Source organism: Panthera leo, chromosome F3 (assembly GCF_018350215.1).
Source record: "Panthera leo isolate Ple1 chromosome F3, P.leo_Ple1_pat1.1, whole genome shotgun sequence".
NCBI classification, from domain to species: domain Eukaryota; kingdom Metazoa; phylum Chordata; class Mammalia; order Carnivora; family Felidae; genus Panthera; species Panthera leo.
In genome coordinates this window covers 43492323-43632591 of record NC_056696.1, presented here as the reverse complement: position 1 = coordinate 43632591, position 140269 = coordinate 43492323, and the positions used below count along the sequence as shown (strand labels likewise).

The 140269-nt window shown below is 47.7% G+C and overlaps 4 protein-coding genes and 2 long non-coding RNA genes across 8 annotated transcripts; 3 read left to right on the top strand and 3 right to left on the bottom strand.

The window, feature by feature from the left end:
* Positions 1-2890: 2890 nt before the first annotated feature.
* Positions 2891-51785, top strand: DSTYK (dual serine/threonine and tyrosine protein kinase). 2 transcript variants are annotated; one of them, XM_042924495.1, is made up of 13 exons: positions 2891-3318; positions 20931-21316; positions 32095-32764; positions 36581-36813; positions 37217-37300; positions 37932-38108; positions 38723-38852; positions 39769-39925; positions 40378-40510; positions 42522-42635; positions 44053-44167; positions 46839-46973; positions 47389-51785. In XM_042924495.1, the coding sequence occupies exons 1-13, from the start codon at positions 3051-3053 to the stop codon at positions 47574-47576; spliced, it is 2790 nt and encodes a 929-aa protein (XP_042780429.1). In that variant the 5' UTR covers positions 2891-3050; the 3' UTR covers positions 47577-51785. The 2 variants fall into 2 exon arrangements, with proteins under 2 accessions (XP_042780429.1, XP_042780430.1); XM_042924496.1 differs by lacking the exon at positions 44053-44167 and having other exon boundaries at positions 47389-47540.
* On the bottom strand, positions 16042-28259 carry LOC122211404. Its single transcript, XR_006198667.1, has 3 exons — positions 27765-28259; positions 26924-26981; positions 16042-16337 (listed from the first exon to the last, which is right to left on the bottom strand). It is a non-coding gene; the product is annotated as an uncharacterized LOC122211404 (long non-coding RNA).
* A 3275-nt stretch (positions 51786-55060) lies between the features above and the next one.
* On the bottom strand, positions 55061-67191 carry LOC122211405. Its single transcript, XR_006198668.1, has 2 exons — positions 66937-67191; positions 55061-55323 (listed from the first exon to the last, which is right to left on the bottom strand). It is a non-coding gene; the product is annotated as an uncharacterized LOC122211405 (long non-coding RNA).
* A 286-nt stretch (positions 67192-67477) lies between these two features.
* Positions 67478-104166, top strand: RBBP5 (RB binding protein 5, histone lysine methyltransferase complex subunit). Of its 2 annotated transcripts, none has more exons than XM_042924635.1 (14): positions 67478-67647; positions 77832-77857; positions 79007-79179; positions 87481-87621; positions 88422-88584; positions 90320-90429; positions 91462-91581; positions 91670-91823; positions 91920-91991; positions 92609-92726; positions 93360-93429; positions 93803-94032; positions 95156-95233; positions 101750-104166. In XM_042924635.1, the coding sequence occupies exons 1-14, from the start codon at positions 67629-67631 to the stop codon at positions 101776-101778; spliced, it is 1503 nt and encodes a 500-aa protein (XP_042780569.1). In that variant the 5' UTR covers positions 67478-67628; the 3' UTR covers positions 101779-104166. The 2 variants fall into 2 exon arrangements, with proteins under 2 accessions (XP_042780569.1, XP_042780568.1); XM_042924634.1 differs by having other exon boundaries at positions 95156-95347.
* A 660-nt stretch (positions 104167-104826) lies between these two features.
* TMEM81 (transmembrane protein 81) lies at positions 104827-107194 on the top strand. The gene has a single exon (XM_042924636.1). The coding sequence runs from the start codon at positions 105606-105608 to the stop codon at positions 106449-106451; it is 846 nt and encodes a 281-aa protein (XP_042780570.1). The 5' UTR covers positions 104827-105605; the 3' UTR covers positions 106452-107194.
* A 7552-nt stretch (positions 107195-114746) lies between these two features.
* CNTN2 (contactin 2) lies at positions 114747-134526 on the bottom strand. The gene is made up of 22 exons (XM_042925198.1): positions 134436-134526; positions 130142-130286; positions 129830-130005; positions 129576-129671; positions 128974-129183; positions 128591-128690; positions 126949-127124; positions 126399-126535; positions 125788-125917; positions 123587-123737; positions 123335-123462; positions 122813-122988; positions 122151-122271; positions 121494-121652; positions 120932-121081; positions 118532-118602; positions 118007-118241; positions 117569-117681; positions 116353-116539; positions 115909-116021; positions 115297-115465; positions 114747-114876 (listed from the first exon to the last, which is right to left on the bottom strand). The coding sequence occupies exons 1-22, from the start codon at positions 134518-134520 to the stop codon at positions 114767-114769; spliced, it is 3138 nt and encodes a 1045-aa protein (XP_042781132.1). The 5' UTR covers positions 134521-134526; the 3' UTR covers positions 114747-114766.
* Between the last annotated feature and the right edge of the window lie 5743 nt (positions 134527-140269).

The following is a 140269-nucleotide window of genomic DNA, read 5'->3' as shown; positions in this document are numbered from 1 at the left end:
AGATTTTAAGTAGCAGGAAACAAACAAAATGATCACTTTCCTCAGCAGATCAAAAATAGAGATGAGACATACACATATGCAAATTGTGAAATTATGTATGTTAAATTATGTAGAAGCTTTGTGATGGCAGTATTGTTTGTAATACCAAAAGACTGCCAAAAACCTAAAGGCCTATCAATAGAGGACTTGTTAAAGAAAACATACCAATCCATATGGTGGCATATTTATACAGTTAAAAAGAATGGGGCAGATCTTTATATTTTGGTACAGGAGGGCCTGGAAGGGCAGAATAGAGTAAGTATACTGTGCTATCATCTGGGTTTTTTTTTTTTTTTTTAATTTTTTTTAACGTTTATTTATTATTGAGAGACAGAGAGACACAGAATGTGAGCAGGGGAGGGGCAGAGAGACAGGGAGACACAGAATCCGAAGCAGGCTCCAGGCTCCGAGCTGTCAGCGCAGAGCCCGACGCGGGGCTCGAACTCACAAACTGCGAGATCATGACCTGAGATGAAGTTGGTCACCCAACCAACTGAGCCACCCAGGCGCCCCCATCTGAGTTTAAAGACACATACCTACACCTCCAAGAGGGCTACCTCCTGGGAGGGGAACTAAGTGACTAGGAGACAGGCTAGAGGAAAGACTTAGTTTTCCCTTGTATAACCTTTGTAGCATTTGAATTTATACTACAGGCTTATATTACTTATTTTTTAAAATTTTAATGTTTATTTTTGAGAGAGAGAGAGAGAGAGAGAGTCGGGGAGGGGCAGAGAGAGAGGGAGACACAAAATCTGAAGCAGGCTCCAGGCTCTGAGCTGTCAGCACAGGGCCTGATGCAAGGCTCGAACTCACACACTGTGTGAGATCATGACCTGAGCAGAAGTCGTAAGTTTAACCGACTGAGCCACTGAGGCGCCCCATTCTTTTAAAAATAAAGTACTGACAGGGGCGCCTGGGTGGCTCAGTTGGTTGAGTGTCTGACTCCTGGTTTGGGCTTAGATCATGATCTCACAGTTTCGTGGGTTCAAGCCCCGAGTCAGGCTCTGTACTGGCAGCATGGAGCCTGCTTGAGATTCTCTCTCTCTTCCCCTCTCTGCCCCTCCCCAATTTGCCCTGTCTCTGTCTCTCTCAAAATAATAAATAAACTTAAAAATAAAATAAACTACTAATGAATAGTTTTTTAAAGAATGAACTCCATGGCCTTTACCTAACATAATGCTCTCCCTCACGACTTCCACCTTTCCAAATGTTACTTCTTTAAGATAGTTATTAATTCCCAAATCCCTTTCTGGACAACTCTAGCCTGAGTACTCTCTTATCTGATCCTCTTTGTTAGAAACTATTGTGCGTGGAGGAATGCCTGGGTGGCCCAGCCCGTTGAATGTCTGACTTCAGCTCAGGTCATGATCTCAGAGTATGTGAGTTTCAACCCCGCATAGGGCTCACTGCTCTCAGTGCAGAACCTGCTTTTAATTCTCTGTGCCCCCCTCTCTCTGCCCCTCCCCTGCTCGTATTCTCTGTCTCTCAAAAGTGAAGAAACATTAAAAAAAAAAATGAAATGATTGTATGTGGCAAAATTTCACACACTGATTTGCTACCTCGCTGCTGCTGCTTCTTTGAAGTAGTATCAGCCATCTTGTGTTAAACGTTCCGTTTTGTATTTTCATTTGTGTTTTACTGAGTCTTTTAGAGGTTGCATGGGGGTCTTGCAAAAAATGAGGAGTGGCTGGTGGAGAATATGTAAGTAAAAGGGAAGGAGCGCAAAAGAGTCTGAGGCTCTCTCCAGACCTGTAGTCCTTCACACCCACCTACCAAGCAGAGATTCATGTGAACCAGTGACCCCTTTTCATAAAATACTAAAAGCCCCCTCACATTTTAACATTGAATTAACCCAATTATCATGACATCACTCTGCTAAGAGCCCTTGCACTCAAGGGATGAGAGGTTGGGAGACAGAAGCAAACATTTTGAAGCAAGATCAACAAGCCTAGACCCTTATTTCATAGATCCCAAGACAAGACGCTGGAGGCATTCAAACTCAAACTCAAGTCTCCTCTTAAATGCAGTTGAACTACACGATCCAGCAGAGGTCTGGCCTGGGTGAAAGAGGGGGATCTTTGCACAGCAAGAAAGACAGGAAAACTCTGTGCCTGGAGAAGAGGGGAAGAGAAAGCAGGAGGTGAAAAGGAGGTGATTGTGAAGTTTTGTCTCCTCTGTAATTGTGTCCAGGGCTCTGTGGCAGTCTGTGGCAATAAAAGTCTCTATTAGCAGAAGCCAAGTTGAGATAATCAGAACTGGTTTGGAACTGCAAACCTCAACTTCCCCTAACCCAGCCCAGTCCCTTTACTTCCAGAAACCAATGGACTTCGGTTTAAAGCTCTTTAACGACCCTTTCACATCCCCCTTTTCCACACCTGGAGAGAAAGAGGGCGCAATATAAACAAGAACCGTTTCCCTATTTTTAGGGTATTTTCAGTCGATTCCCCAGTATCTACTGTATCCGGAAAGTGAGAACCGTTTAGGGTAGCCATGGAGACATCGTTGGCCTCAGTCTTGTTTCCTTCCTTCTCTCTGCTATTGAAATGTTTTGCTCTGATTTCACGAAGACACCCCACTTCTGCTGACGCGGGATTCTGCAGCCTCCTCTCTCTCCTATCTATGCAGGGCGCGGGAACCCGTTTTGAAACGAGGAGAGCGTGTGCACACAAAAACGGGCGAGGTTCCACCGGGAGTCAGCCCCGTCCACGGTCTCCAGGTTTCGGAGCCCGCCCCCGCCCAGACTACAAATCCCAGGAGATCCCGCGCAGGGCCTGCGCGCTCCAGTGATCCTTCCCTCACTCTGCCGGAGAGTGGAGATAAAGGTTCCGTTAGCGGCGCACTGCGGGTTGGTTTGTTTTCAACGGCGGTGACGGAGGTCGGAAGCCCGGCCGACTGCAGGCGGGGGCGTCAGGGGGTGGATTCCTCCTCCCCGAAGCACTGGGGGGCGGGGAGGAGGGAAGCGGGGCCGGCGGGCCGGGGACCGAGCCGCCAGGACAGAACGGGCCGGGGCGATGGAGGGCGACGGGGTGCCGTGGGCGAGCGAGCCCGTCTCGGGTCCCGGCCCGGGCGGCGGCGGAATGATCCGCGAGCTGTGCCGGGGCTTCGGCCGCTACCGCCGCTACCTGGGCCGGCTGCGGCAGAACCTGCGCGAAACCCAGAAGTTCTTCCGCGACATCAAGTGCTCCCACAACCACAGTTGTCCCTCCTCCCCCACGGGCGACGACGGCGGGGCCGAGCGCGGCCCTGCCGGCGACGTCGCCGAGACCGGGCTGCAGGCGGGTAAGGAGGGCAGCCGCGGCGGAGGCAGGGCTGGAGGAGCAAGTCGGAGGGCGGACCGCACCCCTGTCCCTGCAAAACAAGCCGGGAAGGGGCGCGAAGTGGGAGAGGGGCGGCGTGGCCGGGTCCCCGGGCCTGGGCCGGCCGGATCCGCGAGGCCGTGGGCGGGCATCCCCCGGGGCGGGGGTGGGCGAGGGGCGCTCGGAGGCCGGCGGGAGTGCCAGGAGCGCGCTCCCGCACAACCGGCCGTGCGCAGGGGCGGGGAGTGGGGGTGGGAGGGGGTGGGCGGCTGAGGTCGGAGACCCGCCTAGGGATGGAGGAGTGTGGACGCCCGGAGGAAGGGCAGCAGGCAGGGTGCCCCAGGAGCCCGAGGAGTCCAGGGAACTGTAGTGGATTGTGTATGTGTGTGTGGTGTATGTGTGTGTGCTTACGTGAAATGCTTTTGCACGAAAACTGTGAAGAAGTAAGGAGTGTACTGTAAATGGGGCTGGGGTCGCTAAAGGAAATCCCTATCTGACGTGCCAGGGTGCCTGAGGGGTTGCTCGTGCTTATGGCGAAGAAGTTGGGGAAGAGATCGGGTTGTTGTTTGGTCCTGAGACTTCGTGACTTGATTCTCCCTGGGATGTGCTAGAGTCCCTAAAGCACTTAAAATCGTGCAGGGCCTTTGATCTTTCCCAATTTCTTGCTTCCTCTTCAACTGTTTTTTGGTGGCGATCCGGAGGGTTTGTTAAGTAGCGCGTCTAATTAGGAAATAGGTGGGAAGGGAGAAGGGACTGGCATCCCATGTGGACAGGTACCCTGGGGACAGCACAGCAAGTAAGACAGTGGGTTTAATTTAGTGATTCTCAAACTTAAGTGTGTACTCAAACCAAATTAGCCTTAAAAATGTCTCATGCTCTACCCCACAGATGGGGACGGTCTCTTGGGTGGGTCCTGAGAATCTAAACATAAAACGCTGCCGGGATTCTGTTGCAAGTGGTCTACAGACACACCTGTGGAAGCACAAATGTAGATGCTAATAGCGAATTTGAACATGAGGCTCAGACCAGAATGAATTGTTGAGCTCTTCAGAGTTTGTGCGTTGGGTTCTGTGTTTCCGAAGTTGCCATGTTTCATATCCTCCAGTTGTCTGAGACTCCAGAAATGGCGATGAAAGAAAGTAAGATAATAAGAATCTGATCTGGTCCTAAATAATATTCTTCCCCTTAGTGAGCTTGGAAGTAATACAACGGGGAGGAAAGCACGGTAGCTTTTCTGGAGTGGTGGTTTGACATCGTCAGCCCAGAGATTTGCCGTTCTGAAAATGGACCTATAGAGGCTGTCAGAAAATTGGCAAGAAGGGCTAATGTTTTCAGAGATGATCCTCAGAATGTGTACTTTAACCCTCTCCCATAGCAGTGCTTTCCAGCAGCTTTCCTGCTCCCAGGTTTTTCTTAGAGCTTACCTAAAAGAGTCCTCTGTCGCTGTTATTTGATAACAATTGTTTATTTTAGAATCACTACCGAAGGAGAGAAAAAAACCATCAGGGAGTAGATTCATCGCAGAGAGATGGAGGTTTTCAAGGCACCTTGACAGGCTCTTGTTTTTATTCTTTAAAAAGCCAAGTTAAGAAAGACAAACGTACCCTTTGAATTTTGCCTCACTGGCTTTTCTAGTTGACTGCACCACGAACTAATCTTTGCGTACTGTATTTTTTTCAAAAAATTTTTAATGTTTATTTCTGAGACAGAGAGAGACAGAACACGAACAGGGGAGGGGCAGAGAAAGAGGGAGACGCAGAATCCGAAGCAGGCTCCAGGCTCCGAGCTGTCAGCACAGAGCCCGACGCGGGGCTTGAACTCACAAACTGTGAGATTGTGACCTGAGCCAAAGTCAGTCGCTCAACCGACTGAACCACCCAGGCGCCTCTTTGCATATTGTATTTAACTCTCTTCACCCTCTGGAGTCTATTCATCTGAAACAAAAACCAGGGTATGGTGCAGATGACTGGACTGGGAACAGTTTGGTTTTGTTCCAGAAAGTGCTCCCATTCCCATCCCTATGGAGAGTTTTATCGTTGGAGGTGAAAATGAGCATCAGGGAAGATCAGTGAGGTGGCACCTAACTCTGTATGTTTTGGGAATGGCCATTTTCCCAGTTGTTTAGGTAATTGTGTTAGAAAGTAGACTTAAAACCTTACTCCTTAAAAAGACAGCTAGCTCTTGTGTCCTCCTTTTATGGGCTATCGTTACAAGGTCAAGTCCACTCAGAGACTGTCTCAACTTTCTTTTGTGAATGTTGGTTTCTGAATAGGAACTTGGAATATCAAGAGAAGGAACACTGAACATTTTTTTCTTTTTTTAATTTACTTTATTTCACCCATCCCTCCACCCACCTCCCCTCTGGCAACCACCGGTTCTGTTTTTCTCTCTCTCTCTTTTTTTTTTTTTTTTTGCTTATTTTTTGTTTGTTTGTTTGTTTCTTAAATTCCACACATGAGTGAAAGGAACACTCAATTTGTAACTTAACAAACCTCTGGAAGGTTTTAATCATCATTTCAGAGTGGAAGTGTGCTTTTAGTTAGGATGTAGTGTTGTATTTGAGCAACTGAAGATCATCTAGTAACTCTAAATTTTTATTATTTCACTTTTAAATCACAGGGGAGATGGGAAGAATGCCAAAATACTGCTTTCTTATTAATTTTAACAGTTTTGTATTTATTGGGGGGTAGCAGGTTAGAGGGTTATGTAATGGACATGATATTTCAGAAGCTAAAACGTAGGTGGGATTGAACTCTTAAAATAGGAATAGCTTGGCCCATACAGAGCAAACAGAATTGCAAGTGAAATTTCTTTGATTCCATTCCTCCCCTGCTGCCCAAATCATTGGCCTTCTTTTCACTTAAGTCTAGGGGATGAGAGTCCTTTTATCTGTTGACTTTCCTCTGTCAGAGGCTTTAGAAGTAACGACATGAAGGCTTTGAGAACTTCTTTGAAAAAAGGCAGAATGGAGTGTCACAAAGTAGCAGGGGGAAATTTTTCGTGTTTTGTGATCCAAAGAGTGCTTCGCTGTTGCAACATATCATAGAGGTATGAATTTTAAGAAATTGGAATGACTCAAATGTGTCTGGTTGGAATGCCCTCTTCTGTGCCGCATTCCTCCAGTCCTGCTTCCGCATCACCGCTGTGCTGTGTCAGTTTCCTCGTTGTTGGAGCCGCTGGTTACAACAGCGGTGCTCGCCTCTAGGGTTGTTGGGAGTTAATGCACGTGTTCAGAACGGTGCCTTATAAGGTGTTGTGTAAGTATTAGCTGTTATTATTCAATAAACATTTAGTACTTACCTCTAGGCTTGTTGGGAGTTAATATATGTTAATAGTTGTGTTTAGAACAGTGCCTGGCACCTTGCTGTGTATGTGTTCCACAGTAATATTATTCAATTATTATTCAATAAACATTTAAGTACCTGGGGAACAAAGAATCAGATAAAGATATTGGCATTGGCCTTAGGTTAGTGGGAATCAGTCTTTCCCTTCTATACTTTTCTCCTGAGAAAGAAAAAAAAGAATTGTAATTATTATCATTACGGTGCACCTGTTATTTGTTTATGCTGGATGAGGGATGAAAAGGGCTAGGAGTCCTGAAGTCAGTCCTCTAGAAAGGTACAGCCTATCTTCAGCCATATACATATGCAACGCCCAAAGCAGAAAAATGGCACAAAGGTAAGGTATGGCTGGATTATAGGCATTTTATGTGAGTTACAATTCTTAGATTTAAAAAAAAAATTTTTTTTTAACGTTTATTCATTCGAGAGAGAGAGAGAGAGAGAGAGAGCGCAAGCGGGAGAGGAGCAGAGAGAGAGGGAGTCGCAGGATCTGAAGCAGGCTCCAGGCTCTGGGCTGTCAGCACGGAGCCTGATATGGGCCTCGAACCCATGAACCACAAGATCGTGACCTGAGCTGAAGTCGGACGCTTAACTGGCTGAGCCACCCAGGCGCCCCCCAGTTCTTAGATTTTTATAGCTCTTTGCCTTTGGTTAGCGAACAGCTTAGTTTCTTCAACATTCTTCTCCCTCTTTTTTTCACACCTCGTATAAACTGGCTGCCAGTATTTAAAAGAAGAGGAAAAGCACTACGTATTTATTTGAAATAGACATTTTTCTTGGACTCCTTAGACAGAAGTTGGTATAGGTAGTAAAGTTCAAGTGGCAGAGTGACATCTGGGAAAGAGACAGAAAATTGGGCGAGAGGAGATTCCTTATAGCCTAGTTTCATGTGGCTGCCTCCTTCGTGGGGCTGAGCGGCGGGGAGAAGTCGGGTTGTGGGGTGAAACAGTGAGAGACGGGGACAGGGGTGTGCTTTCCAGTAGTTTTCCCTGGTCTGTTTTAGAAGAGCTGCCTCAGCTTTTCAGTACATCCTCAGCAGACATGGTGTTGTAATTGTGGTTCTTACTTATTACTTTTATTAGCCCAAGTGTAATGAAAACTTTCACTTTCTCTCACAAGTTTCTTCCTAGATGGAGGCATCACATAGTGGTCGAGAAGCAGGTACCAGCATTTCCATCAGACCTGGTTTCCTATTGTAGTTCAGCCTCCGATTCACTGTGTGACTTGGGCTTTGAGTCTTGGTTTCTTCATATGTAAAATGGTAGTGATATAAAATGCTGTCTATTGTATGAGTCCATCTATGGGAAATGCCCAGAATAGGCCAGTCTGTAAAGATGGGAAGTATAGTGTGATTGCCAGTGGGTGAGGAGAGAGGAGGATTGAGTGACTGCTAACGGGTATGGGATTTGTTTTTGAAGAATGAAAATGTTCTGGAACTAGATAGTGGTGATGGGTGCACAGCTTTGTGAATATGCTAAAAATACTGAATTATACCCTCTAAAGGGGTGAATTCGTACAAATACATACACACATAAAATGGGAGTGGTCATGTCTACCTCCCAAAGTTGTTGTGACAACTAGAGATAAATACTCTAAAGCACTTAGCACAGTCATATGGTTCGTGTTAAATCTACACGGCTGTTTGTGTGTACGTATGTAGTTTGAGCTGGAGCCGGATTCAACCCCGCGTCTCTACCTACACTCCCAGTCAGTTCTGCTTCTGTGACTCGTCCCTTACTCTTCCGACCTGCCCGTGAGAATATAAAATGCACCCTGGCAGTGGAGAGATTTTGTTCTACATGAGTCATAACCCAGGCTCCGTAGCTTGCCATGGAGCTATAATTGACTTCAGTGGGAGACCTTATCTGATTGAATTGAGTGTAATGTGACCCTACCTCCTCTAGCCTCGTATTCCAGTTTCCAGCCCCTGACATTTAGGGTCCCAGGCTCCAGTTTGCTGATTTTGCTACCTCCGGTTCCCTGGGGGGAGCCTGGGAAGAAGTGGCTTCTCCCAAACACAGTAATAACTCTTTGCACCTTTTCCCTCTACAGCCTTTCCCTTCCTAAGCTTCCTTTCCTAGGGTAATCTGTTTCCCATGGCACAGGGCAGCTCACTATTAGAAAGGGTCGGATAATTCTGCCTGCCTTTAAAAGAAAAGACATGATTACCTTCACGATTCGCAATATGTGTAGTTTAGTCTTAACTGTCATTACTGATTTCAGTATACTTAGCTCTTCAGCCTTGCAAGTGGTTTTTTAATGTTTATGTATTTTTGAGAGAGAGAGAGAGCGTGCATGAGCAAGGCGGGTGGGGGGGGAGGCAGGTTGGTGGTGCAGAGAGAGAGGGAGACACAGAATCCGAATAGGCTCCAGGCTCTGAGCTGTCAGCACAGAGCCCGATGCGGGGCTCCAACTCGTGAACCTCGAGATCATGACCTGTCGGACCAGTCGGACGCCCAACTGACTGAGCCACCCAAGCGCCCTGCAAGTGGTTTTTAAAGAAAGCATGGATTTAAACAAAAATCCATTCTGGTCTTTAAATTTTGTTTTGCTCTGTCTGCTTTCCCAGCACCTCCTCTTTCTTAATGCTTTTATTCTCTGTCTCACTTCCTGCATTAAACGTACTTCTCAAAAACAATCTTTTGAAAATAAAACCTCAAAACATATGTTGTCGAAGTAAAGGGGAATATGAATTTCCCCTTGTACCTGTTGCTCAATTCCTGTAGACTCTGGACATACAGAACATGTTCTGTTTGCTTCTGGGATTGCTACAGGTATCTTTGTTTTATCCCGTTTACTAGATTGGGGGGTAAAGACTGTGTTTTATTCATGTTTGTACCCCCTGCAAAGCCCGCCATAATGCTTTATATATAACAGGCAGATAAATACCTGTTAAATATTTCCCCGGATGGTAGATATTGGAATGCTGCTTTTTCCACTTCAGAAGGGCATTTCCCACACCCTCCCCACCCCCCATGAAAGACAGGGATTTTTGTCGATTTGCCCACATTTTACTAGCCGGGCCCCTAGAAAAGAACAGTGATGCGTTTGAGACATGACTGATGAGGCTAGGTTGCATTCTGTGCTGATACTCAAATGATTTTCATGCCCCAAAGATGGAGTTGCATACAGTCCCAGTAGGCCAGAGCTTCACCATGATAAGGGAAGTAAATCCTCAATATTCATTCACTCAACAAATCTTTATTAACGCCTGACTCAGTACTGGGCACAGGACATACAATGGTGAACCACAGACCCACTAATTGATGCTGTTTCAAGTTGACGTTATGCAAGGAGGGATTAGTGTTTCCTCGCGTTCCCTCCAGAGGATTTTCTACAAATTGGTTACCTACTTAACTATTAGCTGTCTGTGAGGGCTTGGGCTAAGGCGTATGGGAAGTTGTAAGATTAAACGACATTGACAGAAAAAGGAGTTGAGATGCTTTGCTAATTCTGACAGAGTTCAGGATAATTAGCCCCGACCTGCCTTTGATGGAGTAATTATAATTGTGTTGTTTGTGTGGCTCAAAAGCAGAATGCATTGGGGCGCCTGGGTGGCTCAGTCGGTTGAGCGTCTGACTTTTGATCCCAGCTCAGGTCTTGATCTCAGGGTCGTGAGTTCAAGCTCCACATTAGGCTCTGCGCTGGGCATGAAGCCTACTTAAAACAACAACAACAACAACAAAAAAAAAAACCAGTGCATTGGCGAAAGTTATCGTTAGAGCGTCTTTTGCCTTCATATCTTTTCTCAGACTTCCTCAGAGGGAAGCCAGCGTGAAGAATACGAGGTACGTGGGTACATGAGGTTCTCTCCACATGTGTCAAGACCTAATGGGAATTTGCTCCTTAACGTCTCATAGGAAAATAGTTCATCTCTAAGGATGAAGGCTTCTGCTTCTTCTGTGGTCCAGGGAGTCTGATGGTGTTGTTCCTAGCAAGGGTACAGAGGGTGAGTCCATGTGGAAGATGCAGTTTTTCTTTCTGGATTCTCTCAGAGGTCTGACCGGAGTCCCCTGAAGGATTTCTAGTCTAAGTATAGGCCACCCGATGCTTGAAAATTGATTTAATTCTTTGCCAAAAGGAGAATCGATGTAGCAGCGGTGGAGATGTGTGCCCCTTGCTTAGAGCCATCAGTCAGCCTCTCTGGGAAAGTCCCCTTCTAGATGGTACTCCCAAGTCCAAACCCAAACTCTCTGAAGGAAAGTTGGTCAGAGCATGGGGACTCATTAGTATGGCCTGTGGGCCCCTGGCTGAAGTGCCCATCACGTGTGGTGCCTTTTTGTGTCCTCTTTAGCAGGTGGCGTGAATGGTTTGGACCGACTCCCCGGCCTTGTGCCATGCGCTGTGGGAAGCTTTAGACCACAACTCTCTTTGGAGTTGGGCTTTGTAACGTGCTTCCGTTCCCTGGGGTGGTGTTCGCTGGGCAGGAAGATGGGAAATAGGACTTGAGGATTGTTTTGCTTTTCACTTGTCTAACTAGTCATGCCTCAAAGCTGTCCTGAGGAATGATGATAGGTTATGTACCCGTAACAGCTTTTGATTAAACACACACACACTCACAAAACACACTTGCTTTATTTATTATTTTTTATTTATTTATTTTTTGATTTATTTGTTTATTTATTTATTTTAATTTATGAAATTTATTGTCAGATTGGTTTCCATACGATACCCGGTGCTCATCCCAATTTTTAAATTTATTTTTGAGGAGACAGAGACAGAACGTGAGCAGGGGAGGGGCAGAGAGAGGGGGAGACAGAATCTGAAGCAGGCTCCAGGCTCTGAGCTGTCAGCACACAACCCGATGCAGGGCTCGAACTCACGAACCGTGAGATCATGACCTGAGCTGAAGTCGGATGCTTAACCGAATGAGCCACCCAGGTGCCCCACCTCTTTTTATTTTTCAATGTTTTATTTACTTTTTGAGAGAGAGAGCGCAAGCTGGGGAGGGGCACAGAGCGAGGAGCGGGATAGAGGATCCAAAGCTGGCTCTGACAGCACAGAGCCGGATGCAGGGCTGGAACTCACGAACCATGAGATCATGACCCGAGCCAAAGTTGGACGCTCAACTGACTGAGCCACCCAGGTGCCCCTCACTTCTTTTTTAAAGGTGCTTTTATCCCTTTTCTTTATTCAAATGTAAAGAAAAAGAACAAAACAGTCCAACTTCAGCTTCATCAGATTAAGAACTTTAGTGCCTTATTTATGCTGGACATATTTTATAGCTTAGTGTTTTTTACCCTTTCCATTCTATATATGGGGAGAGAATTACATTTCCCAGGGGTTTTTTTTTTTTTGTTTTTTTTTAAATCAAGCCAAACTTTCCAGAGCAAAGACTAAGGCCCTGTCATAAATGCAGCTAGATTCAAGACTAATTTGAATAAAAGCTCACTCTTCATTTAAATTAGAGGGACAGTATCTGAACCAATATGGAGTTGATTTTTTAAAGAATATTCTGTACAGCATACCCTAGCCTTAACTTTTAATATTTTGGAGATATGCAGGGGTGAGGAGGAATGTGTGGGGAGGGAGACCGGCCAGGAGGAGAGAAGACATTCTTATTCTTTCAGCATACAACACCCCACTGGGGGATCCCCATCTCTCCTGATTGAGAAACTGGCCTGCTCGGCTGCCTCTCGTTCCGTGGGCAGAAATGGAGTGGTTCTGTGGCTCAAACTTGGAAGAGAGTTTGTAACTGTGGGACACAAGTGGTTACAGAAGAAGGACACCTGTACTCCAGAAGAGGTGGAGAGGTGGTCCCTACTGCCGAGCAATCAGAAGGGACCCCTGCAGGCAGTGCAAGGTCATGCCTCTTTGTGCGGCTCTTGTTCAGTGAACTGGATGGTTACCCGTAACTTTCAGAGGTGTGTCCTATCCTGGAGCGTCTTTGTCGGTACTGCTTAGTCTTGAGGATTTCGGTTCTAAATCTGATCCTGCACAGCTTACTTAGATTAATGCCTTGAACTCCCCTGACTCAGGGCAAAAGTAAGGGATAGTGAAAAAACTGTTACTGCTTCAATTCTGTTATTTCTGTATTTGATGTGTGTGTGTGTGTGTGTGTGTGTGTGTGTGTGTGTGTGTGTTTTGCCTATTGGGTGGTTGTTGCTGTTGTTGTTGTTTTTCTGGTAAAATTCTGTCTCTCCATCTCCTTCCTGTGAGATCCAGAGCTGGATACAGTTCGCTAGGTATCCTTCTGGCCCATTTAAACAAAATTACTTTGAAATAATTTTAAATTTACATAAATGTTGCCGGAACAGTACAAAGAGCTTCTTGTACCCACTTTGTACAGATTCCCCAGTTGTTAAAGTATTGCTTTTGTGTTTGCTCATGTTCTCTTTCTCCCTCACTCTCTTTCTCTATTGTATCTACTCTTTGTCTGAACCTTTTGAAAGCAAACTGTAGACAGGTTGTTTTCTCTCCTCTAACACTCCAGTGTGCCGTTCTCCCAGCCAAGGACGTGCTTAGCGTGTAACTCCTCAAGTCAGGAAGTTAACTGACTCAGCGCTACCATCCAGCGCTCAGACCTCGCCCGCGGTTTGCCAACTGTCCCAAGAACCACGCTTTTTGTTTCTGATTCAGGATCCTATCCAGGAACACGTATTGCATTAGTTGTCGTGTCCCTTGAGACTCCCTCAACGTGGAACAGTTCCTCGACCTTTCCTTGGCATTTATGTCGACAGGTTTAAAGAGTAGGTTTTATATTCTATAGGATGACCCTCAACCAGGATCTGTTTTGTCCTCATGACTAGACTCTGGTCCTGAGCTTTTAGAAGGACGGGGCGTGGAAACGATGGAATGTGCATCGCGTCAGGGGTACCTGATGTCAGCCCCCCATATCTGGAGATGTTAAGCTTGGTTACTGGTCATGTTGGTGTCCTCTGGGTCTTTCCACCTTAAAGTCACCATTTTTTTTTTTTCCCCTTTGCAGTTGGTTAGTCTTTTGCGGGAGGTGTTCTAAGATTTCGCTGAGAATCTTGTTTCTGAAAACATCTCCCTCCACCGGACCTTAGCATGCACTGACAGCTCCCTCCTGCCACGGTGCTGGTGTGTGTGTGTGTGTGTGTGTGTGTGTGTGTGTGTGTGTGTGGTTTTCACAGCCGTCATCCCTTCTGGCCATCATCCCTTCTGTATTTTGTAGTTGGTATTCTTGTAGTAAGGGAGAGTTTTCCTTTTCTTTTTTTGCTTAGCTGTTTACATCAGTGTGGACTTGGACTTGGGAATTTTTTTTTTCAATAGATTATGATCTCTTATCATTTAAGAGATTTTTTTATGCCTAATTGACCTTGATTTGGTCAGTGAACCCCGCCCCCTCCCCCCTCTCCCCCCCCCCTCCCCCTTCCCTTTGAGCTGGTTCCTGTGTCCTTTTGACTCATTCCCACCATGGACTCATTCTTGATGATTACTAGGTGTGGGAGGCTGGCTCCCAAATGACAGAAGCTAAGCCCTCTGTGAAGCTTGGGGTTGGCCTCCTTGGAGGAACTGCTTCCATCTCTGCATCCCATAAATTGCAGCTTTAGCTGCCTGCTGCCTGTCCCTTCCCTCTGCAGGGTGACAGCCTCAGGAGCAGTTTTGCCCAGAGGGAAACTTGTCAACAGGCTGCTAAGTGTGGGCTCTTCATTTCACAGCTCCCAGGGAATACAAGCTTCTGGGGGGATGCCATCTCCCTCTTCCCAGGTGCCAGGACAATCTACTTCTTAAAAGTGGTTAGAGTGACACCTGGGTGGCTCAGTCAGTTAACTGTCCGACTTTGGCTCAGGTCATGATCTCATGGCTCATGAGCTCAAGACCCACATCTGGCTCTCTGCTGACAGGTTGGAGCCTGGAGCCTGCTTTGGATGCTGTCTCCACCTCTCTCTGCCCCTCCCCTGGTCATGTACTCAAAAATAAACAAACATGAAAAAAAAAAAAAGAAAGAAAAAATCTTGTCAGAGAGACCTCAACGTGGTCTCTAGGTAGACCTTAGACCTTAAGTAAGGTAGAAACTTACTGACGTTTCTGCCAGCCTGACTTTTCAGCTTTCAACAAGAGCTTTGGCTGCTCGAGAACATTTCAATCTCTAATCTCCAAAAACCATTTTCTCCAGCCTCAATGTATTTGTGCCGTTTGGTCTTGAAGATTCTGAGACCAGACTACCTAGGCGTACGTTTTCCTTAAATTCTCCTGTGTTCCTAATGTCTCCTCTGTAATTCAGAATCCTTTAAATTGAGCTGAAGGTCAGAGCTTGTTTGGGAATGATAAATGAATGTGTCATGACAGAATTCTTTCTCTCCGCTCCTGGGACTTTTGTAGCCCAATACCTTGGCGCTTGTACTAGAATTTATGGTAGTGGAAAACTGTATAATATTCATTTCTTAACTTAGCATTTGTCCTTTGCTCTTGGCACTCGCAGTTCCTAAGAAATAAAAACGCCTCACTGCTTGTTTGTGGAAATGCAGATTTGGATCCACTGATTGCCTCAGCAGGTTATTAAATCCTCCCATAAAATCCCGTGTATGTCATTCACTTTTGGAGACGACTGTAAGTTCGATGCTGAAAGTGAGGTAAAAACACTTTACCCAGCGGAGGGAGATCCTTGGGTACCAGGAGCAAGGATTGCAGTAGTAACTATTGAGACCTGAATTCACTCTAAAGCCCCGCCAACCCCGCCAGTTGCAACCTTGGTGGCGATTATAGTATTGCAATTGTGAGTTGCAATAATATAAGGTGAAGGTAGAGCCCATTTCGCCTCCTCCATGTAGTGCCTTCCCTACCTTGGCCATGGACTGCCCCTTTCCCTGGCCTTCGCTAACCTCTTGAGTGTATATTAATGATGGGAATGGAAGACAGGCAAGGAGCGAGTATTGACCTAGATTCCTTGCCATTACTCCAAAAACAATTCAAATAAAGTGTCTATCCTAATGGGTCACTAGAGACGTAAAAAGGTCATTAGCATTTCTTCCCTCCAGTTCTCCCTTTTTATCATCGTCCAAAACTGAAACATAAAGGATAATAATCCAAACGGATAAGAGGAGCATGACAAATTTTTCTGAAAAGCACCTACCTTTTCTTTTAGAAAAGGGGCTCTAGAGACCTCCGGCATAATAACAACTCTCTTTAAAAGCGTGTACCAACCAGCTAGTGGTAACACTGCGTTGTTACTGTTGTTTTTCCCCCACGGGCTTTATTTATTCCTCCTGATTTGGGGCAGTTTTCAGAGAGACGCTGTCAGTCCTCTTTAAATCGGGGTCCTGCAATCACCAAATTGTGTTTGGCCCCAAATTGGGAAAAATGTAGTGGGTGTGGGGGAGGAAAAATTTCTCCTCTGTCTTTCTGGAGTCTTCAGCCAGGCCTAGGAATTAAACCGATGTTTGATGGGTACACAAGAGAAAAACGCACACATTTTATTACATTTGCCATGTACATGAGAGTCCCCACAAAGAGCTGAAGGGCCAAAGAAACAGAGCTGAGCATATATAGACTGAATTGGACAAAAAGAAGTAAATTATGAAAACGTGACAAGGCAGAGGAGCTCGGGCTAGAGCAGTTAGTGGTAGATAAGGGTTAGGCTAACAAGGCTTATTTGTACCGATTTTTCTTGGCCTTGACTCCAGGTCTCTGGTGATAAGAACGTTGCTTTCCTTCTGGTATAGCGAGTTCATCCTCCAGATGGGGGTTTTATCTCCTGCTTTCAGGAAGAAAAAGGGGAGGTCACAGCGCCCTTCTTATAGTGCCGTGTGTCAAATGCCTTGAGCTCAAAACACCCTTATGTCAAAGTGGCACATTTGGGGATGGCATATTCCACCATCCGTCAAGGTCACTGTCTATTACCAGGTGTTGAGCTGACCCCCTGAGACGTAGGTCCAGCTCCTGGACCGTCCTGTGTACCATCTCTCGTCTGCTTAGATAAATGGAGAAACGTGGGCTCTGTTTTGTTTTGTTTTTTACGCTACTGGTTCCTCATCTATAAATGGGGATAATAATGGTCCTTGTCTGGTAGAATTGTGGGCATTAAACATGATGAAGTAAATAAAGAGATGTACTTAGAAAGGGCTTAGTAAGTGTTACTGTGGGGGAGGAAAGTAATTTTTCCTCTGCTCTAGTGGGTTCTTGGCCGAGACACCCCTGAGATAAAAAGACACATAAACAGGAGAAGAGCAAACACCTTAAATGTGTATACCTCCCGTGTATACCGTGTATAACGTGTATACCTCCCATGTACGTGGGAGGGAGCAAGGAAAAAGTCTCCAAAAAGGCCCACGCCACCACCCTAAACATCATCTCCAGCTACAGACAAAAGACGTTGGGGGCGGGGAGTCCGTCCTGGGAGGTCACTGAGAGAAGCACTGTGAACGGGGTAAACGTTTGTTCTGCATTAAGATAAGAGTTTCTAGAGATGTAGACTCATCTCTGTCTTCCTGGTACAGAGAGGGAGCCGCCCTTGCGAATGGAGATTTCCCTCCTACGGCTGTAAATGTAAATGTTTCTTACAAAAGGGTAACTTGTACTCAGTTTTCAGAGAGCTTCACCTGTGTCTGCTGTTTATTTTTAAATAGCCGGCTTAAAATAAATGCCAGAGAGGCATATTTTGGGGTGGTCTGTTTTGCTCCCCATTCACTGTCGCAAACAAATAAACCAAATGGGTTGCTACTGTAGGTCCTCTCCTCGTCCTCCTTCCAGGTGGAAACCTTTGTTTAGAAGGAACCCTAACCAAGACGATCTGTATTTAAGAGGCATCGAGAGAAGAAGTAAGAGCCTTGGCTTGCACTTAAGACAATTTCATTCGAATTTGCCTGCAGCTAGCGTTGGCAGGGTTAATGTGCTCCCGCTGAGAAGTCCTGCTGGTCCCTTCTGGCAGCCCCATATGCAGATGCTGTTATATTAATTACAAAAGAGAACCCGATTAACTCAGAAGTCCTTTAAGTGTCAGTGAGACAGCTGCTCCCGCTCTGAAGCCGGTTTTCTTCCTCCTTCCTTCGCTGCTAAAAATGCACTCTCCATAGATCCTCGGAACCCCTGGCTAGTTTAGTCAACTTTTTGATCTGCAGTTCTCTTAGTCCAGGGAGAGCTTGCCTGATTCAATTCACAGATAAAACAACCAGACCAACCACCCATCCCCCTCAGTGGGTCTTCTTTGACCCGTTAAAACCTGATGGCGCCCTGGAATTTTTGGAGCTGGAAAGGATGTTGGAGATGATGTCATGCGGCTCTTTGAGTTCACAGATGAGATATCCAAGGCCGAGGAAACTCAAGTGAATTGCCAAAGTCACCGAGCTAGTGAGCGGCGGAGCCTGGGATACACTCCTCCCTCCGGAGCCCTTTGCCGAGAGAGGCGGGTTGTGAAATGATCTAGGGTTGACTTTGTTTCTGTCCGTGCCCTTGTTCAAATGTGGTACACCTGTGTCAGCGATCAATGAAAAAGCTAAAGAGTAGTGGCAGAAGCAAAGGGCTTGAATAGTGACGCGTTGAAAAACAGATGGCGAGACCCACATGGAAGATTTTTCTTCAGTCCACTAGTTGCACGGAGAGCCCAGCAGAGTGCCTGGAAACACATATTAGAACTGGGCTCAGCACCAGCCCCCTCTCCCACTGCAATGGTCTATGGTGGTTTGACCCTAGCTGGTTTATTTGTGGTGGCTGTTTGTGTCACTACAGAGATTGGGGAGGAGGGTGATAATTTGGGTCAGATGATTAACGGGGTGTGTCTCCTGTGGTTTTGGCTGATGGAGCATGTTTTACTGGCTCTCCTATAGTTGGCCCTTTGTCTCAGAGGTTTTGTGATCTCTCCCTCTGGTCCTGAAAAGTGATGAGTTGGTTTTAGTTCAGCCATTTGGTTGGTTTTATCCACTCTCCACGCTCATTTAGGTTTATTTTTTTTTTTTATTATGTGTCAACTTTTGTTGTAGGAGTTACGAAGGTTGTCGGTGTGGACTTTCACCTGGACACCTATCTATGAATCCGAGCAGCACTGGGGAAAGAGGAAGGGATAGAAAGTGTGGGTGAGAGGGACTCTAGCTGGCGAATCTATCCTTCTCACGGCTCAGACGGACACCACTGGAGCTAAATTCTGTGAGGTGAACGGGTCGGCCTTATTCTGTTGTCCAGGTCCAGTCTCCATGTTGACATGAAGGTTTTTAGGAATAACAGTTGCCCCTAAACTATTCACCATGGTACTAGACTTTTCGGAGTACTTGCTGGAGCTGCTTATAGCTCTCTGAAGATAATTCTCCCACAATAAATAGATTCTTACACCGAGCAAGCAAGTGCATAAGCCAGAGTACTTAAGGACGAGTCAGTCACTGTGCTGGGTGTTGAGGATACAGAGAAGAATATGGCCCTTCCTGCTTATGATCACTATAAACAGATAACTAGAATTGACCATGATAAGTGTTGTTTAGATAAAACAAGATAGGAAGGGACTCAGGACTAGCCCATTGCTACTTGCTAGGTGGTCACACAAACAATTGACCAAGGCCCCCTCCTCTCCTCTCCCTTTCTCTCTCCACCTCTCCCTTCCTTTCCCCTCCTCTCCCCCTCTTCTCCCCTCTTCTCCCCTCTTCTCCCCTCTTCTCCCCTCCCCTCCTTTTCCCTCCTCTCTCTTCCTCTCTCCTCCCCTCCCTCCTCTCCTCTCTCCTCCTTTCCCCTTCTGTCCTCTCTTCTCCCCTTTCCCCTCTTTCCTCTCCCCTTTCTCCTTTCCTTTCCTTTCCTTTCCTTTCCTTTCCTTTCCTTTCCTTTCCTTTCCTTTTTATTTTTAGGTAATCTCTACACCAGCATGGGGTTCAGACTCACAACCCCAAGATCAAGAGTCACATGCTCTACCGACTGAGCCAGCCAGGCACCCCTTCCCCTTGCTTTTAGATTGTGGATCAAAAAGACTAGACCCCTTGCTGGTATGTTACTGTTGTGCTTGGTAAATACCTTGCACACAATTAGGCACTCTGTCACCACTCCTTTCTTTCTCAAAGCAACCCAGCTCTTTCCCAGGAGAGTAGATTTCCCTGTCTCGGAGTCCCGTGTTGCTGATGTACACGTGCAGGCTGGACTTACAGTCAGTCCAGCAGGTGCTGGTCTTAGAGACACGCATGAAAGGAGGGGCCTAATGAGACGCACAGAGGGGTCTGGGTAAAAGCAGACTTCTTGAAACCTTTTGGTGGTGCCATTTGTGGAAGAGAAGGAGGTTTGAGGATTTGTAATGGGACAGGTACATTCCGAAGTAGAAGTGCTTCTTAAACAAATTAGACCTCCCTTACATGAACAAAGTAAACAGCTCATGGATGGTTCAACAGCTCATGGTGAGATGACTGAAGTGAATCCCTTTCAACATTTCAGTGAAGGTGTGTGTGGCTGCCCAGAGACCAGCCTTCTTACAGCCTAAGAACCCAGGGTCCGGGCCTTTCTGAACAAACGCAGGGGCTGCCTGAATCCTAGGCAGGAGCGGGCACCGGCACCCGAGTCGGGAATGATTGCATTCAGAGTCTGAGTGTTTCAGGTCGATGAATTTCTGGTTCCTTTTCCCAGGCAGAGGTCTCTCATACTTTAGGAACATAAACCGAAGTCTCGCCATCCATAAACCGAAGGAATGTGATTTGGTCAGGCGATATTGATCTTAACTGAGCACCCGAAATTTTAAGAGAACAGATGACTTGGCAGCTGGGATGCCGTCACCCGCCATCAGAGAGACGAACTGGAAAAGATTCTGGAGCTTCGGCAAACTTGAATAACATTGCATTTTGATATATGTATATGTAAAGATTAGCTCACACATTTAGTTATAAAATATGTCATAAATGAGGAAGATAAGCTAACACTGCAGATGGTGGAGACATTTAAAAGGGCCTTACGTTCAAGTGTTCGGTCTTCTGTCACAAAGGTTTTCATTTTCACATGTTCAGGTACAGTTTCTCCTTGGGTTCCCATCCTGATTAGTGTAATCCTTTCTGGCTCTGTCATGTCAGTGATCTTGTGATTGTGGTTGAGTCCTTGTATACTCCTTGACCCTCCACTGGATGTAAAAGGAAGGGGAAGGGATCGGGTCACTGCCACCTTTCTAGGTAGAGATGCCTGCTCTGGGGACAAACCACGGAGGGGACTTCTGTTTGATATTTGAGGAGCCTGTTCTGATTGAGATGTTTTCCTGATGTCTTGTCCAACCAAGGGCTTCTGAGATACTTCTTCCCTAGGGCCCGGCCGTCCTGACTGGGTCTCTGTGGGAGTCTCTGTCTACCCCTCCTCACTGTGTCTCTGTACTCTCCTTCTCACCCTCTCCCTCCCCAACCAGGCCAGCTGAGCTGCATTGCCTTTCCAGCTAAGGAAGAGAAGTACCTCCAGCAGATTGTGGACTGCCTGCCCTGCATCTTGATCCTCGGCCAGGACTGTAATGTCAAGTGTCAGCTGTTGAACCTGCTGCTGGGGGTGCGGGTGCTTCCCGCCAGGCTGGGCAGCGAGGAGAACTGTAAGCTTCGGCGCCTCCGCTTCACCTACGGGACTCAGACTCGGGTCAGCCTGGCACTCCCGGGCCAGTACGAACTAGTGCACACGCTGGTTGCTCACCAGGGCAACTGGGAGACCATCCCCGAGGAGGACCTGGAGGTCCAAGAGGACGGTGAGGACGCTGCCCATGTTTTAGCCGAACTGGAGGTGACGATGCACCATGCCCTCTTACAGGTACCCGTCTCGTATTCCTTCAGTTGTGCGCGCGCGCACACACACACACACACACACACACACACACACACACACACACTGGCTTTTCCTGTAGTTGAGCTCTCTCAGAAAGTAGTTTGGCCCTCTATAGTCTGGGCTCTGAGCATCAGCCAGTAGAGCACATAACCTGGGAAGTTGAAAGCCAAGGCCACAGCAGTGCCCATCCCTGCCTCAGCTACCCTGCTGCAAGCCCCTGCACAATGTACTTTTCTCCTTGCCCCCCTGTCTCCTTTTCTGCCACAGAAGGAGTGGGCTACTTGCACCTCAGGCTTTCACAGAATAACCATGGTCAGGGCTAGAAATCCTTTTTCATTTCTCAGCTGGAAGGTGTTGCCAGAATCCCTTTCTAAAAGGAACGATAAGGTAATAGATTATTCACGCTCTTATTAGAGCCGAGGCCAAGTGAAGAATCTTGTGAGTTTTTCCGTAGACCTGGCCATTATGTACTAAGTGGGACAGGCCACGTCTCCTACTTTCTAAGGAACTCGGGAACCTGAGAGCAGGTCTGGCTCCGTGTAAGGAGATACGGAGATCCCGTCATCTGAAGAACGTCTTTGCTTCTCTTTTGAAGTGAACTCCCGAGAGAGGGCTACACCTCTTGGAGCATCTTCCAACAGATCATATTGACTATCTGGTATTCCTGTCTCCACTTAGGAAGGACTCAGCTCTTGTGCTGGCTTCCTCTGCTACCCTCTAGCTAGGACTGGGCTGACTGATTAGACCGAGTGAGGCTCGGCAAAGAAGGTGACTCTGTCAGGGGTCAGGAGTGGGTAAGATTAAAAGAATGCAGACATGCTCAGAACAGAGAGTCTCTTCACGTTGGTCAGCTGTGCCGGAAAGGAAGGGCTAGTCTAGCAGGACTAGGAAATTTGCTGCTGCTTTCTCGTAGCCTCCTTACCTACCCCTGTTCTAAAACGCCTGATCTTCTAGTCAATGAATGAGTCCTTTGGTTGTGACCATGGCCTCTGAGACTTCAGAAGTAGAAAGTGTCATCTCATTTCCTTCCAGAGACCAGATTTCTTTTATCTTGATAAATGCTAGAGGGGCTGTGTGCACAAGCCAGCGTTTTCTCTGAGCTGAGTTTCGGCAGCGGCTTTCCTCTGTTTTCACACGGAGAGCTCGCGATCCTTAGCTCCAGGGTTGCCGAGAGGGTTCTTGGAGGACCCTGATGGTAGCTCTGACGGTAATCCTTGTTTATTGACCGAGGCTGCTCAGTTGACCCGCGAACCTTCTTCACAGTTCACAAATACTTGAGCCATACACAGTCTTTCTGTGATATACTGGCCTGGTCTGGTTCTTTCAGGTTCCAGTGGCTCAGTGGTTTTCAGACTTTCTCAGAATTTCTTAGAATCTCATTCACTGGGGTCACCTGGCTGGCTCAGTCAATAGAGGATGCTACTCTTGATCTTAGGGTTGTGAGTTTGAGCCTCACATTGAGTGTAGACATTACTTAAAATATACATGAAGGATTTCATTCACCGTAAGAAATAACATTTTAGGGGCGCCTGGGTGGCTTAGTCAGTTGGGTGTCCGACTTCGGCTCAGGTCATGATCTCGTGGTTCGTGGGTTCCAGCCCTGCATCTGGCTCTGTGCTGACAGATCAGAGCCTGCAGCCTGCTTCGGATTCTGTCTCCAGCTCTCTCCCCAGCTTGTGCTCTGTCTCTCTGTCTCTAAAATAAATAAACATTAAAAAAAATAATAAAAAAAAGAAATAACATTTTATATCAAGACCTAGTACATATATGTGTGTGTGTGTGTGTGTGTGTGTGTGTATATGTATACACGTATACATATTGACATAAAATTTCATGAAAGAATACTTTTACTTTTTGCAAAACACACTGTTATCTTCTCCTCTATTTGATTTCATCTAGCAAAAATGATGACAGAAACCTACTAAACTTGATGTTGTGAGGTGCTACATTATGACCTGCAGCTTAAAAAATACCGTTAGATGGCTGGTATAACTGCTGTCGGCCGGGCCGTGATTCTCTTCCTGTTCTTGTCTTCTTTTTTATTTATTTTCTTAATGTTTATTTTTGAGAGAGAGAGAGAGAGAGAGCGAGCGAGCAGGGGAGGGGCAGAGGGAGAGGGAGACATAGAATCCGAAGCAGGTTCCAGGCTCTGAGCTGTCAGCGCAAAGCCAGTTGTGGGGCTCAACTCACAAACCCTTGAGATCATGACCTGAGCTGAAGTCGGACGCTTAACCGACTGAGCCACCCAGGCGCCCCCCCTGTTCTTGCCTTTTAAAAAACAATCTGGGAATGTGAGCAAAGCCATGTGCGGGAGAGGCACGTTCTTTGATTGATTTCTCTGGATCCCTTCATCTTATTGGCTTTAATTTTTAATGCTCATTTACTTTTGTGCCATGAATTGAAGTACTTCAAGTGAGCACTGGACAGGAAAGTGAGAGCCGTTCCCCAGGTGCACGTCTGAGCACTCATCTTCCTGAGAAGAGCCCCCCTTGCCCGCCCCCGCGGTGTGCTGAGAACTCAACTGAGGTACCGGCAGAGGAGGTCACTTGGTTGGGAAGTCGAGCCACCAGATCAGCTTCTCTCTCTGCACAACAGAAATACGGATTTTCTTTCTTGAGGAATATTCTTCACCAGTCTTGAGGAATTCTCTAGGCTCTTGTGCTCTGTTTCATGTGGTTTGTGAGGCTTCCTTAGCCAGTGTTTCTCCGGATCTGCTTTCGTCTCCAGTGGTTTTGATGTAGAAATAGCAACGGACCCCAACGGTTCTAAGTTTGGAACCCCTTGATGCTGTGCCTCAGAGAAGCCTTAGTTGCCTTTGTGGAGCTCCGGCCTGCTCCGCCGCTGTGGTCGGATTCCTGTCTTCATTAAATTCACGGGCCTCAGTGCCGGGAGCTTGCTGCTGGGAGCAGTTCACAGCCACCTTGAAGATTTTTGTGCCAGTGAAAAAGATTTTTCTTTTGTTTAGCTCCGGTTATTTTTGGGACCAGTGAGTTAGCTCTAAACAGCCCTTCCATTTGGTTTTGCAGAGGGTGATAAAGAAAGGAAGCACTTAGCTCAAGGAAACCAAGATTGAATTAGGGGAAATGAGATGTTCATTTTCAACTGTCAATTTATCAAAGCAGAATTTCCCCCTGCCCTTGTATACAATGGTCATTCTTCTAGTATGGTACTTTAAAGCTCTCATAAATTAGCCGTTTTTAGTTTGTTCCAGAATATGCTGACCCACACGGCCCCTTAGTGTTTGGTATTCCCAGCTTTGTAACTCTGGGTCCCCTGAGATTCCCAGTTCATAATTCAGCAGCAGAGGAACAGAGTCAAGCCGTTAGTTTCTGTAACCTCGTTTAGTGTTAAAACATAGTCCTTTCCAGTTGGCGACGTATTTCACCATTCGCCACGCTCACTGGATCTGTCTCCACGTACAGACTTCCCCTTCCCCACCCTTACCCCCTCTCTGGCACGTACACTACCACCTTCTCTTACAAGTCCAGTGGAACATGGGTGTTTGCTTCAGAGTTTCCTCAGTCTGGAGTGTGTGTGTGTATTTTTCCTGTGAACACCTATGAGAAAAGGAGTAGAAAGGAGCTGAAATGATTCAACTTTCTGAGTCTGAGCCGGGACTGCTGCAGCCTGGCTGTGGCGTTTCGCTTACGGTGGCACTTACAGAACTGACAGTTATTCTGCTGGCCTGTGTGTCCCCACCCTTTGGATGAATGTACCTGTCACCTGGCAGCCAGACTGCCACACGCTGACATGGCCATTGGCTCAGGGTGATGTCTGGTAGGGTATCTTTCAGGGAACTGAGGTAGACTAATGTTTCTAGGCAAGCTCTAATGAGTTGCAAGTAGACCTTTTTTTTTTCCTCACTACTTTTAACTCTAACCAGTTGGAGTCATAAAGTTTTCTCTTTATAACCCTCAGCCAGCAGCTAGCAATGGGCATAATCTATTAAAAATTTTTTTTTTAATGTTTATTTATTTTTGAGAGAGAGAGTGTGAGCAGGGGAGGGACAGAGAGAGAGAGAGAGACACGGAATCTGAAGCAGGCTCCAGGCTCCTAGCAAAATTTTAACGTCCAAATTTACAAAACAGTGTTGCTGGAAAATCAGCTTCTCTCAAATTTTTGTCTAGTCATTAGCGTTTATGATGGTGCCTTATAAAACTCAACTTGTTGTGTGTTGCTTCCCTTTGGTTAGACACCATATCTTCTCCTGAATGTCTTTAGGTGGAAAAATAGCGGTGAATTGGTAAAAAGTCACAAAGAAAGCCGGGTGAAGGTCCTGAGGGCAAGAAGATACCTTTTAGGACTAGGAGATAGTATGTGGAATTAGGTTAAAAAATGGCCATTCCAAGGCAAAAGACCCAAAGTTTGGGTTAATACGTATGAGGGGGAGAATGATACTCTTGAGAGAGAATTACAGTAAGGAAACCATGATTTTATGGGGCAAAGAGAAAGGAGAACTAAAGTGTCGTTAATAAAGGGTATCGGAGGTTCAGGCAGATGCGAAGTATAAACTCCTTCCAGACTATGAGCCTGTACTCGTCCTATTTAGCTTGTCTCGTGCCTTTCCCCTACACACGTTGACATATGTAGTGGGCCGTAGCCATCCAACACGTGTGGCTCTCAGCCAAGAGACCCGCAGACACCTACTGCAGGTTAATTTACCTGGTAAGGGTACGGGTGGTTTAGAGGCAGGTTGGCTTTTTGTGGTTTTTTTGGTTTTTTTCCATGCTCTTGAAAAAGGAAAAAGAACGGCTTGAGTCTGAGGCTGTGTTTTCTCAGATCACCACCAGCGCTTCAATTTGCGGCCTTCCAGGGTTAGCTCTTAGGGAGAAAATCTGCCAGAGATTATAGTCTTCATCTTCCTCTTTCACCTGTTTTCCAGGATCACGTCTACCTCTTTATTCGGCCCGGAGGCTTCCCTCTGTGTTTTCACCAAGAGCTCTGCGTGTTTCACTTTGAGTCGAGGATGGTTGGGGTGGGGATTTCAGAGACTCAGAGGCCGAAAGTACTGTCAGCAGACAGTTGGGGTTATTAAAAATACTCTTTTTGACTTCTTTCCTTGGCATCTCAGTTGAGTCCCTGAGGATTGTCTCACGGCAGAGCCTTTGCTTGGTAGGATATACTTTTTAACCCGGGAACTAGGATTGTTAGGATCCCTAAAGTCACCTTGTCCATCCCTTATCCTTCTTTCAGAACTTCCCCAACGTCAGCCCGGACGGTTCCTGACACACAGTGGACCTTCGGTAACTGCTTAAACATGCTCTCTGTAGTCTGTCGGACCTGGATTTACGTGCTGGCTTTGTCAGTTAACTGTGTGGCTGTGCTGGTTCCCTCGTTGGCAAGGTGGGGGGGGGGGGGTGACAGTCCGTGTCTTTGAGGACTGGTGTGAGGCCTAAATGAGAGGGTGTGTGTCAAGCACTTAGCACAGTGTCTGGCACACCGTCCGTCCGTCCCCTCCTCCCTGGGTGTTCTAATCAGTGTCCTCGAGAAGAGAATTTCCCTCCCCGTCAGTTACCAGTCCTTTCCCTGACAGCCATGTTGGCACTCCTTCCTCTTGTCCAACCTAAGTCACTCTGGTTCCAGCTTACTTACAGTTATTATCCTGCTCTAGTTAGAGACAAAGTTCTTCATAAGTCATTATGAAATACTTCTGTAATGAAAGAAGAGAAAGATATTGTTAAAAGGTAAATAATACAAAAGGTAAAGTTACAAAGTTAGAAGTTAAAGGTTTCCCTTCCTTCTTCTCTCTTCCTCTTGCTACTACTTTGTCTCTCTGCTTTGATGAATGTAGTGACAAGACAATAAAGCTTCCGATTCCTGTTGTTTGTTTATTATTTTAGAGAGAGAGAGAGAGAGAGAGAGAGCAAGCCTGAGCAGGGGAGAGGGGCAGAGAGAGAGAGAGAGTCTTAAGCAGGCTTCAAGCTCAGGACAGAGCCTGATGTGGGGCTCAGTCCCACAACCCTGGGATCATGACCTGAGCCAAAAACAAGAGTCAGGCGCTCGACTGACTGAGCCACCCAGGTGCCCCCAGATTCCTGCTTTTATCTATATCTATGGTACTGGATGTTTGGATCACTGTTGAATACAGCTGCAAGGCAGATTGCACAGAGGCTACTCAGTATATCTTCAGCAAGGCATTTTCTATAATGTAGCAAGGATAGAGAGGTATTTTCCTTAATATGTAATTGACATGTAAGAGTGATCGTTCTTGGAACCATATAAAGATGAAGAGGAATCATCCTGTGTGAAAACAAACAGGAAAAATCTCTCAACAGTCCTGTGAGAATGGCGGGGGAGGAGAACGGATGGTAAAGGTAGATAGAACACAGGGACAGGGATTGAGGTCGAGGCCACGTCGGTTGTGTACTTCTTTTCTGTGTGATGTGAACCTGAGGTCAGAACTGTAGAGAAAGCAAAGACATCTGCGACCTACCTGAGTATATGGCTGTCTTCTGTTTGAACCATCAGTTAGTTAATATACTCCTCCTCGGCCAGAACTGAGTTTCCGTGATGTGCCATGAACCATAGATTAAGGAGTCTTCCCCAGTAAGAGCCAGTGTTCTTAGGAAGTGGTCAGGCTTCTTCAGTGATTGAGCGATTTCTTCTTGGCATTTAAGATAATGTCATTTTACATCAAAGATAAAACCTAAGAGGTCACTTCTGGTGTTTGCAGGGTAGCACCCTCCTTTCTGTTCATTCTCTTAATGTTGTCAAGAAAAGTGATGGTGAATATACCAACTTCTGCAGATTCTGTAGATTTGTGCAGAATGCATTCTACAAGAGAAATCTCTTTAGGAATTCACTGTGACTCACAGTGGGAATTATGGGATACTCTTATGATTCCCTGAGATTCTTTTCCCCTGATCGAGTTAGGAGCAAAATGCTCACTTACTCACTGCTTTATTCTTAGAGTAGAGGCAAACAGCAACTGCAGATAAATGTGTGGGATACGGGTTGAAAGACAGCAGATTTCACACATGATTACTGAAGAGTAGTGAAGGCATCATTTGTTCATCCATCCATTCCACGTTTGTTTATTGGATGCTCACGAAGCGCCAGGCACTGATTGAGGTGCTAGGAAGGAAGACAGCTTCCAGGGAACAGCCCGAGATCAGACCTCCCTCTCACGTGGCCATAATAGGGCCCGGAACAGGTCTGGTTCCTCCTCTCTGTATTAATTATTACTTTTTTCACTCCCTGTCTCCGGGAGACAGTGCTGGCTTCCCTTTTTGTTTATAACTGTCAGGGATGAGTCATCCCTTCACCGTAAGTGTCACAGAATCACATAGCACGTTCTAGACTAGTATGTGCTTCTGCCAGGACGTCAGGCCGCAGCTCTTCTTTGCCTGTCTTCTAGCAGCCACGATGGCGCAGCGAGACCAACGGGGCGAGGTTGCTCACTGGGGAATCGAGGAGCAGGAGCACAGTACTTGGCTTCTATCCATTTTCATTTCATACAACATCTGTTTAGGAGCGGACACCTTCTTTCTAGGTGCCAGCGTACCGGGCAGCTCCTACCATTAGAAAGCCCAGAATCCATTAAAAAAAAAAAAAAAAAAGAATTTGCACCTCTGAGCACACAAAGTCAGCGCTCTCCTAAGAAGGATTTTGGTTGTGCAGATGGACTCCGCGGCTTTCGGTTTTCTTGCATATACAAAATGGACATTGAAAAAAAATTTTCTTTACGTTTCTTATTTTTGAGAGACAGAGAAAGACAGAGAGACAGAGCATGAGCAGGAGAGGGTCAGAGAGAGAGGGAGACACAGAATCCAAAGCAGGCTCCGGGCTCCGAGCTGTCAACCCAGGGCCCGACACAGGGCTTGAACTCACGAACTGTGAGATCATGACCCGAGCTGAAGTCAGACACTTAACCGACTGAGCCACCCAGGCACCCCCAAAATGGACATTTCAAATAGACACTGATTTTAGAATTTTAAGAAAACCCTTGAAATAAGCAAGCAAAGAAAATGATTCCTGAAAGCTTAGAAGACTTTCTAAAGAACTCCTACTTTACGCTTTTTTCTCATAATATTCCTATAATAAGTGTGATTGGATTATAGCTTTAAAAATGTATATGTTTAAGAAAGGTTTGCAAGTTTAAAATATTTATTTGAAAAAACATATTCACCTATAATTCTCTACCTTATTATAACTTTTCATTCCTTGGGATTCTCTTCTCGTCATTATTAAATTATTATGTATTATAATGCTGGCATTCAGGCAATTATGTCTTCTGCTCTCAGCCTTACAAGTTCTTACCCACTCTTTGAATATGCCCTCACGAAGTGATTCATGCTGTAGCAGTGTGACTCAGGGTAGTGAAAGGGGGTTTGTTTGGAACAGTGGGATGAGTGTCAGACTAGTCTACCAACCAGAAGACATTTCCTGCATTTCGAGGCATAGATGAAACAGCAGATTTCTTTTTGGCCTAGGCTTAGATGGAAAGTAGGTGGATTTTTAGTGTTTGCTCAAATCATAATTGGTGAGATGCTAAAAGCACTTTTAGCTTTAGGGAGTTCACAGCGGCCAGCCAGATAACAGTTATGTGACCCATCTGTGAATTAAACTTACTAGTTATTTACTGGGGAAGATGAGACCTTGTGCTTTTCTGGAGATGGGAGATCTCTCTCTCTCTCTCTCTCTCTCTCTCTCTCTCTCACACACACACACACACACACACACACACACACACACAGATACACACACAGACACACACACACACACAGAGTACAAGAGACAATAGGCTGGCATTTTCTAGTCCTTTCCTACTTAAAAGGTCCCAGGTTTTTATTTAAAAATGTTTTTCATCAAAAATGCCTGCTGCTCAGTCAGGTAAGGAATAAAAACAGAATATCAATCTGAAAGAAAATAAACAACTGCATATCTTTTACATTTCAAATGAAGTAAATTTGCAACATCTGACAAATGTTAAGGGCACAAATGAGCAGATTCGCGCTGACTTCTTTTATAACTCTGTCAAATGTGCTAGAATTCTGTGGAGGATTGATTTGGAATTGCAGATCCCTGAAGACATCGGGAGTTAGTGTGCCTGCAGCGGTGATATGGGCATGAGTCTCCGGGTTGACCCTTAGGTCTGGGATGCCGGGCAGAGTAGACAGTTTCAAAGATAGAGAAAAGCAGCATGTGCAGTGGATGGAAATATATGCTCTTAACTGCCTCAGGATCCTCAGGAAAGAAGCAGAGCACAGGGGCACCTGGGTGGCTCAGTCGGTTAAGTGTCTGACTCTTGATTTCGACTCAGGTCATGATCTCAGGGGTCATGAGTTCGAACCCCGAATTGGACTCTGCTGACACTGGAGCCCGCTTGAGATAGTCTCTCTCCCCTCGCCCCTCCCCCACTCGCACGCACGCACATATGTGCGCATGCTGTCTCTTTCTCTCAATATAAATAAATTTAAAAAAAAAAAGTAGAACACAAAACAAAAACTGTTGGCTAGGAAAGGACCTGTAGACGTTTGTTTCTAAACCAAAGCTCGTGCTTGAAACTCACTTTAAGATCTTGGGTATATCCATTATGACTGGGTTCAATCACATGTAACAGACAATCTGAAAAACGGGCTTGCTTAAACAAGATAGAGGTTAATTTTTTTTCCCTCGTGAAAGAAGTCTGAAGCTAGGCTGGTGTGGCGGCTCTGCGGTCGCCAGGGACCCAAGCCCCCTGTTTCTTTTTGCTCCATCATCCTCAGTGCTGGCTTCTACCCTCAGGTTTGCCTTAGGGCTGCGGGGCTGACGTCATCTTGCCACTGGCAAGAAGGCTGAGGCCAGAGAGCGTGCTTCCTGGGAGGGTCAAACCCCCTCTAAAGAGTTCTCCCAAAAGCCCCGCCCCGTTATTGGCCACCTTGTCTGTAAAGACCATTGCCTTCCCAATAATGCAGAGGCTAAATACTGGATAGGCAAACCTCAGTCTTGTCGTACCAAGTGATCATGAGAATGAAGGTATTACCAAGACTTAGGTGGCTAAGACTTTGAGATACCTGCAGACTTTTAGAATAGGACAGTAACAATGTTGGCCAAACCTGGTTTTTAGTTTGCTGCTTGATTGACTCAACAATATTGAGGCCCATGTGTTAGGCACTGGAGTTACAATAGCGAACAAGGTGGACATGGTCCCTGCCCTCAAAGGGTTGACAGGCTAATAGGGAAAATGGGTTTTCAAAAAATAAAGTATAAATGTGTTGAACATTAAGGAAAGGAGAAGTAGAGAGTGCTTGGGATTATGTTCGAGGAAGGACTCTCTAGGGCATGACATGAGTACACAGGCAGGTTGGAAGCCCGCTTGGGAGTTGGTCTGGGAGTTAGCTGGCTCTGAAAGGTTGGGCAAGTGCAATGAGCGAGGACTGGAGTGGGAGGAAAGTTCCAGACAGCCTCACTCCTGAGCTGATAATTTCCACAGCACTTCTTTCTCCTTCCATTACTTGTGTTACTCCTTCATCGGAGGGTATCTATAGGTGTTTCCAAACAACGAGGGAAGCCAGGAACTAAATTCTTTTTTCTGAAGTGGCTGAAGAGACGGCCATCCTTTCTACTGACTGCTTTCTCTCTCTAGACAAGTGCCTGTCTGCACAGGCTGCACCAGGGAGTGTTGGTAACCCAGGAAGGAGTTGGACAAATGATGGGGGCATACTGAAGTCCCATTGGCCCATCACAGACCTGGACTTTGGTCTCAGTGTGGGACTCAGGGGAGGCAAGGATTGGTTCTGACCCTGAAGTGCTGATATGACCCCCCCCCCTTCCCCTTCTAGGAAGTGGACATTGTGGTAGCACCGTGCCAAGGCCTCCGGCCTGCAGTGGATGTTCTGGGTGACTTGGTGAACGATTTCTTGCCTGTGATAACCTATGCACTCCACAAAGATGAACTCTCTGAGAGGGATGAGCGAGAGCTTCAGGAAATCCGAAAGTATTTCTCCTTTCCCGTATTCTTTTTCAAAGTGCCGAAGCTGGGCTCGGAGATCATTGCCTCCTCTACCAGAAGACTGGAGAATGAAAGGTCACCGCTCCATCACCAGCTGATTGGCCTGGGCTATCTGAGCAGCAGTCACTGTAACTGTGGGGCTCCTGGCCAAGACACTAAAGCTCAGAGCATGTTGGTGGAACAAAGTGAGAAACTGAGACACTTGAGCACGTTTTCTCACCAGGTGCTACAGACCCACCTGGTGGACGCGGCCAAGGCCCTGAATCTGGTGCACTGCCGCTCCCTTGACATCTTTATTAACCAGGCCTTTGACATGCAGCGGGACCTGCAGATTACTCCCAAACGTCTGGAGTATACTCGAAAAAAGGAAAATGAGTTGTATGAATCGTTGATGAATATTGCCAACCGAAAGCAGGAGGAAATGAAGGACATGATTGTCGAGACGCTGAACACCATGAAGGAGGAACTTCTGGATGATGCTGCCAACATGGAATTTAAAGGTAGGTCCTAGAGAGCTGGGCATGGGCTACTGGGACCAGAGGATTCTTTAACCCTTTGCTAACCTGAAATTGAGCCAATTAATTCTGAGGGCCAAAGGAAACTCAGGAGGATCTCATCTACCCAACCGTCATTAGCAGGAGCCCACCTTAAATCATTTAGCCAGAGTGGCCTCCCTTGTTCTCAGAGGCCTTCCTGGAAGATTCCGCTGTCATTCCTTCCCAGGACTGGCAGTCCAGCTTCTGGTAAGTTCATCCTAATAGTGCTCTTTAATCTCCAGTTTGTGTCTGTATCCCCTTGACCTTGATGGAGCTGGAGAAGAGCTCCAACTGGAGAAGAATGTTAGTGGAGAAGAATTCTTCTGGAGAAGAATGTTACTAAGTCATGCTTTAACCTTGGCTTTAACCTTCGGCATGGCCCATGCTTCCTTATTGGTCCTTTCTGTGTGTGTCGTGATCTCATTTTCTTTCCAGGCTGCTCCCGAAACCCAGCTCAGGAGGATTTCCCAAAGTCCTGTTTTCAGCTTTTCTGGAAGCCCCATTCTTCATGGATGGCTGTTAAGAAAATTGGGGCACGGTGATGGGTCAGGTCTTTTGGGGCTGACGTTTAGGTGTGGCTGACCTTGCATACTGACTGGTCTGTGGACCTCCCTGCAGGAACGTGAGCCCTACCACCTGTTCATTAAAGGGAAGTCGTTTGCAAGTTACCCTTTGGGTTCTCAGTCCCGGCTGTACATCCAAATCTGCTGGGAGGCTCTTTGAAAATATAAATGTTCGATACCACCGCAGAGCACTGCAGACCGATTAATCAGAATTCCTTTTCTTTTCTTTTTCTTTCTTTCTTTATTTTTGAGAGAGCAGGCGTACGTGAAAGGGGAAGGGTCAGAGAGAGAGAGGGGGAGAGGATCCAGGGAGGCTCTGTGCTGTCAGCACAGAGACCGACTCAAGGCTCGAACCTATGAAGTGCAGGATCATGACCTGAGTCGAGACAAGAGTCGGACACTTAACTGCCTGAGCCATCCAGGCACCCCAATCAGAATTTCTTATGTGAGAGCTAGCATCAGTTTTTTTTCTTTTCTTTTCCTTTCTTTTCTTTTTCCTTTTCTTTTTTTTTTTCCAGTCTCCCTGCGGATTCTGTACATTGCCATCTTCTTGATGAGGGAACTGAGGCTCAGGCAGGTTAAGTAATTTGCTCAAGGTCACATAGCTACTGAAGAGTAAGGGCAGAATTTGAATCTAACGGTCTTATTTCTGAGTTAATTTCCTTGCTTTCCTGCTTCTTAATCTGTTTCTGGCTGCTGCCGCCACCGTCGTCCTCATAACCGGCTCCCAAGGCTCAGCCTGGTCTCCGGCTCTTTGCTTTCCCTCGTCCTGCATCCGGTCTGCCGCCGGGTCCTGACGAGTCTTCGTCCCTGTTTCATATCTACCTTTGCTTTTCTGCTGCCTCTTCTTTAGTCTGCCTGAACTACTGTTACCTGTTGCTCCCCCGGACATCTTTCTCTCCTTTCTCCAGTTCATCTTTCGCGGCTCCCTGTTCCTACAGACTAAGTTTAGACTTATGAGCCTAGTGTTAAAGATCTTCCAAAGTCTGACCGACTTTCCTCTTCCTCTTTCCCAATGTGCACCTTCCTGTAATTTCTATTTCAGTTGGTCTCAACTGCTTGCTGTCCTCCATATGCTTCCTTTACTTTTTCTTTGCTCCTGTTCTGCCCTAAACCCAAAATGTCTTTTATTTGGGAATTTCCAAATCCTACCTAGCCTTCAAGGCCTCTTCTAGATAACATTTTGACATCTCTTGCAGCAGATAACACAGAGTCTGTGGATGGTACCTCTTCAGAGCCCGAATGAGTGTGCGAATGATGGTATACGGCCGTGTCACGCTTATACAAAGGACATAGAGTTGACTCTAGCAAACACAGGTGCCTTATCTCTTACAGGTCTTTCTAAAGATGAGCAAAGATACGTCTTTGGTGAATTCCCCCCGTAGGGAGGACTTGCAGTGGAGATGCTAGGAGGGTTTCTGACTCACCGAAACAAAGCTGGCACATCAGTGCCAGTGGCACAGAGCCCTTGGTAAAGGTGGGCAGACCGTGAAATATTTGACTGTATATTAGGTGCCAAGTACACCAAGTTTGGTGCCTGGGAAGCGGTGGTTAGTTCAACAGACTCAGGGGGAACTGGGAGCGTGTAGATCAGACGTCTGGCTCTGTTAATTGCATGATGGATTTGTGAAGCCACTTCCGTACTCGGCTGTGTTAGACGAGACTTGCATGGCTACTACTTAACCTTGTTCTAAGTTCTTCCTGGAGACCCTTGATGCAATAAGTAAATTTAGAAGAGGCCAGAAGATTTACCAGCTGGCCTGGGGAACCAGATTTCTGGTACCGTTTTTTTGTTTTGTTTCATTTTGTTTTGTTTTGTTTAAATAAAGGTAATGCAGGTATGCTGGCTATATGGCATACACACTTCAGAAAAGACTTTTGGGGTGCCTGGGTGGCTCAGTCAGTTAAGCGTCTGACTCTGGCCCAGGTCATGATCTCACGGTTCGTGGGTTTGATCCCCACGTCGAGCTGTGTGCTGACAGCTCGGAGCCTGGAGCCTGCTTCAGATTCTGTCTCTGTATCTCTGCCCCTCTCCCACTCGTTCTCTCTCTCTCTCTCTCTCTCTCTGTCCCTGTCTCTCTCAAATATAAATAAACATTTGAAAAATGTATTAAAGAAAAGCCTTTTTTTTTTTTTTAAAGGTAATACCTACATACATAGAATAGTTAGGTCAAAGGGAATGTAGGTGATTTTGTTGATTTGTTGGTTAGCTTAAAATTCTGATAGATTAAAAACAATTTTTTTTGTTAGATGTTATGGGATCTCCTCCAAAAGAGGTAGCACCGATTTAAATTCCCACAGTAGACATGAGAGTGCCTTTTTAGGAGTGGAGTTTTTGCAGGTAACTTGTCTTCTCTTAAGTTCTGTCCTCTGGCTGGCAAAACAGATTTCTGATTCTGGGAGGTAGCTGGATGGTGACAGTGTTCCAGTTTTACTTTTTACTTATCTAGCAATTGATCAGTGCTGAATCTCTGACTCTCGGGTTTTTCCAGGAACTAGGCAGTGTGAAAGGTTACAAAGGTTTTGCAGTCCCTGAGCTTTGGGTTCAAATGCTAGCCGTATTACTTCCTAACCGTACCGTACCCTTCCGGGTGCCGCCTTTGTCCTTTCTTTGAGACTGTCTCCCAACCCGTAAAATGTGACCAATAATACTCACCTGACAGGGGCGCCTGGGAGGCTCAGGCAGCTGAGTGCCCGACTTCGGCTCAGGTCACGATCTCACGGTTTGTTGAGTTCTAGCCCCACATCGGGCTCGCTGCTGTCAGCGCAGGGCCCGCTTCTGATCATCTGTCTCCCTCTCTCTCTGCCCCTCCCCCTCTCATGCCCTCTCAAAAATAAAACATTAAAAAAAAAATACCCACCTGACAAGGTTATTGTGAGGATTAAATTCGATTGCATATATAAAATACTTAGTATGGTGCCTGTCAAATGGTCTGCACTCAATAAATGATCCTCCTCCTATAAATGCGACATGAAAGCTGACAAAAATCAATGGGCTCGTTCTAGACACAGTTGCTTTTTCTCAGTATTCTTAGATGCCTAAGTAGTAGAGGATCGCATGGCCCCGGATCATACTGAAGGTCAGAGCTCGTCAGCCAGCCGTGTCTTTTACAGCCATCGTGCTGGTAGCTCCTCGGCTTTGGTTGGGGGAGGCCCTTATTCTCAGTGCCTGCCCCTTCCTCTCACAGCCCACTGGCTTCTTTCTCTGCCTCCATAGATGTCATTGTCCCTGAGAACGGAGAGCCAGTGGGCACCAGAGAAATCAAATGCTGCATCCGACAGATACAGGAGCTCATCATCTCCCGGCTTAATCAGGCGGTGGCAAACAAGCTGATCAGCTCAGTGGATTACCTGCGCGAGAGCTTCGTCGGCACCCTGGAACGGTGCCTGCAGAGCCTGGAGAAGTCCCAGGATGTCTCAGTTCACATCACCAGTAATTATCTCAAACAGGTACTCGCAGAATGGCCAAGATACCGTGTCACAGGTGACGCACAAAGCAGACACCACACAGAAACCCAGCCTCAAGTTAGCCCGGAGTTGCCCTTTCACCCCTCTGCCCATCCCCTTTGAATTATATTGAACTTTTCCGTCACATGAGCACTGCCTGTCAGAGGGGCTTGTGAGCTGCACAGTCGCAGTTCGGGTGATGAGCTAGAAGGTGAAGAGGGAAGGAAAGGGGCCCAGAGAGCCGCAGAACCGATGATGCACCTGCGTCGACTCTGCACTCGTATCGATGGGTCTATTTGGGAACCTTGAAACTGGACCCTGCCTTAAGTAAATACTATTTATCACATTTTCTAATCAGCCCCTCTGCTCAGGGCGTATTGACTTTGGTTTGTGTGTTCTCTTCCAGATCTTAAATGCCGCCTATCACGTCGAAGTTACGTTTCACTCAGGGTCCTCGGTTACAAGGATGCTGTGGGAGCAAATCAAACAGGTGGGGCTTGCTTAGAGAAACATTCTCTGGCCCTGGTTGGCTCAGAACCTTAGTCACCAATAGCAGCTGATGTCTAGGATCTTCTGTTGGTGTAGGTAGGTGGCTTTTTGTCCCGATTTGCCTGTCCAAGACAGTTCTGGTTTATGCCAGCTCTGAGATAATTAGGAACGGAGCCACTTTAACGCTTGAGAATGGTGCGTTTAAATATTTTATGCAGCCGTAAGACTCTCCTTCACTAGCTTCTTCAGATTCCTTTCTCCCCAGCCGAAATGTTTTCTCAGAATCAGGCTTTCCTGCCAGAGGCCATTTGTGTGGTTTCTTTTCTGGAATTTGATGTGGCTCTTATTCCATACTGAGTTCAGAAAGGGAATTCCGGGCGCCCCCGGCGCTGACTGTATGTAGTGAGGGTTTGTGACCCCGTAGACTAGGCCTAGTGTTCTTTGATGCTTTCCTTTGGTCTGAGCCCTGATTATGAGGTAGATGGAATGGGAGAGGAATCTTGGCCTTCACGTGGCTGCTTTCTTACTAGCCTGCTCCTAACGAGTGGGTAGCCCAGAGGGGAAGGGCGTTGGCTCTTTCTGGTGGCTCCTGTCCCCACCCTTGCATGTTCTTCCTCTCTTCTTCCCTGCAGATCATCCAGCGTATCACGTGGGTGAGCCCACCCGCCATCACACTGGAATGGAAGAGGAAGGTGGCCCAGGAAGCCATCGAGAGCCTCAGTGCCTCTAAATTGGCCAAGAGCATTTGCAGCCAGTTCCGGACCCGGCTCAACAGTTCTCACGAGGCTTTTGCAGCCTCCTTGCGGCAGGTGCGTATGTCGGAAGAGAGAGAAGAGCCTTACCTGTCGAGCAATATTTTGCCCACTGCTCTGCGTGTAATTTTTCTAAAATCATCAGTGTATCTTCTTCCTATATGTTAAAGGATAATATCATGTTATAGGAAGTTTCATCAGTACATTTTTCACGTGGAGATCTTTCTAACTCTTGGGAACATGAAGGGAACTCGGTTAATTTCTCCCCATTTCACCGAGTGAGGAATGAAAATCAAGGGGTAGGAATTTTATTTATTTAGTATTTTAGAAATGAGTCACAGAGGAGGATGACTTTGTAACTTTCACACTGGTTCACAGTTATGTGACATGTGCTTGTCCCCTCAGAGTGTGCGCGCGTGTGTGTGTGCGCACGCGTGCACATGTGTGTACGTGTGTATAGAGGGGAGGGTGTGGAGATGGCGCATCCAGGAGGCAAAGTGGTTATTTATCGAGAGCTCACTGGATGCCAGTGTCGGAGCTGTGTTCTGCACAGCTTGGGTAACTCTCTCAGTTGTCCTCAGCAGGTAGATATTATTGTCCCCATATAATAGGTGAGGAAGCCAAACTAGGGACTTGGAAAGTCACGTGTCTTCTTTCTGTTTCTCTTCCAGCTAGAAGCTGGCCACTCAGGTCGGTTGGAGAAAACAGAAGATCTCTGGTTGAAGGTTCGCAAGGATCATGCCCCCCGCCTGGCTCGCCTTTCTCTGGAAAGCCGTTCTTTACAGGATGTCTTGCTACATCGTGAGTCCCTGTCTTTCCCAAGTAAATTGGGAGAAGTTTCTGGATACCTGGCGTTCGCATGTTCTACCTCTAACGCTGTTTCCTTGCAAAGCTACCTAAGCACCCACTGATGGGTTTTTGAAACCCTAAAGTCTGTTTGGTCCCACTATTTGTTACAGAATCCATTTCTTTTTTTTTTTTTCTTTTTTTTTTTTTTTTAACGTTTATTTATTTTTGAGACAGAGGGAGACAGAGCATGAACGGGGGAGGGTCAGAGAGAGAGGGAGACACAGAATCTGAAACAGGCTCCAGGCTCTGAGCGGTCAGCACAGAACCTGACGCGGGGCTCGAACTCACGGACCGCGAGATCATGACCTGAGCTGAAGTCGGACGCTTAACCGACTGAGCCACCCAGGCGCCCCTGGTCCCGCTATTTGTATAGTTCAGGTGACATGACAGGTTTATTTAAATCAAACCAGTTAGGGGGCACCTAGGTGGCTCAGTCGGTTAAGCGTCTGACTTTGGCTCAGGTCATGATCTCACAGTTGGTGGGTTCGAGCCCCACGTCAGGCTCTGTGCTGACAGCTCAGAGCCTGGAGCCTGCTTCAGATCCTGTGTCTCCCTCTCTCTGTGCCCCTTCCCCCCTTTCAAAAATAAATAAACATTAAAAAAATAAATAAATCGGACCAGTTAGGGTACTTTCTACTAGTTTCCAGTACTGTCAGAATTACAACTTCCTACTTTTAGGTCTGTGTCTAAGAATCCTTTTTTTTTTTCCTTTTTTCTTAAACAAGGTATATATTTTCTTCATAGGCAGTCTTTAAGGTTTTATTTTTAAGTAACCTCTACACTCAACGTGGGGCTCGAACCCACAACCCCAAGAGCAAGAGGCAGGCTCCCATTCCTCCTGCCTCATCCCTGTCTCTGTTTTTCATAGGTAAACCTAAACTGGGTCAGGAACTGGGCCGGGGCCAGTACGGTGTGGTGTACCTGTGTGACAACTGGGGAGGACACTTCCCGTGTGCCCTCAAGTCGGTCGTCCCTCCGGATGAGAAGCACTGGAATGACCTGGCTTTGGAGTTTCACTACATGAGGTGGGTTCTCCTGTCGTTCATCCCTGTGGGAAAAGATCCAGAGAAGAAGCCGGAAGCCGACATGACTTTTTGTACCAAGAGCTGCAGCGTCCCTGGTCTCTCCATTCCTGTGCCCCAGGGTGTCGTGGACAGTATTTCTGGGTTTGTTCCAGTCACGTGCTCTCTGCCAGGCCTTCAGTGGCTTTGCTTGCCCTCTCCCCGCCATCCTGATTTCTCACAGACTCCGTCTCCCGTTGGACTTCTTCCTTAGTCCTTGCGGCCCGTCCGTCTCTAGATTCCGTGACGCTTTGTCCTCGCTGGAGGCCGTTGTCTTTCCCTTTCCTCTGTACCGAGGGCCGGTCCCCCTGGACCTGGACTGAGGGTGGTCCCTGGGGTATCCTTTCCCCCGTGGCGGCACGCTGTGCAGGGTGAGACCGGAGCACGGCAGCCGCGGCCTCTCTCGTTCCCACCAGGTCTCTGCCGAAGCACGAGCGCTTGGTGGACCTCCACGGCTCAGTCATCGACTACGGCTACGGCGGCGGCTCCAGCATTGCCGTGCTGCTCATCATGGAGAGGCTGCACCGGGACCTCTACACCGGGCTGAAGGTGAGGCGGGGCGAGGGCGTGACCGCGCAGCCGGAGCCACGGGGTCCTCCCCGGCCTCTCATCCCTCCTTGTTTGTCCGGGCCTTCTAGCTTTCACGACACGTTGTTGGAATAGTCAAGCTTGATTACCCCAATCCGGAAAAACCTCACAGACTTCTCAGAGTCTGATTTTCGGCCCAGAACGCTGCCGGTTCGCCACCGTCACCTCTGGTGATGGTGGTACAAACCTAGACTACGCGGAGGAGCAGAAAAGCGTCCTAGAACTTTGCTGTTCTTCCTCCTTTTTTCGCTCTCGAGGGATGAGCCACTTTTTGTCGTTTAACCAGCCAGTATTTATCAGTGACTCCTTTTTGTCCAAGAGCCTGTATTAAGCACCAGAAGGGGATATCAGGAGGTGCGATTGCCAGGGGCCCCCGGCTGGCTCAGTCAGTGGCGCGTGTGACTCTTGATCTCGGGGTCAGGAGTTCAAGCCCCACTTCAGGTGGAGAGCTCACTTTAAAAAAAAAAAAAAAAAGTCTAATTGTCAAAAGCTTCTAAGAGACTTGTAGTCAGTGAGTATGTCATGAGGATTTGAGTTTGGTAAATATACCTTGATGGGTAAAATTTGGTAGAAGGAAGAGGCCACACTAGGGGGAAGGAGGAGCGTAATGCCCTCCACCTGAAGGACACTGGTCGTGTTGGAGAAGCTGTCTGGGACTAGAAGAGCGTGATGTGCAAAGACATGTTGAGAACAAATTGTAGAACACCAGAATTAAGAATTTCCATACAGGGGCGCCTGGGTGGCTCAGTCAGTTGAGCGGCCGACTTCGGCTCAGGTCACGATCTCACGGTGCGTGGGTTTGAGCCCCGCGTCGGGCTCTGTGCTGACAGCTCAGAGCCCGGAGCCTGTTTCAGATTCTGTGTCTCCGTCTGTCTATGCCCCTCCCCCACTCATGCTCTGTCTCTCTCTGTCTCAAAAATAAATGAACATTAAAAAAAATTTTTTTTTAAAAAAGAATTTCCATAGAATTCAAATCGCAGTCTAGACCCTGAAAAGCTGTTGAAAGATTTTGAGTGAAGAGGAGATACGGTCAGTCGGATGCTCAGTTTCCCTCGCCCAAAGCAGCAAGGGAAGTAGAGACGCTCGTTTCTCTGGTCCCTACACTGGGGCTCAGTGGGGCTGGGGGAAGCTAACCCCAGCGCATGTGGGTAGGTCCCTTCTCACAGATGCCTCTCATGCCAGTTTATGCGGACGCTTCTGGATATAAGACAGGAATCTCTAGAAATGATCGCAGGAGCCGTGGAAACTCAATAGGGTCGAGAAAATGACTCTCCCGGTGGCTCTCCCTCTTCATTTCAGAGGAGTTAAGCTCAGCACTGTCTGATGCTTTCCCACAAGAGGGCTAGAGAACTGAATCTCAGCTTCTGGATGAGTGATGTAATGTCCTCTGGAATTCAGGAGACCCTAAGTTGGAGGCCCGGTACAAGTAAGATGTGTGAGTTTGATATTTGAATCTGTAAAGCCAAACCTGGGCCAATGAGGCTTGCAATGCAGCAGAAGTCATTCTGCCCGAGAAACCTAGAAACACCTTTTTTGTAAAAAATATGTTTTTATTTTCTTACTTAAAAAAATGTTTAAGTCATCTCTCTGCCGAACGTGGGGCTCAAACTCATGACCCCGAGACTAGCAGTCACGTGCTCCGCTGACCTAGCAGCCACGCACCCTGAGACCCAGAAGTACTCTGGGTCTCAAGGGCAGTTCCAGAGTTTGTTGGGGGTAGGGGATGGAAATGAACTCATGCGTTCAGTTGTTGGACCGTGCCTCTTGTAGTCCTGTTTGGGGCAACCCCTCAGCCTCCTCCTCCTAACTTCTTTCCTCTTCCCTTCTTCCCATCTACTCTCTGCGCTTGTCCTGTGTGCCCTGGTGCAGGCCGACTCTCAGTGCCCCGCAGAAGGAACTCTTAGTTGGTTTAAGCAAGTTGGACTGAGGAGTTGTCTTGTTAGTGACACGTGAGCCCTTTTGTCTCCCCAAGGCTGGGCTGACGCTGGAGACACGTCTACAGATAGCCCTAGATGTGGTGGAAGGAATCCGCTTTCTGCACAGCCAGGGACTTGTCCACCGTGATATCAAGCTAAAAAATGTCCTGGTGAGTAGAGCTGTTTCCCCGAGATAACGCCCCGCCTCCGTGGGTTAAGTGACCTTGGGAGGGTCCCCACGAATGTGAGTTTGATCATAGGAAGAGGCTGCCGGAAAAACAGTGGATTGATGGGATCTCAGACATAATGCTTGGGGAGCGTGAAGCCGCATCATAGACTGAGCGTACGTTGCTTAAGGCTTTTCCTCCGAACACCGTTGAGAAACTTCAAACTTACAGAAGAGAAAAGAGTGGTACAACGACCACATATGGTTCACCCGGATTCATATTCTCTTTCTCCTGGGTTAGTCTCTCTCTGTTCCTCAGTCTCGCACACACGTATGCACACTCTTTGTTCAAGTATATGAAAGTAAGTTGCAGATAACACGTTCCTAAATACTTGAGCTTGTATCTCCTAAAAAGGACATTCTTCTGTGTAATTAAAATGCCATTATCACACCAAAGAAATTTAACATTGGTATAATGCTGTTAGTTAACATGCAGTCTATATTAACATTTCCCAGTTGTCCCAAATATGTTTAGTTACCCGAATACGGTCATTTGTTTGTGTGTTTGATCCAGGGTTCGCTCCAAGGGTCGTACAGCGTACTTTGTTTTCATGTTTTTTATCCTTCTTTAATCTGGAATAGTCTTTCTGCTCTTTTGTGCTTTTGTGACGATGCGTTCGAGGCTTCCAGGTCTTGTTATTGCTTAGGGTTTGAACACAGGTGCTGGATGAGGGCTGAGATGGGTAAATGCACCTTAAAGGTAAGGTGGTCATGTTCCGTTATCTCAATTGTAGAGACTCCTCTGACATATTCTCTTGACACTGTGTTGCATTATCATTGAGGTGTTTCTGGCAACAGGTACATATAGAGAGATGACAGCAGTTTGGGGGGAAGGGAAAGATCGTCCTAAAATCATAGGCCGAAACCTAAGAGGCTTATCTGTAGTCAAATGAGACGTAGATTTATTCTCTTGGGCCTTTGGGAGAGGAAACTGCAGGGAATTCAGGAAACTCTCCTCAGCTCACCAGAGGACCTCAGCCTTCTTACTTAGCAACTTTCTGCCCTGGGGTCTGGAGGTCAGAGAAGAATAATCTGGAACCAAAATCCTTTCCTCCGTGTCCTTCACTTATTCGTTCTTCCTAGACTTACTAAGTTCCTGCTATGTGCCAGGCAGTGTGCTAAGCGCTAGGTATACAAAGACGAAAAAGGCAGCCCCCGCCTTTAGGTTGCTTACAGTCTGGGGGGAAGATGGGAAAGGGAACGAGTCTGGAGACAGGGAGGCGGGAAGCAGGATTGAGGAAGCGCTCCTGGGAAGTAGACACCCGCTTCAGAGCTTGAGTGTGCCCCTGAGCTTGAGTGTGCACCTGAGCGTTACGTGCAGGGTCAGACGCAGGCTGACTCTTGCCCTGCTTTGTTGGCAGCTGGACAAGCAGAACCGTGCCAAGATCACTGACTTAGGGTTCTGCAAGCCAGAGGCCATGATGTCAGGCAGCATTGTGGGGACACCAATCCATATGGCCCCTGAACTTTTCACAGGTAAGCTGCAGGGCGGGAGTGGGCCTCAGCAGGGCTCCATGCTTTAATGAGTTCTACCTCTTGCTTAAGTAGTATCCACAAGTAACTACCGGCCGGTCTGGGGCGGGCAAGGGAGAGCCAGGGGAGGGGAAACCTAAAGACAGGTAGGGGGAAGGTGAGGAGGTGAAGGGGTGAGAAGGAGAAGCGTAACCAGGAGTCACCAGGTCTGCTTTTGGACGTTTCTCTGGGCTATTCGTGCCGTGGTTGCCATAATCAACCAGTTAGTTGATCATAAAGTCCTGACTGAATAACTTCTGTACATCAGGAGTTGGCCCTGATCATCAATGAACTCGCTGATGACAGAGATCTATTAAGAGAGGTAAAACAATTAGGAAGCAGCATCAGACTGTGTGACCAGGTGCTAATTCGGGTGCTACGTGATGTGATGCTGGTGTTCAGACAGGTGGTAAGTGAAGGTTGAAATGTTTGACAGTTTTATGGTAGGAGATTTGGGGTAGGACTTGAGTCAAGTCCGGGAAAATTGGTATGTGGGCAGGGCATTGCTATTAAGCATGTTCTTGGAGCTAGGCAGTGCGAGTACGGTTTTTCATATATTTTGTTCCATTTAATCCTCACAGCAAGTCTGTGCTGCCGCTGATGCATTTTTGTGCCCGTGTCATGGGTAAAGTTAAGTCCAGACCGGTGAACATCAGAAAGCCACCCCACAATGCTGAGCTAGAAATGATGGAGCTGGGATTGGAATCTAGGTCCTTCTGGCTCTAGAATCTAACCGGGTGTCTGAAAGGAGAGAACATTCTGGAGGCTGGGGAAAGGGAAGTATGAGGAAAATTGCCTGACAGGGGACAACTCCCTGTGGGGAGTAAAAGCAAACAAGGTTGGAGATGAAACACACCGAGCTTGAAATCCACACCGAGGAAGAAAGCCTCGCTGTGGAAGAAATACTGGAACTTGAGCTTTTGGGGCGCCCACGTGGCTCAGTCTGTTAGGCGTCTGACCTAGGCTCAGGTCATGACCTCACGATTTGCGAGTTCAAGCCCCACATAGGACTCTCTGCTGTCAGCACAAAGCCTGCTTTGGATCCTCTGTCCCTCTTCTCTCTTCCCCTCCCCACTTGCTCTGTCTCTCTCTCTGTCTCTCTCAAAAATAATTTTAAAAATTTGAAAAAAAGAACTGTGCAGGCGGGGGATGAGGACACGTTCACGGAAGGTCAGCTTAGCAGCGGGAGGTGGAGGGGCTTTGCGGGGCAAGAACCAAGGCAGGCAGACCAGGGGTTTGGGTCTCCAGGATCAGGCTGGTAGCAGCACTGACACAAAAAAGCCGTGCCAGATTCAGGATCAGTTCACGGGAGGAACGGGTGGGATTTTGTGGTTAACTAGGTGTTGATGGTGAACAGCAAAGGATGACCAGACGAGGACTCGAGAGTTTGAGCCTGAGGGGTTGGGGGGGGGGGGGGTCGTGTCTGTGCCAGGGAAGAGGGGACGGTCCCGGCGGGCCCCTCATCAGCGTGGGGAAGAGTTAAAATGAGCCGTGTACGTGGCCTGCTCTCGTTGGCCTCACACACAGGTCCGGCCCCGGCCCTTCCCTGAGTGATGCGCGTGAGGGCAGGGGTGAGCGGGACCCACGGTGGACTCAGCACACAGTCGTTTTCTTTCTCGAGATTCACTTCTTGGAACATTTCTCTCCCCCCAACGGTTGTTTTCTTTTGGCTGCTTGGTATTTCACTTCCCTTGATTCTCTGCAGTCCATCCTGTTGCTGTCAGAAGAATCTTTATAAGATAGGCTCTTCATGTCACCTCCTGCCCTAAAACCTAAAGGACGTTATGCTGCCCATTGAATCCAGACTTTTCTGTCTTTTAAAAATCTTTATATTCTGAGGTGCCTGGGTGGCTTAGTCGGTTACGTGTCCAATTCTTGATTTAGGCTCAGGTCATGATCTCATGAGTTCGAGCCCTACATTGGGCTCTGTGCTGACAGTGTAGAGCCTGCTTGGGATTCTCTCTCTCTCTGTCTCTCTCTCTCTCTCTCTCTTTCTTTCTCTGCCTCTCTCCCTTCTCTCTCTCTCTCTCAGAAAGAAAAAAATAAACTAAAAAAATCTTTACATTCTAAGGGCGCCTGGGCGGCTCAGTTGGTTAAGCGTCCTGACCCTCTTGATTTCAGCTCAGGTCATGATCTCACAGTTCGTGAGTTTGAGCCCCCGCATCAGGCTCCTGCACGCCTGCTTGGGATTCTCTCTCTCTGTCTCTGTCTCTCTCTCTGCCCCTCCCCACCACCCCCCCCCTCAAAAATAAATTAATTATTTTTAAAAAATTTAAAAATCTTTACATTCTGGTTCCAATCTGCTCACCCACCTGTGTTTCCCAAGCTTATTTCCCCAATCCGACCCGTCAGGATGGGTCTTCTTGGCTGTTCAATCAAAATCAGAGGCCTGTCCTCCTCCTCCTTTGTCAGGCTCTGGTCTTGGCCATCCTGGTGTCTCGCATCGCCCTTCCTGTGCTGTGGTTTTGGGTAGAAGATGGGCGTTGTCAGCGGTCCTGCCTACCGGGGTTGCTGTGGGAGATCATGGCTGTTAAAAGCTTTAGACAAAAAGGCGTGATGACCTCTGCAGACCCAGTTATAGGGGCACAGCTGATCTCTCGCCCCGGCTCACTGCCGTCGCCCTTTCTTGCTGTAGGGAAGTACGACAACTCCGTCGATGTCTACGCCTTTGGCATCCTCTTCTGGTATATCTGCTCGGGCTCTGTCAAGCTCCCCGAAGCATTTGAGAGGTGTGCCAGCAAAGACCATCTCTGGAACAATGTGCGAAGAGGTAAGAGCCACAAGCCCTACCCTGTCCCGACCCCGCCCCGGCCCCCATCGAGGGGAGACTGAGACCAGGCCCTGCAGCCGGGCCTCCTGTCACCCGCTCCGGCCGTCGCACCGCAGGGCCACGTACCGTCAGGGAATCCGGGGAAGACACCGAGGTCGCCCCTTTGCTTTCAGGTAGCATTGCGCTGAACCATGTCAAGGCTTTTTTTCTTTAAAATTTCCAATTCTTCTACTTCCTATGCCAGTGTGTTCCAGTGTTCTGTCACCGTTACTGTCAGGTTCTAACCTAGGTGTCTGCAGTCGATGCCAGAACTCCTGAGCCCCACGTGGGCCATCGGTCTGCAAGCCGGTCAGGCCTCGTGGTGGCACCGGCCCCGTCGCTGACTCTGGTCTTCTTTCCACGCGCCTGTCTCCAGGGGCCCGGCCGGAGCGTCTGCCCGTGTTCGACGAGGAGTGCTGGCAGCTGATGGAGGCCTGCTGGGACGGCGACCCTTCCCAGAGGCCCCTCCTGGGCATCGTGCAGCCCATGCTCCGGGGCATCATGGACCGGCTGTGCGCGTCCGCTTCGGAGCAGCCGAACCGGGGACTGGATGACTCTACTTGAAAGCAAAGACCTTTCTCTTTTACTCTGTTTCTTTCCTTCCCCTCACCTGTTGGCCGTGGGAAGAATTGGACGTTTATTCAGAGAGCTCCCGAGGGAACTGATGCCCGCTGGGCAACTTGAGACCTTCCCAGGCAGAGGCGCCTGCCAGGTAGCGAGGAGCTCGCTGGCCGTCGGGGCGCGTTCAGCGGCTCACCGGTGCCCCACACTATCCCGTCCGCACAAGATCGTGTGGGACACGTAAACACTGAAGAATGCAACGTTCCAGCCCCAGAACTGAAAAGGAGGCAAATGTCACCATCGTCTGCTCACTGTATGTTGCTAAGACAAGTGGGGCACTGTGGTGGTGATAGTACTAAAAATTAGAATTTTTGTAATTTCGGCTCTAGCTAGGAATAGTTTGGTTCTATCCAGTCGTCAGGACCCCTGGAAAACATGAACTTAGTTCTGGGATTGTAAGAACATCAGAACAAAAAAATAACTTCCCACTACCTGCAGCCGGAGATCTCAGGTCGCAGCAGCCAGAGGCCCCGGTGAGGGAGCTAGAAACGGAGCTGTCTGCTCCTTATGGTGCCAGCGTGTTTACATTTATGGGACCGAATATCCCTGACTTCTGGCGGAGGCTTTCATGGGTTACATCACCAAGAGGCTGCATAAAGGCGAAAAAAATGAAATGTGTGTGTATGCATATGTGTATATATACATATGCGATTGGATTTTGAGTTACTGGCAACCCCAGGACCCAATCTCTTTTTCTTCCCTTCATTCTTGACTTTTTTCCCCCCCTTTGGGTTTCAACATGGGGAAGGTCCAGTTAACATGGTACCTGGGGATGAGTGTCTGAGTAACATTGACCCATGTGGAGTATCTGGTGAGACCTGAGAAGGGGCAGTGATCTGGAGGCCGTGAACTTCCACGCAAACCTACTAGAAAGATACCACATTGTTTCTAAAACTTAAAAGAATCAAAAACTCTCATTTTTGTGTTTGAACCTAACACACTGATGTTTTTAAACTTGGGTCAGTGAGCTTTTTCACCAAGATCTCTTTCGCAATTCGTCCCTTCTTTTTACCTTGTTTTGAATACAAGGCAAGAAGACAAGCACCAGATGAAAAAGAAGATTGCTCTTTGTAGCTCTGTGTGTGCTCCTCGCCCTGTGTGTTAGCCTCTGGGGCGGTTCCCCTCCCTTGCAGTTGGGACACACACAGTGTGAGCATTTGTCAGGAGGTGTACACAGTAAGAAATTCTGAAGGGGAACAATTTAAATATCGGTGCCTCTCAGATCTTGACTTCGGGCCTCTCTCCACCAAAATGGTCCTCTAGATTTAGAAAACCAGGCGGGTGAAGGAAGAGGCAGTGGAGGTGAGGAGCCTCTGTCGCATCTGCCTAGTCCCCAAGCACTGTGGTCTGTCCCTTGTGCCTGACCTCCAGCTCTGTGAAGCAGGTCCCTGAGTAGATGTGTAAGAAAATGGGCGGACTCGCTGCTGGAATTTTGTAGGGTTGTTTCCGAGAGAATGACCATCTCTTAAACATTAACGGAGTAGAAATGGAATCTAAAGTTCAGTTTTAACTCTTTGGCTATCCCGAGCTCGGATTATGATACGTTTGAGCACAGTAACCCTCTAAGCACTTGGAGCCCTTCAGAGACTCCACATAGTGCTAAAAACTTTTCTACTTGCAAACGATAAAGTGAGACACCCAGTATCTTTGGGTTCTGTGAGCGCCAGCCAGCCTTGTGTTGGTAGAATGTTCGGTAGGTCTCTTAACACCTATTTATAGCTTTACTTCTTCAAATCATCACTCCGTTCTTGTCACGTTAACTCGTTTGTCCTTCTGGAAACAATGATGGGGCTTCCAGGAAGCCAGATTTCAAGTTTAAAAAGGAGAGGTGAGTAGTGTCTACCTGCCGGAAAAACAGTCTCAGTGTCTGTTCTGTATGAGATTTCATAAAGGACTTCTGTGCTTCCCTTTTGCAGCCGGTCTTCCTTTACTCTAGCTGGGATCAGGAATCTGTGCTTCCGTGCTGAAGTCATTTTCCTAACATTCTTCCAAAGTCTTAGTTCTCATCCCCATTCACAGGGAGGGAGGGTCGCTTGTCTTCCACCCAGTGTCCCTTGTCAGCTCTCAGACACCAGTTTCCTAGCAGATTTTTTTGCCTGAGTGAGGAGGAAGGAGGATGGGAGGGACCAGTGCTAAGTAAGACGGTAGTTGCGTTAACAATTCATTAAAAAAAAAAAAAAAAAAAAAAAAAGTATTCTGAGGAAAGGTGCAAAATATTCCTGAAAATCTCCAGGCCAGCCAAAGTCCACATATAGATATTTGGAGGTGTTATTTAAACACTCAGCAGGCTGAGTGCAGGTGTGCATATATATAACACACTGCATACTTTGCTTTTGTTTTATAACATTGTCCGCTAATTTTGGATCCTTTGTTCCTTGGCACCCGTTGTTACTACGGTGATGGGATGCCATGAAATGTACTGTACTGTATATTACTTGGGAAGACACTAGGTATTCAAAGAAGTCTGGGGGGCACTTGGGCTATAGAGGGCTCGACAAGACCAAAGTCCTAACGATTTTCCCTCCTAGATTTGGTTGTATGTGCTCCCGAGCGGCGAGGTGAGATTGTGGCTGGGGAGGAGGACGGACGGGATGGAAGAATGACCCTCACTGTGTTCTGTCCTTCTAATCACTTCATCAGGGCGGTTTACCCCAGCCCGAAAATGATCACCTGGCCATTTTTAATGTGCTTGAAGTCCGGTCCCTTACGTGACTTCAGAACCGAGTGAGGGACCTTCTTGCAGAGCAATCAGAAAAATAGATGAAGCCCGGAGCCCCGGAGTGGCTGACACTGTGCCCAGGGAGCTGGCAGCTAGGGCAGTCTGGCATGACTTGAGGAATGCTCGCCTGGGTGAGGTTTCCACAGGCACGCGGCTCGCGGGTTGAGCGAGCCTTCCACTTCTCTGGGAAAGAGGGCAGTGTTGGTTCTTTCCGGACCAAAGAGAATCACTTATGACTCCATCAGTTTCAAGGGAACAGAGCCCAGACAGCAGCTTCTCCTGATTTTTTAACACTAAAGTTCAGGGAAACGTTGAAGGAAAGGCTATTATTAACTACGACAGATGGAAACGGGAACGGTAGAACTCTCCACCAGTCCCTGTCGGCATTTGGATGCATCTTTACCTGAGCTGCCAAAGAGGGGCCAGAAGTCTTTCCCTGATGAGAGAAGAGGTTGGGGTGGCAGGGCTCCAAAGTGATAACTGCACTGCATGACACTTTATTATTATTATTATTATTATTATTATTGGCTTAGTATTTAGCACTGAGAAGCCAGGAGGGATCGGTGATGACAGTAGCCCATGGGGAGTAGAGAGTCCCTCTGGCCTTGCTCTGGAGAGAAGGCACGCCTGGTCTCCCATCTGGCTAACCAGGGAAACTCCAGCCAGAGTCCATACTGCTTCAGAGCGGGATGAATGGCCCTTGACGAGTCCTTTGCCAAAAGACTAGTTGCTTCTTTGAGTTTTCAAAGCTTGATTTTTGGATTTGCTGGATCAAGTAACCCACTTTTTGTTTAAAACAACAACAAAAAAAGTGGATTGCTCCTTCTAACTCGGGGGGGAGTGGTTAGGGCCAGTGCTGCGGCAAAGTGGATAAGGGGGGGGGGGTAACCTTCAGAAACTCGTATCGCACTCTCCTTTGGGGGTTGCAAGTAGCACTACTGTTCCTAAAAGGGTTTTATGTTTAACTACATCTGCTTTGTCAACATCCAGTCCAGTTGAGAGGAGCGTAGAGACCATGTGAGTACCTGGCGTTGGGGGAGGCCACCTGACTCGGAGGGCTGAAAAGAAAATTGGCCTGGATGGCTTGTTGTCTTTTACCTTTATGTAATATTTTTATTTGTTTCAAAAGGACTAATGTCTATTACAGTGTTAATAAAAGCATAACGTACTGAGTGTGTAGAATGAAAGTGCAATAACCAGAGGACGTTACGTTGGCCCAAACCCAGTCCTTCTCCTCTCCCTTCTTGTGCTGCCTCGATCCGGAACATGGCACACAGGACCGCGTTGTGTTTTTACAAGACGTGACTTTGGGTTAAATCTTCGTCCAGTGTAACTTTGAGCGGTCAGGTTTGGTTTTATAGAGTATCCTGTATACATGTTGGGATGTACAGATACCACATGTGCTGTATAATAAAGATCACATTCACGTTTTAGTTGACATCTCCTGGGCTTTGTTTTCCCTTCCCTCCCCAGGTTAGGAAGACGCCCCCTATTTGTTCCGTTTCCACTGGGACCTCGGCAGTCAGAGGCCTTTCGGTGTGCCTTAGAGAGCGACGGAACGTCTTACTGCCCCAGGCATGTTGCTCTGGACTTCTGGGTGCCTGGCCTTACGGCTACCAGAGGGCGGGGCAGGCGGATGGGAGGTAGGACAGCAGAGAAGATTGGGATGAAGTCGAGTGATAGCAATTCACTTTTCAGAGCCTCTTCCTGGATTCACAGCCTTTTCCCCAGCTTCTTTTCAGCACGAACTTGCAGCGCGCTGAGCCCAGGCGTGGGCCCGGCTCCTCTTTATTTCACTGTGAGAGAATGGAATCTATATGCTGGTGTATCTGCATTTGGAATATTTGAATTTCCTTTTTAAAAGGTTAAAAAAATTTTTTTTAGGTTTATTTGAGAGAGAGCAAGAGGGAGAGAGAGATTGTGGGAGGGGCAGAGAAAGAGCGAGAGCGAGAGCGAGAGCGAGAGAGAGAGAGAGAGAGAGAAAATCCCAAGTAGGCTCCACGCTGCCAGTGCATAGCCTAACGTGGGACTTGAACCCATGAACCGTGAGATCATGGCCTGAGCCGAAACCAAGAGTCAGATGCTCAACCGACTGAACACCCCCCCACCCCCGCCCAGGCGCCCCAGGCTATTTGAATTTTTTATTTAGGCTCACCCCACTGTTCAGAGCTGCTTGCCCAATACGCCCCGTCATAGACCCCTAGCAGCAGAGTGGCACCACCTGTAGTCACCACGGAATGTCAGCCAGCAGCTTGCGGGTGTGTTTGGTGGGGTTTGGGGTTACCGGATTGCACTTGTGTGGCTGCGTCACTTTTTGCTACAACTGCCTGTGATGTGACAGCAACACGAGTTTGGCCAGGAGGTGGCAGCACACCCTAAAATACAGTTGACATGTTTGTGATGGACTCCGGGTGCCAGGGTTGGAGCTGAAGTTCAACCTGGATGGTTCTCAGCCAGGCCCTACACAGTAGACGTTTCATGCAGATAAGCCTCTTAGGCTGAAGAAACTTTCCACTAGCTCAGCCACCCTCACAGTAAATGCCTCCCATCTTACATGTACATACTCTCTGTTCTAGTATAAAGTTCAGCACGACTGAGTTTGCTTCACTTTTTCTCTTGCCATGATTACTCTGCAGAAAACAGCTCGTGTTTTGCGCATTTTTAGAGTGGGCGTGGTTTCCCAACAACACATCCCTCCTCAGGCTTTTTCCCTTGAGTAGGGCTACCGGGGTGGCCTTCCTGGCCCTGTGTTTGGGTGGAGTTCAGAGGGGAGGGAGGGGCCGCCAAGTTTCTGAACATTGTTAAATTCAATTTCACAATTTCTGCCTTCAGCAGGATCCCAAGGAGTCCACAAAGTAATAACTGAACAACCTCCTTTCAAGTGCAGTTATGATTGGCTATGAACTGGTTGAGGCCTTTTAGGGCCCTCCTAGGGATGGGCTGTTCCTCACTATACCCTAAAGGTAGCATTTCAAATCAGTGGAAAACCAGACTATTTTATAAAACTGGCTATCCACTTGAGAAAAAAAAAAACACGCAAAAGAAAAAAGATCTAAATGTAAAAAAAGAAAACTATAAAGGAACAAGTATTTCTATATGCTAGGCACTATTCTAAATGCTTTACATATATAAACTCACTTAATCCCCACCACCACAACCCCATTTTACTAATGAGAAAATTAAGGCACAGAGAGATTAACCAGGGTTATGCAACTGATAAATGCCAGAGCTGGGATTTGGACCTAAGAGGTCCAGCTCCAGAATTTCTCCTTCTACAACTAACCACTACACCATGCTGCCCCTGAGGGAAAATGCATGTAAATATGTTCATGTATAGTTTGGGGGCAGGGAGAACTTCCTTGAGTGTGATCAGGAAACTAGCAGCCATAAAGAAAAAACAGAAATTATAAAGAATGTATATGCAGCCAAAGACACCAAAATCAAAATTTAAGATAAATCACTAATTTGGAGAGAATGATTGCAGTATATAACTGATAATCATTATGTTCATTTTTTTTTTTTTTTTGAGAATGCACAGGGGAGGGGCAGAGGGACAGGGCGAGAGAGAATCTTAAGCAGGCTCTACACTCAGTGCATAGCCTGATGTGGAGCTTGATCTCACAACTGTGAGATGATCTGAGCCGAAATCAATAGTTGGATGCTTAACTGAGCAAGCCACCCAGGCACCCGTAAAATGTTCATATTTCTAATACATGAAGAAATCAAGAAATAAAAAAATCTACAAGTAAATTGACTAATGCATTTGTTATTACTGTCATTTAAAAATTTATTTTGTGTGTGCGTGTTTATTTTTGAGAGAGAGGGAGAGAAGGGAGGGGAGGGGTAGAGAGAAAGGGAGACAGAGGATCCAAAGCAGGCTCTGAGCTGTCAACACAGAGCCTGACACGGGGCTTGAACTCACAAACCGTGAGATCCTGACCTGAGCCGAAGTTGGACACTTAACCGACTGAGCCACCTGAGCCTGGGCTAATACATTTTTGAAAAAGATGTGCATCCTTGAGGGGCCTGGGTGGCTCAGTCGGTTAAGTGTCTGACTTTGGCCCAGGTCATGATCTCGTGATCCATGAGTTCGAGCCCCGTGTCGGGCTCTGTGCTGACGGCTCGGAGCCTGGAGCCTGCTTCAGATTCTGTGTCTCCCTCTCTCTCTCTCTCTCTCTCTGCCCCTCCCCCACCTGTGCTCTGTCTCTCTCTCTCAAAAACAAATACACATTAAAACAAGTTAAAAAAAAAAAAAAGTAACTTCGTATGACTCCCATTTTTTGGTAAAAATGCCTTCCGTCTCCCATAATCCCAAATTAAATAGAGATCTAGTCCATCTCTGTTTCTATATGCACAGAAAAAATTTGTGAGGATACATACACATATCAAACTGATAACAGTGGTTTTCCTAGGGAGAGAACTCCAGCTTTAGTGTATTGCATTTCTGTTATTGTGTGAACATCGGTTTTTCTTGCAATTTAAGAAGTGAATGGCGAGTACCTGGGTGGCTCTGTCAGTTGAGTGAGCGTCCGACTTCAGCTCAGGTCATAATTTCGTGGCTTGTGAGTTTGAGCCTCACGTCGGGCTCGCTGCTGTCAGCCTGTCAGTGCACAGCCCACTTTGGATCCTCTGTCCCCTTCTCTCTGCCCCTCCCCCGCTTGTGCTCTCTCAAAATTAAATAAATATTAAACAGACAAAAAAGAAAAAGAAAAAGTGAATGAAATGGCTAATTCAAGGGAAAGGAAATAGGTACTGGAAGGTATCACAGGCGCACAGAGAATCGGTGGATAGGATCCGTGGTAGATCTCCAGGCGACCACCAAGGGCTTCACTCCCTCACGAGGTGACAGGAAGAATGTCCTCACTGGGCTCAGCACAGGCCTCGGGCCCATCGCTTAGCTGTCTTGGCTCGCAGCCCCGTCCTGGCCACATGTGATGAGGAACTCAAGCAAGGGCGCCACACTCTTTGTACCTGGACCAGAAGAAAGATTCAGCAAGCCTGTGGCTGGCCCTCCTCACGCTTTACCCTCCTCACCCTTCCCTTATTCACTCTTTTCCTCTTGTTCACCCCTCTTCTCTCACTCCTGCTCCAAGTGGTCTTCAAGAAGCCAAAGTAGAGGGAGAAGAAAAATCTCCAGAAGGAAAGGTGGCATAGGCTAGCAATCTACTGTATTTCAGTGACTACGCCCAAGGGGGGGCTGGCTTCCAGGAGCAGAAACCCTGTGACAGTAGACCTGTTTCATTTATTTGCGTCTAATGTTTATTTCTTTATTTTGAGAGAGAGAGAGAGAGACATGAGGAGGGAGGGACAAAAAGAAAGGGAGAGAGAATCCCAAGTAGGCCATGTGCGGTCAGCAAAGAGCCCAACACGACCATGAAGTCATGACCTGAGCCAAAACCAAGAGTCAGATGCAACCGACTGAGCCACCCCGGCACACTGGTGAGCCTGTTAAAGAAAAAAAATTTGGGGTGCCTGGGTGGCTCAGTCGGTTAAGCGTCTGATTCTTGGTTTCGGCTCGGGTCATGATCTCACTGTTTCGTGAGTTCAAGCTGTGCATTGGGCTCTGCACTGGTGGCATGGAGCCTGCTTGGAATTCTCCGTCAACCTCTCTCTCTGCCCCTTCGCACTCGTGCTGTTTCTCTAAAAATAAATAAGTAAATAAAAGATGGGGTGCCTGGGTGGCTCAGTCTGTTGAGCTGCCAACTCTTGATTTCGGCTCAGGTCACGATCTCACGGTTCGTGGGTTTGAGCCCCGTGTTGGGCTCCGTGCTGACAGTGCAGAGCCTGTTTAGGATTCTCTCTCTCTCCCCCTCTCTGCCCCTCCCCTGTTTGTGCTCGCTCTCTCTCTCTCTCCCTTCCTCTCAAAACAAATAAATAAAACTTAAAAAAAAAAAGTCAATTGCTTTCCTATATACCAGCAATAAACAAGTAGAATTTGAAATTAAAAGACATAATACAATTTAAATTAGCACCCCAAAAATTAAATACTAAGGTATAAATCTAACAGGAGTATGTATAAGATCTCTGTGAGGAAAACTACAAAACTCTGATGAAAGAAATCAAAGTAGAACTAAATAAGTGGAGATATTCATACTGATGGATAGGCAGAGTCAGAATCGTCATGATCAGTTCTTCCCAACTTGCTTTGCAGTTTCAATGCAATCCCAACAAAAATCCTAATAAGTCATTTTGTGGCTAGCCACAAATGAACTGTAACGTTTATATGGAGAGGCAAAAGACCCAGAATAGCTAACACAATATTGAAGGAAAAGAACAAAGTCAGAGGATTGACATCATGTGACTTACGATAAGGCTCTGATCACAGTTCATGAGTTCAAGCCCCACATCAGGCTCGGCACTGACAGTGCGGAGCCTGCTTGAGATTCTCTCTCTCCCCCTCTCTCTGCCCCTCCTCCACTTGCTCTCTCTCTCTCTCTCTCTCTCTCTCTCAAAAATAAATAAAATCTTATAAAAGCTACACTAATCAAGACAGTGTAGTATTGGTGAAAGAATAAACAGACCCACATAAATACGGTCAGCTGATTTTTGGCAAAGGAGCAAAGGCAATACAGTGGAGAAAGAATGTCTTTTCAACAAGTGGTATTGCAGTAACTGGACATCCACATGCAAAGAAAAGAACCTAGGGGCGCCTGGCTGGCTCAGTCAGTAGAGAATGCAACTCTTGATCTCGGGGTTGTGAGTTTCAGCCCCATACTGGGCGTAGAGCTTACTTCAATGAAAATGAATCTACACACAGACCTCATACCTTTCATAAAAGTTAACCCCAAATGGACCACAAAATCAAATGTAAAATGCAAAACTACAAAGTTCCTAGAAGTGGGGTACCTGGGTGGCTCAGTTGATTGAGTGTCTGACTCTTGATTTCGGCTCAGGTCATGTCTTGTGGTTCGAGCATCAGGTTCTACATTGACAGTGTGGCGCCTGCTTGGGATTCTCTCTCTCCTTCTCTCTCTGCCCCTCCCTACCTCTGTCTCTCTCTCTCAAAATAAATAAAATTTCAAAAACTAAAAAAAAAAAGTTCCTAGAAGTTAAAATAGGAAAAATGCAGATGACTTTGCACATGAAGGTCTTTTAGATCCAATACCAGGCATGATCTAAAAAAGAATTGATAAACTAGGCTTTGTCAAAATTAAAATGTGAAAAACTCCGTCAAGAGAATGAAAAGACAAGCCACAGACTGGGAGGAAATGTTTGCAAAAGACAAATCTGGTAAAGGACACCTATCCAAAATATATAAAGAAGTCTTAACACTCAATAGAAAACAATCTGATTTAAAAATAGGCAGAAGATCTGAACAGACACCTCACCAAAGAAGATATATAGATGGCAAATGAGCACAGGAAAAGATGCTCCACATAATACGTCATCAGGGAAATGCAAATTAAAACAAGAGATACCACTATGCACCTATTAGATTGGCCAAAATCCAGAAAACTGACAATACCACAAGCTAATGAGGAACTTTTCATTGTTGGTGAGAATGAAAACTGGAAGACAGTTTGGTGGTTTCGTAGAAAACTAAACATATTCTTACCATACAAACCAGTGATCATACTCCTTGGCATTTATCCAAAGGAAGTGAAAAGTATATCCACACAAAAACCTGCACATGAATGTCTTGGGGAGCTTTGTTTCTGATCGCCAAACTTAGAAGCAACCAAGATCTCCTTCAGTAGGTGAACAGATAAATAAACGTTGCTGGTGCATCCAGACAATGGAATATTATTTGGTGCTGAAAAGAAATGAGCTGTCACGCCATGAAAAGACAAGGAGGAAACTTAAATGCATTTTGCTAAGTAAAAGAAGCCAATCTGAAGAGGCGACATATTGGATGATTCCAACTATACGACATTCTCGAAAAGGCAAAAAACAAAACAAAAAACAAACTAACTAAAACCCCCACAAAACTACGGAAACCATAAAAGGATCACTGGATGCCAGGGGTTGGGGGGTATGCAGGATAAGTAGGCACAGCCCAGAGGATTTTTAAGGCAGTGAAATTACACTGTATGACACTATAATGGTGGTTATATGTCATTATGTATTTGTCAAAACCCACAGAATATACAACAAACAGCAAGAGTGAACCGTGATATAAACTAAGAACTTTGGGTGATAATGACATGTCATTGTATGTTCATCAAATGTAACAAACATACCCCTCTGGTGGAGGCCATTGATAATGGGGGGGGACTATGCATGTGTGGGGGCCGGTGGTAAAGCTCTGTATCTTCTGCTCAGTACTGCCATCAACCGAAAACTGCCCTAAAACATAAAGTGTATTTGGGGCACCTGGGTGGCTCAGTCGGTTAAGTTCTGACTTCGGCTCAGGTCATACCTCACCGCTTGTGAGTTGGAGCCCTGTATCGGGCTTTGTTGACAGCATGCAGCCTGCTTCAGATTCTGCGTCTCCTTTTCTCTCTCTGTCCCTCCCCTGCTTACGTCCTCTCAAAAATCAATAAACATGAAAAAAAATGTTAAAAAAATAAAGACATTCACTCTTGCCTTAAAAAAATATTTAGGGACACCTGGGTGGCTCAGTTGGTTGAACATCTGACTTCGGCTCAGGTCATGATCTCACAATTCATGGGTTCGAGCCCCTCGTCAGGCTCTGTGCTGACCGCTCGGAGCCTGGAGCCTGCTTCGGATTCTGTGTCTCCCTCTCTCTCTGCCCCTCTCCCTCTCACGCTCTGTCTCTCTCAAAAATAAATTAACATTAAAAATAAATAAATAAATAAATAAATAAATAAATATTTAAACTAGGAATAAAAAAAGAATTGCTAACATTGCTGAAATGATTAACATCATTTTATGATGTTAATGTGATATCAATGGTGAAACCTGATAAAGATCCTGTGAAAACTATATAAACCAATCCCAATTAAAGATGCAAATTCTCTAACTAAAAATTCAGCCATATTTCAAAAGAACAATTGATAACCAAGAGAGATTTATTTAAAGAGAGCAAAATTGTCCTCTATCAGGAATTAATCAACATATTACATTATATAAACATATTTGTTTGAGAAGTTAATCAACCATTCCCATAAAAAGTCTATGTAATGGGAAGCCTGGCTGGCTCCGTCAGTAGACCATGAGACTCTTGATCTCTGGGTCATGAGTTTGAGCTCCGCATTGGGCGCAGAGCTTACTTAAAAAAATAAAAATGAAAGAAGTGCTGAGCGTGTTCGTGTGACAAGAAAGTGCCAGTGTGGCTGGAGAAGGAGTTTCAGGATATGAGAAGTAGCAGGTCAAATTAGCTGTGTATCATTGCTACATTTCATTCATAGTTCATCACGGGAGTTTATCATAATGTATCCATTCCAGAGTCCAAGGTATTTGGGTTGTTTCCCATGTTTTGTTATTATGAACAACACTGCTATGAACATGCCTGTACATCTCTCTTGATGCAGTTGTGCAACAGTTTTTCCTCAATATATATATAAAAGTAGAATTTCCTGGTCATAATACATACAAAACTTCATTTTCACTACATAATGATAAATTGTTTTCCAATGTGGATGTACCCATTCACACTCTTGAGAGAATTCTCTCACAAGACTTTGGAGTGCTCTTTTTTGCCAACTTTGTGGTTGTAAAATATCTCATTGTGGCTTTAATTTGCATTTTCCTGATTATTGAGGAGATTGGGCACCTTTTTTTTTTTTTTAATGTTTACTTATTTTGAGAGAGAAAGAGAGTGTGAGCAGTGGATGGGCAGAGAGAGAGGGAAACAGATAATCCCAAGCAGGCCCCATGCTCAGAGGGAGCCTGACGTGGGACTTGATTTCACAACTGTGAGATCACGACCTGAGCCGAAATCAAGAGTCTGCCTCTCAACCGACTGAGCCACCCAGGCACTTTCCTCCAACTTAAACAAACAAACAAAAAAACTGGCTCAAGCTCACAACCCTGAGAATAAGAGTTTCATGAAGATCCTTTTCATATGTGCTTTTGGGTGGTGTCTCCTTTTTTGTTGTTGTTGTTTTGTGTCGTCACAGAGCCTGACGTGTGGCTCGATCCCACAAACTGTGAGATCATGACCTGAGCCGAAATCGAGTCAGATGCTTAATCAACTGAGTCACCTAGGATCCCCTCTCCTTTTCTTCTTATTTTTTTAATGTTTATTTATTTTTGAGAGAGAGAGAGCAAGCAGGGGAGAGGCAGAGAGAGGGGGACAGAGGATCTGAAGCAGGATCTGTGCTGACAGCAGACAGCCTGATGTGGGGCTCGGAATCATCAACCATGAGATCATGACCTGAGCCAAAGTCAGTAGCTTAATTGATTAAGCCAAACAGACGCCCACCCTCTCCTATGTAAAAAAAAAAAAAAAAAAAAAAAAAAAAATGGATTTGTAGGGCGCTTGGCTGACTGGGTCAGTAGAGCATGTGACTCTTGATCTTGAGGTCATGAGTTCAAGCCTTGCATTGGGCGTGGAGCTTAAAAAAATGGATTCGTATATCTTTATGTATTCTGGACATGAGCCCTTTCAAGTTCTCTGGATGAATAAGCTTCTAAAAGAGAACATCTCAGTTTCTGGGAGCACCACAACAGAAGTCTCCACACCCCCTAGCAGATGAGATGAACACCCTCAGTATTTGGATTCTGGCCTGGGATGAGCTAGACTTTGGATTCTGTTTATAGAATTTACAGAATAGATTCTGTTTATCCACTGAGGGTGGAGATATTGGGGAATAAACTCTTCTTCCATCCCACTGTACAGATTTATTGCCAAACAGTACAGTTGCTTTCTTTCCTTGAAGTGCCCAGAGCTTGAAGTCTGACTTGTATAACAAGTCGTCTTAAGTTTCCCTTACAAAAAAGGTAAAATTAGAGGGTATAGAAGGAAAAATGGGTAAATGGGGGGAAAAACTACAGTGAAAATGGCACTAGGGGCTTTATCTAATGTTTTTTAAAGGGCTTGAATTTGAAATTCATCAAGTATATTAGCATCCAGTCCAGTAAAGATGATGAAAATGATTCCACTGGCTTGGAGAGTCAGAGAATTGCGAGGAAACCAACTTGCTATCTTCACATAATGTTTTTTATTGTTATTGTTACCTTTCCTTTAGGCAATGTTTTCCTTTGTTTTTTCAAAGGAGCAACTGTGGGTTTTCTTTATTTAAAGCAACTTTGAATGATTATTTTGGTTTTAGAAATGGTTTTTAAATCTTTTCAGTTTGAAAGTGTTCCCTCCCAACACAAATGGGGTCTGAGCATTCTCGGGGCGTGGAATTAGTTAGGACCTCTGTAATCAAAAAATGCTTTGGGACAGCACAAGCAAAAAAGCTTATCTTCTATAAAGGCCCAGGGATATTTCACAGAAGGAGAGGACGTAATGCAGCATGTTCTCGGGAACAAATTGGATGCAGAAAGTGTTATCTTTGACTTGCTTCTGAACCTCTGCTTTATTATTCAATCTGAAGCCAACCAGCATGGTTTCCATCTTTTAGATGCCAATAGCCCTCTCATTCATATCTGCTCTCTTCAAGAGATGTGCCACACTATGGGGGCCACTTAGTCCTCATTCCAAATTCTTGGGAAAGGAGTCTAATTGGGTCCTGCTTGGGTCAGGGGCTTATCCACAGAGCAATCAACTGTGGCCTGGGGTGAATAGGGTGCATCATGTGAATGAGGCTTCTCTTTCTGCTAACTTACGGTTGACAAGTGGAGGCACACTGAACTTGCTACCTCATTTGTGGGGCCCTGTGCAAAATGAACATACAGGGCTCCCTTGTTAAAAAATTATCAAGGAGGGGCGCCTGGGTGGCTCCGTCGGCTAAGCGTCCGACTTCGGCTCAGGTCATGATCTCGCGGTCTGTGAGTTCGAGTCCCACATCGGGCTCTGTGCTGACAGCTCAGAGCCTGGACCTGTTTCAGATTCTGTGTCTCCCTCTCTCTCTCTGACCCTCCCCCGTTCATGCTCTGTCTCTCTTTCTCAAAAATAAATAAACGTTAAAAAAAAAAATAAATAAATAAATAAAAAATTATCAAGGATTTCAAGGTGCCTGGGTGGCTCGTTGGTTAATGATCCGACTCTGGGTTTCAGCTCAGGTCATGATCTCACGGTTTCGTGAGTTCGAGCCCCGCATCGGGCTCCATGCTGACAGTGTGGAACCTGCTTGGAATCCTCGGTCTCCCTCTCTCTCTGCCCCTTCCCCACTTGTGCTGTCTTTGTCTCTCTCAAAATAAATAAATAAACTTAAAAAAAATATTAAGGATTTCAAGATTGCAACAGTAGAACATTAAACCAAGGGTGGAGCCCTTCCAAGTGTAGGGCCCTGGGTGACTGTGCAGGTCTCCTGCCAAGAAACTGCTCCATGTTCTGGACCTGGAGGAAGAGCCTCCAAAAGGAATTGTCAAAACTTGGAATCAGTGATGCTTGTTTTTGGAATTCATAACTTAGACGAGTGTTATGTTTTCCACCTTTCCCCCCTACTTCTTATCCCCTCCTCAGATCCAGTAACTTTATGTGGAATTGCTTCTTGAGTGTGAATAAGTTGGTTTTTTAAGTCTTTTGTCTCTTCCTTTCTATTATTAGGCAATGATCTTCTAGAAGGTTGTACAAAGTGTGCATTTGACTTGGTGAGTCATCTTCATAAGAGCTGATGAAGGAGTTAATGTCCTTTTTAAAAAAAAAAAAACTTTTTATATTGAATTATTTTAGACTTACAGAAAAATAGCAAAACCAGTCTTGAGAGTTTTCATATATCCCCCCATCTTCCCCTAATGTTAACATCTTACATAACTATAGTACAATAATCAGAACCAAAAAGATTAATGTTGCTACAATACTCCTAACTAAAGACCTTTCTTGAATTTGACTAGGTTTTTTGCTACTGTCTTTCTCTTCTGCTAGGCTCCCGACCAGATCCCACATGGCATTTAGTTATTTCTTAGTCTCATGCAGTCTTTGAAAGCTCTTTTGGCTGTCTTTCCTGACGCTGACTTTTTTGAAGAGTATTGATCAGTTATTCTGTCAAATGTCCTGCAATTTGAGTTTTCCTGATGTTTTCTCTTGATTAGGCAGAACACTGCGGGTAATAATGTGTCCTCAATGCATCCTATCAGGTTCATGATGTTGCTTTGTCTTATTACTGGTGATGTTGACATGATTAAGGTGGTTTCTGCCAGGTTTCCCACTGTAAAACTACTATCCTTCCCTTTGTAGTTAATACGTATCCTGCAGGAAATATTCTGAGACTATTCAAATTCTGTTTCTCTTCAAACTTCTCCCTACTCGTTTTAGCACTCATCAATGGAGCTTGTGTGCAATAATTACAGTGTTTAGCTAATGAAGATATTTTCTGCAGTTCTTTTTCGTCTCTAGCCTTGTGGTACCCAACCTAGGGCTCCACTAGTTGCTTTCTTCCCATTCTTCTTTTTTTTTTTTTTCCCATCCTTCTCAGTGTAGCTATGTTTTTGACTTATAATGGGTTCATTTTTTAGTATTTCTTATTCCATTTGGGCTCTCTCCGCATCCCAGTTGGTTTTAGTTATGTCATTATTTTGGGGGTATGTGAGACACTACCACTGCTCTAAGAGGCACAGCTATATGAATATATACTCTGAGTATCACTACCTCCTCATTCCTGCTACCCCATTTCATTTACTCCCTTTGTCCATCTTTCTCCCACCTATCCTCTATAGGTAGCCACTTGCCTTGGTTTCCGATTTATCTTTCCTGTACTGCATTTCTTTTGCACAAACGAACAAATGTGCTCTGTTTTTTTATATTCCTTTCTTTCTCGGGGCAGCATTTGTGCTTTGCATTTTTCACTTAGCAATATGTCTTGGCAACTGCTTTATATCAATTCGTAGAGTTCTTCCTCATGTACTAATTTTTAAAAAAGTTTTTTCATTTATTTTGAGAGACAGAGCAAGGGCAGGGGAGGGGCAGAGAGAGAGGGAAGGAGGGAGGATCCCAAGCAGGCTCCACACTCAGCATGGAGCTCATCACAGGGCTCGATCACACGATTGTGAGATCGTGACCTGAGCCCAAATCAAGAGTCAAATGGGTAGGGCGCCTGGGTGGCTCAGTGCGTGGAGTGTCCAACTCTTGGTTTTGATTCAGGCCATGATCCCAAGGTCATGGGATCTAGCCCTGTGTCAGGCTCTGCGCAGGTGTGGAGTCTGCTTAAGATTCTCTCCCTCTCTCTCTCTCTCTCTCTCCCTCTTCCCCTCTACCTGCTCTCGTTCTCTCTCTGTTAAAAAAAAAAAGTCAGACTCCTAACCCACTAAGCCACCCCTTCCTCATTTTTTTAATAGCTGCTGAGTATGCTATTGTGTAATGTACCACAAATGTACAAATACTTAGATTGTTTCCAAATTTTTGCAATTACAAATAATACTGCAATAAATCACCTTGTGTATATGCCTTTTTTGTTTTAATTAATTAAATTTCCTTCTAATCCTTCTTGTCTCCAGGGAACTGAGAGCTGTGTTGATGTTACTATTTCATGTTTTCTTTCTTAGCTCTGCCTATCTTTGAAGTCTGTAATCTCTCACAATAAGCATGGATTGTGGTCGAGTACATTTTCTGAGAAAGTCCTCACTCCCTGACTAGGCCAATAATTTGGGGGGCACCCCCAGTCTTATACTACAGTAATGGTTCTCAATCCTGTCTGAACATGAGAATCTCTAAGAATCTTCTAAATATATCAATGCCTAAGAATGCTCTAGGCAGATTTTGCAATTAACGCAGAATCTCTGGGTGTGGGACTGAGGCACCTGTATTATTCTGAGGTGCCCCAGAAATTCCAATGTGCAGCTAAGGTTGAGAACCACTGGGTTAAATCCTTGGAATGTTACAAAAATCTCCTGGCCTTCACCATATTCCGTGATTTGATCCTTGCTGACTGGGAGGTGCTCCGCTCAGAAAATTCCTGATATTTACCTGTAGGAGACGTAAATACCAGCTGGCTTAATTTAGGGAGAATCTGTAAAAGTATTTAATGAGATGGAAGTTCACCCTAGTCAAGAATTTTTTTTTTTTCTCATATAAAGTCTGAATGACAGCTAAAAGTTGCTTCAAGCCAAGAAGGAAAATTGTTAAATTTCCTTTTCTCCCCTTCAACATACAAATCTGGGTACCTTCCTTTGTAGTTGGTCTATTAATACACTCCAACTAACACTTGTAAAACAGAGTCCACCAATTATGCTGTTTTTCATCAAATCAAAGCAACCGTGACTTGTAAAACACAGTTATCTTATGTAGCACCAAGAAAGAAAAAACCCCACTGCTAAATAATTATGAGGTATAATTAAATGTAAGAGATTTTTAAATGTGGGGAGCCACATTTAATATACGCATATTAGAATTGATGAAGTGCGGTCGATCTTTGGCCTAAACCTCTTCTGTGAACTCCAACTCAGTATGGTCACTTGAATTCCTCACAGGCCTAACATGTCCCAGTCTGGACTCCCCATCTATCTTGGCCAAAGCTGTTCCTTTTCCTGCATTGTCTGCTCTGTCAAACGGAGCACCCCCTGCCCCCCCAACTAGAAACACAGAAGTCATGTCAGACTCCTGACCTTCTTCGCTTTCCAAATACAAAAGACCTTTCCATTGTCAGTTCTGTCTCCTACCCCTCTCTTGAACGCATTGCCTTCCTCTTTCCCTCTTTCCTGGCTTTGAGTCGGGTCTTCCTCGTCTCTCCACAGGATCACTGCAGTGACCTCCTACCTGCTTTCCACTTCGCGGATCAATCCTACTCCACAATATCCTCGTTTTCCTTCTCAAACATCAATCCGATCATATTATTCTTCCCTTAAATTATCCTCCAAGACAAATACGCCATTCAAAAAACAAGCAAAGTGAATGAACAGGCCACCCTACAGAAGAAACTAACACACATTTATGCATGTGAAAAGTTCATCACGAAATAAATGTCACAATGACATCTCCCCGCTTATCCAATTGGCAGAATTTGAGAGAACTGGTAACGAATGATTGTAAGAGTGTCTGCACACTTACTTACCGTTGTTGGCAGTATAATATTTTACATGGCATTTTGGCAACGTTTTCGATACGAGAAGGAACGCAAACTGCCTAACATCTCTGAGCCTCAATCACTGTATTTGGTCCAATGGGGCTGAGATCTCCCTTAAGGGCCTCAAGGAAGGGAGGTAATTCAGCGGAAAGGGATTTGTAAATAATAATAGCTAAAATTTACTGGGCGCTTGCCGTTTGAAGCGCTTCATCTGTGTTAGCTCATTTAATCTTCACGATAACCCTGTAGGTACTAGCATTATCATCACCCCCAATTTTACATAGAAGAAAACTGAAGCACAGAGAATAAAACGTTGCCCAAGAGGCGGGGTTAGTAAGGGGTGGAGCTAGGATTATCGGCATTAAATCTACAGAGGGTGATCTAGCTCGAGTCCTGCTTTTACAGTAAGCCTACACCACTCTTTTCCTTCTGATAACCCACAGAACCCACAGTTGAAATCTGTTGATAAAAGAATTTGTTCTTCGTTAGCAACCATCAACTGGCCTTCTCTAATTGCTTTGTGTATCTCACCACAGTCCTGCCGGATAGAGCTCGTGAGAACTCAGCCCACCTCTCATTCCAATTCATTTTCAGTGTCCTGGTCAACGCTGGGTACACGGTAAAGCCTGAGACAGAGGCCTAACAAAAGCTATCGTACATTTCTGTGGGACCAATGGCGTATCTTTACAAATAGGAAGTAATTTTCCCGAGACTGAAACATACACAAACGACCACGCGCCTCGGGGACTATAGCTCCGCTCCACATCCGTGCACCACAGCCGACCTTTCCCGCTTTCCTACATCCGTCGGACTTTGCCCGGAACCTTTCTTGAGGGCATCGGAAGCAGCCGGCCGGGACAACGCGGCTGAACACACAACACAGGAAGGACTAGTAGTCTAGCTATATGCCTGAAATTTCTCGTTCGCCTACATGATTCGGGCGAAAACGGCCACAAATTACTGCACTTCTTAAAGTACTACGTGACGATAGCTTTTTCGCTCCTTAGTCAATATCATACTCAAGTGATTCCGAGTTAGTTCTTCTTTTTGATTAGGCGTATGTATGGACAGCTCATTTGAAACGAACAAGGAAGGCGGGGGAAGAAAGCGGAAGCCGCGGGGTCTTCTAAACCAGAAAGTCTCCGGAGCCTGCGCTAAGCTATTTGCGGCGGCCCCCACTTACACGCACATCTCAGAAAGCAGGCGGTGGGGGGAAAAGGCGTCGTTCCTGGAGCTGAGACCAGGCGGCCAGAGTCCTCAGGGATGAACCTCGAGTTGCTGGGTGAGGAGGGCTGTGGTTGCGTTTTAGAAAACCCTTTGGTTTTGGAAAGGAGGGAGCCTGGTCGGGAGGGACTCAGGCTGCAACCTTAGGGACATAGTTCTGCTGTGGATCATTGGGCGCTCCTATTATGGAGCAGCAGCGGGAGGAGGCAGCCCAGCTTCTGCCTGAGCAGAATGCATTGCCTTTCCCGAGGCTACTTTCAGATCAGTTGTGGAGCGGCAGGGACAGTTTGTGACTTCGATTTGATCACAGGGATCGAAGGTGCTGAAGTAGCCCAGAGCAGGCAGGACCAGAGTTATTGGAAAATAAGGAATCTAAGGATGTGAGGCTTAGGTGAAGCTTTGAAGACTTGTCAGGGGTTTGGGTGCTTGGACAAGTTAGATTGTTTTGTAGAAACACGGGATGCCCAAGGAGAGGAACTTGAAGATCTAGTTGAAGTCTCTTATTCGGCAGGTGAAAAAAGTCTTAGACAGTGGTGATTGGAGGGCACTGAGTAAATGGCATAGTTGGCACTGGAATCCAGTTATCTTGGCTTCCCATTTAAGCTCCTTAACTACCAGGGACAGTGTGTAAAACACTGAGAGCTACAGAGGCATTTGTCTTTTGTCACCCTCTCTTTGGGTGATTTTTACCCCTTACCCAAGTTGTTTAAAAACCGTGGGTCCTTTCTTCTAGGATTTCATTTGGGGTTTAGCATGATAGCCGAGGGATGTCTGAAGTTTTCCAGAAGTCCTAAATGACTTTCTGTAAAGTTTCTCTTAAAAAAAAAAATTCAGAAGCTGTACTGGATGTTTAAAGGGCCCCCAAGATTTTTCAGAAATAGTTTTTACCTTTAAGGAGCTTTTTGTTAAGCAGGGAGATTAAGGTGATTATGTAAATAGCCATAATATATTACAGAATGCAGGCAGGCCTTTAAGAGTCATTAAGTCTAAGAACACTTAGAAGAGCGAGTGAATATCTTTGGGGCAGGGGAAGAAAGGTAGCCAGGAACAAAGAAACCTCTGGAGGAGTTGGAGTTTTGAGTGGACATTTAAGATTGGTAAAATATTGACAGACTGAAGTGTGAAGATACGTGGAGGAGTGCTTGTTAGGAATGTGCTAAGACATCAGTGAGAGAACACCTAAAGAATGTTCCTGCTTGGCCAGGTTGTGTGTACTGTGAATAAAGAGAAGGCCAAGAGATGGGGTTGCTGCCATCTGTTTTGTGGAAGCTCTTGAATGCCCAGCTGAAAAGTCTGTGCTTTTTAAGGAAGGTAGGGCAGATGCATTGAAGGGTTTTTGACCTGGTAAGTAACTTAATCAGAGCTATGCTCTTTCTTTTCTTTTCTTTTCATTTCTTTCCTTCTTTCTTTCTCTCCTCTCCTTCTCTCCTTCCTTTCCTTTCCTTTTCCTTCCTTCCTTCCTTCCTTCCTTCCTTCCTTCCTTCCTTTCCGTCTTTCTTTATCTGACAGCAATGTGTTGTTGAGCCTTGGATGGTGTGAAAACAGTTTGGAGGGCCAGAGTAAATGAGTGATAAAGAAGGTCTGAGCTAGGAAATGGAACAAAAAGACACTGAGGAGGTAGAGTTGACAGAATCTGAAAATTGCTTGCATGTGGTGGCAGTGCTGGTGGTGAGGAACAGTCAAGTGAAAATGATGGGAGCCAATGACGGCATTACTGACAAACGTTTAAGGAAATTGGGAAGAGACAACATTGAGGGTGGATCTGGGGTTCAGGAGATAGGTTTAGATTTACGAGAGTGATCTGTAATTTTCCTACAGGTGGGCTTATTGAAACCTTGTGAGTAGTTGACAAGACTAAGGGAGAAGGTGGGAGGGGCAGAAAAAGAAAACTGCTGAGGGCAGAATCTTGGACAATGACCTATATTCAGGGGTTATGAGGAGGAATAAATGATAGATTAAGAGGTACATAGTACTTACTATGAGTTCGGCATCTATATTTTTTAAAGATTTATTTATTTTTGACAGAGAGCAAGTGGAGAAGAGGCAGAGAGGTGGGGGGGGGGGGAAGGAAGATCCAAAGCGGGTTTTGCGCTGACAGCAGAGAGCTTGATGTGGGGCTTGAACTCACAAGCTGTGAGATCATGACCTGAGCCGAAGTCGGATGCTCAAATGACTGAGCCACCCAGGCACCCAGAGCTAGCGTAGTTTTGAGTGCTTCCGTATGTTTGTCCTTGTCCAGGTGGAAGAGGATACAGGTTGGTTGGTTTGCTGTCCAAAGCCTGCTGTAGAACACTTGAGACTGAGAAAGGCCTGCTCTGTATAGTCCTAGGCAGTCCTGCAGCACCTTGAGCAGAAATCAAATCACCATCATTTTAGGAAGGTGTGGGAGGTGGGGTGGAGGCTAAAAGTCGACCCTTGTTTTTAAAAACTTAAGGATGGGGGGCTCCTGGGTTGTTCAGTTGGTTAAACGCCGGGCTCTTGATTTTGGCTCAGGTCATGATCTCAGTTTTGTGAGGTCGAGCCCTGCATTGGGCTCTGCGCGCTGACTGTGCAGAGCCTGCTTGGGATTCTCTGTCTCTGTCTCCCTCTCTCTAGCTCTCTGCCCCTCCCCCGCTCATGCTCCCTCTGTGTCACTCAAAATAAATAATAAAATAAAAAAAGTAAAAAAGAAATTTAAGGATGGAGGAAAGGTGTTAGATAGGCTAGTACGTTGAAAGAGATAGCAGAATCACAGTAAAGGTTTTTTTTGAATGATACAGGAGATTCGTGACAGTGAAACTTAGGAATATTTAGCATTGGAAGGTTAGACAATTTAAAAGAAGGCTGATCCAGAAGATACACATTGCTATGGAAGTGACTGAGTTTTAAAGGAGAAAGTTCACGATTGCAGCTAAAAAGCAGAAAGGAACAGAAGTGATGTGACTGTGGGAGCATGCAAAAGAATAGCTGGCCGGATAAAGGAAAGGAATAATGTGTTCTTAATTTGAACAGGCAAGGTACTGATTTTACTTCTGCAATCACTTAAAAAAAAATTTTAACGTTGATTTATTTTTGAGAGAGACAGAGACAGAATGCGAGTGGGTTAGGGGCAGAGAGAGGGAGACACAGTGTCCGAAGCAGGCTCCTGGCTCCGAGCTGTCAGCATAGAGCCCGACGCGGGGCTCGAACTCACCGAGCTGTGAGATCATGACCTGAGCCGAAGACGGCCGCTCAACCGACTGAGCCACCCAGGCGCCCCTACTTCTGCAATCACTTTTGAGCCCTTGCTGCGTATGAGACAGTATGCACTTGGAGATACAAAGTTAAAATAAGAGTTTTTCAAGCTTATTTTTATAACTCACAGTAAGAAATGTATTTTCTATCACAACCTATCATACATACAAATATATATGTTTCTCAAAATTATATATTTTTGAAGATTTTTTAAATGTTTATTTTTGAGAGAGAGAGAGAGAGCGCACGTGAGAATGAGCGGGGGGGGGGGGGGCGCAGAGAGAGAGGGGGACAGAGGATCCAAAGCAGGCTCTGCACGCTGACAGCAGTGAGACTAATGTGGGGCTCGAACTTGAACCGCGAGATCATGACCTGAACCGAAGTCTGACGCTCTACTGACTGAGTCAGCCAGGCACCCCTCTCAAAATTGTGCTTAATCCTTGTCACGCTCAATGTCCTCTTTCATCTTCTGTTCTAAAGTTTTAAAAAACTTCTTGGGTGTCACTAAATTGATTTATCCATTTGTGGTGGATTGAGTCCTACTGTTTGAAAAACATTGAAATAAGATACACCAGGTGGAGGTGTGCACAAAGCAAACTGTATTTGCGGCAAATAAGGAGATCACGGGGAGTGACTTCCAAAGCTACGACTCTGAACAAGGATGCATGGCTCCCTCTTTATAGGGTTAGGATGAATTTTTTGGTGGGAAGCCGTATCATCTCATGTAGAGGCGGACATAAGCCTACGGGGCACATTGGGGAAACATACCTGTACACGCACTGCTGTGCAAATGAGGCTTGTGTTCCTCCTTGAGCAGAGATTTTTAGTATTACAGTGAGATAAAGTTGGAGGTCCCTCCGTGGGCCTTCTACACAGGCACTAGCCAGGGGTTCCTCTCTAACCCGTCGGGGCCCTGTCTCTTGAGGGGTGGTTTCGGTTTCCAGTTGCCTGAGTGAAGAGATCACCCGGAAAGAAGAACTTAAGGAAAAATGTGGGACGTAGGTTGGTGAGTACAAGCAGGTGGGCAGTAAAGGTCAGGTCTTGGGGCCTGGCCGGTGACCGTAGTTGTCACTTAGTAGTGAACGGAGAGGGCCCCATGACAATATGTAAAAGACCTTAGTACAGAGTCTGACACCTGAGCCTTCAGTAAGTGGGAGCTGCTGATGCAGGTTTGAGCTCTTCAAAGAATGATGAGCCAGCAGGGGCGTAAGTCTGGAAAGCTCATTGAGGTTCTTCAATTTCTTGCTTTTCCAATGAACAAATACAGCACCTACTTACCACAGCAGTGGAGACAGTACAGACATGCGTACGGAAAGAACCGTCTTTCTCCCCTTCCCCAAATGGTAACTGTCTAGGGATTATCCTTTTCTAGCTTATTCCTTGCTCATACAGACATTTAAACACATTTGTTAGGGCTTTGTTTCAGCTTTTTTACAGAAACAGAACCTTTTTATACACAGTATTTGAAACTTTCTTCACTTATCGGTATAGGATACTATTCCTACACGTTAGGAGATACTAGATCCGATGGTTTTTAATGCGTTCATGTAGATACACATTCATAAGTAATTTTAATTGTGAAATTTACATGCTTTTTTTTTTTTTTTAAAGAAAGTGGTCTTTTTTCCTTGCCTCCTCCTTTTTGTTGATAATCCCACATATTTCCTTCCATATTTTTCTCTATGCTTATGTATACTTTGTGTGTGTGGATGCACATGGTAAAAAACAATGAGATTATATAATGTACACTTTGTGGTTTGCCTTTTTTTCTACTTAGTAACACCAATGCAGATTTCTCTAAGATATTTGTGTAATTTATTAGTATATTTGAATACAGCATATTTTATTCATCCATTACGTATTAATGGGCATTTACCTTATTTCCAGTTTGGGGAGGTTTTCTTTGTTTTTTGGCCACCTAGAAAACAATACTTTAAAATATCTGTACTTTGTCCCTTTGTTGTGTTTACATCTGTGGAGATTAGATTTCCAACTGTAGGATTGCTGAGATGAAGACTGTATATGTTTTGCATTTTTTTAATGTTTATTTATTTTTGAGAGAACATGAGCGAGGGAGGGGCAGAGAGAGAGGGGGACTGCATCTGAAATGGGCTCTGCGAAGCGGGCTCAGCGCTGACAGCAGCGAGCCCCATGCAGGGTTGGAACTCACGAATCGTGAGATCATGACCTGAGCCGAAGTCCTGCTCAACTGACTGAACCACCCAGGTGCCCGTGTGTTTTGCTTTTAATAGATGCTGATCCCTTTTCTCAAAGGCTATAACAATTCCCATTTTTGCAAGTAATGTTTAAAAATGTTCCTTTGCCCTCCCCTCCGCCCGCAGGTATTCTCTCTAAATTTTCCTGTCTGGGGGCGCCTGGGTGGCTCAGTCGGTTAAGCGTCCGACTTCAGCTCAGGTCACGATCTCGCGGTCTGTGAGTTCGAGCCCCGCGTCGGGCTCTGGGCTGATGGCTCAGAGCCTGGAGCCTGCTTCCGATTCTGTGTCTCCCTCTCTCTCTGCCCTTCCCCCATTCATGCTCTGTCTTCTCTCTGTCTCAAAAATAAATAAACGTTAAAAAAAAAAAATAATAAAAAAAAATAAATTTTCCTGTCTGATGGGTGAAAGTGGTATCTCATTTTTAATTTGGATTTACATTTCTCCAACTACAACTGAGTTTGATATGTTTTCCTCTGTTCAGAGGCATCTGATTTTGTTCTTCTATGGCTTGTTTATGCATGCTCTGTTTGTTTTTTTTTCCTTATTGTATAAACTTGCTTTATAAGATAGGTATCAACTCCTATCAGTTATTAGCATTGCAAATTTTTGTAAATCTTGACTATTTATGTTGTCACGTAAAATGTTCAATTTTTATTTAATCAAACGAATTTCTCTTTTAGTCTTCCTCACTTGGTTAAGGTCTTCCCTACCCTAGATTATACATGTGGTCTCCTTGATTTTCTTCAGAGATTTTTGTTGTTTAAAAACATTAATTTACCTGAAATTTTCATGTAATGTGAGAGGAATTAACCTTTTTTCCTCCTAACTTCCATCTCCTTCCAGATGGACAGTCACTTGTCATTCCCTGTATGTTAAATAAGTTCTTCACTAAATCGAAATGCCACCTTTATCATATATCAGCGGCTTTACCATACATTTAGATTTTTTTTTTACATTTGTCTTTAGTCCATCTAGAATTACATAAAATGTTAATTTTTAGGGAAAGCCATTAAGTTTTCCCATCCCAAAATGGTCTTACCTGAGATTTTGTACTTTTCGTCATATGTCTCCTGTGTCTTTCCTTATTACCTTTTCCTTAAATATTAAATTTTTTTTTTAATGTTTATTTATTCTTGAGAAAGAGACACAGAGACACAGAGAGAGACACAGAATCCATAGCAGGCTCCAGGCTCTGAGCTGTCATCACAGAGTCCGATGAGGGGCTTGAACTCATGAGCCGTGAGATCATGACCTGAGCCGAAGTCGGCCGCTCAACCGATTGAGCCACCCAGGCGCCCCTTTCCTTAAATATTTTCTATGTTTTGTAGCCATTGTGAGTGGAATTTTTCCTTGTATTTCTATTTTTGGGTACTAATTTCTAATGTAGAGAAAAGCTATTAATGTTTGAATATTTCTCTTGTATTAAGCCACCTTACTCTATATTATAAATTTAAAAAAATCTATTTATTTTTAAGTAATCTCTACACCCAGCCTGGGGCTCTAAGTCACCATTCTGAGATCAAGAGTTGCTGGCTCTTTTGAGTGAGCCAATCAGACACCCCTCCCTATTTTCTTACTAATTTAAGTAGTTTTTTTATTTGAGTCTCTTGTGTTTTCTAGGTATTCAATAATAGCAAAAGAGCAATAGTTTTATCTCCTTATTTTCAGTGGTTAAACCAATTATTTCATTTTCTTTGGTTGGAACCACCAAGATGGTGTTAATGGTGATATATCCTTTTCTAATTGCTGATATTAATTGAAATGGTTTTTTTTATTTAATTTTTTTTTTTTAACGTTTATTTATTTTTGAGACAGAGAGAGACAGAGCATGAACGGGGGAGGGGCAGAGAGAGAGGGAGACACAGAATCGGAAGCAGGCTCCAGGCTCTGAGCCATCAGCCCAGAGCCCGACGCGGGGCTCGAACTCACGGACCGCGAGATCGTGACCTGAGCTGAAGTCGGATGCCCAACCGACTGAGCCACCCAGGCGCCCCTAATTGAACTGGTTTTAATATTACACCTTTTGGAATGAGAATTGTCCATGTTTTTGATAGATTTTTATTGTTTATTGTAGTCTTCTGTTCCTTTTATTAGAAACGATTACAGAGTTTTAGATGATTTCAGCATCTAGTGATAGGATTGTATGGCTGGTATAAACATTCTTCACTAAGGGAGTACATCAGAGTTCATTATGCCGTGGAGGTGTTTGGGTGCTGTAGCCCTACCCCTGGTCCTTTTCCCCTTTCCTATACCATAATGCCTTCTAAAGCGGTACAGTAACACTCCAGATGCTTTGTCTTTAGGGTTTGATTATAATTGTAAATGCTGCTAGAAGTTGCGATTCAAGTCTGCAGAATCTAAAGGTGAAATGCTATGTACCATTTATGTTGAGAAAATTGTTGTTTTCTTTTTAGTACTATCACCATGAAGCTGTGGTATCAGTTATGTTGGTTTTATAAAAAAAACTGATATATTTTTTTTCCTGCACGGAAATAGCTTGCATAACGTGGTAATTATCTGCTACTTGGGATTTAGGAGAAACTGGTCACAAAATCCTTAAGGGTCTGCTGTGTCCCCCCCCCCCCCACACACACACACACACTTTTAATGGTATGTCTTTAATAGGCTTTCAATGTGTTCTCTACTTACTGATCCAGTCAAGGATTTTTCTTCTGTAATCAGTTTTGTCAGATTTGGAAATGGTGCGTTTTGCTATAGAAGTCACTCGTGTTTTTTGTATCAAGTGTGTTATGAAGTTCCATCTCTGACTGGGGTTTTGTTTCTTTTTGGCATCCACGTCTCTGGGCATCTTTTTCCCTCCTGCATGGTCTTTAAAACCTAAGAAATCTGATCATGACATTAAATGGTAGGTGGTGGCAAGATGGAGCATATGACAGGGGTCTTGAGCATTCTGTGAGGAAAGGGCCTTGTGCTCCTGTAATCCTGCCTGACAGCCGTCTTGCTCAGGCCCCCCAACAAAACTGCCCCGGATTAGCCTCGTCTTTTTTATATGTCACTTTCTCGTTGTGCTCCTTTAAACTCCTTATTGTTATTCTGTTAACTAGGATGATCCTCAAAAAAGAAAAACCCACCCGAAAAACATAAACCGGAAATACAAAACCAGTAGTCTGTGTTGAGAGGTAATCAGACATTAAAATGATCCCTGGATTCTGGACTTTCTCAGAATCTTCTATGTGGTTTTCCCTTATCACAACACAGAAGGTCACACTCTGCTCCTTCCAGAGTACTTTATATTCCCAGATTGTGGTTTTTTGTTTGTGTTGTTTTTAATTTTTGGATAAATACTTTTTTTTTGGTTTGTTTCTCACCCATGTGAATATAGATCTATCTTACTGATTTGGAAAGATGTATAGGTTACATTGTTAAGGAAGCAAGTCCCATCGTATGTGTCATGTTTTATTTAAAAAACAGCTGTAAATATATGAATGCTTATACAAATATATGCTTATAGATTTGCTTATACAAATAAGCATATAGAAACATATGGAAACTTGTACCTTGCTGAGTGGGTTGCAGGGAGGAAACTACCATTTTTTAATTACGCATTGCTGTATTACTTACACGTATTAGTTTGGTAACTTGAGAAAAGTTCTTTCAAAAACCTCTTGATCTGGTTTCATCATTTCAGTTCACCCTTTTCTTTCATAATTGAATGCAGTCAGCCACCGTAAATGTGGCTCACATTAGATAATCAAGATAATTACCTTCTGGGGACATTTACCTTTAGTTTCATCCCTCTAAGTGTTCTTTACTGTAGGGCCTGTGTTTTGATTAGCTTTACTGTTTTCACTCTTTGGTTTTCAATTTTTATAAAGGACAGAATGTAATAGAACTGGTTTCCAAACTTTTTTTTTTTCTTTTCTTTGTCAAAGCACTGGGCTTCTTTTTTTTAAAAATGAAATCTTACTTGAGTGCCCTGTGAAACAACTTTCGTGGACCTGTAGTTCTCAGAGTATAGTTTAAGAGCCACCATAATGAAATACTTAGGTAATTGTATAAGTAAATACCGACAAAGACGGTGTTGCTGTGGATGTGAAAATTCGGAGAAGCAGGCAGTAATCATTGCCATCCTCTGTAGCTCGAAACGTTTGTTATTCCCATGTGGACGCAGCATTTCATACAGGAAAAGCATTCAGGGGTATTGGCACCCAAATGTTGTATGCTTAAGAACTTCATATAGAGAATTGCATCTTTAATCAACTACCAGATTATGTTACAACGTAAATGTCATTCTTAGGAAGGTAAATGGTCACTGCTGGTTGGCTGCTATTAATGAGGCTTTAGAGAGTTCATTGGATAAGAGACGTTTGACAGACTGGATTTTTTTTAAAGTTTGTAGTTAAAAATAACCACGATAACCCCATTACCAATAAACCCCATTATGTTTATAGGTAACATTTTTATGAACAATAACGATTTTCTAAAAAAAAAAAAAAAATAGAATAATAGCATGGTTTTACAATTTTACAAATTGTCTTTAATGCTTTCCTAAGTAGAAGTTGGCAGAATTCTCGTGTCTACTTTTGCATTCACTCTGTTGCAATGTCACTGATTGGGGGGGCCTCAGGACAAGTCATCTGTAAACGTAAGCGATATTGAGAGTAAAGAGTCAAATGCCATCTTGGTTTGATAATGAAAATAAGTGTGACCCCCTGAAGTCCCTGGCCCGTCCAGGCAGTTCCCCGTCCACGCTTTGCGAACCACTGCATCCACCAGCCCTAAGCGGGGGCGGGGGGAGGGGTCCCTCCACGTGTTGCACATGCTCCATGAACTCTTTTTTGCTTTGTTGCAGAGTCCTTTGGGCAGAATTATCCAGAGGTAAGAGTATAGTATTACTGTGAATTTAGGAATATGGTAACTGGCTAGCTTTTGTGTTTGGGTGGAAAATGTAGTTTGATCCCCTCACCCCCCCCCCCTTTTTTTTTGGACAGCATTAAGTGTGGTGGTACCTCTTGCTATAATAAGGAACTCGGTGCTTTATTTCGAGGAGAGGGGAAATAGGCAATATTGGTGGAAAACCTCACCATAATGTTGTAAATCTTAAATAGTTCATTTCCCAGTAAATTAAAAAAAAAAAATACTTGGAAGGATTTTTCATAAACTGTACCATCACCTGTACATAGATTTTTTTCTGTGTTTTTCTATTTTGAATCAGTGTTTTTGCATAGTAATAACGTGTGTGCTCTAAGTGTGCTTTACACTTTTTTAAATGTAAAAATGTTTTGTAATACTTGGAATGTGTTTCAGTATAGTCACTATGGTTTTAGTCATTATTTTAGTCATCATAGTCATTATTTAAAATTTTTTTTTTTTTAACATTCATTTATTTTTGAGACAGAGAGAGACAGAGCATGAACGGGGGAGGGGCAGAGAGAGAGGGAGACACAGAATCGGAAACAGGCTCCAGGCTCCGAGCCATCAGCCCAGAGCCTGACGCGGGGCTCGAACTCATGGACCGTGAGATCATGACCTGAGCCGAAGTCGGACGCTTAACCGACTGAGCCACCCAGGCGCCCCCATAGTCATTATTTTAAATGGCTTGATAGGAGTATAAAATAACGTATGTGACTTTCCTAATGTTGCACAGGCAGGCTGTTCTAGTGATTTTGTTTTACATTATTTTTCTTGAAATAAATCTCAAGAACTATGATAACTGGGTCAGTACCATGGCTCCTTTAACGAATCTTGTTATATTTTGCCTAATTGCCCCTCACAGTGTGCACAGAGTTATACTGGTAATGTATGAGATTTATTACATCTGTTTCTAAACATTCTCTGTTAGCTCTTATAAATATTTCCTTGTTCTGTCTAGCTTAATAAGCGTAAGAACACATACAGAGATTATTTTGGTATGTGTCGTAATGTAAATTAAACAGAAGCATCACAGATGAGAGAGAACCTTGAAGAAATAATTTGGCTATTATTGGGTATTATTGTGTATATTCTTGTATTTGCTTTAATTTCTAGGAAGCCGATGGAACTTTGGATTGTATCAGCATGGCCCTGACTTGCACCTTTAACAGGTGGGGCACACTACTTGCAGTTGGCTGTAACGATGGCCGAATTGTCATCTGGGATTTCTTGACGAGAGGCATCGCTAAAATAATTAGTGCACACATCCATCCTGTCTGTTCTTTATGGTAAGGAATTTTAACATAATATGTGTAATATGAGTTGAATTAGGGGGACGGATGCCAGCTGTGTAATTGCCAATCTCATTTTACTAGATATTTTAATATTTAGAGTTTTAAGTATTCATTCATTAGTAGTACCGTTTCTCCTAGTGTCTGTAGACCTTGAACCCGTGCTGTCCTCGAAGCACCTTTGTGGGGGAGAAATTCACTGTACTTGTGGATCCAAATCAGGCCCTGTCTGAGACTATTTCAGGACTGAGATGAGATATTTACAGATGGCAGCTGTAGTCCTGTTTGTGATATTGACCTTTTGTTTAGAAGAGAAAATCTTATGAGGAGGGAACCTTGGAAATCCTCTACTGCAGCTTTGTCCAGGTTCTTGAGTTCCAGGAGTTCCACTGATCACTGTCTGTTCCTTCACTGAATTGTAGTTCAGCTTTTCTATCAAATAGATTGAGCTAAAATCTAATATAAATAAATGCCCATTGATTTCTTTCTTCCCCTCGGAGACTACTGTATCTGCTTTGGAAGGTTTTGTTGTAGGGCACCTCTTCTTCTAACGGAACTTGGGACCCAAAACAGTACCTCATCAGATCTTTTTTTTTTTTTTTTTAATTTTTTTTTTTTTTAACGTTTATTTATTTATTTATTTATTTATTTATTTATTTTATTTTATTTTTTTTTTTTTAACATTTTTTATTTATTTTTGGGACAGAGAGAGACAGAGCATGAACGGGGGAGGGGCAGAGAGAGAGGGAGACACAGAATCGGAAACAGGCTCCAGGCTCCGAGCCATCAGCCCAGAGCCTGACGCGGGGCTCGAACTCACGGACCGCGAGATCGTGACCTGGCTGAAGTCGGACGCTTAACCGACTGCGCCACCCAGGCGCCCCCTTTCTTTTTTTTTTTTTTTTTTTTTAACGTTTATTTATTTTTGAGACAGAGAGAGACAGAGCATGAACGGGGGAGGGTCAGAGAGAGAGAGGGAGACACAGAATCTGAAACAGGCTCCAGGCTCTGAGCTGTCAGCACAGAGCCTGACGCGGGGCTTGAACTCAGGAACCGCGAGATCGTGACGTGAGCCGAAGTCGGACGCTCAACTGACTGAGCCACCCAGGCACCCCAAGTACCTCATCAGATCTAATGGAACTGTGACATATTTCCTTTTGTGTAAATGGAAGTGGCAGTGACATTGTAAGGCCCTGGATGGTGGGGAGGCCTGAATCCCAGTCTAGGTTTGACGGCTAATGAACTAGCTTTGGCCAAAACTTGTCTCTACTATGCAGAATGAGAGGACCAGCCTGGATGATCCATTAGAGCTTTTCCATTTCCTTTACATTTCGTATTTTTCTGTTGTTGTGTTTTTGCAATATTGAAATAAATGCGAATGTTTTTAATAGCTTGATTAAAATCTGTATAATTCACATACTATACAATTCACTCAAAGTGTACAATTCACTGGTATTCTTTTTCTTTTAAAGTTTATCTGTTTATTTTGAGAGAGAGGGGGTGAATGAGCAGGGGAGGGGCAGAGAGAGAGAATCCCAATCGGGCTCCATGCTGTCACTGCAGAGCCTGATGCAGTACTTGAACTCAAGAGCCGTGAGATCCTGACCTGAACTGAAACCGAGTCAAGACACCCAACTGACTGAGCCACCTGGGCGCCCCCAATTCACTGGTTTTGTATATATTCACAGAGTTGTGCAGCCTCATCCCAATCTTAGCACTCCTACCTGTTAAAAAATATACATATATTTTTATTGTAAAATAATACATAATCATGTAGAACATTACGGAAAATATAGCAAAACAGAAAGAATTTGTGTCTCCCATAGTACTCTGTTACCCAAGTATTACTACTGTAAAGATTTTATTATGTTTCTATAGTTTTTTTTAAGTATATTTATTTTGAGAGAGAGAGAGTGTGTGTGCACGAGTTGGGGAGGGGCAGAAAGAGCCGGAAAGAGAGAATCCCTAGCAGGTTCTGCGCTGTCAGCGCAGAGCCTGATGCGGGGCTTGAACCCACGAACCAGGAGATCACTACCTGAGCCAGAATCAAGGGTCAGATGCTTAAGCGACTGAGCCACCCAGGAACCCCACTATATATGGTTTTTGGAGAACAGAATTTGTAATTGTAATGTATTCTATTTTATATTTTGCTTTTTTCCTCCCTAATCCCGTCCAGACAATTTCCTGCTTACATAGCCTCTAAACACTTTTTTATGGCTATATATGTTCTCATGGATGAACTGTAATTTATTTAACAATTCTTTGGTTCTCTGCTACGTGTTTAGTGAATGTCTTTGTGCATAAACTTTTTCACTTATATATTCATTCATTCAGCAAACACTGAACATGAATTACGTACCACGTGCAAGTACTGAAGCTTCATGGGTCCTATACAAGAACTGTTTTTGAGATTTAGGGGAGACAAAGGAGGAAATGACCCATGTACTGAGAACAGTGGTCAGGAAAGGCTTTCTAGGTGAGATAATTTCTAACTTCAAACCTGTAAGATAAGTAGGTATTTGCCAGTTGTAGTCCAAGCAGAGGACGCTGCACAGGCACAGGTACATCAGCTTCAGACAAGCGCAGGACGATGGGGAGCTGTAGGTAGTTCAGGATGGCTGGATTGTGGTGCGGGGGATGGGGTACGGCAAGAGCCAGTAAACAGATCCCCAAAGAGGACTCTGTGTGCCATACTGTGAGTTTGAACTTCACCTTGTAGGTAACCGTGAAGTCATTAAGATATTGTAGGAAAGAAAATGACACGATGAGCTTTTTATTAAAAAAAAAAAAATCTGTAAAAAAAATTAAAATGAATTTAAAAACCTCTCTAAATAAGCACGTGGAAAGGGATGCCTGGGTGGCTTGGTGGATTAAGTGTCTGGCTCTTGATTTCAGCTCAGGTCATGATCTCGTGGTTCATGAGTTCGAGCCCCACATTGGACCCTGCGCTGACAGTGTGGAGCCTACTTGGGATTCTGTCTTCCTCTCCCTCTGTCCCTCCCCTGCTGGCTCGGTCTTTCTCAAAATAAATAAAAACAAGGTTAAAAAAAAAAGAATAAAATAGCCCATGGAAAAGAGATTGAAGGGGACAGAGAATGAAGATAAGGAAAGCCCAGGGATGCAGGCTAGAGATGATGAGCACGGTTGTGGTAGGACCGGAGCTGAGTGCTGCCGATGGAGAATGGACAGAAATAAGAGTCCTAGTCCTTAGCAGACAACGGAGAATGAGGGAAGTGGGAGATTAAAAGGATCCTCAGATTTCTGGCTTGGATGAAGATATTCATGGGGAGGGGGAAACGGTAGTTTGACATCATGGTTGCGTGTCTCCTATTATTTTATTGCAAATAACTTGTTTTATGAGTACCTTCCTGTGAGATGGTAAGTGCTGTGATTTATGAACCTTGTCTGCCATTTTACTGCTATGTTCCCAGCTTCTGGTTGTTCCCCACCCACCCCCACCCCCAGCTTCCGATTTTGTACCACCTTGTGGAATTTGGAATTGTAGAATATATTGTTGTTGGGTTTTTTTTTTTAATGGGAGACCCTCTCTTAGTTTTCACTTGTTTATAGTTTAATTTTAAATTAAAGATTTTTAGTTAATGATTAATTTTAAATTAATTTTAAAAATGGGATCCCCCTCTAATTTAACAGAAATACAAGGTTGCTGTGGGGGGAAAAAGGATATTATAATACAAAAGGGTTTTGAAGAAAAAATGGAAGAACTGGCACTCAGTTCTGTAGTCAGATTGTGCTATAAGGCTCACAAGAGCAACAATAAAAGCTGTCCCTTGTTTCTCCCCACGCCAGCCCTCTGTGCTTTCATTTTTTTGTCTATTTCTTCTGATACTTATCTTCATATTTCTAATTAACATGTATCTTTGTCTTGGTTTGTTAATTTCAGAAATTATCCACGGACATGCTGTTACAGTATTTGCAAGTTTAGCTCACTCTCTTACCCTTCACTGAAATGGGGTGGATCGCTGGTTTTTTTGTTAGGAACCCTCAACAAAAGAGCGTCTTCAAACCTCTTCTTTTTTTATGTTCACGTTCTCTGAAACGATCCTCTGCTGGTCTTTCTGAGGGGTTAGACTGCAGGTGTTCTAGATCTGGTGGGAGAGAGTCCTTTTGTATGCAGACTTGCTCTTGATCCCTTTATATTCAGAACTTCCTTATTTTACCCCAGCCTTCCCTGTCCCCTTCAGTCCCAGGTCTGGGAATACATTCATCTTGTCTCTGACACAAATAATTGTCAATGGTTTTTGAGCACTCGTCATGTGCTAGTCATTGAGCTAAGAACTGTATATATACTGATCTTAATTCTGTCAACAGTCTTCTGCCAGGTAGATAATATTGCTCCCATGTTATAGGCGAGGAAATTGAAGCTGAGAGGGTGTAGAACTTGACTAAGATCACACAGCGAGAATGTGTAATGTGTAGGCTTCAGGTTAAGTCTGACTGTTGAACCTGCGTTCTTAACCACAGAGGTAGCAGCGTCTCTTGTTTACAAAATTTGGATAAATACTGGTTTGGGGTTTCTTTGTCCCTTCTGTTTTTCTTTCTTTCTTTTTTTTTTTTAATTTTATTTATTTATATATGTACGTATGTATGTCCCTTCTGTTTTTCATTTGTTCCCCCCGCCCCCCGCCGCCACCTTCCTGTGGGTTTCTCGAACATTTTTTAGAATTCCACTTTATCTGCAGTAGTCCCCCTTACCTGTGGTTTCCCTTTACGTGGTTTCAGTTACCTGTGGTCAACCGCAGTTAGGAAGCAGATGATTCTTCCTGACATACTGTCAGAAGGGCAGTAGCAACCTAATGCTACATCACGGCGCCTACATCGTTTTCACTTCCTCCCCTCACACAGGCGTTTTATCATCTCAGATCATCACAAGAAGAGTGGGTAGAGATTTCAAGAGGGGGAGACCACATTCACGTACTTTCCATTACAGTATATTGTTAAGATGGTTCTATTTTATTATTAGTTATTGTTAATCTCTTACTGTGCCTAATTTATAAGTCAGACTTTATCGTGGGTGTGTATGAATAGGAAAGCACAGTATATGTGGCATTCGATACTATTAATGGTTTCAGGCATCCATTGCAGGGTCTTTGTATCTGCCATGGAAAAGAGGGAACCGCTGTAGGGTGCCTGGGCAGCTCAGTTGGTTAAGCGTCTGACTTTGGCTCAGGTCACGATCTTACGGTTTATGAGTTCAAGCCCCTCATTGGAATCTGTGCTGACAGTGTGGAGGCTGCTTGTGATTCTCTGTCTCTCTCCGCTGCTCCCCTGCTCTTGCTCTCCTCTTTCTCTCTCAAAAATGAATGGATAAACTTTATTAAAAAATAAAAAAGTGGGAACTGCTGCAGGATATTTGTGTAACCTGAGTGGATACTAGGTATTATGTTGTGTACACCTGATTTATCACCATCCACTGGCTGTTGACGTCTTCCCAGTTCAAGTGAAGTGTCGAAACCTTACCTCTGTTTACCCTCTTTCATGTATAATTGTTGTAAATATTTCCTCTGTATGCTTTGAGACCCACATAAGACAGTGTTACAATTTTTGCCGCAAATATCAAAGCTAAAGAGAAAAAAATGGATGTTATAAACCTATATTTTTACTCTCTTCATTGTTCTTTTTCCTTCATGATCGAAGATTCCTTCTTTTATCATTTCCTTTCCATTTAGAGAACTTCCTTGAATCATCCTTTTAGGGTAGATCTTCCGGTGACACATGTTTTGATTCCCTCTTTGTTCCTGAGGGATATTTTTGCTGGTAATAGAATCTGGGTTGGCAGTATTTTTCTTCCAGCACTTGCAAAATGTGTTCCTTCTACTTTTTTCCAGGGTTTCTGATGAGAAATCTTCTGTCATGTGAATTGTTCCCATAGGTAAAATGTCCTTTCTCTCTTGCTGCTTTCAGGATTGTTTTTTCTTTGTCTTTAGGTTTCAGAAGTTTGTCTCTTTGTCTTGGAGTTGATTTCTTTGAGCTCATCCTGTTTGATGTTTGTTTGCTCAGCTTCTTGAATCTGTAGGTTTTATATCTCCTGCCAAATTTGAGAAAATGTCAGCCATTATTTCTTTCTTTTTTTTTTTTTTAATTTTTTTTAACGTTTATTCATTTTTTTGAGAGAGACAGAGTGAGAGCAGGGGAGCAACAGAGAGAGAGGGAGACGCAGAATCTGAAGCAGGCTTCAGGCTCTGAGCTGTCAGCACAGAACCTGATGTGGGGCTCAAATTCACGAACTGTGAGATCATGACCTGAGCCGAAGTCAGATGTTTAATCGACTGAGCCACCCAAGCGCCCCAGCCATTATTTCTTTAATACTTTGAAGCCCCCTTCTTTCTTCTCTTCTTTTAGGACTCTGATGGTGTGGATAGATCTTTTATTGTAGTTCCACAAACCCCTGAAGCTCTGTTCATTTTTTAGTCTCTATTTTCTCTAATTCAGATTGGCTAGTTATTATTCTTTCAGTTAATGGATTCTTTCCTCTTTTTTCTCCATTGGCTGCTGAACCCATCTATTGGGTTTTTTATTTTAGTTGTGTGTTTCACTTCTAAAATTCCCATTTCGGAGGCACCTGTGTGGCTCAATCAGTTGAGTGTCCGACTTTGGTCAAGGTCATGAGCTCATGGTTCATGAGTACGAGCCCCACATCGAGCTCGCTGCTGTCAGTACAGAGCCCGCTTTGTATCCTCTGTCCTCCTCTCTCTGCCCCTCCCCTACTTGTGTGCATGTGTGTGTGTGTGTGCACGGGTGCGCGCTTGCTCTCTCTCTCAAAAACAAACAATTTTTTTAAATAAAAAAAAAAATAAACTTCCCATTTCAGCTCTTCTTCTCTATATCTTTTATTTCTTTGCTGAGACATTCTGGGTTTTTTGTTTGTTTGTTTGTTTTAAGCATTTTCATAATGGCTTGTTACAACATATTTATGATGACTATTAAAATTCTTGTCAGATAATTCTAACATGTGCGTCTTCTCTGTGTTAGCATCTGTTGCTTGTCTTTTGTCATTCAAGTTGAGCTGTTTTTTGTTCTTGGGTCGATAGTGATTTTCATTTGAAACTTGAACATTTTGGGTATTGTGTTTTGAGATTGTAGAGGTTATTTAAATCTTGTGTTTTAGCTGGCCGCCTCTGACACTATACCAGCAGAGAAGAGAGGGTGCCATCTTGTTAACTGCCAGATGGGTTAGAAGTCCAGGCTTCTCATCTGGCATCATTATGCTGGGTGGGGTTGGAAGTTCAGCCTCTCCACTGGCCTCCTAGGCTGATTCCATCCTGGCTGGGAAGCATAGGAGTGTCTTGTTCCTCCTGTTCCCCATGTGGCCTCCACTTACACTGCAGTGGGAATCCTCATTACAGGCTTGTGGGTATGGAAATCTGGCGGCCCACTGAGCTTTATCTCACGCCAACACAGTTAGTGGGGAAGGGTGCCTTGCTATACCCAGGCAAGAGTGGAGGTCTAGATTCTATTTAGACCTCGTTGACTGGGATGGAGGTGGGGCTGCAGTTTTTCGAATGGTGATTGCCGCGATAATTATTGCCTAAAACTTTTCTGTGTCTCTGGGCTGTCCTTTCCTGGTCCTTTGGCTCATGAAAGCACACTCTTCTTGAGGCTTTATTTGTGTGATTCCATTGGTGTTACTGGGTATTGGCTTCTCCATCACTCGGTCTGGGATATATAAGGCAAAATAAAATCCAGGGAACTTTCTGTTGTGTCATTCCTCATATCTTGTAGTCTCTAGCCAGTCTGTCTTTTCTCTTTCTCTGCCTTTCAGAGTCTTTTTGTTTGTTTTATGTGTATTGTCCAGGGCACTTAGCTATACTTAGCAGGAGGAATTCATTCCTTTTTTAGTTATTTTAAATAACAGATACTTATTTTTACTGTTTTGTTTACACTGTGATGGTGCTGTTTCTGAGACAACCTCAGAAAGCTCAGATACTCCCTGCTCTCCCCCAAGGGGGGAAAAATACTTGTTATGTCAACACTTAAGGGCTAGCAAATTGTAGACTCTTCTAAAACATTTGAGTTTTTATTTCCTGGAGTCACTTGTAGTGTTATCTTGAGCTATGAAGAGCTTTGGTTACTACATATAAAGATGTCATGTAGACGTTCTTATTTATTGCTTAGTTGGGAAAGCTTGTTGTGGATTTGAGTGCATGTTAAAAAAGGAAATATTTTTGACCCCGGCAGCTAGGGTGGTGTGTGTGACTCTGCATTTTTATCCATGAGAGCGCTACAGTGTACTTTAACTTAGAATATGTGCTAAATTCTTTTTTTTTTTCCCCCCTCCAGCTGGAGTCGAGATGGTCATAAGCTCGTGAGTGCTTCTACTGATAACATAGTGTCACAGTGGGATGTCCTTTCAGGCGACTGTGACCAGAGGTTTCGGTTCCCTTCACCCATCTTAAAAGTCCAGTACCATCCACGAGATCAGTATGTTAATCTGCGCTGTTCTTTCCTGGGGCAGGGTCTGATTCTGTATGGACTAGCTCCAGGCTCATGACAATTTCAGTTTAAGGTTTTAGGAGGCAAAAGTACACATCTCTTCAAACCTTCTACATAAAATAATGTTTCTGTCTAGGTTGGCTCTCCTGAATAGATTTTAAGGAGAGTGAGTGCTCTATAATTAAAAACTGGCCAATATTAAGACGTTGGAAGCAGGCAGAGGTAGGAATAAGTATAATAACTGGTCCTTGACCTGGAGCTTTCCACGCCTCCCGTCCCTCCCTACCCCTGCCAGTTATTTGAATTTCTTTTGACGGAAACAGTTCAGTATTCCAACTACATTTAAGAAAAAGAGTTACCCACCATTCCATTACCCAAACATAACTGTTTTCATTTTTCTGGGTTCTCTATTAGTCAAGGTCTCTTTAAGTATAAAGCTTGTTATATCGTGCTTTATAGCTCACAAGGCACTTACGTGCGTATGAGATATACGTAAATGTGTATTTTTACATGGTTTTAGTTAGTTTGTTAGTTACTTTGTTGCATACATATTTCTACTAGTTTGCTCCCACTTCATATTTAATTTTAATGATTACATCCTGTTGCTGTATTCAGTTGTTTTTGTTTCCCTGTTATTAGACACTTAGATTTTAGGCTTTTCCGCGTTTGAATTTTGCTTGGGCTGGGAGAGTTGATGAAGGTAGTGACAGGCATCAGGGAAAAGGGCAAGAGAATTAGCCTTCTGATACCAAAGCAACAGCCAATGTACTATTCATATTTTTAAACAGGAACAAGGTTCTCGTGTGTCCCATGAAATCTGCTCCTGTCATGTTGACCCTTTCAGATTCCAAGCATGTTGTTCTGCCGGTAGACGATGACTCCGATTTGAACGTGGTTGCATCTTTTGATAGGCGAGGGGAGTATATCTATACAGGAAATGCAAAAGGAAAGGTAAGCCTGGAAGTTAGTGAAATAAGCATCAGTCGTTCGTATTTACTTGTTTTGCTTCCTTTGACGTTTCTTTTATCCCTGGACTACGCATGTCTCCTGCTGATGGCAAATGTAGCCTGTTTTCCTCTCATGCCTTCATAATAATTTCTGTTCTTTTGATTTAGCGTGGTGAGGGATTAATTCAGCCTTAGGGAGGGGTGGAAGGGCCTTTTACTGGATGCTAGTAATGAGGGGCTGTTACTCAATTATAAAAGTTAAAAGTCATAGCATAAAGTAGAATACATCTGTTGAAAATGTTTTAATGCCTGGTTCTGTAAATCTTGTATAATTCAGGCCAGCTTAACGTATGGTTTTGTGAAGTAGAAGTCAGGTTTAGCTGGGCTTTCAGGTCCCTTTTAAAAGCTTAGAGTTTGTTGGGGCGCCTGGGTGGCTCAGTCAGTTAAGCGGCTGACTTCGGCTCAGCTCATGATCTCGCAGTCTGTGAGTTCGAGCCCCGCGTCGGGCTCTGTGCTGACAGCTCAGAGCCTGGAACCTGTTTCAGATTCTGTGTCTCCCTCTCTCTGACCCTCCCCCGTTCATGCTCTGTCTCTCTCTGTCTCAAAAATAAATAAACGTTAAAAAAAAACTTAAAAAAATAAAATAAAATAAAAGCTTAGAGTTTGTAGTTCCATTAGGAAACTTGATTTTTTTTTTTTAATGTTTGTTTATTTTTGAGAGAGAGAGCGAGCATGGGAGGGGCAGAGAGAGGAAGAGAGAGAGAATCTCAAGCAGGCTCCACACTGTCAGCACAGAGCCCGTTGCGGGGCTCAGACTCATGAACCATGAGATCATGACCTGAGCTGAAGTCAAGAGCTGGACGCTTAACTGACTGAGCCACCCAAGTGCCCCTAGGCAGTGTGTGTGTATGTGTGTGTGTGTGTGTGACAGAGAGAGAGAGAGAGAGAGAGCGAGCGCGTGCGAGAGGGAGATTGATATTGGGGCATACAGGCTAGTGTAATTTCATGACTGTCTTAGAAAGTGGCCATTTTTGGAAATTGTGGTAAACTACACACAACATAAATTACAACGTAAAACTTACCATCTTACCCATTCTTAAGTGTACAGTTGAGTCATATTAAGGACATTCACGCTACTGTGTACCGATCACCACCACGTATCTCCAGAGCCTTTTTCATCTTGCAGAACTGAAACGCCACTTGTTTACCAAGGACTTCTGTTCCTTGCTCCTTCTCCAGCCCCTGGCAGCCATCACCCTACTTTCTGTCCCTCTAGATTTGGCCACGCTAGGTACCTCCTGTAAGTGGACTCATACAATATTTGTGTTTTTGTGCCTGGCTTATATCACTTAACCTGATGGCCTGAAGTTATATCACTTAGCCTGATGGCCTGACGATTCCTTCATGCACAGCGCAGGCCAGAATTCCCCTCCTTCTCGTGGCTGAGTACGGTTCCATCGTATGTATGCACCACCTCTTGTGTTCCCACTCGTGTGTTGATGGGTACTTTGGTGGCTTCCACCTTTTGACTGTTGTGAATAACACTAAGCATTCTATTTTAAGAAAATGTTAAGACACGGTCCTTTATTTGAAGAATTAAAAGGCGGTACCCGTTAATCAGGTTGAATACATGAGAACAGAAATGTTAATATTTCTACCCAGCTTTAGAAATAGAAGCCAGATCTAATTACTTGAAGTTACCAGAATGCTTAACTTTCTTTTTTCCCTTTGAACTTTAGATTTTGGTCCTAAAAACAGATTCTCAGGATCTTGTTGCTTCCTTCAGAGTAACAACTGGAACAAGCAATACCACAGCTATTAAGTCAATAGAGTTTGCCCGGAAGGGGAGGTGAGACCTTGTCTTTTTAGGGACAGTTTTAAAAGTGAGTAGAATGCAAACATACATTGAGATTCACAGTTTTTGTGTCTATTATGCGTACATTTTTAAGAAAGTTTACTTAAAAAGTAATCAAACTGTCAGTATCTGGTTCTTAAGTCCATAAAGTGTTCCACATTGAACCAGCAGTCACTTCTTCTTTCTCTGGAGGTTGTCGGGCAGTCCTTTTACAGAAAAGATACCTGGGTGGTATGTGCTTAGACCTACAGTGTCTGGCACATGGTAAGCACTGGGCAAAGTCAGCTCTTCTAATAATCAGAATTGATGTCACAGAATTCACATAGTAATTGAACATACATTCTATTTACATAAAGTCTGTTTACGTTTTTAATGTCAGGTGTTTTTCTGGTAAGTTTGGTTACCCAGCTAGAAGTAGGTAGGTCACAGAAACGACAAGAATCAGGTTGTCAGTGTCAGGAAGAGAGGTGACAGTCCTCCTGTTTTGTGTAGGACCATTCGTGTGTACTTTGAGGACATTGATGTTCAGTATTCTCTTGAATTAAGAAAAGGTTGGTGAAATCTGTAAGAAGGTAGTGAGATAACTTCTGTGTTAGATTTCCAGCGTCACTATAGTAAAAATTTGAACATTTTAAGATGACAGATTTAGTTTATTAACTCATTAGGAAGAATACGTTATGTACAAAACAGGCCAGGAAAATGAAGTATTCACATACATCTATCAGTTGGTGAATTCAGCAAGCTGGTTTCAGTTTAGAGGTCTTGGATTTCAGTCAAACACTGAAGATTAGTTGGTGCATATAGGGTTCAGGGATACACGCAGAGTATACAACATATTTTCACTTCAAATTGTATTTTGGTTTGGAAGGTGATAGGTAAATACATAACTACTCTAGCCTATCACTGAGTCTCTTCTCAGTTTATTAGTTGTCTTATGGTACTGTTCTAAGTAACGGTTAGTAACGGAAAATGTTAACAGAAGCAGATTTCTGACCTTCGGTGTTGATATTTTTATCCTTTCTCTAGTTGCTTTTTAATTAACACAGCAGATCGGATAATCCGGGTTTATGATGGCAGAGAAATCTTAACTTGCGGAAGAGATGGAGAGCCCGAACCTATGCAGAAATTACAGGACTTGGTAAATAGGTACGTCTCACAACCTGGGAGACCACGGGATAGTTCATGACCTGGGCTCAGCTTCTGGTTCTCCTTGGGTACTTTCTTTGTCCTTCAGAACCCCGTGGAAGAAATGTTGTTTCTCTGGGGATGGAGAATACATAGTGGCCGGTTCAGCCCGGCAGCACGCCTTGTACATCTGGGAGAAGAGCATTGGCAACCTGGTGAAGATTCTCCATGGCACGAGAGGAGAGCTCCTCTTGGATGTAGCTGTGAGTAAAAGGAGAGGTTGCTGTCGTCACTGACGTGCAACACATCATCTCGGATCCATTCTTAGAGCCGATTTTTCTTTCCTTCCTTAAATTTAGTGGCATCCTGTTCGACCCATCATAGCATCCATTTCAAGTGGAGTGGTATCTATCTGGGCACAAAATCAAGTAGTAAGTCTTTTTCTGGTTTAATTGCTTTGAAGCTAGACACCCTTTCTTTATATCCAAGAACCTTACAGTTAGTAAGCTAAAAATGACCTGTTTAATTTCTTTTGCATGTACTTCTTGTAACTTAATTAAGTATAGATGCAGTTTTGCTTTATTTTGGTGGGAGAGATTTAGCCCAAAGCTGATTTACTAGCTCTGTTTTCAGGGAGAAAGCCTGTTGTATTTTTCTGTTACTCACCTGAGAGAGAGTTCTCTTTTGCTCTTCTTACTTTCAGCTCAGTTAGTTTCTGTTTTACTTCCCAGTTTTATTTTGAATACCTTTACTTTGTAATTTGCATACCCCTAAGAAAATGTTAACATTTTACCTGATCATTTCATCCGAAGAAGATTAAAGATGACAGTTCTTATGGAAGAACTATGGTTAATAAGAGAATGTTTAAGATCGAAATACCTTAAGATAACAAAACCTTACAGATGCCTGATTTTTATTATCTGCCAGGTTTGATCTCCGAGTTCTGCGTCTCTTACATCCTCCGATCTTTCACTTATATCAGTAACGTGTAGCTCATAGACTGCTGCTGTCTCATGTGGTTAAGTAGTGTATTTTGTCTGTGGCATAGGAAAATTGGAGTGCATTTGCCCCAGACTTCAAGGAGTTGGATGAAAATGTAGAATATGAGGAAAGGGAATCAGAGTTTGATATTGAAGATGAAGATAAGAGTGAGCCTGAGCAGACGGGTAAGATTTCTTGACTGCAGTCTCTCTTTCTTCAAGCTCACGCAGTTTTTTGTTTTTTGTTTTTAAATTTTTTTTTTAATGTTTTTATTCATTTTTGAGACAGAGAGAGACAGAGCATGAGCAGGGGAGGGGCAGAGAGAGAGGGAGACACAGAATCCAAAGCAGGCTCCAGGCTCTGAGCTATCAACACAGAGCCTGACGCACGGCTTGAACTCACGGACTGTGAGATCATGACCTGAGCCGAAGTCGGATACCCAACCGACTGAGCCACCCAGGCGCCCCAAGCTCACACAGTTTTGACAGTGTTTCAAGAGTCTTTCGGTGGTAGGCACTGACAGAGGGCTTCCATGGGCATTTTTCATTTTTCCTAGGGTTCCACAGCACTCCTACCATTTCTGTGTGTGTTTCCTGATTAATTGCACATGGTTAAATGAGGATTTACATGTGGCACGTAGCAGTGCTCGGCATGGGGGTGGAAATTCATCATGTGTTTGTTGAATGATTAAGTATACTGAACTATTTGGTTTTCCTTTTTTGTTTCTCTGGAACTTTAGTGTATGGATATCATTAGGCTGCAAGTAAAAAGCAGTTTTATACTTCTTCTCATACCTCCACTGTGTTTTTCTCCTGCAGGGGCTGATGCTGCAGAGGATGAGGAAGTGGATGTCACCAGTGTGGACCCTATTGCTGCCTTCTGTAGTAGGTGAGCCACCTCTGCACGTGAGACCTCAGGGTGCTACTGCTCCTGCTCCCCCTCCTCCTGGCTGTTCTGTCAGCCTTCGTTCATTAGTTCAAAATGATAATGTCTTTGGTGTACAAGAAATCCCGTCCCTGTTCCCCTGATAGAGAATCTTAAGAAAAACTGAAATAATTCATTTATGCTGTTTATTTTTATGACTGATTTTATTATCGGTATAGTCAGATTTCCCTTAACTCACCTTGGCTTTCTTAAAGTTCTAGATCCATACCTGTTGCTTATGGTTAATATAGGTGATTCTGCCCTAGAGGAAGGGTTCATGGTTTAAGCAACTGTCTCCTCTTTTTTCCAATCCCTTGGCTGATCCTGTTCCAAATAGTGATGAAGAGCTGGAAGATTCAAAGGCTCTATTATATTTACCCATTGCCCCTGAGGTAGAAGATCCGGAAGAAAATCCTTATGGCCCCCCACCGGATGCGGTCCAAACCTCCCTGATGGATGAAGGGGCTAGTTCAGAGAAGAAGAGGCAGTCTTCGGCAGATGGGTCCCAGCCACCTAAGAAGAAACCCAAAACAACCAATATAGAACTTCAAGGAGTACCCAATGATGGTAAGAGCTGCGTCTTGCCCCTGTTGCCGAACAGACATCACTGTTTCCTCTCCAGCACAGTCTAGTCATTTCCTATTTGAGGGATTTTACCTTGAAGGAAATTTCCCATGAGTCTTTCTCTTTTCCTTCCTTTTCTTTCCTTTCCTTTCCTTTCCTTTCCTTTCCTTTCCTTTCCTTTCCTTTTTCTTTTTAATCACGTCTTCCAGCTTGGTAATGATTTCATCTTCTTTTGCTTCTCTTTTAAATCAGAGAAATTATGCCTTCTAGTACTTGGCCTAAGTGACAGCTTTCCATCTCCTGACATCTGGCTCAGAGTGCTTCATTACACCATTCTTCTCTTTCCCTGTGGAGTGGTGTCACTAGGTGGTAAAGTACTAGTCAGGCCTGGATAATCTTTGCATTCTTCCTGCCTACCTTTGCAGTCGGACTCCAGAAGCCTTTATCATCGCCTCTTGGGATAGGACGGGGGATAGGTTGGATGGTGCGTGCGTGTGTTTACTCCCGAATGCCATCCGTTCTCTTCTAGCTAAGCACACAGGAGTGACTTGTGCAGCCGTGCGTCTCCCTAGGGTGGAGTATGCCTGCTTGCTCCAGGCGGTGTGGTGTTTGTTGATCACTGCTGAGTTGTGCATCAACTCTGCAAGTTGTTTCACTGTTTCTGCTTTACAAAGGAGAAACTTTTAGGCTTTGAGAGGTCAAGGGGCTTGCCCAAGGTCTCGGGCAGTGGCGTAGTCAGTATCGTTGCCCTGGTCTGTCTGGTTCCAAAGTCCAATTCCCCTCCTGCTCTCACAGGCCAGTGTGCCCGTGTGCATCCCTGGCCTGGCGCATGCAATATGTCGTCAGTGTGTTTTTCAGCTACCTTGCTGGTGTAGAGCTGCCATGGGATGAACCATACAGGCCATCTGTGCTCTTTGGTCAAGCAACTATTTCCCATTTAGCGGCCACACTCTTCTGTAGTTTTAGAATCAGTGAGAGCAAACTTTCCTCCTTGTATTAATGGATCTGGGACCCGAGAGCAACACTCTTTGCTCCCGGGTAGTCACAGCGTGCGGCGCGTGTCTGGTTGGGGTGCTGGGATGGGCGGCGTGTGGATCCCTTTCCGTGCCTCTCTGTCCTTTTACAGAAGTCCATCCACTACTGGGTGTGAAGGGGGATGGCAAATCCAAGAAGAAGCAAGCAGGCCGGCCTAAAGGATCAAAAGGTAAAGAGAAAGATTCTCCATTTAAACCGAAACTCTACAAAGGGGACAGAGGTTTACCTCTGGAAGGATCAGCGAAGGGTAAAGTGCAGGCGGAGCTCAGCCAGCCGTTGACAGGTAAGGACACACTGGGAGCGCTGTCTGGCTTGCTTCGTGGCCTTGCTTTGTACAGCCCCTGACTCCGTTTAACTGCAGCGTTCTTTCCCTCCTTCTCTCCTTTTCCCAGTGGCAGACATTCTCTGAGTTTCAGGCTGCTGCCAAGGGCAGGCAAAACCAGATTTGGCTTAATTCAGTGGCTCTTAACCTTGGGTCTGTAAATAGGTTTCAGGGGATCTATATTCCCCTGATATTACATGCAAAACATTGTGTGAATATTTTTGTGGGAAAGATGCCCATAGCTTTCATCAGATTCCTGTAGGAATCCATGAGCCCCGAAAGGGTAAGAACCCCTGGTTTAATTCATTTCTTTGCCTGTGTTCGCTTCCAGGTTTTTGTTTTGTTTTGCCTGAAATGAAAGAGCCAGACAGATAACCAGAAGTGTATAAAGCTTGCTTTATGCAGCCCTAGCTGTTTGTAGCGTTTTGTCTTTCTTTAAACTGTTCACATCCCAGAGGCGGGGGTTCTCTCTCTCTCCGTAGTCCAGAAGCAGTGACAGAGCTGTCAGTAGTCCCGTCACGTTGAGGAGGAAGGTGAGATGGTTTTCCAAATAGGATGAGATTACCACAAGAGACCGCAACCGTATCTGTGTAGCTTCTTAACTCCTAAGCCTTTGAAACTTACTGAGTTTTCTCACTTTGCTTGAGGGAGGAAATTTTGGGGGGGATGGAGAACAATCTTAATTTCCTGTCAAATACTTGTGAATGCAGGCCAAATGGTCTCTTGTTTGGAAAATAGTAATCAAATTAGAGTCCATTTCTATTCAGACATGACTGGGTTTTGGAAAACGTATGTATGAGCATCGCCTTAGTGTGGGCAGTGCTCTAGCTTCCCTGTGGCTAGGTCAGGAGACTCAGAGGCAGGGCTGATAAAGTGTCAGTGGTTGTATTCAGATTTTATTCCTCAGGCTTAAAAATTAAAAAAAAATTGTTTTTTAACGTTTATTCATTTTTTGAGAGACAGAGACAGAGGGTGAGTGGGGGAGAGGCAGAGGGAGAGGGAGACACAGAATCCGAAGCGGGCTCCAGGCTCCGACCGGTCCGCACAGAGCCCGACGCGGGGCTCGAACTCACAAACCGCGAGATCATGACCCGAGCCGAAGTCGGATGCTTAACTGCCTGGTGCGTCAGGCACCCGCCCCATCCTCTGGCTTTAAAATTTTAACTCCAGCGTGTGACCCCAGCTGTGCTGGCGTGACACGCTGCTACAACGTGGAACAGAGTTCGTTGTTTGAGGTACACCTTCAGTCAGTTGATCGTGATGAACATGAGTTCTCTTCCGTAGAGAAGCTGAAGCAGACTCAATTACTCACTTTGAGTATTCCGCCTCACGCGCTGGATTTAGATGTTCCGTTTTCACAGCCAACGCGTGGCACTGACAGCAGCATTGTTTCCCCAACAGCGCTATTTATGTTGTTCACCGGGGATCAGTTACCACCTCTACATTCAGTCCACTGAAGGCTCTCTCTGTATGTGTTTTAAAATAGCCGGGATGAGTTTCATGGCCATTGCCAACAAAGATTGCAGGCCAGTAATTGATTCATGTAAATACAAACGATCCTTCTATAGCCTAGTTCTGGTACAAGCTGTGGCCACTACAGAAACACACGGTTTACCTTTAAATAGATTTCTCTGGCCTAACGAGCTGAAATGCTTGAGGCTGATGTAAAATGTGGCCAGACATACGGACTTGATTGAAATACTCTAGGACCTAGTCTCCTAGCTTCTTCAAAACCTGCCAGTAATGAATCATTTGCTTTTTAATAGTCAGTGTATGGCAAATAAACCACTTAAAAGTTTTTGAAAATTCACATTTCCCTTTCTATAACTCAGTGATTTCAACTTTTAATTATAGTTGATCTGATCACTAGCAGTGAGGTAAATATCCCTGGCCTTTCTTCAGTTGGGTTTCTGTCGCAGACCCCGTGAACCACTGTTAGATTTGACAGCATAGAGTACAATAGCAGTGTTGTTTCTCAGATGTACTTGCAAAATGTCTAAACGAGAGTCAAAATCAAATGTCGAAAAGTTTGGTCAGCCATTTTTATTTCCTAAAATTCTCAAAACTTCTCAAAATACTGAATACGGTTTGCAATGACATTTTCAAGTATGTGTGTAATACATGCTTCAGTAGTAGAAGTTAGTGTTTCGAAGCTCCTGGCAAGAATGGATACCATTATCTAGAGCCTATTAGAAGTTAATTCCTACTCACTGTGCTGACAAGGTTAAATAAGGTAGTGACCTCATTAAAGGCTAGAACTTGTATCTCGGAATAGCGGGGGGCTGTAAACCGGACTTTTATTTTCTACATTATTTTTAGTAGGTGCTCGGGTTGATCAGCCTTAAATAGAGGCAGCTGTTCTAACAGCTTCATCCTTAAAATTTTTTTTTTATGTTTATTTATTTTTGAGAGAGAGAGACAAGAGCGTGAACGGGGGAGGGGCAGAGAGAGAGGGAGACACAGAATCCGAAGCGGGCTCCAGGCTCCGAGCTGTCAGCACCGAGCCCGATGTGGGGCTCGAACTCGTGAACCTCGAGATCATGACCTGGGCCCGAGTCGGACGCTCAACTGTCTGAGCCACCCAGGTGCCCCATTACAGCTTTATCCTTTAGAAGGACTAGAGGGGACTTCCACGCCAGGGGGATGATAGGTCTTTTGACATCACGCAGACAGAACAACTGCTCAGATGATGCAAACACTGCACCGGCCTCTCATGACTGTGCAGCTCACACTTCCCCGCGTAAACTACACTTCCTTCCTCCCGTTTTCGCCTTTCTTCTCTGGCCCCATTCCTTGACTTTTTTCCTGAATGGAAATCTCCCAAACCGCAATGGCCAGATGAAACCAGAGAATGCTGAGGAGCAGGATTTAGAAAACCTCAAAGGCGGCCATTGTGGTTTGCTCCCAAGACCTCCTCAGAAGGCTGCACCCAAATTCACGGACTGGCTGCGGTGTGGTTTGGGTCTTTATGGAGGCTGCGCATCTGGGGGAGAATGGGGACAACTCCATTAGGCCTCTTGAGTTTCAGGACAGCCTGTTGGATCTTTTGTGTGGGATTCTGAGGTAAAACCTCTTTGGCATTCGAGTTTTGTGTTCTTCCGCGCCTCAGAGATGTTCCATAAAAAGCGATGTGCGGTCATTGTAGATTTTCAGGAGATACTAAGATACGAAACCTGATCCAGATGCCTGAGGTTGAAGCATCTTCAAAAATCAATTCAGTGGGAGGATTGTATTTGCAGAGCCAAGCTTTGCAGATCTCCCCTCTCCCCCAGTGCCCTACTTTTGCATCAGAGCCAAATTGTTTGAAAGAATTACAGGTGCAGGCTGTGTTGCTGCTCAAGGTAGATAAATGGCCACTGTTTGTTAAAATGTGCAGTTGACCGGTTACTGATGAAGCTATTCGATAAGCCCTAACTGGGCCTGATAAAGCTGATAGCCTGTTGTGTGTTGCAACAGGAGATTATGCATTTTGAGGGAAGATTAGAAGACACATAGACCTGTATAGGAATGATCTGGCCATCTCGAACTTGGGCCTACAGAAAATTCTTCCCTGTCAAACAGCTCATTGGTGTTAAATAGCTTCAGTGGACCCACATCCGTGAAGACACGCCTTCCGTGATGAATGAGGACCCGTCAGCGAAGCTTACTTAGCGATGGTAGCCCTGAGTGAGCTTTGGACTTTTTGGAAAGGCCAGATCCCCATCATCGACGCCATCTCTGTGATTTCCCCTAAAGTACCTTATTAGATTCTCTCCAGAGTACAGCCCTCAGAACAGAAACTTGAGATTGAGCAGAACCACCAGGGCCCTTGTTGCTGTGTGACTGCTCAAAGACCGCCCAAGAACTAGGGCTTCTCGGCAGTAAACAGAATCCGTAGCCAAGTGTGACAGAGTTGTGGCACGTCGCACACATGGTCTAAAGGCCTCTTGTAATGGTGGGCACGAAGAAGTTGGTATGTACCTAGGGCTCGTGGGGGTGGCGAAGGCCAAAGTGAGCATCGGCGCTGCTTCTGGGGGCACACGGGCACCATGTCGATTTCCCTGCGTGTGGCCACACCGCTGTCCCAGGCCTCTGAGCCACCTCCTGAATCCGATTGTTTTGAATGCTTGGTAGGGGGTGAGGTTTTTTTTCCCACTTCGTGTCTGTCTCTCTCTCTCTCTCTCTCTCTCTCTCTCTCTCTCTCTTTCTCTCTCTTTCTCTCTCTTATAAGGTTTATTTACTTATTTTTGAGAGAGAGAGGGAGAATCCCAAGCAGGCTCGTCACTGTCAGTGCAGAGCCTGATACGAGGCTCTATCTCCGGAACCGTGAGATCATGACATGAGCCGAAGTTAAGAGTCAGACGCTTAACCAACTGAGCCACCCAGACTCCCTATCCCACCTCTTCTCTCTTTTTTTTAAATGATCAGTCTTTCAAAGGCTGATATATGAACTCCTGCTAAAATCAGACAGCTACTTGGATATTCTTTCTTATTCTTTGTGATCTTATTAGCGGACTAAGGTAACGTTTGAAAGTTAATATCCAGTTTTTCTTAGACTGCCTTGGCTTTGGCTGCCACTGGGAGGTACCAGTGACAGCTGTTCATCATGAGCTCAGTTTCTGTGAATTTTCTGTTCTTGGCGATTCCTTTATGTTGCAGCAAAATAATACAGATCCTTGGGGCAGATTTTTAAATAGCCTGGAGCTCTTCTCATACTGTTTCTCTATTTTATCTTGCTCATAGTATTATTGCTTACTGTGGTTTTGGGTTGTTACCTGATACCTCAACAAGCCTTTGTGTGTGACTTTTTTTTTTAATTTTTTTTTTAATGTTTTTATTTATTTTTGACATAGAGAGCGCGCGCGCATGAGCAGGGGAGGGGCAGAGAGAGAGAGAGAGGGAGACACAGAATCTGAAGCAGGCTTCAGGCCCCGAGCTGTCAGCACAGAGCCCGACACGGGGCTCGAACTCACGGACTGCGAGATCATGACCTGAGCTGAAGTCGGACATTCAACCGACTGAGCCACCCAGGCGCCCTGGTTTTTTTTTGTTTTTTGTTTTTTGGTCTGTCCACATAAATGAGGACGATACAGAAACATTAACTGACCTCAGATAATCAGGGTAATGTACCTCATTAGTCATCTGGAGTGCCCATTATTAATACTATTGATTTATGATCAAACCGGTTTTTCCTGTCGTGATTAAGGCTTAAAATGTTAATGCTGTGTTCATTTTTAAATGGCTAAAAGTAGATTGGTCAGGGTACCTATGGGAACAATCAGTGAAGCTGGCCTTAATGTGATAAAGGCATGGTATTGAGTCCTGTCCAGTACATTCTTCTGCTGCAAGCATTTTTTTTTTTTTAAATCAAGAAGTTTTTACGTTTTACGTTGAGAGATCTGAAAAGTGCCAGATAAACTTTTTATCTTACTGAACTGTATAAAGTTGAAATTTGATTTTTAACAACGTAGCATCCAGGAGAGTTTATATCTCATAATTGCTCGTTTGTCCTGAGGCAGTTGGGGCTATATTTTTATTGCCGGTTTTCATCCGTGCTTGAACTTTTACTTTAAAAATCAGGTTAAAAGCAAAGTTTATAAATGGGTACTTTTCTTTCATAACTTGGACATTGTTTTTTAACCATTTTATACCTTCAAGTGGCATGTCCTCCCCCCCCCCACATTCCAGATGACATCTGGGAGGATTTTCTTCACCTTGTTCTCTTCTTACACTTCCTAGTTAATATTTCACAGCAGCCCATTTAAGGATATCCCTCAGAGGTTGAACAGCTTCTGTGGAATAATCAGGGAAGTGTTCGTTTGATTTTACTATTCAGGATTTTATTTATTGATCGGTTGTTGGTGCATAGAAATGCCGACAGTAGGTTTCATTCACATTTTACCATATTGGGTTCTAAGGTGATGAGAATGTCAGTCAAGGAACAGGGGTGCTTGAACGACGGTCTGTTGCTCATTGTTAACCACTTAGTGACTGATTAGTCTAATATAGGAAGGATGAAAAGGTGTAGCACCCTAGAATTTCCTTTCCTCAACTTACTGTGCTTTTTGGATTGTAAAGCATTTGCTTAACCAGGTTAGAAAACGGTTAGCAGCTTAGCAAATGTGTAGAACTCTGATCATTTTGCTTTTATTCCCCTTTGGGGCAGTGCTGAGGAAAGTATTGGGGTGGGGGTTTGGGATTTGGATTTTTCGTTGCTTCAGTAAAGGGTAAATGCAATTCGGAGTCGGTTTTCACTTAAAGGGGGAATTCTTAGCCCACGTGTGCGTGTCAGCCATCATCCGGCATCCGTCAGTACTTGTGTGCTTGCAGGCTACTGGGCGAAGTTGATGCTAAAAGAAATCTTTTTGTGTCTAATCTCTTTAGCAGGGGGAGCAATCTCAGAACTGTTATGAAGACCCTTGAAGTTCTTCGTTCTTCCCCCACTTTGCCATCATGTGGCCTCTGGACACTGTGGTCAGTCATTTGAGATTGACTTTAATTTAACACAAAGGCCTCTACCTCCGACCCAGGAGGTGGAAGGAGCGAATCGTATGTTTGAATGAAGAAGTGAATTATGGAAGAAGAGTATACGGCCCTTCCCTTCCAAGCAGAAGTCCAAATAGGCTCTCAGGAATGAGGATTCGTGAAGATATCAAGCAGGAGTTTTGACTCATTCAAGCTTCAATGCTTAGTTCTGTTGCTGGACAAAAGAGACCAGTGTTGCTCCTCTTAACTGTTGTACCCGGGATCATTTTGACCTGACATTTCCTGTCTCCTGTTAGCCTTTCATCCTCCATGCATGTCCTCGAGTGGCTTATTCTTATCTGAAGTTTTGCAGCCGGTGTCCTAGAAAAACTTCTGTTGCGTATTCTGTCTTCCATTTTTAAACTCCCTCTCTCGCCACATACCTCCTCTATTTCCATTTTGCGTACAGAGGAGGGGCAGAAAAGAAAGTGCTTGAAAGAGTTCGTTTTCAGAAAGGGAAGAAAGATAAGAAAGGCCCCCTCTTCTTAACATACCCCATTTTGCTCAAGAAGCTGGGCTGTAAGAGGGTCAAGGCTTTTCTTTGTTTTCCTGGCATTGCATGGTTTCCTCCAGTGGTGGTTCATTCTCACTAATCATGGTTTTTGAAAATAGCTAGTCTCATCCGTCTGCAGCAAAGAATCGTCCGTAGTTTACACTGCTTCGCCTGCACTGGCTTACGGAGAGGGGAACAGACCAAGGGGTCTCTCGACAAGCTGCATTTTTATTGGGGTGGGGGATCTATGCAAACGACTGAAGTCAGACCGTCCGAAATCAAAGCAGCAGTGACAACATAGTTCAAATCAAAGATCAAGGAGAAAAAAAAATTTTTTTTTATCATTGCCTGTGGATAGCCGTCCTTCCCATCGGTCATTACGTTTCTCCCTTCTTGTATTCCCGCTCCTTCTCCCTGCCACCTGTTGTCAGTCTCTTCCTTTCTGTGAAAGGTTGCTTAGCTTTTGAAGAAAATTTTTTACTTTCTGCTTTTTGCTTTTGCTGTTCTTTGTATAAAAAGTAGCAAATTGGATGGACGCATCCATGAGGTGTTTGAAATTCTCTGTAAACCCAGAGTCCAGAGACCAGGTGTGGAGAGGGCTGGCTGGCCCGGCGGGAGGCGCTTACCCTGGGTGGCCAGCTCCGTGGTTTTCTCAAAGGAGAGTGTCAGCACTGTGCTTCTTGTGAGCTCCGCCAGCCGCTGGGTGCTTCTGTAGCCGGCCGGACAAGTTGATTATCTTTTGGATTTTAAGAGCGCAATCAAAGTAGACATACATCAGGAAGAGCCTCTTTCTCCCACTCCATCTTTTAGAACCAGAACATTCAGTAGTTGAAGTAAGAGCGCCCCCTGAGTCAATTGCAAAATGTCTGTAGTTTTAGATGCCACCACTTTTTTCCCCTCAGATGTTTGTGAATTTCATTTTGTATTTCACATCAGACCGGTGGTTGAGATTGGCGAGTGGCTCTTTAGACACGTGTTTTGTTGACCTTGTTTCCATTCCATTTCTCTGTGTGCTGTGCACCGTCACAAGCTGTGTGACAACGGAAGGCTCTGCCCCACTTCCTGGACGAAGTAACGCGGTACCCTCTGCTCGTGCACTGGGACGTTTATGCCGTGTCCACCTCCTAAGCCGGCTGCTGAGAAAATCAGCTTCAGCCCTGTCAGGTCGTCTCTGGCAGCCGTTCCTAATAATTATTTATGCTTTGGAATTTCTTTCAGCTCCTGGAACTTTCTCTCCAGTTTGATTTTCTCAGTGTGTACAACATATGCATATTCTCTTCTCTTTTGTCATTCCTCCCCTCCCCCATTTCGTTTTTTAATGTTCCATAGTTTTGTACAAGATGAGACTTAGCCTTGGGTACTTCTTGCTGAAGCTTTAATGCTTTGTAAATAAAAGCGGATGTTTATTAAAGAACAGGTGTAGATGTTTGTTTGTAGACACTGATCGCTTCCGAAACTCACCAGCCACTTTGATTTGTAGGACCAAAAATGCAGTTTACTGTTGCTGATGTTCGATCTTTCTGTGTGGAGATGCAGACCTGGGAGGGGTACGGCGGTGGTCGCGGAGTCTGGAGTTCGGCCTCTAGACGAGATTATAAACAAACAGTTGAAGAAGAGAGTTGGTATTAAATCGCAAAGATTGTCTAGGAATGATCTCTCCAAATTTTTTTAACTCTGTAAGTGTGTGTGAGTGCTTGATAGAGGCCGCAGTGCCGGGAGATATTCTGGATGTTACAGAAATGCATGCGAGGGCATTCCCTCCTTCCAGGCATCTTTCTTAAAGCATAAATACCATTGAATCCCTCTTTACTAGACTTAAAAAATCTAGACTAAATAAAACTCATTGAAATAGCTTTCAAACCCATAAAGTCAGTTTAAGTCTTTGATTTTAATCATTGTCAAATTGTCAAATTTTAGCAGTGTCTACTGCTAATTTTTTCTGTCCTGTGACTAAGAATCCGTCTTTGACATCATAGCTGTTTCATAGCAACCTTGACCTGAGTGAATGATGAGCTCCTCTGGTCTGTAAAGGGAGGGAGTAGGCCAAGAAGCAGGCAGGATTAGGTGTCTTCTTTCCTAGAAGACACCTTCAGTGCCCTTGGGAAGGAAGCATGGTAGAATGGGAGAGAGGAGCCATACTGGGCATATTCCGCTCTCCCCTCCCCCTGCCCTTGCTGATAAACATTTGGATTCTCAAAGGGTGGCTTGGTCCTTGTCTTCATGAATTCTCATTTCTTTCTTTTCTTTTTTATTTTTTTTTTTAATGTTTTTTTTTTTTTTTTTTTTTTTTTTTGAGAGAGAGACCGAGCACAAGCAGGGGAGGGGCAGAGAGAGAGGGAGACACAGAATCGGAAGCAGGCTCCAGGCTCTGAGCTGTCAGCACAGAGCCCGACACGAGGCTTGAACTCATGAACTGTGAGATCATGACCTGAGCTAAAATTGGAAGCTTAACTGACTGAGCCCCCCGGGCGTCCCCATGAATTCTCATTTCTATTTAAAATTTCTTACACGTGAACAGTGTTTCGCACTTTACAAAGTGTTTTCGTGTACAGTTTATCATTTGATGCCCAAGGTGACCTTCCTGAAGTCGGCAAGGAGGTCTTAATTTACAAAGGAGCAAATAGAAATCGAAATTGAGGAAGGATCAGTCAGCTGCATCCCAGTCCAGAGTTCTTAATCCTTTTTTTACAGAAGGTTTAGGAGACTTTAAAATCAATAAGAACTTAATGCAACATAATTTTTTTTTTTTTTGACTTGGTATTTGATCTCATACTTGGTCAGATTTAACTGAGGTTTTGAAGCTCGTTAATTTGGATCCCACACCTTGGAGAGGAGGAGCAGGGGTAAGGAAGAATGTAGCTTCACTACGCATTTGACGTCATTTGGAAATTCGCTTCAGCTCCTGAAGTCTGTTCCCGAGAGGGTGGATTTAAATTCATTACAAGGGCCTGAGAAGAACGGAGACTGGTGAAATAGTCACTAACAAGAGCAAGTAAAGCAGCGAAGTTGTGACTTTTTTTCCTGCCTCGTGGCCTCGCCCCTTTGCAAGGACTGGACTTGTGTTTTATTGAGTTGCAGTGTTTCGCCGACAGTGGGTGCTGCGCCCTGTCTTGTGACACTGAACGCTATCTCGTGTCAAAGGAAGTAAGCTGTGATATCATAGAGGATTCACTTGGAACTCTGCGGGGTGCTGGCTGACGGTGATGAGATGCCCACCGAGACATGAAGATTTCAGCTGCTGGTCTCATCCTCGGGAGCCTGGTGTTAGCCTTCTCTCTGCCTTTGGTGGTGACTTTGCCAAAAACACTGGCCATCCCTAAGAAGCTGCAAGAAGCCGTGGGGAAGGTCATTGTCAATGCCACAACCTGTACTGTCACCTGTGGCCTTGGCTACAAGGAAGAGACAGTCTGCGAGGTGGGCCCTGATGGTGTGAGAAGAGAGTGTAAATCTCAGCGCTTAGAATGTCTGACCAACTGGATCTGTGGAATGCTCCATTTCACCATTCCCAAAGGGAAGGGATTTGAGCTCAGCTGTCTGAGTTCAGACATCCTGGAGATTGGGCAGGCAGCATTCCGGTTCACCTGGAGACTTGCTCGGGGTATCATCTCTACTGATGATGAGATCTTCAAACCCTTCCGAGCCAGTACCTACTTTGTGAGGTTTCCCTCTGTTCAGGAGTACGACTCTGGGACATACCGGTGTGATGTGCAGCTATTAAAAAACCTGAGACCTGTCAAGAGACTCTATTTTGGGCTGCGGGTCCTTCCCCCTGACTTGGTGAACCTGAATTTCCATCAATCCCTTACCGAGAATCAGAAGTTAGTTGATAAGGGCCTGGAAGTGAATCTAGACAACCAGTCCGAGCCTCGCCACCCACGGTGGAAGAAGAAGGTGGCTGTAGCCTTGGGAATAGGAGTTGTCGGTGGAGTGGCTGGTGGTGTATTGATGGCCATTGCTCTGGGCTTTGGGCTGAGGGTGGTCTATAGAAGTGCTGGCCTTGAGTCCTTAAAAGCCCTGAAGGACTGGCTGCCCAGGACCCTGGACTGGCTGTTTAGGAAGCCAAGCTAGCTCTTCAAAGGATTGTCTGGCTGAGTGATTGTGGCTCAGCCAGGGGGGAGGGCTTCCACTGCCAAAAGTGAGTGGGGCCGGGGGACAGGGGCAACACCATGGTAGCGTGATGGGCAGTGCTCTGCCTCTCCGTGTCCCGGGTGGATCTCTTCCTGATCTTTCCTGCCCACGTGGCACCTGGGAAGCCTGAGTGTAGGCCCCTCCCCTGTCCCTGGGAAGAAGATTCTGTCTTCAAGCTCGCAGTCATTATCTTTCACAATTTGAGGCCTCTCTACCTCCATCCCTTCTTCTGGGTGGTATAATCACATAAAGGATATATTAATAGCTTGTCTAGTGGAAACCTGTTTTTCCTCTTCAATAAAAATAATTCACAGTGGCTGTGTATCGACCTGACCTTCTCTGCTCTTTAGTAAAAATCTCCCGCATATGTGTAAGTTGTCCCATAATCAACCTAGCTCTCCTCTTTCTTAGATTTCTTAGACATTGAGCACATCGCTTTGGAGGAGGGCATATGCCCATGTGTGGCCAAGCCAAGGCGATTAGTAATGGCATCTGACCCGGGTATGTAACAGTCACTCAATACATTGCTCCTTCTCTACGCCCCCGGTGAGCCCTCTGTGTTCAGTGTCAAAGACTCCTGGTAAAACGCTGGACCCTTCACCTGGTAGGTTTCCCCTGAACAAGTTCCTTGGCTTGCCTCCTGCTCCTGTTGTTCTAGCTCTTGCAGTGCCCTGACGTGTGTGTTCCTGGAAAGGTCAAGTGTATTGGTTTCTTCCAGCAGCCAAGGCTGTCCAAGGAGGGACAAAGACCTTCCTACCTCTGTAGGAAATAAATCCTAAGACCCTCAGAGGCCATTGAGGCAGTGTGAGGTAATTGGCTGATGTCAGGAAAGAGGCTCAGCCACCCCCTGAGCTCATTCCGAGAGAATTAGAGCATTTCTTTTCCTCACTTTTCTCTAGCTGCAGACATGGTAGCAGATAGGAAGACTTGGACTAGTGGTTCTCTTCTCTAGCTATGTGTCTGAATCACCTGGATAAACTTTTGAAACGTAAGATTCCTGAGCCCCAACCCTGAGGATGCTAACTCAGTTAAAATCATGGCTAATGGCTCATTACCATTCTATTAAAAACAATTTCAGGGGCACCTGGCTGGCTCAGTCGGTAGAGCGTGTGACTCTTGGTCTCCGGGTCATGAGTTTGAGTCCCATGGTTTAGCTTAATTAAAAGAAAAAAAAACATTAAAAAATAATTTCCACGCCATAGAAAAGTAGAAAGAAAAGTTTGATGACAACCCGTAGATCCTCTGCTTAGATTCACCAACTGTGAACGTATTGCTACATATATCTTTCTGAATAGATGCTGATTTTACTGAACACTTGGAAGTTAGGCACAGACATTGTGACCCTTTACTCCTAGATCGTGTTTGCATCTGCTAATAAAGATTCTTCTGTACAACTGCAACATCTTCACACCTAAGAAAGTGAACAATTCCCTAATCTTGCGTATGGTTGTTACTACTCTGTCTTGCCCAACTTCTAAAATCTGATAGCCTTTTAACGTTTGATCCAGGATCGAATGAAGGTCCACATATTACCTTTGGTTGTTTCTCTTAAGTCTAGTTTTACAACAGACCTCCTGGGTTTTTTGTTGCTGTTTTGCATGACGTTGATCTTATTGAAAAGTCTAGCTGGGCCGATCGTCCTGGATAGTGCCCCACAGTCCGGGTTTGTCGTCATTGTCACATGACCGGATTGCGGAGGAATGGATCTTCAACATTTTTTGATGACAGCTCCACACAAATGGTGTCTACTGCTCACCACAGGTGCACGGTGTCGGGTGATTCGTTACCGATACGATACGCATGACGATTTGGTTAAGGTGGTGACTGCCCGGTCTCTCCAAAGGTGTATTTTTTTTTTTCCTCTTGTAATCACTTATTTGTGGGACAATACTTTGTGATGATCTGGTTTCCTAAAAGCCATTAACGCCTTGGAATCCATTCACGATCCTTGCTTATTACCTGCTGGGAACTGCAGAGTCTTTAATGTGCCCTTGCTGTACTTATTAGGCTGCATTTTTCTGTAAAGAAGAGCTACTCTTTATTTTTGAGCTCTCCGTGGATTCTCTTTTTTAGTGCATTATATATAATCCATTAATGTCTCATTTCTGGTGTTTAAATCGTCCCCAATTTTGGCCAGTGGGAGTCTCTTCGCTCGTCCTTTTATTGTGGTCCCATTTGACCCGGAGCATGTCCTTGCTTTCTAGAACCACAAAATGCCTCAGATCCACATTTGGACTTTGCTTTCTCCGAGGGATTCTGGTTTCCTTTTGGTGTGGGCAACAGTATTTAGAAGCCAAGGTCTGGTCTGGGTGCTAAATGCACTCACCGCCACTCACCTAAGAACTCTTAGGTTCTTCCATTGCCCCAGATACACATAAATCTTAGGAGTTCAGAGCATCTCTGCTTTTCAGAAGCTTTATAGGTAATTCTGGTGGAGAGCGAACATTGAAGACCACTGGCGTAGGCCCACGCAAAGTCTACAATTTACTGTAGACTTATTTTGAAAAGATCTTAAATCTTCCACACCCCCTTTCCCCCATTCTCTCTACCTCAGAGGGAACGGGCTCCGGAAGACCTGGGTTGTGCTTCTGTTTCTGCCCTTGACTGTAGCTGAGCGGGTGGACTGACCCACCTGTGTGGGGGGGGGGGGGGCAGGTGAGCGCGGTCCTGCCAGTAAAACTGCTGGAAGCCGTGAAGGGCTGGACATGAGTTAGAGAAGGTTTCTAATGAAGCACCTTCGTTTGGCTCTGGACAGTGTGTTCAAGCCCTCGGGAGAGCGCCTGCTATCCTTGGAAAGACCATAGAACAGGATCTTTAATGAACTCCGTGTGATGTTGCTGAGGGGGGAGGAGGGCTCAAGGGGCACGTTGCCCATTGTACAGATGGAGAGCCAGACCCAAGAAGAGTCAAGTGGCCCGTCCGGCCCCTGTTGCAAGCCACTAGTCGAGCATGGGATGGAATATTGTGCAGCTCTAGGCTCATGGCCTTCTGTGCTTTGGGCTCTTGAATGTTGACTCAGAGGATGGGAAGGGATTGAACAGGGAAGAGGAAAGGGAAAAACAAACCCCAAACCCCTCCAAGGTGTTATTAAAGACCGGAACTCAGTTCAGTTTACTGAATCCCATGCATGTAGTCCGCCTCTGGAGGGATGGTCAGGGCCATGCCGACTGACCGAAATTTAGGTTCCAGGCTGGCCGGTGCTCCCAGCAGCCCCTCTGGATGCAGAGTGGAAGAAGGGATTAGCCTATCGCACAGCTGTCCGCGCCGGCCCCTCCTGGGGGCTCAGGGGGCCCTGGGCGCATCGCTAAGCACAGAGGAGCAGGGCCTCCGCTTGCCCCCGTCTCCCTCTTCTCCGGGGAAGGCGGTGGGGCGCAGTCAGCACGGAGCCCTTCCGCTTTGTATGGAAAGACTCGAACGCGGGGCTGTGCCATTGGGTCTCTGTGCGCGTCTCAGAGCTAATGGAAGCTCGGCAAGTGTTTGTTGAACGCAGGGGAGAATATTGCAGCTGCAAAACGTTGAGTAGGAATTCAGATTTTCTTGGCTGCTGAGAGTAGAGACTGGCGGCAACCTTGCTGGTTGGCGGCCACTATAACCCTGCAGGGAGAAGATTTCCCTTTGGTACCATTGAGTCTGGAACTGTCAAATGTCTTAGAAATCAGGGAAGCCCAAAGCAATACCGTCATGAGCAGTGTTTGCTGCCCCGTGTTAGGTAAAGCCAGCGCGGCCGGCAAGATGCCTGCTTGCACTCTGCTTAGGCCATTTTTTTTTTTTTTAATGTTTTATTTATTTTTGAGACAGAGAGAGACAGAGTGCAAGTGGGGGAGGGGCAGAGAGAGAGGGAGACACAGAATCGGAAACAGGCTCCAGGCTCTGAGCTGTCAGCACAGAGCCCGGTGCGGGGCTCGAACCCACGAACCGTGAGATCATGACCTGAGCCGAAGTCGGACGCTTAACCGACTGAGCCACCCAGGCGCCCCTGCTTAGGCCTGTCTTAAAGCCCCTTGGCCCAGTTCTTCCCCCTCCCAGGCCTGCGTGAAGCAGGAGGGGCTGTGTCTTGTTCCTTCCTTCGAGCTGACTGTGTGAGGGGGAAGGCATCAGCCACAAGACTGGGGTTCGAGAGCAGGACAGGAGGCGTGCTTCGGCCCGACAATAAAAACACCCACGGCAGGTGCCAGCTGCCTCAGCAGGTTGAGAAATCATCTTTATTTAAGAACTGCCTGCTACCAGAGTCAATAAATAACTACCATTACAAGAAGTACAAGAGAGACAAACGATAGGCCAGTGGAAGTGGTTCCATTTCGACAAAATCGGGGTCAAGTTGGGGGTCCAAAGAAGCCCCAGCCCTCGCCCGGCTGTGAGACTAAGCTATGCAGGCCCTGGATGGGGCTGGGTAAGTTGCAGTCTAGGGGCCAAGGCAGGGTGCACCCCAGCTAAGGACACTCGGCTTCCTGGGCCTCGGGGCAAAGTTATCTGACCTATTTTTTTCCTCCCCAGCTTCCCTTTATTATCCTGCCTTCCTAAAGTCTATGACCCTATATACAGCTACCGGGCACCTCTCTCTATGGAGCTTTTAGAAGTCCCTTAAAAATGCCCACCTCGTCCCTCACACCACCCCAGGAGCCTCTCTGGCAACCTCGTTCATCCCAGGATGAAGCCCAGGGTCGGTCTGACCCGGGGAAATGGGGCACCACACTTGAGCCTCAAAACCAGGTTTGAGGAGAAGTCTAGCCCTCCCACCAACCCGGAGATGCCCGGCCAGCCGTCCCATATCTGAGCCAGGAAGAGAAAAGGGAGTCCTCTGGGCAGGGGGGAGATCAAGGGAGTAAAGCATCCTCAGCCAGCTTGGGTTCTTGCCCCGAGGGGACTAGATGGCCCCGGTGCTGTCTTCCACTCTTCCCCGAAAGAGTGCCTGAGGTGAGCCTTCCCCCCTGGTGACACGGCTGTCACTACCCCTGCGGGAAGAGGCTGCAGCAAAAAGGGGCTGCAAGACTCCTCCGGTGCTGATCTAAACCTCAGCCCTGGAAGGACATCTAGCAGCATGTCCTCACACCCCCAGACTCCACCTCACCTAGACCCCAGGCCAACAGCTGTCAGAATTCCTCCAAGGTCCCTAGAAAAGGAAGAAGCCTCTTGACCACTCACCTTTGGGCCTCATTGCAGAAGCTCTTCCTGGTGTCTAATCTCAGATTTCCTGTTATTTTATCGAAAGGGAAAAAAAAGCCCCTCCTCATGGCCTTTCTGTTCCGTGGCCCGTCTGTACCATTTGATGGCCTGGCTGGGCCGCGAGACCCATCTGGAGACAGCTCCTGTCCCCCTGAGGGTGAGGTATACGTCGAGACTGTTAGAGCAACGGGGACCGAGTAGCCAAGACCCGGGGCAAAGGGACCTGTAGGCTGAGCCGAAATATACGCAGGACAGAGAGACACTGTCCCCCTTGGCCCCGAAGCAGTGTCTGCAGGCGGGCTCTGTCCCTAGTCCTCAAGGCACTTACTGGCCACTCAGCTGTGGGGTAAAGTACTTGTTTGTGGCCGGTGTCTTCCTTGTCGCTGCCGCCGAGGCCGAGGCTTGGCGTGTGAGAGGGGAGAGATCCCAAATCGAGCACTGAGCACAGCAGGAGTGAGACGCAGCCCATCGGAGCAGAGATGAAAACGAGAGGCCCCTCGGGCAGGAAGGGCCTCTCTTGCCTGCACGCAAGCTCCCGTATGATAAGCCACCTCAACAGGAGGCTAGTCTATTTGATAAGCTTGCACGTCCTCAGGTCCCCTACTGTCTTACTAAACCTTACTCCGTACTCTGCCTGAGGTCTCGGGTGCAGGAGCCTGAGTCTTAATATATAGTTCTGCTTCTTCCCGACAAGTCTGATTAGGTTTTCCTGGGCTGGGTTTCCTAGGTTTTCCAGAGGGTCTCCTTTCCTCCCCTTTGCTAATGGGCCTCATTAGAACTAAGACTCTTGGTCATGAGTGCCTTTGGACTCAAGCAAGTTTAGGGACTGCAGTCTCCGGCTGTACCCGTGAGGTCCTGGGCCAGACCAGCTCATCCCTCTGGCCCCAGCATCTAGACACCTGTCCTCCTGTTTCCCCTGCTGCAGCCCAAGGCAGTGAGGAAAGACTCAGCTAAACCTTGGAGGAAGGTTTCTTCCCCTCGGCGTCCCCCTTCTGATAGAGCTGAGGACAGGCCCGCTCAGAGCCACAGGGGACCAGGAAGGGTGCTAGACCGCGTGGGGTCTCCGTGTTCAGAATGTGGTCATTTAGCTGAGCCCGCAGCACCTTGCACGGGGGTGGGGGAGATGGATAGGGGCAGGGGAGGAGGGTTTGGTTAACGGCTCCAGGGAGGCAGTCCTGGGCCGGGGGTGGGGTGGCGGGTGTAGCAGTAACCCGGAGAAGTGGTATCGAGCTGACGTTTTAAAAAAATTGTAGCGGGTAAACATCAACATAAGCCTGCCCAGGAAAAGAGAGCAGGACTTAAAAGTTAAAAACCCATAACAAAATAGAGCTCTAACTGTAAACTACAGAAGCCTGGCTCTGGGGTCCTTGGCGGGCCTATCTCCGACAAGATGCCTGTCCCACTGCTCTATTGTGTGAAGGGCCACCTCTCACAGCACGGGCTCTGGGGCTTCCTGGCTGTGCCAGCACTGCTGCCTGGATTCATGAGATTCCTGTCCTTGCTTTGGTGCCTTTTCTTGGAGCAAGGGGAAGGGCGGCAGAGGGCGGAGGGCCCAGCAGAAGCCAGACTCGAGAAGCGAAGGATCGCTATCTCCTGGCGTCGGCCGGCGCCTTGGCCCGGGACCCAGCCGTGCCGATCACCCCACCTGAACCTCTTGAAGCAGGATTTTCATAGCCCACTGCCCTTCTTACCACCTTCTTAACCAGGCAGTAGCCATTCAGCACTGCCCCCTTCGTCGGGACGGACAGCCTGGGTAGGAAGGTCAGACAGGCTGTGTGACCTCGGGAAGTCCCTAACCCCTCCGTTTCCTCATCTGTAAAGTGAGGGGCTTGGGCGAGTTGGGCTCAGAAGCCTCCTCCAGCTCTGATGACTGGTAATGTACCCAGAGCCCATGCTAGGATGCCCCTAAATTTATTAGCGCCTTTTTCTTCAGAGGAAATGAAGACGAGCAGTCGGAGGCAGCCTGGGGGACAGGTCCTGCCAGGTGGTCCAGGGTATTCCTGGGAGCAACCAGGGCCACATGTATCCTTTGCCCTTCTCAGAAGACTCTCGGCTCCAGAATACCCAGAACCGATGCGGCCTTACCGTCCCAGGCTTGAGCGAGTCAGTGCTGGAGAGTGGCGGCCTGGGGCCTGCGGGCTGAGCTGGAGGAAGTGGATGGGCACACAAGTCTTGTCTCCTGTCTCCTGTCCACACCCTCGAGGGGCCGTGCAGGATGGGTCTTGGTGGGGTGGGGGACCTCCCCGAGATAAGCCCTTTAGTCACTCAGCCACCCGTCGTGGCTTCTGTCACTCCGGGGGTGATAGGGTCAGGTTGGCAGTGTTGGCTAAGAGGGCAACGTCACCTGCATTGGGACTGTGCCTTCGGGCCAAGCCTGGTGCCCCTTTCTACCAGGTGTCTCCGCTCCTCAAACCCTTTTGGCTCTTACCCCCGACACTCTGGAATATCATCCCCTAAAGTTCAGGCTCCTGGCCTCGGACTTTGGGGCACTGGTTTTCTGCCACCTGCATAGGTAGCAGGGGCCCCTAGGGAGTCATCAAGGGCAATGTCAGGGTCCAACCGTGCTGCCCCTCGAGGAAGTAGGGGCGTTCTTTGTCCCGGGTTTGGCCCTATCCTTAGGCCGAGGAATGTTGATGTCTGTGTTTCGTCCTACTGCAGGGCATTTGCGTCCAGTGTTCCCACCGGGCCCCACACCCCGCTGTCAGGGGACAGAGTCCGTCTGTGGTACCAGAGCGCCCTCTCCCCCGACGTGCAGACACACATTTCAAACCCCCTTCTTCCCCTGGGCCTGTTGCTTCCATCCAGGTGCCCCAGAGGACCCAGGCATAGCGTTCGGTATCATCATGAAAGTTGCTGCCTGGTGTCTTTTGACTTAAAGAAAAAAAAAAATCCTTGCGTGGGTTCTATCCTGTGGCAGAATATGAAATATCCTACCTCCTATGAAAAGGGCACTGTTTAAAATAGGTATTGAAAACCAGCCATTCTCAGGCACAGTGTTGAGCCACCTTGGCATCAGGAAGGGACCAGGGCCAGCTGGCTGCGTCCATCAGAGGTGGGTGTCCGGCTGTGGCAGAGAGGGAGGGGCGCCACGATCAGAGCTCCAGGTAGCCTATGAGGACCAGCATTGCCACGGACGGGGAGAGGATGGCACCGGGACGCAGGGCCGGGCGGATTGCGGAGTTCTCCACCATCATGCTTGTGCCTGAAACCAGCAGGTGGAAGAGTGGGGCTGTGTCCAGTGGGCTCGGGGCCGGCCTGCCCCCACCCCACCCTCAGGACAGGATCCAGACCTTTGCTAAGGAGACTCAGGGTGGGCCACTTCAGGGCCCGGAGGTGTTCTCAGGCCTATTCCTACAGCATGTTGTAAGACCTTTGCTTCTGCGGTCTTCAGACTGGCCCTGCACCCCATGAAAGGAACACCCTCCTCTGTGACCTTCAGGGATGTTGGGGCTGGGGGCCTGGCAAGGATGGTTCTAGCACCTGTTACACTTGGTTCCTGCCTACCTTCCCCTTTCCCCCGGGGTTCTGGCTGGGGTTGGTCTGGGTGGGAATGAGTCCTTCATCAGGCATCTAGACGGACCCTGTTACTCCTGGGGGATAAGGTTTGGGGGAGAGACAGCACCTCCATTCCTCACGATGTGGACTTCGGCCGGGATCCCGTCCCCTCCAGGTCCCGTGGTCCGAATCTGTACTAGGGCGTGGCCGATGTCTTCAGGAACTGCGATTTCTATCCAGTTCTTGCTGGTGAGGTGAAGCGTGGGAGTTGGGTGTAAGTCATTCTGGTAGAGCATCTGTGGGGAGGAGGTTAGCCAGGGGGGCTTTACTTACACCCGCTGATTCTTCTCTCTACCCCAGCTCTGGGCACTGGGAGGAGCCCAGCTGGTCCTGGTCCTCGCCTTTCCTGTTTCCCATTGACCAGGGCCTGGCTCTCGAACAAGCTCCTCACTGATGGGAGGAAAGCTTGCAAGCCGCTGAGCCGTCTTTGCAGACTCCCCAGGCTGGAAGGGCCCTCGGACTTCACCTGGTGCGTCAGCACTCCCTTGAACCCTGCCTTCCCGCAGTCACGCCTTCTGCCCCCTCTCTTACGTCTCTGCTAAAGCTCTGCGTGTATTTTGTGGCTCTGACCGTCACAAACTCTGCTTATGTCAGACTCAGAGCCCTCTTGCTATTGTGTCCACTGGAATACAGATGCACCATTCCCTACCGTTCACTCCCTGGCTGATCCCTTCCTTACCTTATAGCCAGTGACCGCAGACTCATTTCGGAGAGGAACCACAGGGTCCCACTTGATACTAAGACTCGAGCTTGAGAAAGTCCAGGAGATGTTGCCAGGAGGCCGCTGTGGAGCTGCCGGAGGAGGCAGAAAGTTGGGAAAGGTTCCAAATGATTCTTCACCAGCCATCCCTTTGCCTTAGCCAGCCTTTTTCTAAGTGTCCGGCCCCAACAGGACTTACACCCAGAACCTTCTATCACAGCTGCCTAAGAAACAAACCACATGAAAATCCAAAGGCTGGAGAAGGGAGAGGTGCTTCAGAGGTCAATGAATTCTACTCTCTCTTTCCGTTTGTCTTGCTGCCTTGTTTCTGTCCAGCCTGGGATTTGTGGGCTAGAGCATTTGTCTCTATCGCCGGGGAAAGAGTGGTCCTAGGGCCACCCCCACCCCAGCAGACAGACTCACGGGGCTTCATGGTGGTGGCATTGGCAGAAGGGCTGGCGGGCCCGGTGCCTGCCCTGTTGTAGGCCCGCACGGTCACATGGTACTTGGTGTTGGGGTGCAGGCCGGTGACTCGGGCACTGGTGTCCAGCCCTGCTGTCCTCACTCGGTCAGCGGCTGCTTCCTTGTCCCCGGCTTTCCAGTAGCGGATCTGAAGGGGACAGGGGTACCTTAGGGTCAGCAGTCGAGCCCAAAACCTCAGGGTTACCGTGACCCTAGCCCTGGCCACCTACGTTCTGTTCCTCTCCTGTTGACTCTGATCCCTGTGGCTCAGTCTAGGGTCTCAGAACCTGGGCTCTGATCATGAGCTCCAAGGTAGCAAGGACAAGTGTGAGTCGCGGCTGCCTTCTTGGTGCCCAGCAAGAGCCCCGTCCAAGGGAAGCGCCCAACACGTGGGAGGAATGAGGCGGTGAGTGGCCCAGGTGATGCATGGGGATGGGCACGGACTGCACCTAGTGATGGCCCGTGGGAGCCCAACCCCACTTAATTATCTCAGGGAATCTCAGGGGTGGTGGGGGGTACTGTGCTAAAGAGTATGAAGTGCAGGGGCGCCTGGGTGGCTCAGTCGGTTAAGCGTCCGACTTCAGCTCAGGTCATGATCTCAAGGTTTGTGAGTTCGAGCCCTGCATCGGGCTCTGTGCTGCAGCAGCACCGGGGTCCCTGCCTGACCCTTCTCCCTTACGCAGTGACATTTCTTGCCCGTCCTTCTTCCCTTCCTGTTGCTCCCTCTTGTTCTCTGTCCACCCCACAAGGTGCCCCAGTGTGGAGTCACTGGGGGCTCAGAGCTCATTCCAGAAACTGCTGGGCCCACAGTTCCCAGGGACGGGGTGACCAGCAGGCACAGAGAGGGGGCCGTGCTATTCCCTGCAGGCTGAGAATGCGAGGCTAGCCGGGCTTTGGCATGAAAGGGGCAGGCCGTGTCCCTTCCAGAACCTTCCATCTCCTCCCCTGGGCTTGCACAGCTTCCAGTGCTGGCTCTAGGCAAGCACTTAACTTCAAGGCCGTCCACGGGCCAGTCTTTCGCGCTGGACATCAGCCAGGGGGGCTCGGTTGGCTAAGGCTGCGCGGCCAGGGTGGCATAGACTGTGTCAGTGAATGAGTGACCCCAGGAGGAATGACCAGTGAGCTGTGAGGGGCCCCCGGCCCCCCCTTCCTCCCCAGGCCCCAGGACAGTGCTCACCTCGTACCCCAGGAGGATGCCATTCATGTCTTGCTGCACGGGTTCCCAGGTCACGTTCATCTCTGAGGATGAGACCCCCTTGGCCCAGACCTTGGTAGGGGCCACCCTGGGCTCTGGGGATCGATACAGAATGGGTTTGGATCCCCCAGGCCTCCCTGTTTCCTACAGAGAATCTGCCAACCAGGACTGCCCTTGCTTAGGGATTTCGAGAGCCCGGGCCCAGGATGAAGCCACGTGGGGGTTCTCACAGCGACCTCCAGGCCCACTTCTCTTTGCAGAGCCTCCCTCCTCCTTCTCCCAGGCCTGAGGGGAACACGAGGGAGCGAGGGATGAGGCCAGGTGCCCTTCTCCCCCCTGGTGTGGAATCGAGGTGGGGTGTGAGCAGCACGCTCCCTCCCCCCACCCCACGGCCCGGCAGCTGTGGATGGGGCGGCCCACCTTCCTCAGCGGAGTGCACCAGCGTGGTGAGGCTCTCGGGCCCATCCCCGCGGCGGTTGTAGCTGCGGATCTTGACCTCGAAGGGCGTGTAGGGCTGGACGCTGTCATTGCTGTAGACGAAGTGCCGGGCGTCGGCGCCAGGCACCCGGGCGGTCTGCCAGGTGGTGCTGCCCTGCCTGCGGAAGGACAGCAGGTAGCCGAAGCCGTCTCCGTTCTGGTACTCCCGCGACATGGGCTGGGGGGCGAGAGCGTGTGGCATGGGCGAGGGGCCGCGGTGGGTGCGTTTCCCTGCCCATCCTCCGGCCCCACCCAGCCTTCGCCAAGAGGGGCGGCCCCGGGACTCGTGTGCCTTGGCGGTTTTCATCCTGCGGTGGGTGCGAGGGGAAGGGACAGGACGTGGCCTGCTCTGAGTTGGGATTGCACGGTGGCGCTGTCTGGGTCCTCTCTACACGCTGCTCCAATCTGGACATGAGTCAGGATGGGTGGGGGGCAGGACTGTCTCTGTCCTCTGTCCCTGCAGCTTACCGTCCAGTTGACGATGAGCTCTCCGGGGGCTCCACCCCCTCCGCTGAGTCCTGAGGGTGCCACTGAGGGGGCTGTCGGGGCCAAGGGACACAGATGTGGCTTGTTAATGGGCAGTGAGAGGGCAGAGGCCCAGAGCCTGTGCCTGTGAAGCAGACTAGGACGGGGACATCCCTATCCCTTCAGATTGGCTCTAATTTTGTCTTCCAACAGGCCCTCTGGATGTGGGCTCTGGAGTCAAGGCAGACCCGACATCAAATCCCACCTCTGCCACTTACTAGCTGTGTTTCCCTGGGCAATTCACTTAACCTCTCTGAGCCTCTGAATCCCCGCTCCGTAAGATGAGGATAATAGTGTTTCTCTCAAAGGTCTGTAAGGAGAATACAATCAGACAGGACAATGGCGAGCTCGTTTGCCTGTCCACACTCCGTAATAGTAGATGCTCCATCAATGATCTGTCTTCTCTCCTGTCAGCTTCAACTAAATAACAGACAACCCCAGTTTGCTTTAAAATAAGGGGAATAAATAACCGAGAACCGCAGTTAATGCAAACAAATATTTCTTTGGGGTTGCGAAGTGTCTGATTAGGATTTTGCTTTTCATGGCAGGTTTAATTCCCTAATTGTCTCTAGTATTCAACATGGCTGATATTAAAATAAGACCCTTTAATTAGATCACAAATCTTGGCAGGGGGTAACTTGGCTGAGGGTCAAACATTTCTGCAGAGAATCCAGCAGTGGGAAACTTATCCCTGGATTCTGATGACTGCAGTTCCTGGCCTTGTAAGGGGTGCTTCAACACGCGGCCCCTGTGATCCTGTGAGGTGGGCATAGCACCCTTTTCAAGTGGAAAGACCAAGGCTCAGAGCAATTAAGTGACTTGCCTAAGGTCACACAGCTAATAAGTGGCACGGTTCAAATTTGAACTCAGCTCTTCTGATTTCAAAGCCCATCATCTTTCTTTTGCCTCCTCCTTGTCTTTTGATCACCAACTGGGATACCAGAATGGAGACCACGCCCTACCCTGCATTTGATTCTCTAAGAAGTTCGATCAAAGAAGGTGCTCCTTCTAGAATTCCTTACTCAAGAGAGGTACCAGTTCAAAATGTTGACTGACTGGACGAGAGTCGGCCTGGGGCACGTGGGAAACCATGTTTAAGGGACACAAAAAGACACCCTTACTGCATATCAAGGGTGGGAGGCCTGGGTTGGGCGGGCAAGGTCCTGATTCCACGTTGCCAGTCTGAGGACCCCAGGTCTTCTGGACCTTCATCTGTGAACGTCTCAGAGGGTGGGGGATGTGTGCCTCTCCTGGGTTCTCTCCCTTGCCTTCTCCGCTCAGCTGGGTTCTGACACCCACCTGCCTTTCAGGGAGCTTGTGGGAAGATTGTCCATTCCACCTGCTCCCCAAGAAACTGTCTAAAGGACTTAGAGACACTGACTGCTTCCCTACACACACACACACACACACACACACACACACACACACACACCCCTTCCTCATTAATGGATTTCAGCGGCTCATGCACTACTAGGGAGGATATCTGCCCATCACCCCATGGTCCTCAGTTCAAGTTCGGGCTCTGCCAGTGTGACACTTTCCTTCTCCAGACTTTGATTTTTTCCATAAAAAAATACTTAAACCTTTTATTTTAAGATAACTGTAGATTCACATGCAGTTGTAAGGTTGGCCCAATTTTTTTACTTCTATTTTTTTAAAATGTTTATTTATTTATTTTGAGAGAGAGAGAGAGAGAGAGGGAGCAGGGGAGGGGCAGAGGGAGAGGGAGAGAGAGAATCCCAAGCAGGCTCTGTGCTGTCAGCAAAGAGCCCAATGTGGGGCTCAATCCCATGAACTATGAGATCATGACCTGAGCCGAAATCAAGAGTCGGATGCCACCCGGGTGCCCCAGGTTGGCTCATTTTTTAAAATGAGGGATTTGGGGTGCCTGGGTGGTGCAGTCGGTTAAGCACCCGACTCTTGATTTGGGCTCAGGTCACGATCTTACGGTTGTGAGATCGAGCCCCACATCAGGTGCTGAACTAGGAGCCTGTTTGGGATTCTCTCCCTCCCTCCCTCCTTCCCTCTCTCTCTCTCTGTGCCTCTCCTCCCTGTCTCTCAAAATAAATAAACATTTTTAAAAAAGTAAAATGCAAGGAGGGGTTTGGACTAGAAGGTTCTTGTAGGGCTCACAGGCCCAGGCAATGGGCCAGGGCCCAGTGCGTTGGGCAGTGCAGTTGCCCTGCCTAGCCTCATGTCCCTTTCTCGTCTCTTTTGTTAGAGTCCGAAGCCTGGTGAGGAGGGTTGGAACTCCGCGTGATTGTCGCCCGCCTGGGGCTCTCTAAGGAGGGCTTGGGTCTGTGCCCTGACGTTGCCTGTCTTTGGGACACCTCGGGCTCTGACCTGCTTCCTTGGTCCGGATTTTGCTGGAGGGCCCACTGGGTTCCCCAGTGCCCAGGATGTTGCTGGCTAAGACCCGGAACTCGTAGTCCATCCAGGGTGTGAGGCCCAGCACCTGGGCGGTCTCGGCATTGCCCTCGATGTTGGCGGGATCTGCAAGGCACCCGGAGTCAGTGTGCCCGCACTTGTTAGTTAGTCCGGACAGGAAGGGCAGGGACTGGGACCGACTCACCTCATTGTATTCATGATGGTGCCTGCCATACACTTAGTGCTCAACACCTCTTTTGGAAACAATGGGAAAACTAGTAGACTCCCCTGCCTGGGAGCCTTTGTTGATGCTGGGTGCATCAGTGGGGGCCCCAGTAATGATCTGCCAATGCTCCAAGGGCACAGACTGAGCGCCTCCCTTCTCCAGTTCTCTTCCCCTCTCTTGCCGTCCACGTGACCACCTCCCCCAATGGCCCGGGAGCTCCCTGCAGTCAGAGGACCTCAGATTGTCCCTCTTTGAAGTTCCAGGCTCAGCCAGGCCTCATCAGCACCGACCTAGGTGGAGCCTCACACTTACTGGTCCGAACCTGCTTCCACTTCCCTGCAGGTGGAGTGCGAGCTTGCAGGGTGTACTTGGCAATGGGGCTGTGGTTGTCAAAGCCTCGGCTCCAGCTGAGCTGGACGGTGGTGTCGGCAATGTTCCTCACCACCACACCTCCTGGGGGACCCGGTGGACCTGCCCCAAAGAGAGCACACTGGGTCAGAATTGGGCGGCCTCAAAATTTGAGCCAGTCTCCTCCAGGCTGGCTTGGGCTGGTGCAGTACCAAGAGGCGGCAGCAGAGGGCGCAGCAAACACACATGGGGGCAAGGAATGCCCCCCCCCTCCCCCGCAGTGCGTTGCAGCGGGGTGGGGGTGGGGGGTTGTAAGGTGGGAAAAATGTGTTCAAGGCTGGAGGGGCTCACAGAGGCCTTCACACAGAGATGTGTACAGATTTCCCAGCACTGGGCTTTGAGAACTTCTGGCCTCAGCAAAGTCCTTCAGTCTTGGGAAGTGGATTTTTAAAATTCACTTAGGACCTTTGAAGACCACGGGATCAGCTGGAACTTCTCTCAGAAGCCCTTCCCCCCCCCGCAGCTTTTGGAGAGAGGAGGGGAGTTAGGGAGCGAAAGTCAGAATAGCCCAGGTGGCCTCTGAAGGAGTCGGGCTAGGGGTGGGGTGGGAAATGCCATCACCTCGGACCAGGACCGTGGCCTCCTTGGACGCACTGTCCACCACCGTCTGGGCCATGCACGTGTACTTCCCGCCGTGGCGCAGCTGGGCATTCAGGATGGTCAGATCCCCAACCGTCTCCTTCTGCACGTGGGGGACAGGAAGTGGGGGGTGCAGGTCAGGGGAAGGAGCCCTGGCTAGCGCAGCAAGCTGTGAGCCACGAGGCAGGGCTCGGAGTCCCCTGCTCCATTATATCCACGGACCCCCCCGCCCCCCCAGGATCTCGGAGTCTCTGCTCGGTGAGTGGAGTCAGCTTCTCCCCACTTAGGACCCCGGGACTAAGCAACAGTTTATAACTGAGGACAGTCAACCATGGTCCGAGTTAATGATGTCACTTGCCCTGGGCTCAGGATAACAGGAACAGTAGTGGGGAGGGAGTCTTGCTGGGCGCCTGGCATTTCAGGTTTGTCCCTAACCCTCTCCTAAATGCACAGCCTTCGAGTGGAATGCTGGGAACTGCCCGTCTAAGGGAGGGCGTTTCTTCCGAATCCAAGGGTAAGCTTGCCATGTATGGTGTTCCTGAGGGAATGGGGAAAGGCTTTGGGGGTGCTCATGGTCAAGGACATCTTGGGTCCTCTGTCCAGAAGGAGGGAGGAGCCATGGGTTGTCTGGCCTCAGGCCTTACCACACTGGCCCTCCGGTAGTGACCCCCAGGCTTATCCACGTCGATGGGGAAGTCATCCAGGGTCCAGATGAAGGTGAGGTCCATGGTGGGGTCGTGGGAGGCGTGGCACTGCAGGGTCAGGCTGTCCCCCAAGTTGACATCAGCACTCGAGGGGGCCAAAGTGATCTTGGTTGCATCTGCCAAACAAAAGAAGGCCCCGGGGTGGATGGGGGAGGAAAGAGGCCCAGGCAGGGGGAGGGGGGCAGGGTGAGAGGGTGTGTCCTAAACCCCAGGAGAGAGAAGAGGCAGCATGGCCAACAGGATCTTGACCTCCCAGCAGCCCCACCAGTGTGTGAAAGGGAGGCAGGAGTAGATTCTGGATGGCGGTGGGGAGGTGGTCCCAAATGAGGTCCAATCCTGGGGTAGCCTCCAAGCCAAACCCAAACGCGAATGAAGGTGGGAACATAAGAGCAGGGTGTCGAGGAGGGACTGGGACCCTGTGGTGGCTGAGCCACCCACCCTCCTCCAAGCCACACCCCTCACCTCGCACAGACAGAATGCCCGTGCTGTTGGCTTTGCCCATGAAATTCTCAGCAAAGCAGGTGTATTTGCCTTCATCTGACCGACTGATGTTTCTTATGATCAAGGTGCCATCCGGAGTTACGGTCACTCTGCACAAGGAGAAAGCAGATCTGGCCAACCTAGGGTCACCCTGCCGCCGTCACGGGAAGGGGACTCGCCTTCGTGGTGGACGGGGAGAGGCAGGAATTGCTGCGGGTAGAGTGGGGTTTGTACCTGCTGCTGTTGACCAGAATCTCGGTGCCTTTGCTCCAGAGCACCACAGCCTTCGGGGCCGCCCGGGGCTGGCAGGGGATAACGATCTCTCCCCCGCGGGCCGCGGGGATCAGACGCTTTACGGGGTTCAGCCTGAAGTCGGGGGCCAGTGCTAGAAGGAAAGGGGGGTGCCCTGCAGTCACCCAGGGAATCACAGCAGTACCCGTTGCCCTTGATGAAGATGTCAGCTGACTGCACGCTGAGCGTTTTACCTACCCTCCAAGGCCAGTCCAAAATACACCCAGGATCCAGCCCTTCCTGTCACCCCTACCCTCCACTGCCACCACGCTGGTCCAAGCCACCAAGTCCCCTGCCAAACTATTGAAACCCCCCCCAGGAGGTCTTCCTGTTTTTACATTTTCTTTCTACAGTCTCCTGCTCCAGCCAGCAGCCTGGCATGTCTTTTAAGAAACTTGAATTTTGTTTTTCTACATTTATTTATTTTTGAGAAACAGAGAGAGACAGCATGAGCAGGAGAGGGGCAGAGAGAGACGGAGACACAGAATCAGAATCCGAAGCAGGCTCCAGGCTCCGAGCTGTCAGCACAGAGTCCGACGTGGGGCTCAAACCCACGAACCGTGAGATCATGACCTGAGCCGAAGTCAGACGCTTAATCGACTGAGCCACCCAGGCGCCCCTCTTGTAAGAAACTTAAACATGCACTCAGGATGAAGTCCAACGAGGGCTCACAAATACGACCCTGCCTCTCCCCTCACATCCCATGCCGCTCTCCCTCATTTATCATGCTCCAATCACCTGGGCCATTTTCTGCCCTTTGAGGATGCCAAGATTTTTCCTGCCCCAGGACCTTTGCACTTGCCATACGTTTTGTTTAAAAATCCCTCAGATCTTCACATGGCTGGCTCCTTGTTAACACTCAGGTCACACCCCAAATGCGTGACTTCCCCAAAGAGGTCTCACCTGACCATGCCATCTAATGGGCCCACCTCACTCCTACCACTCCGCTAGATTTTTAAAAAATGTTTATCTATTTTGGAGGGAGAAAGAGAGTAAGGGACGGGCAGAGAGAGGGGAACAGAGGATCCAAGGGGGGGGCTCTGCGGTGACAGCAGAGAGCCTAACGTGGGGCTCGAACGCATGAAACGTTAGATCATGACCTGACCTCAAATCGGATACTTAACCGACTGAGCCACTCAGGCATCCCTAGGTTTTCTTTATACTGTGTTTTTGATGGCTGTCCAAAATCGTCTTATGTAATTATTCGATTTTGTGATCATCCCTCTGTCTCCACTGCATTGTAAAATGCTTGAAGGAAGAGACCTTATTCATGTTCACTCCTTAGGAGGTGTTGAATAAATACGGTTGCATGAACAAACAAATGAATGAGTCATAGTTAAGCTCACTCCAACTTGATGAGGTAGTTATCATTACATCCATTTTGCAGATGAGAAAACTGAGGCCCCACGAGCTCAAGTCACACAACAAAGAACCCTAGCACCAGCTGGCATCTCCAGGGCACCTGTTTATGTGATGGCCAGGTCCTCTCTGCTTTACCTCGCTCTCATTTAGTCCTCTAAACGGCAGTATGAGGGCAGGACTGTTATGGCCCTCATTTTATGAATCAAGAAACTGAGACACAAAGAGATTAAATTGCCAAAGAGATTAAACCAGCTGAAGGGACTGGTTTAAACACACATCAGATCGACTCGGTTTCCAATGACTTTGGCCACCTCTTTTTCACTGCAGCCAACACTTTCCTTAACTGTGCCAGACCTGGAACAAGTAAGAGACTCTGTCTTCTGGAAGCTCTCAATCTAGCGTCTCATCTCCTTCCTTAAATCCCTGTCTTCTACTCAGATGCCACTGGAAAACTAAGGGGAGCCGCCAGCATGTGTTTGTGTGTTTAGAAATGCCGCAGCTCAGGGGCACCTGGGTGGCTCAGTCAGTTGAGCGTCTGACTCTTGATTTTGGCTCAGGTCATGATCTCACGGTTCATGGAATCAAGCCCTACATCGGGCTCTGCGCTGACAGCGTGGGGCCTGCTTGGGATTCTCTCTCTCTCTTCCCTCCCCAACCCCCCCCCCCAAATAAATAAACTTTAAAAAAAAAAAAAAAACAAAGGAAACTGCTGGAACTCAGAACTCCTCTAGCCCCCGCCTATGTGTCCTTGCTGATGTCCCCTGCCTCTCCGGGCCCTGTACCTTGCACGGCCAGCTCCGCGCTGGCGTAGATGGTGCCGTGCTTGTTCTCTGCCACGCACTGGTACATGCCCGAGTCTTCCAGACTCAGCTTGGAGAAGCGCAGGTCCCCAGCCAGCACCTCTACACGGTTCTGTGCAGAAGGGGGCGGAGTAGGGGCATCAGGGCCACTGAAGGACCGGGGTGGAGGGGCAGGTGCAGCAGAGATGCTAGGCCGCCCCTCGCCCGCCGAGGGGCTCACAGGCCCTGTCTCGTCTCGGGGCCTCCTGGAATCCTAGGACTGAGATCCGCCAGGCCCCCCTGTATGTCAGCCCACTGAAGCCAGAGGGACGAGGTGACCTCCTTGGGACCACACGGTGAATTTGTGACTGGGTTGTGCCTGGATCCAGGTCTCTGGACCCTCTAGTCAGGCCTCCATCCGGTTGACCCGCCTGTGGCCATGTGAATCTGGGAGGGAAAGAAGCACCTGAAGCCGACCACCCAAAGTGCCCTAATTGTCCCAGAGAGGCTGCCAGTGGTGGAGCAGGGTTGTGGGGAGCGGGCAGTCTAGAAGGCGAGGGGACCAGGTGAACAGAGGACGGCGGTTGGTGTGGGGGAAGTCCCAGGGCGTCTACCTGGGAGGTCAGAGGCTCCCCATTCCGCAGCCAGCGCACCGTGGGCCGGGGCTTGCCGGCCGCCGCACAGCCCCAACGGAGGTTGGAACCGATGTCAGCCTCCATGTCTGAGATCACCTTGAGCCACTCGGGCTGAGCTGTGGGGAGCAAGGGAGAGAAAGGCCGGGGGTGAGCTGGGACGAGCCTCCCTCTCACCGGGGACCAGGATTGCAGGGCTGCAGTTCCGGTGATGGACAGCAGAGGGCGCCATCAGCACCCCGGGAAGGGCTTTAGGGGGTGTGAGAAGCAGGCCGAAGAAAGCCCGCACTTTGTGTCTGTGCCAGTGGCTGTTTGAGCAACTTGGATCATTCTAAAGCCTTCCATTGCTTCCCGCAACCCTGCCTGAAGCCCTAGCTTCTTCTCTCCCCACCCCCAGTGCAACCCTAGGGCAAGAAGGCTTAAGCAAGGGGCCACCCAGTCCCCTCCCTGACTTTTGGATCTGCTTCCTCAGGGATGATAAGAGTGAAGTCGGGGGGGGGGGGGGGGGGGACAGGGGGCCCCAGCCCTGTACCCTGCACGATGATGCGGCCCTGGACGGTGTCGCGGCCCTTGGAGTTCTCCGCCTCACACTCATAGGTGCCCTCATCCTCGAAGGCGACGCTCGGTATCTGCAGGGTGGGCTCGGCTGTGGCCCACTGGGGGGACAAGGAGCCGTCCACTTTACGCCACTTGATCTGAGGGACAGGGCTGGTGGGGAAGACAGAGCCAGAGCGGGTTTGCTGTGCTAAGTAGGCTCCCCTGTGTCTGCAGCTTCTCACACACAGATCCTCCCCTGAGGTGCCGGGCAGGTGGGGGGTGTGGACAAGGGCCTGGGAGGGGACAGAGGGAGAGAGGCAAGGGGGAAGGGAGGGGCCTCTTCCGGACTGGCCCAGAGCACAGGTGGGAAAGTGGCAAGAAGTAGGGCACCTCTCTCCTCTCCTCTCCCCTGCAACGATTGGGACCCCCGTGAACTTGGTCTTCCGTGCGGTCTGTACCCTGAAGCTGGCTTGCTCTCCCCACCCCGACCCTGCACTGGCCACCATGCCTCTTCTGGGACTGCCCTCCTCAGCGGTGGCCTGTAGCCTGGGATTTGAGGGGGTCCCCTCCCGCCTGTCCCCAACAAGGCCTTGCCTCTGCTTTTCAAGAGAGACGTGGTCATTAGCAATCTGTAAATACTAAAACGACTGAGTATCAGTGACTCTTAAAGGGTTCAGTTATGAACCTTCCATGTGCTTTAAATATGAATTTTCTGGAAGTCCAATAACTTTTCACAAAGCAGGGGGCATCCTGGGTAACCACAGGAGGTATAAGGGAAGAGGGGACCAATGTACAAATCACATTAATTGTTCTACAGGCATCTATTTGAACACCTCCTATTTGCTTAGCCCCGTTCCAGTGAATCCTTTTTCTAGGAGAGAGGGATTTCTATCACAATTGTTAAAAAGATAACTCTTGGGGCGCCTGGTTGGCTCAGTCGGTTAAGCAGCCGACTTCGGCTCAGGTCACGATCTCGCGGTCCATGAGTTCAAGCCCCGCACTGGGCTCTGTGCTGACAGCTCGGAGCCCGGAGCCTGTTTCAGATTCTGTGTCTCCCTCTCTGACCCTCCCCCGTTCATGCTCTGTCTCTCTCTGTCTCAAAAATAAATAAACGTTAAAAAAAAATTTATAAAAAAAAAAAAAGATAACTCTTGGCATCCATAGAACACTTGCTAAATGCCAGGCCCTGTGCTAAGCACTTCACATAGAGGTACTACCATTATTACCGTGTACAAATAAGGACACAGAGGCACAGAGAGGTTAAGGGTTTACCCATTGTCTCCCAGCCAGCAAGTGACAGAGCTGGGGGTTGAACCCGGGAGGCCAGACTGGGGTTCGTACCCAGTGCTACCTGCCTCCGGCCTGGGTGTTGCATAAGCGGCCTGAGCTTGGCAGACATTGCTGGGAGGACCCACTATGTGTCAGGCCCCTGGTGTGCATGACGCCCCACTCAGAGACAGAGTGCTGAGTGAGTGGTGGTCACCACCCACTGGGATCTCTGCTCGACCCTGCGAAGGGTCTGCTACAAAGATAGCAGAACAGGAGCCCGCCTGCCCTCTCCCCGGGGTCACCCGTGCCCCTGAGGGGGCTCTGACACGCTGCGCCCTGGCCTGCTCCCTCCCTCCTCCGCCACTCACTTCCCAAAGGCGAAGCACTCCAGGGTGACCTGCTGTCCTACCAGCGCGTAGGTCTCTGCCGGGAACCGGGCCTTGATGCTGGGTGCAAAGAGCCTGGTGTCTGGGGAGAGAAGGAGTTTGCAGATCGGATGCAAATGAGGCGGGCTTGAGGCTCCCGCGCTCAGGGTCTCAGCACAGCTCAGAGCCGACTCCTTCTTGACCTCGGTTCCCCTTGGGGGCCTGGCCAAGGGTCTGAGGCTTTGCAGCCGGGGGACCGAGGGGTCCGGGCCCCAGACCCCAGGCTTCGCAAGCCATCCTTCGCCACCTCCAGGGGAGAACGCTCTTTCCCAGTATCTGCTGACCCTTTCAGCTCTCTCCTCCCCGCTGTGCCCACCGACCCTGACCTTCAGCAGCCAGGTTGAGTTGAGCGAACTTGCTGAAGACGCTCTTGGTGGAGAAGTCCATGTGGCTGGTGGCCAGGCAGGAGTAGTTGCCCAGGTCTGAGGCGTTGGTCCGGGCAATGTACAGGTTCCCCGTGGTCTGGGACACGAAGTGACGCCCGTCCGTCGGGATGAAGTTGGGGAACTCGTTGAGGAGCCAGCGGTAGGACAGGCCTAAATAGGACGTGGGGGGCTGGGGTTGAGGAAACCTCGGGGCTCTGGGCTGACGGGGCAGCTGTGGGGGGAGGCCCTCAGCATGCTGGGGGGGGATCTCTAGACCTAGTCCTGAGAGCCCCGTGCTCAGAGCTGGTGCTGAGGGGAGACCCAGAAGGAAGATGTGACTTGACTTTACTCCTGCCCTTGGGGTGCTCCCAGTCTGAAGGAGGAGGCAGGGCACAGAGCTAGCGAATGACAGACTCATTTTGAGTCAGACACAAAATCATTTTGAGTTGGGGACCCAGGGATCGGTGCTTCCAAGGGTCACTCACCGCCTTTTCCTCCCCTGCTGAGTGGTTGAAGCCCCTCTTGTGCCCTCTGTCTAACCTCGGGCCAGGGTCCCGACTCACCTGGGTAGTGGGCAGGTGGGTTACAGGGCAACATCACCCCCCAGCCTTCGTGGGTTTTCACTGGGTCTCTCTCCTCCTTGGAGAACTCCTGCAGAACTGGAGATAAAGATCCGGTGCTCGGGCACCGTCCTCCAAGCCTGGGGGCCTCCCCCAGTCCAGCCTCCGTGGGAAGCAGTCACCTGCCCTTTCTAGACACTTTCCCCAGCTCCCTATTCCCCTCCCCTGGAGCATCCTGGCACCCCCGCGGGTCTCACAGCCGAAGCGGAGCACAGCCTCCCTGCTGACGATGGTGCCCACTGGGTTGGAGGCCAGGCACTGGTAGACGCCGGCGTCCTGTGCCTTGGTGGGGTTCATGATGACCAGGTTGCCCCCTACCAGCTGGTGGCGGGAACCTGGCACCAACTTCATCTCGGTACCATTCATCTTCCACCTGCAAGCGGGGGCAGAGGAGGAGACCATCCTGAGTGGCTGGACCCTGCCTGGTGCCAGGGCTGGTGTGAGGAACAACGTCACGGCTGCCCAGGGCGCCCCCCCCCCTTCCCCGGCGCCCACCGTGGGGGTCTCACCTATAGGTGGCTGGAGGGCTGGCCCGGGCACGGCACGCCAGCGTCACCTTCTCCTCAGTGGATTCCTCCGGGAACAGCAGACCGAGGGGCTGATCTTCAAAGACTGGCCCGAAAGTGGCCGGGGATCCCCGGGCTGAACTCCAAGCTGTAGGTGGGGGAACAGCACCAGAGGCCTGAGGGCCTGGGGCCCAGTAGGGCAGTGCCGTGCAGTAGAACTTTCTGCAGTGATGGAAGCTTCCGTTTTCTGCCCTGGCCAATACGGTAGCCATCAGCCGCCTGCTGTCAAGCCCTTGAAATGTGGCTGGTGCAGCTGAGGAACCCAATTTTAAATTTGACTTAATTTTAGTTAATTAAAACTTGAATTTCAGCTGGTTGGGCAGGTTCCGGCTGGCCAAGTTAGTCGAGTCAATCACCCGTCCTACACTCAGGTATTGAGCACCTGTTGTGTACCTGGCACTGGGCTAGGCTGTGTGGCAAAGGTGACTAAGACACAGCCCCTCTTCCTCAAGGGACCTGCATTCTGGGGACGGAGACACTAAAGACGGGACAAGGTGGTGAGGACCATAAAAGCAGTGGGAGTTCTAGATGCAGGGGCCCTCAGGGTGGGACCCGCTGGCCTGCAGGGTGTGAGATGCATGGGAAACCACTGGTTAAGGAGGCGGAGAGAGAACGTGCGTCCCTGAAGCCTAATGTCCCTTCCAGCCAGTGATCTGGCTCTTGGCCTCTTATTAGCTGTGACAGACCCCTTCTGAGCCTCAACAGCATGACCTGTGAAATGGAAAGAATGCGAACTCACCTCCCAGGGCCTGGAGGAGGGTTCAGTCTGGCACAGGGTGTGTGCTCTGAAAATGTCTGCTGGACCCAAGCCATGGGGCAGGGGGAGTTTAGGGGGAGAAGGAAGGCTTCACGGTGGTGGAGGGGGTGCAGGTTGCTTTGGGGGCATTTTTCTACGAGTGAGGTGTGATAATTCAAGAAAGAAAGGCCCGGGAAAGGGAATGACTTGTTCACGGCCACAAGGCAAGTCTGTGGCACACGCGGGTCTAGATCCCGGCCTCCTGAATTTGCTGAGCAAATGAAGTTTTCATGCCTGGCCCCTTCCCAGGGCGGATGCCTCTTTCTTTATGCACCAGGGCAGGGGACACTGAGGCACAGAGGCCGGCGTTTCACACCTGTCTTCCTTCCCACAGGGGTGGGGAGTGGGCTCTCTTTGCTGACTCATGGGGCCAGCCATGCCTTGCCTTTGTGGTATCAGGCAGGGGCCAGGCCACCCCTAATTGGCTCCTACCCCCACAATCCAGCTGATTTCAGGCCCTCCTTGGTGGGTCGTGGGGGCTGGGATCCCCATTAACCAATTAGTGCCTCCTGTCCCAGCGCATCCAGCTGTCAGCCCTGTTCCAGGGGTGGGGGGGGGGGTGCACCCCCGTGCCACAGCTGAGGCCCAGCCCTGGCCCCTGGGGAATGAGGGCAGCTGTTAAGCAGCTCTCAGAATGAGGAAGGAGGCCGGGCTCCCTGAAATGGCACCCCCCCTCCCCCTCCCCCTCCCCACCACCCATCACTATCCCTCCCTGCCGCCCCGGGGCCTTGGAGGCAGCTATGGCGCCCGCAGCATCTCAGTTGGAGAGCCCAGCTTAATCCCAAGTTAATGATGGTGGTGGAGGGGAGGGACCCCTGCCCCAGCTGGGGCTGCCAGGATGGGAGGGAAAGGAGGGGTGACGGGGGCAGCTAGGCTGCTGGGAACCACCTTATATGATAACAGCTTCCAGTAGCTCTGTGGGCATGGCAGGGGGTGGCTGAATGGGCCTGGGGCACACTGATGCTTTAAGACGGGCTTTCTTCCCGAAAAACCTTTGTCCTCTGCACTCAGCCATGTCCACACCCTCATCCACATATGTACATTTCCACACCTCTCACCTGCACACCCTTCCTCACACGCACACACACATCACATATATACACGTACCTCTCTAAGCTACTCCAGTGGACAGATACGTGTTCCCATGCGCATCCGGCTACACACGTATATGTACGTGCTTATGTATATATATCCATATACCCATAATAATAAAAGCAGGTGCTCTTTATCGAGTGCTTGCTCTGTATCGGATCCCACGCTCCATATTTCTTGCGCATAACCTCTTTACAAGACAGCTATTGCCACTTCCTTATTTAACTAATGTGGAAACTGAGATTTAGGAAAGTTAAATAACTTCTCCAAATCACACAGCGAGAAGGAGCAGATCCATGGATCTGGACCCTGGCCAGCCTCACCCACAGCCAGCCATCCTTAACCACAGTGTCCGTGATTCTTGACCCCGCTTCCCCATCGGAACCATCAGAGGCTCTGGCCCATCCCAGAGGTGCCGAATCACAGCGCGTCGCGGGCCCTGGGAAGGGCAGCTGGGGTCGAGAGCCATCACACTTGCTGTGAGGCTTTCCACGCGCATTCGTCATCCCCCCAGATGTCGCACCCGGTCCACACAACAACCCGCTGACATTGCCACCCTCTGAAACATCCACAAACACAGTCTCGTTCACCCCACACCTTCCTCTGAGGCTGCACTCACACCCACCCACACAAGGCCACCCCTCCTTGCTGCCCCTGTCCCTCATCCTCTCTGATTCTCTCTTCTCTGATTCCCTGTTTTGGCAACGCTGCCCCCCCACCGCCCGTCCCCCGTGAACATGGGCATCGGGAAGCTTGTAGAAGGGACCAGAGAGATGAGAATGTGGGGGAGCTTCCTCGCTGCCTTTCCTTGTCGGGGTGCCAGGGACCCAAGGCTGCTTCTCTAGGGCAGCTGAGCCGAGACACCTTTCTGGGAGGGCCGAGAACAGGCGATGGGGCGTTCCACTCGTGTCTCTGGAGCTCGTGGGTGTGGCAGACCAGGTCCCCTCTCCTTGGGCTTTCCTGCATCTCTGGGTCTGAGAGCCCCGCGGCTGCCCACACCGCCTGCCTCAGATGCCGAGGTCCCGGCACTCTTTCCCGAGGGAGGGCGGTGCTGAGGACCCCAGGCTCCCCTCCACTGCTCTCTCTGGGGTGGCTGTCCCCTGTTCTGCGCAGCCTGGACTCCCCACCCCAGCAGCTCCTCTGGCCTGGTGGGCCCCGGGCACAGGTAGCTAGGCCTGAGAGTGGGGTTGCTGGAAGGCCCCCTCCAGCCTCTGGGTCAGCTTTATTTCCTAGCAGCCTCACTGACTTGGGTGCAGGACTGGGAGGCAGTTAGGACGGAATGAGAACGTCTGAAAGTGTGCCAGTGGCGTCCTCCCCTGATGAGACAGAGAACCTAGAACGTGCTGGCTGCAGCCTTGCAGGGGGTGTGGGGTGGGGAGTCAGAGCCTGCTACAACTCCGGAAGGGTGGTGGGGGATGGGTCCTTTTTCTCCCATGGGGGCCTTTAAGGAGAAAAGAAGCATCTATTGATCTGGGCTGGGGGTCAGGACAGAGAGGCCAAGCGGTGGTCTCAGCAGGTCCCTCCAGGTCCCTCCGTGCAGCAGCAGGGGGCTGGGGGACCTCCCTCCAGCTCTTGGACAGGCTTGGTCTCTGGTACCTCCTTCTTGGCACACTCTCCAGAGTGGGATCTGGGCCCACACTGCCCTCTTCTGCCAGCCCCCCTCCTCCCCTCTCCCTGCCTTGCAGCACCCTTGGCATGGGATCCTTTGCTTGGGTCCCTTTGGGCAAAAGGCCACCCCCCTGCTGTGCCTCATTTCTCCTCACATCCTGTTCCACACTAGGTCCGTTGGCCAGGCTGCAGCTCGGCCCTGGGGAGCCCTCCTAGAGGTTCGTGGTACTGATCCCCATCTCCTCAAGTCAGAGGATGCTAGAGCAGCAGTGCCATCCAATAGAACTTTCTGTGATGATGGAAACGTTCTATAATCTGTGCTATCCAATATGTGGCTTGTATAACTGAAGGACTCATTTTAAATTTTAATTTAATCCCAGTCTAATAGTTTCATGTGGCGACCATATTGGACAGCGCGACTCCTCAGAGGCAGCGGCTCCGGGCTGATATCACGGAGATCCAGATGTGCCGTGATCTTGCTGTGTGGGCCCAAGGCAAGCCACTTACCCTCTCTGGATCCTGCTTCTTCCACCTGCATTATGGCGCGACTCATTCCTTCTAACCTCAGGGGGAAGGTAAGATCCACAAACGGGGACATTTAAGCAAAGGAAGGGGCCTCAGAAATCGAAGTGCCGCGGCAACGCAGGGTCAGTAATTTCTGAAGTCATCGCTACAATAATAGCAGTGATATAACGAGATGATCACCCTGCTGGACTTTGGAGCCCAGATGAGGCCTCTTACCTGGAGAGGAGACAAGGGCCACAGTGACTAGCAGCAGCAGCAGCAGGTGTGACTTCCTCCTGGTGGGTGTCCCCATGGTGAGCATTCTGGGCAGAGATGGGGAGCTGAGGAGGGGATCCTCAGCTCGGGGAGGGGAGAGTCCAGCTGGAGGCTGAGAAGGACCTGGGGAGGCAGAGGATGGGGAGGCCTCTGAGTCGGGGAGCGCCCCTCCTGCCTCCTGGGTCTGCACTGTTTTCACCCCGGCCTGGAATTGCATTCATCCTCCCCAGGGTTGGGGGGGGGGAGGGGAGAGGGGGGAGGGAGGGAGGGGGAAGGGGCTTGGCTGTTAGCGAGGAGCTCTTCCCAGACTGAGTGCCTAGTACTGGCCCCCTGGGAGTCTGGCTCTGCCCTGTGTATGCCCTCCCCCCACCTCCCCTGCAGCCGGCAGGGGTTGGCTCAGGAAGTGAAATCAGTGGCTAATTGGAGGCGAGAACCCAGCTGCCCCTCACCCCTTAAGAGATCTTGTTGTGGGGTCCGGAAGACAACAGGGCGGGGCCTGGGGGTGGGGGTGGGGAACACCTTCCAGCATTTGGGGCCCAATTTCCCCAGCCCCTGCCCCCTCAGCTGCCTGGGTAGGGGGCGATAAGCCCCTCTGGAGCCTTCTTTGTTTTATTTTTTGAATGTTTTTTAATTTATTTTGAGAGAGAGGGAGAGAGAGAGAAAGCTGTCAGCGCAGAGCCTGATGTGGGGCTTGATTACACGAACCATGAGATGATGACCTGAGCTGAAATCAAGAGTCAGACTCAGACTCTTGGCCCGCTGAGCCCCCCAGACACCCCCTTCCTTGTTTTTCTAGCAGCGACTGGTTCATTCCCACCCTCTCACCTGGGTCCCCGGGTGAGGCACTTATGTTGTGTGTACCATGAAGCCATGACCTTGGCCCCCATCAGCAGTTCTCCCCAACTAGGTGGGCTAATGGGCCCCCACAGGCCTTCTGGGATGAAAGAGTTACTGAAGCTCCCAGAGGGTTAAAAACTGTTCCCCGGGGCGGGGGGCACCCAGAGCAAGTCAGAGCTCCCCCTCCATCGGCAGGGGAGATGGGGCCTCATCCTGAGAGGGGCGGGCAGGGCCAGCCTTTCCGTCTGCTCCCCATCTCCAGGCTGACATTCTGAGGTCTGGGTGGGAAGTGTGGAATCTCAGGGGTCTGCTTTCTGGTTATAGAGGGAGACTGGGTCACTGGGCCCCCAGGGCTCCCTGTCAGAGCTGCTCCAGGGAGCGGGTAACCCAGATGCACATTCTACTTCTCTGCCCTGTGGCTTTCTAGAATCCCGAGGAGGAGGAGGAGGAGGAGGAGGAGGAGGGGACTGGGACTAGGGGACAGCCTGGCTGGGGGGATCTTCCACTACCTGGTGGCAAGACCCACACCATCTCTGGGTCCGAGTGTCCTCATCTGTAAAATGGGTGCTCTAAGGTCCCTTGTAGCTCTGCGACTGCAATGCTGCCCGACTGAGAGTGCAGGGTGGCCAATGGAATGCTGTCCCCTGGATGGGGGTGGGGGGAGGTCGGGGGAAGAAGGCAGGCTACGGGCTCCCGGGGACCAGGGCAAGGTCTGAAGACCAATGCCAAGTTCAGGATCTCCCTGTCTCACTTCTATTCCTTTGGAAAGAAAGGGCTCCCAAACCCTTTTAAACTTCAACATCCGGCCACCCACATCCTTTCTCTGCCTCCTGAACAGCTAGAGCTGTCTCCTGAAGGAGCTGGGGGAGGGGAGAGAGAGAGAGAGAGAGGGAACCGGCCCTGGGGTTGGGGGGGGAGGGTCGGCAGGGAGGCCACGGGCTGAAAGCTGGGTGTCTGTCGGTGGGGGTGGAGGTAGGGAATGGTGTTTCAACACGTGGCACTCCCTCCTCGGCCCCAACCCCGGCCTCATATCCACTTCCCTTTGTGGGGAAGCCACCGGGTGTCACCTCTCCCCGACCATGCACCCTTCTCTGTCCTTGCCACTTTCACTTCCGGACTTGAACCCGGCAATTCTGCCCTTGCCGGGAAGCCCCTCGGATGCCCCCACGTGCACATGGTTAGATGTCAGCTCTGCTCTTGACTAGACCCTTGGAGCCCACCTGTGGAGGTGTGTCTGCCTCCGATTGGAAGTTTGTGAGCTCCCCCAGGGCAGGCACCGGCTTCTTCATCTCGGTGCCCCCGGTGCCTAGCAAAGCGCCCTGTTACTTGTGTGTCCCGTTCAGCTGGTGGAGAACAGCTGGGCTATATCCTCCTGCGGCCAGTGGACGCACGAGGTCGCACAGGCACACTCACGCAGCGAGCTCACCAGAGAGCCCGTCCCCGTTGCTCCAGTTTTCAGTGCCCCCTCAAGGGCAGGCCCGGGGGCACACCCACACACGCCCTCACACTCTCTCTCATGTGTTCGCTCACACCCTTTCTGTCTCACACACTCTCACATGTGCACACACACTCTGCCTCTTACATACTGCCTCATACACTTTTACACACTTCACACACTCCCACCCCCTTCCCCACCCGTCTTCACATACACACTCATGTATCTTTACACACACACACACACACACACACACAGCCTCGGGTCTCTAGGGTCAGCAGGGTGTTTAGTCATGGAAGAATCTAGAAGTATGGCTCTGGATACTGTACAAACGCAGGGAGCTGTCCTCCTGACGGGGAGCCAGCCCCTGGGGCACTGTGAGCCATCGCAGGCTTTGGAATCCACAGGCCGGAGCCAATGATACTGCTTTGTCTCCTCACAGCTTTGTGAGCCTGGACAAGTTACTCCTGGTGGAAGGGCCGGTTTCTCCACGGAACACTTATTTTACGGGGCTGTTCGGAATGTTCCGCGAGGCAATGGCGCGCCCTGCAGGAAGTCTCTGGCTATTTGGACTTGCCTTGGGGCCACGGTTTGGCTGGGGGAAGGGAGAGAGGAGAATAGGGCTCCAGATCCCTTCCCCACTTAGCCAGAGCAGCTCCTCTGGAATCTGCTTCACCTCCTGGAAGTTCCCTTTAAACAGAGGGTTCTGCAGCTCCAAAAAGTTTGAAAACGCCTGGTGGTGCTCCCGCACCACGTCCTGAAGTCTGGCTCAGAGAAGGTGCTCGATCATTGTTTGCTTCCTGCCCTTTGTCTGCCTGCCAGTCCTGGGAGCTCAGTGAGGGGGCAGGGTGCGGACTCGGGGAGGAGCTTCGGCTCCAAGCGCTTACCCTGAGTGTGCCAGAGCAAAGCAGAAACAGATGACCAGGGAGCTGGGGCTGGGGCTGGAGACTTCGGGGCAGGTGCCCACCAGCAGTGCTGGAGAGAGAGAGTGTGAGTGTGTGTGCACGTGCGCGCACACACATATGTGACGTTTATTTGCATCCATGTGCTGTGTCTGTCTGTATGCCCCTGCGTATATGTGTGGTCTGGTCTTTATGTCTCTGTGTATATGCACGTGTCTGTGTCTGTTTATGAGTTATGTCTAGTCTGTGTGTGTGTGTGTGTGTCCCCACCCAGCACAGGGCTTGATGACCCAGTTCCTGCCTTGTTTCTCTGAGATCCACCAGGAGGATCACTCCCCCTGGAGCACTCGTCACCCACAGTGGTCAGAATATGTTATCACTTACCATAGGCATACATCATGAATAACACAATCCCACTGCTCATTGCACAGTTTAGTTTAATCCAGACTTTTATCAGTCACCTTGGGCTAAAGGGCCCTGGGCACCCTCTGGGGACTGAGACCTGTAGGCTCAAGAGACAGGGGTTGGAGAGGGGTTGGGATCAGTGTGCTCCTGGAGTGGCCTTTGGGGAGCACTAGAGACCAGTCAGCCCAATCAGATGTACCTTGAGCTCCGCTGTGTGCCAAGGCCTTGTGCGAACACACACACACACACACACACACACACACACACACACACACACAGCCTGGGTCACACACACCAGGCACTGTGCTAAGCACTGGTGAGAAAGTAATGAAAACACTGCCTTTTGCAGGACCTTCTGACCCACTAAGTGTGACCCAGTTGTCTCCCTATACCATCTGCCCTATGGCACATTCTAGAATGCCCAGGGTGGAGGGTGCCTTTTTGTCAGGAGCAAGGCAGGAGTGGAGCTATGCCAGGCCCAGAGCCGGCCCTTGGAGCCCTGAGCCAGCCAAGCCTGGCCCAGGCCAGCTGCCCTGGTGCAGGGGTGCAGGCTGGCACCGGCGGGCATGGGCTGGCACAGGCGGGCACAGGCTGTCACCATCAGGGGCTGGTCCCGTGAAACACCGGCACATGGGGGAATGGACTGCTTGGGGGTTCAGGGGCACAAAGGAGGCAGGCTGAATTGCTGGGTGTGGGGAGACAAAGGGCCTGGGGGACAGTGACAAGAAGGAAGGGTGTTGAGTAGGACTCTGGCACATGACAGGGTTTTCTGAGCTGAGGACCCCTGCACAGAACCAGTCAGAAAATGAAATATACACTCTGTCTAAATGCTACACCTTGGGACCCCCAGATCCTGGCCCTGACTCTGCCTCTCTTTCCCCCTGGATAATGGAGATTTAAGTGTTGAGGGATTTGGCGACTTTTATATGGGTGGTGGTGGGGAAGGGGGAGTTTGGAGCCCAGTTGAGGGCAGAGACTAAGTGACTTATGAGCCAACAGGCACTGCAGAAGCCCTTCAGGTCCCTGCCCTCCTCTGTCCTGCAGCTCAGTACGGTGGTTAACACTGCCAACCGGCCTGGCCCTTACTAACCAGTGAAACCCTAGTATTTAACTAACTAGTAGAACCCTAGCTCTAACATTCATTACTTAACCTCTCCGAGCCTCAGTCTTCCTCTGCAAAATGGGCTTAAGCAGGGACCCTTGGGAGGTCAGCAGCATTCCCCGCCCATAGTAAGTACTCAGAAAAGATCGGATCTTACCACGGACAGTCCTCACAGAACCTCTAGCACGGGCTCCAGCACACGTGTCCCTAGACTCTGCCTGAGTCAGACTCGCTCCCACACAGTCATGACATTCGGGCTGCGCTCGCAAGTGTTTAGGACACTGACAGACTCCCACAGTCTCCCTGGGCCGGCGCCCTCTTCCCCTCTGCCCCACAGGGGCAGCAGGCTCGGGGAAGCCCCAGCAAGCAGGCCACCCCAGACGAGGGCACCCAGAGTCACATCCAGATAGCATGTGCTCAGGAGAGCACCTGAGCCGGTGCTCCCAGCTGGTACCTCTCCTCAACCACCCCCAGCTCCTGCCTGCGGGGTCCAGGATGGGAGCGGGACTCTGCCTGGGAAGGGGACTGCCACCTGGGACAGGACCATTGTCCTCCAGGAAGGCCTGAAACACTCTTCCCCTCTCTGGAGGGACAGGAGTCTGCAGTGACCTGGTGGGGCCATATGCCAGGTGGGTCAGGAGGGCTGTGGTGGGAAAGGCTGGTGCGCTGAGCTGGAGGAGGTCCTTAGGACAGATTTGGGCAGGATAGGGGCCTCCTCAGTCCCCAGGGGGGACAGGGACTGGGTGGGGACAGGGAGCTGGGTCTCTCCCCAGGCCCCTCTGTGTGCTCCCTCCCTTTCCACCCCTCAGTTTTCTCTGCAGGCTCCTGGTACTAGCAGCTGGTTCTGAGGCCCCAGCCTGTTCCCTCTGGGGAGAGCTGTGACCCCAGGCTAACGTTTGTTTGAGCTTCCCACAACGAGAGTCTGGCCCCTCGTCCCCTTCATCTGCCACCTGGATTCTCTGGCGCTCCTGCCCTGGCCTTCTCCACCGGAGAGACTCCTCAAAGTGGGGAGTGGACAGAAAGGGGAGCCCTGCGTCCTCCTGGGAGGAGCTCAGGATAAAGGGCAAGCCGTACCCAGAACCAAGTTTTCCCCACTTGCCTGCCAGCGTGGAGT

Coding starts and splice junctions, on each gene's coding strand:
- DSTYK (XM_042924495.1), top strand. CDS start 3,051: ATGGAGGGCGACGGGGTGCCGTGGGCGAGCGAGCCCGTCTCGGGTCCC. Junction 32,765..36,580: donor TGCCAACATGGAATTTAAAG/GTAGGTCCTAGA, acceptor CTGCCTCCATAG/ATGTCATTGTCCCTGAGAAC. Junction 46,974..47,388: donor CTGGAACAATGTGCGAAGAG/GTAAGAGCCACA, acceptor GCCTGTCTCCAG/GGGCCCGGCCGGAGCGTCTG.
- RBBP5 (XM_042924634.1), top strand. Junction 91,582..91,669: donor TTACAGGACTTGGTAAATAG/GTACGTCTCACA, acceptor TTTGTCCTTCAG/AACCCCGTGGAAGAAATGTT. Junction 92,727..93,359: donor GAGTGAGCCTGAGCAGACGG/GTAAGATTTCTT, acceptor TTTCTCCTGCAG/GGGCTGATGCTGCAGAGGAT.
- TMEM81 (XM_042924636.1), top strand. CDS start 105,606: ATGAAGATTTCAGCTGCTGGTCTCATCCTCGGGAGCCTGGTGTTAGCC.
- CNTN2 (XM_042925198.1), bottom strand. CDS start 134,520: ATGCTCACCATGGGGACACCCACCAGGAGGAAGTCACACCTGCTGCTG. Junction 122,272..122,812: donor ACTACCGGAGGGCCAGTGTG/GTAAGGCCTGAG, acceptor CCCCACGTGCAG/AAGGAGACGGTTGGGGATCT. Junction 114,877..115,296: donor CCACATCGTGAGGAATGGAG/GTGCTGTCTCTC, acceptor TGCTGGTTTCAG/GCACAAGCATGATGGTGGAG.